The following is a 122,582-nucleotide window of genomic DNA, read 5'->3' as shown; positions in this document are numbered from 1 at the left end:
TTTAAACAATTCCTTTTCCTCCCTTAGAAATGTCAAACACACAGTGTCCTCTCTATGTGTTGAATGGTTAAAATTCAGCAAAACTACAATAACCTTTTGTAGCCCTTCATCTACGGTATAAAATGTATGTAGTAGAGTATGTGGAATAAAACTCTGAGAATATAAAAATGAATATAAAATGAATATGGAATGAAGTTTCAGAATATTGGAATGAAACTTGAGAATATGGATTGATACTTGAGAATATACTAACTGTATATACACCAGATGGCACCAGCATGCTGCCAATGTGAGGTTTCACAACATATTCTAAAGTTTATATATGCTAATTTTATATATGCTCATGTGAATCAGCCCTATTTTGTTGAAATGACTTCAATACTAATAATCTGCTCCTTAGCTGGCCCGTTAGATGCAGTTAGTTAGTCATATAGTTACATATGCACAAATGAAAGCGTAAGATATGCCTCAGTCCTCTCACAGACGTAACACTCATCCTTGAGCAAATTAAGCTCATTATCATCCATTAGTGTGAGTCTTAAGGTTCCCTGTAGTCTTATAGGAACCTCAGTGAGAGGCTGGTAACCCCCAGAAAAAGCGTGAAGCTTGATGTCTAATGATACAGGTGCTCCTGTCACAAAACTGCATAATGCTTTATCAACGGAAGAGTTAGATGTGACCATGACCATGTGGGTATGACATACATATACGAAGATAGAAAGATAGATGGATAGACAGAACAACAGCATTTGTTTCTGTAAGACAGCCAAGATGTGTGCAGATTCTTCACACTATGAAATCAGATATCTTAAGGGTATCTGACAATTTACTGTGAGAAAGTTTATAAGAATGATTGGTCATGAACCTTTTAAAGCTTCTTTTCATCACTACTTTTGTCTTAGATTTCCTCCTTTCTAATGTCGCAAATACACCACTGGCAACATTTCATCTGGTTTAGACAAGGAATTAATCAAAGTAGATTTAGATGCATCTTTTACATTCAGTTCTATTGTTCTGTTATTTACTGTGTGAAGTTAAGGTCATGAATAACCTTTAGAATCACCACAGTAAACATATTGTAGAACAAATTCTGCATATTTTGTTAATCCTTCTGTCATTCCTTCTGCAGAGGGAGGCCTGTAAACACTACTAACTTTTATGGTGTCATTGGGTCAAAATTCTAATTTCAATTAATCAATTAATTATTTTAGTCATGAGATACTGTTCAGTTCTTTAACAGTATACAACAACTTTACATTGACAGCTGCACCACCTCTCCTACCTACATGTCTATCTGTTCTGCAGATAATAAACCTATGTTGAGACGCAACCACATCAACACTCCTTTTTAACACAGTGTGAGACTTGAAAGCCTCTCTGCAAGACTCCCAAACAACAGGGGGAGCTCTCACAAAAAGCATCGGAAGCATGTAGCATCGTAAGCAGTAGTGTGAAGATCACTTAGCCAGGGGTGTCAAACTCATTTTAGTTTGGGGCCACATTCGGGCCAATTTAGATTCAAGTGGGCCCAATTAGTAAAATGATAGCATAATAACCTATAAAAGGATGTGAATGGACAACTTCCCTTTGTTTTAGTGCAAAGAAGTACAGGTTTATATTGCAAATGTACTTATATTTAGCTATCTTTTTACAAAACATACGATGAACAACCTGAAATTTTTTAAGTTAGTGGTTCCCATACTTTTCTGCAGGCCCCCCCTTCTGTAGATAAGAATATTTTCGCCCCCCAACACACACACACACACACACACACACACACACACACAGCCAGCCTTTAGCTTCCAAACTCCACTGGAATTTTAAACATTGTAATTTATAAAACTGCAACTTATTATTTAACAAAATAAGTAAGGTGACAAATCACCTTTACAGTGGAATTATGAAAAGTCCAACTGTGTAAAACTGTGTAACTTAATTTCTAAATTAAGCTATTCTTTGCTCATTCTCCTGCGTTGTTAACAATAATAATTAGTTAAATCCCTCTCAACTGGGCTTGTAACACTTAACTAGCGGCTAGCCAAGCTAACGATGCATCCAATCAGCTGATTAGCGCAAACGGTGGAGCGGCGCCGATAAAAACAAACAACGGATAAGGATACAAATATATGGAGCACTAATGTTATCTGGACGCTCATTCTCCGGCTGCGATATGAAGAAATATGGCCTCATTTATTTGCCTGAGACGATACTTAATTGTTTCGCTCCTCTTCCCATCGCACACCCTAATAGCCTATCAGAGAATCTATCCTCAGAAAATCACCTTCGTTTAGCGCTGATCTAACGCTGATGTGGAAACACAGCATTTTGATCGCGGGATGCCGTGACTTCGCGGGTGGGTCAGAGAATCGACATGCGTTGTGGGTACCGACAATGTACGCGTAAAAGCTCTTTGCTCTCGCGAAAAACATAAAATGACTCGGCGGGCCGGATTCAGCCACCTACTTACACCATTCATCTGTCCTTCACACACAGCCTTGTACTATAATTGACTCAATTAGTAGTTCTCTCTCTCAAGCCTGAACTGGAGGGAAATACGCTCAACTTATTCTTACTAAACCTTTACCCGCCTAAAGGGAGACTTCCTGAAAACTGCCAAGAAATGAGTCCCAGTGCTGCAATCAAACTATAACTCAGCTGGAGAGAATAACTGTGGATCAAACAGTCTTGTCATGTTCTGTTTTATTCTCCCCTACCGCTCTAGTCTTCTCACTCCATTTAAAACCACACCAAGCCTGTAGCCGTCTAATGCAATGCCTCATTATCAATTGCACCCCCATCTATGTCTTCACTGTGTGTATTCTTCAATGTATTTATCACACAGCAAGACCCATTCCCTGTTTAAGGACATGTAAATATGAAAATGTGACTTTGAACACTGTTGTTTACCAGAAAGTCATGACTTATATGTTAATTCAATATAAAACCCCAAAAATCATAGAATACAATGACAAACAAAGAGTTTGACATCTTGAACTGCACATCACGAACTGCTTATCTGTAATTACAGGACACAATTTCACAACTCAGTCACAGTGATCGATGCATAAAAATGGATTTAGCATGATGATTACAAAACCCCCCCACAAATTCACATTGAAACTTAGGTGCTCACTGAGTGGAAAAACACTTCACCTCAGTGAGTGACTCAGAGTGAGTCGGTTAGTCAGTGGGGGTTGCATTTGTAGCTCTGGGCTATACTTTAATGTGCAACACAGCTCAACTGTGACTCGTAAATATATGAAGGAGCTTTAAAATTCAAACCAAACAAGCAATCAAATATAACATGATTAATTCATCCACTGCATTTTCCAAAGGCTATTCCTTTATCTCAACATCTTCAAATCTTTTTAGAGGATTTGACTTAACTATCAAATTATCGCGTGCCGTTACCATCACCCCTTTGTTATGCAAATAAACACTTTTCATTTATTTTACTCATGGTTTACTCAATTTTTTCCATATTGTATGGGAATTAAGCTGCTTCTGGAGGCCCCAGAGTCATCAAGTGGGATTTAGACAATGCTCAATTTTGTTTAAACTGTAATTGAAAGAAATTTGGTTTTACAATGTACTCTTTCCATGTGAGAAAGGTGCGCTGTATGCCGCATCGCTTTGCACCACGATGAGATACAGGGGAAAATGCTTTGTGTAACTGCATAAACAAGCGCCACCACAAGGGAGAAGGAATTCACAGTTTCCCTGAATAGAGTTATTCCTTTTCATAATTTCAATCTGCTGTCGCTTCATGGTTGTGTTAGTGGACGATCTCACTGAAACAGCCGGAGAGAGAGCCAGGAGAGAGGCTCTGCGTGCTGCCTGTTCAATCTGTGGCCTGGTCATCCGCCCCTTTTAGACACCATGCACGAGTGTAACCAAATGACAAAAAGCTAAAATCACGGCAAAAATTTACTTGGATGACATCATGTATGAGCCTCCCTGAAGATGCACGATAACAAGAAGAAAACACAAGTTGTATGAAAAGGAGAGGACTACAAAAGTGACAGTGTTACAACGTGCAACTCTTGCTCTCACTTGAGACTACAGGACATCACTGCGCAACCATGATTACCTCGGAGTTAAACTGCATTACTGTATATTAATGAACAGTGGGAGCTGCATTCGCTGCTCTGACTGGAATGAAAACAGAAGACATTTTGCTGAAACATGTGCAGAACATTTTCATGTTGCACAGCAGTGGAGCATTTCCAATGAAGTCAACACACTTAGCGCAGATGTACAAGAAATATGATTGCTGCTGCGAGACATCTACCTTTCGAACACTCCCAGCACTCAAAATCTTCAGTGTTCTGTCACAGTATCTGCAGAACATTGCGTTTGACAATGTTCAGGTCAAATGCTGAAAAGTTGTGGGCCACTTTAAACCATATACAAACACATTTTATATTTGATTTGACTACATTAATGTTTAAGTTGAGATTTACAGAAAGCTGCTACTGTGTAAAGGGAAAACTGCTGTTAAAGAGCACCTTATTTGTTTAAAGTGTTTGCGAGAAAATGTTTTGTTCATATTGCAGTACTTAAAAAAAATAAAAGAGCGCAATACACTACTTTTGAATTCATTATAGAATTGTGCGCATAACTATTCGATTAATTGCCGCAAATCATGCAATTTATTGCGATTAAAATATGAAATTGTTGCCCAGCCCTAAAATAAACGTCTAAATATAAAATATTTTTAATCAGACAAACTTAATTTGCCACCTGGAAAGCAATTTTATGCAGAGATGCTTATTAAACATTCAGTCCATATTCATGTTATATCACAATGCATCTTGTTTAACAAACAGCCATGTCAACTTGTGATCACACAATTCATCCACCACTGAGTAGCAAAGGATTTTCAATGTCAGTGCTCCTCTCTGGAAGTAATTCAATTGTTGTTAAACATCTCTGTTATCATAATACAACAAATTAATGACGCACATCAAATGTTTAAGATGCAAGCATTAATGCATCATACACACACCAGTAAGTCTTACCTCTTACTTACACGTAATTTAAGTAGAAGCAGTCTATGCTTTTATCTGATTGCAGTAAATTGTATCTTTACGCTGCTTTGGGTAAATGTCGCCCTGTCTGCAGGTTCAAGGAGGATTCAAGTATAAGGGCATTGCCATGGAAACATATTCTTAACAAGGGGTGCTGGAAAAAAGACTCTTAGGGGTGTGATTGCACTGAACATGTTAAACCCATGAGGTCTCAGCGTAACTGTCACAAGTTCTGTGAAACCACGATATGTAGATATGTAGTTATGTAGAAGAAACACTAACAAATGCTTGTAGGTCAAACAGTGCGTAACTGTGGGGGACACAAAGATCGAGAGCCAGAGTCTGTGTGTATATAAACTGTAAGCAAGACAGTCATCAGCAGGTGTGGCTTATTGATGTAGATTAATGGAGAGGCGGTGATTGGGCTGATGTGATAGGGAAGATGGTGTGATGATGATGATACAAAGCACTGATCCTCCAGATTCAACACAGGCCTTAAAACACAGCGAAATGGTATAACATTATTGCTGGACAAATTAAACATTTCAGAATTTACAATGTATAATTCCGTTGGAGCAGTAAAAACTTTCCATTATCACACAATACACATTTTATATCATCAGGTCTTTGTGTGGGGTAAAATGATGGGAGAATATATGCCCAGAATATATTAATGTCATCCATCTTTTCATGAGTGCCGTATGAAGACTGTTTTTACGTTCTTTTAATGTTGCTCCTTTCTAGAAATCAATAGTCCTTTTATGATTCATGTCATGTAATATCAAAGAGCTGTATGATCTGCACAGAAAGTCAATGTGCTGTGCATGGCTGGGTTTGTAGCAATGCTCCTGAATGTGAATATACTAAAATCAAAGGTTATAAACATGCATCACCACACGGCTCCTTATCTCTCAACAGGGAATAGTTTAAGCCTCAGATGAAACATTGCTCTCATGCATTGGGATCTAGGAGGAACATGATGTAAGTGCACAGTCACAGCTCTTGCCTGACTCTCATCTTGTGCTTGTAGTTGAATGTTGGGGTTTGTTGGGGTTTGTTTATTCTTATTCAGCTGTGTCAGTAATACACCACCAGCTGTTATTCCAACTTAAGTACTAAAGCCATTTATTGTATTCTTTTAGTGTGCTGTAGTGTGACAAAAATTTAGCTGTGACAGCCACCCTGCCTGACCTCCATGTACGTATTTACTTACTGTTACATCAGCTACATTAAATCATACCCTTGTTTCAATTTCCGTGTTCTAATGAATACTGAGATCAAGGAGATGGAGCATGACTTGCCTCTGTGTAACCCAATAGTACACTGAGGTGCAGATTTTCATTAATAAAATAAATCATAGATACATTGACATTGTTCAAACTGCGGGATATATGGAACATAAACATGGGTTCTGCTATAGCATTACATGATTTTCTTATCGGCCTGGATAAGGGGTCGGCAAAAGGCCAAATATATCTAAATGTTTTTCCTTGAGAGCCGCTTCACAATTTGCGCTGCGATCGCCCGGTCTGACGGAGGATTATAATCGCGGTACAATTATTTATTACTTGTTAATCATGTGACATAATGTCAGCTCAGAACTTCATATCTTCAGGGAGCCACTGCAGAGGAAGATGATATAAAACAATAAGGGACGGCTGATCGGTTTGTGGGGGGAGTTATAAAACAATACGGGACAGGACAATATTACCTCATTCATTACCTGAGGCGGTACTTATTCGTATCACTCTTCTTCCGATCCCCCCCCCCCGCTGCAATAGCTCTGCGCCCCCTCCCCAGGGGGCGCGCCTCCCACTTTGGGGACCACTGCAAAGGTTGGTTTATGAAATCAAAGTGATGGATAGCAAGTCTTGATAATTACAGGTATGAAGATCGTTGCAGGAACCAAAATCAAAAAGGGCAGTTGACTGCAAGGTTTTTAATTTGGTTTCATTAGCTAAGTAATTGCATCAGGAATGTTCATAATGAACTGTAATTACTTGTGGAGGTCTAAATGAGAAAATCAGTGGCGGGCAGCGATGGGCAAGGGAGAGTTCAAGTATGCTGCAGGTGACTCTCCTTGGGGAAATTCATCAGGCTAATGACTCAGTATTCATGTTCAGTTATCCATACTTGAGCAGGGTAGCAGGCTCTGCACAATCACTGTCTGCAGCCATGTAGCATTGCATTCTTATTCTTCGATTTTTGTATTGTTGTTTTTGTGCAACAGTAATTCACCATAGCATTCCACTCTCCACTCCCCACTCACTCTATATATTGTCAGTTATTTTACTCTCTCCACTTCTGAGCCGACACCCTGAGGGCAAACGCCCTGCAGTGTTCCCAAGTTGGCCAACCCCTTCCATCTCCTCAGGCTCTGTGTCTTTGTGTACTCTCATTCTTGTTAGGCTGTCAGAACAGGAGATTAGTCATTCAATCAGAGTGAAGAGGAGTCGTTCTGCAGATAAAACCCTCGCTGAAGGAGCTCCTTCTCCACTCTGCTCCATATGTTGCCTGAGATTGGCTCCCTCCTTATCAACATGGGACATTTGCATCTTCCCTGCCTCTTCTTTCCCTTTCCCTCTATCTCTTTTTGCCTTCCCTCAGACACATGCTATCTCTTCATCCCTCATTTAATTCTCAGAATTTCTTATTTTTCCTCTTTCTCCAACCGCTTCCTATTCTGCTCTCGTTCCTCTATCCAGCATTCTTTAACAAATGCCTGTCAAATATTGTTTTTATCTGTCAATAGGCGTTGGATATAAATGAGTGTTCTCTTGCTGGCAGTACAGTCAGTTATATCAGCTCTATATTCAGGCAGTCAAAAGACACAATAGTGAAATTGTTGAGCCTGCAGCCATGCCTGGCCCCCCACTGTGTATCACAGGCAGCCATTTTGCCTAAGTGACTGCTCAGCAGGCCTTAGTTATGCATGAGAGACTAGAGTGACGGATGCAAGAGACAGGAAAAGCATTGTGCAACTTGTGAGTAAACAAACATTTTAAAGTGATGATTTTCTGCCACTACTACAATTATTAACTTTTCTTGACTGTCTACTTTAGGTCTGTATGCACATGGGTGATCTTGGAATGTGGACAATGAAGCACAACATTAAACATATGCCCATTTCCCATATTACATTGCGTGTCCATGTTCATTAGCTGGAGTACACCGGTGTACACACATATGCCGCTAACTGTTCTAACTATATATGTACAAGGAGGATAATCGACAGCCTGTGCAAAGTGATGGAACAGATCACCTCTGACTGTAAAAAATTTGAGTCAAAGACAGCGTGGACAACATGAAAACCCAGATTGTTGTTGACAGTTTATAATTGAATCCATCATCATTAGATTAGAATTAAAATATAGAAAACCCACGTTACACTTCTCTAGCATTCATGCATTCATACGGAATGAAGTGATGAAAATCACTGCAAACTGCATCTTGATAGATAGATAGATAGATAGATAGATAGATAGATAGATAGATAGATAGATAGATAGATAGATAGATAGATAGATAGATAGATAGATAGATAGATAGATAGATAGATATACATACTGTATTGATCCCAAACTGGGAATTTGTTCTGTCACAGCAGCATTACAGTAAAACATAATAAATAAATGAACACAGACAGTATCGGTCCTTGTGACAGCAAAGCTGGATCAGTCTCTTAGAGAAGGAGCTTCGCTGTCTGTCCAGTAGGTGATGGAGAGGATGATCAGGGTTATCCATGTTGAATACAGGTTTGTTTAGTGACCTCTTCTCCATCACAGTCCCAAAAGTATCTGGTTTGCTGCCCATTACAGAGCCAGCCTTCTTAATAAGTTTTAAAGTCTGCTGGTGCGTAATAAAGTGTACTGGCTACAACAGACTGGTAGAAATCTCAGCTTCCTCAGGAAAAACAGTCTGCTCATCGCCTTCCTATATATAGCCTCAGTGTTGGTCTTCCAGTCCAGCCTGTTGTCGATGTGGACTCTATGTTCAATTCCCCTATAAACCATTTTTTTTGTGTCAAACTGTTGTAATGTTATGTTAGGTAGATGAGTAACAAAAGGACCATGTTTACCTTAATTATCAGCTGTCTTTCAATATGTAGCAAATTAAACTATGTCTTCTTGAATTTAATTTATCTGTCTGTCTTTTTGTGCTATTCAGAAAAATAGATTTCTTCTTAAATGCAGATGTTTTGAAATTATTTGCAATTATTCCAATAATTAAATTTGCACAAATAAAAAAGTCACTTTGTGGTAACGGAGTCTTCTGACTGTTTGAAATTGTTCATTGTAAAGAAAGTGCCGGCTTAGCAGCTGATTATAAAGACCTTAAAACCTTAAAAAAGATCAGAGAAAGGAGTTTGGCCTCAGCAGGTGCCACTCTGACACAAAAGAGGAATTCACACACCATCCCAACCCACAGACATTTTTATCTCAACAATAAGAAAAAGCCATTTTAGAGCAGTTTCTTAAATTTGCTTGCTTTATATGTAAAATAGTATTTTTCCTGGAAGACCCGTGGGCCACTGGGGGCCATATCAGATCAGACTAATTGGACACTACTTGATAGTTTTGACATGCACTAGTGAGGACGCTTGCTCATTTCATTTGTTGATGAAAATTAAATCCCTAGTCAGAGGAAAACAAATGAGATGTTTTTTATTGGTTATCATAAATAGCATTTGACAGCAGATGTGTCTCTGCCATCCCACACCAAATGAAACCATCTTGCACATGAAAGGCAATGGAAGCCAAAGCCAAACAGTAAATATGTGTAATACTCACCCACTCAGTAAGCTTAAATGCTTGGAAAAACATCATCACAAATAAATATGCAGAAACTGTGACATATCATTTTAGTGTTGATATTTAGTGATTCAAAATGTCTCTTAAGACAACCATCCATATGGTTCTGTGGAGACTAAATTGAGGTGTGTCGCTGTTGACCTGCATCAGGCACTGGCGGGGTGACTGTCAGGATTAGAAGGGTTGTCAGGGCAAGAAGTCACTGCAGCAACATATTGTGTGCGAAAATTTCCTCCTCGTCCTCCTACTTCTATTCCACCATCTTTCTTCTCCTTCTCATATTCCTCCTGGTCCTCTGTCTTCCCTGCCTAACCTTCTAGTCCTCCCTCTCTCCATCCTGGGCTGTGTGTCATGAAATATTATCTGTTGTGCAGAGAAAGGCCCGGAGAGTGCTATTTATCAGAGTTAGGAGACACCCAGGAGTAAGGCTCGGGGAGGCTAAACAAGCTCCTGAATGAGCCAGTCTACAGTAAGTAATCAGCTGCAGCCACGTATAATTTCAGTTTGCTCTCCTGGATCTCACAATGAAAACAAAACTGTGTAAGGTGATGCATTCACTATAAAGGAATACAGATGTGTATGTGCACAAATCCAAGATCTTTTTTCTCCTCTTCACTTCTCTCTCATGAGCTGTCTCTTGGTTTTACTTGCACACTCCCTCTTTCTGTCTTCCTCCTCCAATCTTTATTTAATTCCCCTGGTCTGCCCCATCTGTCATCAGTACCCTTCTCTGTTTTTCTCCCCAAGTCGCTGTCCTTTTGATCTCTCTCTCCCCTGATATCCACTGTCTGTCCAGAGAGCACAAACAAACTATTGTGTGCTTTATTGCTCACATTCAAGTCATACAAATCTGTGTCCATTATTCATGGCACTCAAATGTGCGTGACAGCGTGATACTGAGACTAAAACTATTTATTTGCACCCTTTTTTTCTTTAAGTGTAACCTTTCTGTGCCTTGTACACAGAATATTTGGAATATTTGGTGGAGGATGGAAAGCCCGCTGAGAAGATGGTGGCTTGTGATACATACTGGTTCTGAAACATGACAATACAATAAAAGAAGAGAAAAAAAGTTTACTCTGGGAAGAGTAAAAAAAGACCTTTCATGGGTTTCTTTTTTAATTGAAACCGCAATAATTCTATTTTTCTGTATTATATATTGCAATGCAGTGTTTCATAATATCATTTAGATTTAGTTTTGGCACAAATGATTGTCAGAATAAAGCTAAGGTGAAATAGCATTGAGCATAAACTGATACCCAGTCAAGTTTATCGAGGTTATGTTCAGACTGGCAGCCAAAATCCGATTTTTCTCCAATATCCAGAGTGGAATCACATTTCTTTTATCAAATCTTGGCAACAGAAAAAGCATGTGAGGCTGATTATTGCAAAGTGAGTTTAAACCAGCACTCATAGATGGCTTGAAATCTGACTCACATTGAGTTTCTTCCGATGCTTTTCAGTGGTTGTGGCACAGAAACCCACCGCATCACAACCAGATATTGTTACAGCATAAATTGTCAGATGATACATCTTCTTTCCTCATCTAGCCTGCAGTTGGCTGTTTTTTTGTTGTGTCTTTGAAATACACACCACTGCGCATGCACTGTATGTGTCCCACTGAAGCAAATGCAGATGCAGAAGGTTAATGATGCACAAATCTGGAATTAATCCTTACAAAATAACAGTATGAACAGTCAGACCCAAAGACTACATTTGAGAACCAAATTGGGTTTTCTTGCAACTTGGATGTAACAATCTGAACGTAATTGTCTGATTCCTCTAATGTTCATGATACCAGCTTTAAAAATCAACAGTGACAAGTCAGCAAAAAAAAAAACTAATATATTAAATATGAACAATTCTTGTGACCTGAAGTTCTTTTATCTACCTATATTGAACGCACTTATTGGAAGTCGCTTTGGATAAAAGCGTCTGCTAAATGACCGTAATGTAATGTAATGTATGAAGGAATACGAAAATATCAACTTAAAGACAAATTTTATACACTGACACATGGATCCCACCGCTTACAACTTCAATTTAGATTACAACAATCTAGCTATTATTGATTCCATTGACAACTGACTGAAGTCTGGTTACGGAGAGCAGGTCATGTAAGTCAATGACCTTAGTTTTCCGCAAAACTAGAAAACTAGGGGAAATTAAATAGTATTTTCACAGCGCTGAATTTCTGGGAGAGGGCATCCCGCACAGGTCACACCAAAAGCTGAAGGGGGTGAAAGAACACAACGGCAAGACCTGCACTAAATCAAGACTGCGTTCATGAAATGATACCACAGAGGACGATGTCAATCACCCGAAAGAAAACCAATGCCAAATCCTAACTGTGAACAGCACAGTTTGAGGCTGTTCTTCTGCTCCAGGGCCCGGATAAGTTTGCAGTTACTAAACTAGCAATGAATTCAAAATTGGATTTAGAAATGTTTACAGCAAAATGTAAGGGTAGCAATGCAATCCATCATCTGAAGTTTAATATACATTAGGTAAGGCATGTGAATGTCCTCCTCACTGTTTTGCAGGTGTGATCAGTAGCTGCAGGAAACGTTCAGCAGGTTATTGATTCTAAAGGGGATCCACCGGCTCGATTCCATTTCCTTGGCTGAACTGCAAATGATCAAAGAATATATCAATAAAAGTGACAAGTACATTTGTTTGTGTGTCGCTATTAGTCTAGGTAGGATGTGTGTACCTATTATTACGACAAAGGAGATTGGGCACATAAGATGACAAACTAATGTGTAATCCAATGAAATGCGGTTTAGTTTTTCTCATGACTGTATTTTTGCATTCAGGCATACGCCACCACAGCTGCCTCATTGACCTTCAAATTACCAGCCCTTTAATCTATTCACATCTGAATATATTCCACTAACAACAAAGTATGACTCAGTTTCCCACAAATATACTGTAGTATTGAATAGATGGAGGATGTTCAGTGAGGTCAACCACTGCCGATAGCAATCTGTTGTAGAATAATACAGTCAGGGCCAGATGTACTAAGCCTTTTGCACTAATTTGGGGCACAGATTTGTTTTCTGATAAAACAGTTTGCACTTTGAGCTTTTTGAGTCATCGCAAGGTGTATATGTATTTAAGGGAGGAACGCACAAATAATGGGCAAGGATGTTATAAGTGTCATGCAATTAGCAAGGGGTTAATTCTGCATGAAATGTCCCGGCCTTCAAAGAACAGGTGCAAAATAGCGTGTGTTATGTCATGATTTCCAATTACAATGGCAGCAGTAATTGCAGCAGTACAAAGACATAGATAAAGGCCAATTTTACGTAAATGTAAAGTTTTTTGTAATGATTTCATATATTGTTACTTCATTGACAGTATTACTATTTCAATTGCAATCACTGAATTTAGATTTGATCTTATTATCCAAGCTTGTTGAGGGCTCCGTGTTGGACATGTTCCAGTATTCAACTGCGGCCCCTTTAGACGCCATATGCGATTGGTAGGCGGGCCAATTCACTGTCTTAGTACCTTAGTAAAATGGTCATTTATCTTAAGCAAATTGCGACACAGAAAAGTACTGACCCTCAGTGCCTTCTTCTGTCACTGGTGAAAACCCACATGCATGCCCATATGGAGGATTTCATGATCCAACGTAATCAAATCAAATATTGTATAGCCCAATATCACAAACAATGTCTCAAAGGGCTTTTCAGGCCCACAACTGACTCCCAACCGAGCCCAGAAAACCCTAATGATAAGGAAAAAGGAGAAACCTAAGGAGAGGCAATTCAAAGAGAAATTCCCTGTCCACAAACTGCCAGGTTTGCAATAGGAACAACAGGTGGCAAAAGCAGTAAGGTTTCATGGTCCAAAGTTTAGCGTTCATGGTGAATAACTTAAATCACACACAGCCCAACTCAAGCAAGCGTCTTCTTTGCATTCAAAAGCTCTCTAGTGTTTTCAGTTATCCTGATAATCTCTTCTGGCCAGACACTAGTCAACAAGTGAAATGAATGTGAGCCTGGTGGGTCAGTTTGAGTTGCTTGTGTAGAACTCTGGGCCGAGTCCCAGCATCTAAGCCCATCCATAAGCACTGAACCCTTACAGACTTTAACTGACGTGTAATCAGTGTAAGTGCCTGAGTGCAGTACGTAAGAGTAAGGGTGTGTATGTTTAAGGCCTCTAAAGGCTGTTTGAGGGATGGGCCAGTACTTTGAGAAGGCAAATATTACCTGCTGTCACAGAGTGCAGGGATGTTTTTTCAAATGTACTATAGTTGAGTAAAATAATTGCTATGTTGCTCTATTTCTGAGTCTGCTTATCTGGGAACAAACATGATTTTATTTTTATTTATTATTTTATTGGCAGCACGCTGCTCACTGGTCAAAAGCCATCAATTATACACACACACGCAACATGTCTTTTGGTTCCAAGTAAATGGAAAATTGAAGTTAACTGATAGTAGAACAACATGTAATAATATAGGAATTATCTAGCATCAATCTCAATCATTTACAGTGTGAAACACTGGGAGTGTTTTCTCACCCACCTACACTGAGATGTAACACTACATTGTTATTTTTATTATTATTAATGATCAAGTCAGAAGAAAATAACACCATCACGCCTTCACAGAACAGAGACAAACACAGTGCCCCACCCCCCACCCCCATTACAACACTGTGAATTGTGGGTAATTCTCTCCAGCAAAGTCTGCAGCATTGAAGACTTCAAGCAGGACTCAAATAGGTCATGAGAGAGGTCCTCAAGCGCACGATGATTGGGGATGAGTGGGGCAGTCCTGAGTCCTCCCAGATTTACTGGATCCATATTAAGGGGGCATTAGGACTAGACCATTACCTCCATCAATGATTTGTTGTTTATTTGTTAGTAAACAGGATATCCTGAAAACCTTGACAACTATGACTGAAATTCAATGGCGATTTTGACGCTGGCAAAGAAACAGCAGTTTAGGGTGGATCCAGAAACATTTGAAAATGTTTGTTGTTGTGTTTCATTCACTAACTCCCTTGAAAACAACATCAGTCCGTCTCTAGTGTTTTAGTCTGTCCAGCACTTGTGGTTTAGTAGTCTAAGTCATGTCAATATACAGTATGTTGTATCTTTCACTGTATATATGCTCTTTGTTAGTACCATGATACCGTTCTCCACCCCAGTGTTTCCAATACAGTAGAACAGGGAAGAACCATGTGCACAGACAAAGTGCATTAATCCTTATACTCCCAACTATACGACCATGAGTACTGTAATATCAATTGAAAAAATGGAAAATGTATAGAGCGTATAGAGCGTATAAAGCCATTATAATCAGCATTTGGGTCCTATTCACTATATGTGTCTTTGGTTGCAGATCAAAATTCAGATGCAATATAAACATCTTCATGTTCTAAAATAGCGATAAATGTAGGATTGTACCGTTTTGGTGGAGTTATGTACTTGCTCTAATGCTTTACAAAACAGTTCTTTCCTTTGCAGTGCAACATTTAAGGCCTTTATCATATTGAAATGTGAGAGGAATTATCAAGATGGCTTTTCAAAATGGCTCTATGGCACACAAACACTCAGTTCTAAATATACCCAAGTCGGAATGAAAACCTGTAAAAGGTGTTTATACTTTGTATTAGCCCATCAGTTTGAATAAAATGACCTTTGTAGACATATCAAGATGCACCCCAGACTGTAAATGTGTGACACGGAGTAATTGTCTGCAACATCTCTATATTTAGTGTGAGTTAGACAAGTGTAGAGGCAGAGGAAAAAGAGGAGAAGACACAATCGAAGGGTTCAGTGAGATGGAAATTCAAAGAATGTCACTGTAATAACTACAAAAAGAGGTCAAATGGAGAATTACAGAGAATGAGAACACAATTTTATGAAGTGGGGGGGGGTGAAAGAATGATTCACCTGAATCTGCTGTGGTCCAGCAGCAGCTCGGCTTCTGCCACTCCCCACAGAGCCCATCTGAGTCCAACGAGGAATAATGAGCTTTAGAGATCCGGAAAGGTCATTTGCTGCAAGGATCTCTTCAGTTCCACCCAATCGAGAAAAAGCCACCACCCGAGCTCAATAGGAAACATCTATGGTATGGAAATAGAGGTGTGAAAAAAATGGGGAGAAAAAAGACAGAATAAAGGAGAAGAGCAGAGGCAAGAACTATAAATAAGATCACCTTCACTTTTATCTGACAAAGTGAGAGAGTGCAGCGGGGATGGGGGCGGGGTGGTTCTGGAGAGGTGAGAACTGAGGAGGTGAGGATCCTGCTTTAATACTGGCCAAGTTTTACATCCTGGTATCCCCTCATACTCACCAGGGACATGTACATGTATAAGAACAACAAACTGACAGTTGCATATTATTTTGAAAGTTATTGTAGTATAATGACACAGACGTCCGTTCACATGAGGTCAGATGAGGATGGAAGATGGAAACACTGGAGGTTTTCCGATGTGTCCAGTGCCTCCCTTTAAAAAAACAAACACCTGCCTTTAATATTGTAGTGAGCAGTGGGCTCGTGATGGGTTAGGGTTAGGGAAGGATGAAGAGGGTTTGTTGGAAGATGAAACTAACTTTATTAAAGAACAGACAGAACTTGAACAACAGTGACACCAAGTTGACTCAAGGTGCCAAAATTAAGATGTGCAAAGCATGCTGGGTAATTCCACTTGCTATTCCTCCCCAACACATTACACAGCCCCCACCTAGCTGGTTAGCTGTCCCCAGCAACCCATGCGTCCACAACAAAGTCACTGAGGTGTTGGGGAAGGTGACGCCGTCGTTGAGCTCGCCTAGGTGGCCCTGCAGTGTTTCCTGTTGATGCGGATGCCCCAGGCCGATATCCTGCCCCTGACTCATTCGCAGATGGAGCCAGAGGTTGGTAGGGGGCAAGCTGGTCACAGTGGAGCACCACCAGCCGGTTCCTCTTGGCCAGCCGCACTTTGTAAACGACATCTGACAGTCTCTCTAGAACCATACAAGGTCCAGCCCAGTGGCTCATCAGCTTGGCGGAAAGGCCCCTGCCGTGAGGTCTTCTCCCCTGCACCGAGAGTCGTTAGCCCGCTTCTGTCGAGACCCAGCATCCACAAGGGCCTGTCTGGTCAGGTCATGCACCTCCTGGAGCCTCTTACGAAGGTAAGAGGCCCACCACCTCTGGCTCTGGGCCAAACACCGAGTCCACAGGGGTACGGAGTTCGTCTCTGAACATGAGGGCGGCAGGGGTGCTGTCAGGTATGCCCACAAGACCAGGGGCAAGTGCAGGTCCCAGTCTCGCTGCTGACGACTGGTTAGGATAGCCAGTTGGGTGGCCAGTGTGCGGTTGAAATGTTCAACCAGCCACTTTGAGGATGCAGTGGCGTAGTCCGAGTCTTCTTGATGCCAAGCCGTCGACAGACCTGGGCGAAGACCTGGGCCTCAAAGTTCTGCCCCTGGTCCTGGTCTTCTGGCACCCCGAAGCGGCAGAACATCTCGTTTACGAGGCATTCAGCGGTGGTGACGGCACTTTGATCAGGGACTGCGTAGGCTTCAGGCCACTTGGTGAAGTAATCCATGGCTACCAGTATGTAGTGGTTACCCCGTTCCGTGGTCGGAAAAAAGGACCCAGATGTTGACGGTGACACGCTTCATGGGGGCCCCTACCTGGTACGGGGCATGCGAGCGCCGGGTTGGCCCCTTCTTCGCAGTACAGGTGTCACACCGATGAACATAGAGCTCCACATCCTGGCGACACCCTGGCCAGTAGAACCGAGACCGGAGGCGGAGAAGGGTCTTGGTAATTCCAAAGTGGCCTGTCCCCACCGAGCCATGAACCAACTGGATCAGAACAAATGAAGGGCTGTGAAGCTTCAGCCCATGTGTCGAGCAATTGGATGGAAAGCTTCAACGCTTCATGAAGCTTCATCTCGCCATCACTACTATTTATACACAACAACAACAACAAACTCACTGACTTCCCCAATCACAACTGAACCCCTCCCTGTCTCTCCCTGGCCAACAATTAGGGGCGCGACCTCCCCTAATGCGTCAGCACGACTCCAAGACGGAGGTTCAAATAGCAAAAAACCCTTTACTCCAAAATCATTAGACTTTACAAAAATTACATGAGGCCAAAAACTAGACTTTACGTGATACTTGGACTTGACACTCAACTTAACATGACTTTACAAGACAAGTCAAACTGGCACAGGACAAGGGGAGACTACTTATACATAAGGTAATGAGACACAGGTGACAACAATCAAGGGCAGGGCAGACGATCACACAAGACATGAATGAAGGTTCTGTAGGTGCTTACACAGGTTGTAAAATATGTGAGGCCTATAACACATTTTTAAAGCCTGTCCCCACATGGCAAAGCATGCGGTCTTTTGTCCACAAAACAAGGAGACAACCTAGTGTTGTAGTGGATGAACCCCCTCTTCACACCTTGATGTGAAGATGTCAGAGAATCAGCTGCCACGACATTGGCCGAAAGGTTAACTCTTGCCTGTGAGGTCATTTGCAGTATAAAAGCCCAGCAGGTCCACCCAGAATCAGTCTTCAGCTAACGCTCTTCAGCTCAACTCAAAGACACAAGAAACTCAAGAATGTGCCCTGGATTTTCCCAATTCAGCGAACCCAGCTAACTCTCTCTGTTTGCTGCTGTGAAGACGTTAAGAGACCCCTCATCTCTCCCTGAACAGACCCAAACTTTGTCTCAGTGAACACCTTTTTTTCCCCTCTGAATCTGTTGAGATTTCCTTTGATTGCTTGACCTGAATCCTGATTGCAAACGAGGAAGCAAGCGGTTTTCTCCTGTTCCTTCAAATTCCCCGTCGACAAACTGCCAAACCTCCCCACTTGGGCCAGGAGAACCCAAATCTGCAAATCTGCCCTGTGATCAACTCATCAGCGCCTGAATCTGTTCAAATCCACGGCCCAGCTGGATCTTCAACGTAACAAACTGCTTGACCACTTCTACGGTGAATTACAATACGGAGGTTCAAATAGCAAAATACCCTTTACTCCAAAATCATTGGACTTTACAAAAATATGCATGAGGCCAAAAACTAGACTTGACGTGATACTTGGACTTGACACTCAACTTAACATGACTTTACAAGACGTCGCAAGACAAATTGGCACAGGACAAGGGAGACATGGACTACCTATACATGAAGTAATGAGACACAGGTGACAACAATCAGGCAATCGGGGCAGACGATCACAAGACGATTGCGTGACGATGAGTGACGGTACTTAACATAACGTGAGACAAGGACGAGACATTAAACACTGATAATGAACTAAACTACAACATGGCGTGATCTATGATTTAAGGGCATGACAAACACTAACATGAACTAAAGTATTACATGGCTAGACATGACAGCAGCAGGAGAATGAGCGTCCAAATAACAATATGACTGTAGTTTGCCCACCCCTGCACTGGAGTAAACACTGTAATATTCCCTAGTTCTCCTATTTAAGCATTCCTTGCATGTCATCCGCTAAAAACAGAGATTCTGTGGGAATTGACAGAGAAAAGGGATGGATTGATCAGAATGAATGATCACCAAAGCTCGAATATCAATCAAATCTCTATCAGGTATCTAAAAGTAATTTCTCTTTTGTTCACAACTCTCCGACACTGTCATGGCACCATGTGTGTAGCAGCAGCCACATGCTTTGTGAATGAATAATGAAGCAATTATGACCAATTTCATCTCTCTGAGGGAAAATTCTCGCAATCATGTAAACGTGGCATCATTTGGTTTTCCAGTATCAATATTGACAGCATGGCAGGATGGTGAATACATTGAATTTGAAATGTAGTTTAGGATAGAAGAATCAGGGGGTAAGACATGTTTTCCAGCACAAATCAGAGAGTTATGAGTGGAGAAGACCAGACAGAATGATTGCCTTAGTCACACAAATAGCTGCAAACGTATGTCTAACCAAGTATTTTGTCATTGAGACTGCAATCTTGTAATTTTGTCCACTCTTCTACTCTCCTTAAAATCGGTTTGAAGGGTGACAACTCCCAACAGTGGGTTTCTGTGAAGCCCCAGTAGGTTTTTTCATGTTCAAAGAGTCTAGAATTTTACATTTCTCAAGGAGGTGGTGTCAGGAAGTCAATGTCAATCAATGGTGATGATAAATATCTGTAGAACAAAATCAGTCATAGGTTCAGTCTTAAGAAACACAAGAATCCAACCTGACAAACACAGCACAATTTAGGGAACAAAATCCTGTAGGGTGTAATAAAACAGATTTGGATGGCCGACTAGGATGTGCACTCACTGATGCTGAGGCATTGACTGTCCTCCACTGTTCTGGATGACTTTTTCCTATGGCAGCATCACCCAACGATTCCAAACGCAGAAGTGCTTAGATCATCAGAAGTACACTTTTACCAACGCACTCATCCAAAGTTTACATGAGCCACAACACCCACATACATGACTCCACACAAACAACTGACATGCAGGTTAAAAACGGATCGCATTTAAGCTCGGCTGTGAAATGTCACAGTGTGTGAAGTAATTAATCGAGAGAGTCCAGCAACGACAGTGTATGTTTATATCAATACGATCGATATGCATGTCAGAGGTGGACAAGTTGTGTATTATGCAAAGCATCTGAAATGAATGTTTCACTGTGTATGCATGTGTTTGAGGCAGAGAAAAGGAGAGGAACATCATTTTGAAATGCCAAATCTGCAATTAAATAGAAAAAGAACAACCCGTTTCAGAGCACCACAAATTGCCAGCAATATGGCTTTGTTACATCCAAAAGTGTTTTGCTCAGTTGTTGCTCATTCGTTTTTGAAAACGCAGCAGAATCGACAAGGTTTCAGTAATATTCCAATTCCATGCTCAACATAACAAAGCAAAGTGGCCATACACTCTCAAGTGTAAGTCACAAATGAATGAACATGCAGCATATATAGCACATAAACATCGAACAAAAAGTTCCGAAATTTGTGTTTGGTAGATTATTTCTCTGTTGTAACAATGCTTCTTGGCAATACATGTCATAGCATTGGAAAGCCTGTTTAGTTCCCTTTTAAATGGTGCCTCATTTGTAAGGAACATGCATTTGTGGGATGAGCAGCACAGCTGAGTATGTGGATTTGGCAAATTTTTTCATGAGCGCAAGCTCATGAAAAAATTTGCCAAATCTTCTCTGCCAATGCCAAACAGCTTATTCTGCTGTTGCTATTGACTCTTGTTTGGTGTTGTTTGGTGGATTGAATGAATGAAGTCTATCACTAACAAGGAAGAAACAAGACATATTGGCATTTTTACAATGGCAAATTTTTCATAAGCGCAACCTACATACTCAACTGTGCTGCTCCTCCCACAAATGCATGTTCCTTACACATGGGGCACCATTTAAAAGGGGACTAAACAGGCTTTCCAACGGTATAAAATGTATTGCCAAGAAGCATTGTTACAACAGAGAAATAATCTATCATACACAAATTTCCAAACTTTTTGTTCGATGTTTACATTGCCCTGAAGTATATGTATGTGCTGAATAACATTTGGAAAGAACAATTTTGTCATTAATGACAGTTCTACAAGTTGATGGCATGTCTACAAACACATTCAGTCATAAAATCATAATTTGGGTTGTTTTTTTTAGGCTCTGCACTCCGATGTAACACCCGCCTACCGAGGATTATGCATATGTTATGAGTTCTGTGCCATGAAATGTGTATTTTCATGACAACAGCAAATGTTTTTACAGGACATTCTTATGTGCACAAAAATGAAAGGGTTTATTAAAAACAATTTATTTAACACGCAGAAATAACAACAGCACATTTCCTATTGTTGACAAAAGCCAGAATGTAGTTGTTGAAGAAAAAGATAAAGACTCAACATTTGGCAAACACTTTTTGTTCAGTATTTTCTAACTTTTACTCAATTCACTCAGCTGGTATGAAATACAGATTCTATTTGAGGAAGAAAGAATATTTGAAAAGAAAAGGTGATAAATTGTGATATATCTGGAGGTGTTACAGCTCAGCTGTAAATGCTGGTTCGACAAATCGATCTTCCATTTTTAATCACGTTTTAATGCACGGTGTGCAGGGTAATGTGAAAAAAATGCAAACAAAGAAATAGATAAAAATACAGACGCACTTAGCACATACAACAGGCAGCATGACGATCTACAGTTGTTATCACATCACAGCAATTCATCACAAATGGATCACCTCCAAAAAAAGACTAACTAACAGCTAACACAAAGCCACATGCAAACATACACTATGCCACTGATATATAGTACACACGCATAGACACACTCATCATCTGACGTGAAAGAGAGAAAGCAATAGTTGTGTAAGCTGGTGGACAACGCCCTTCTCAGCTTTGAGAGTTATTAGAGCCACCACGCTGAGATAAGCCCCAGAGAGGTCAATAAGGAAAACCATTAGCTGACAAATGGCCGCCACTATAATGCCATTAGAAACAAGACTTGGGAGAGGAGTAACGCAAATACACATCAGCACACGTAAAGGAAAAAACAACATTAAAACTTCCTGAACGTTGAAATGATTCTGAAGATCCGCTGCGGACTAACCGGCATGAATAAGGCGCATACGTTTTCCGAAGTCCTGCAGAATGTTTGCCTCTAAGCTCTTAATGCTCCAAATAGCTCAGGCTCAGCATCAGACTCTTGGAGGATCGGTCATTTTCAGGTGAAATAATTATTTTTTTCTCTTTCCTATGTGAGCGGAAATGTTCTTTTCTCACTGGTATCATAGCGACACCAAAAGAGCCGTATAAACAGCAGGAGAACAGTAGTGTGAGATTGTCTAAGGGCACATTAGTCAGGGCACATCCACGGACTTGTTTACACATACACCCTCTCCCCCTTCTGTGATAGCCCTGATCCAGGATTAATGTCGTCCCTTTGCACCAATTGCTCACACTCTCCCCCATCATTCGCTCTATATGTCCTCCACCCCCTTGCCTCTCAGTTTTCCTCTGTCGCCTTTGGCAGCTCACCATTCCCACCTCCTCCCTAACCTGCTCACATTCTGTCCTCTGCTGCCTTTTAAATGAGCAGAGCACTCAATGGATGTATCACTAACTCCATTAAGCAGACAGCGTTAGCCTTAAGGTCCAGCCCGGTGTGTGTGAGTATGCAGTGTGGGCATGTTGCGTGTGAAGATTGTGCAGGGGCGCATATGTGTGTGGATTGACTGCATGTGTGGGTGAGTCGCAGTGGCACAAAGGTCAAATTTGCAAAGATTAAACACAAGCTCCCACATTCCCCTGTTATCATTTATCACATGTGGAGTAGCAATTAAATTGATGAACCAAGCCTTCTCTTTTTTCTATACATTATTGTGAAACAGACAGAGAAACATTACGTGTGTGAGCCTCTTTAAATCTTGATAATGTGCCAGCAGGAGTGGAAACCAGCTCCTCAAGTAATCTACATGATTACATGGGAAAGGAGCCTACTTGAAATATGTTGCATATCACTTTTAGCATAATTCAAAGTTGCCCATAAATAGATATAATTCAGTTACAGGTGTGATTGATCCATAATAAGTTTTATGTTTGTTCTGTCTCCTGGGAATACCAAGTTTACAGCACTTAACCGTAAACCTTAACGACACGCAAGTACAAGGACAAGGAGGAAAACCCCACAGCTCCACAAATCACCCGCTCTTTCCCCCACCGTCCTCTTCATTCCGTCATGCATGGAAATTCACATTGGTGCCGCTGCCGTGTTACGCAATGCGAAAAGCATAGGAGAAGAAAGCAGCTCCTATCTGAGGTTTGCTCTGACAAGGGAGGGTGGACTCAAGAATGGCGAGTTTGGTTGAAAGCCAGATTGCTCATTAAAAAACGTATGCGTATTGCGTATCAATTAAGAGGGCCTGAAACTACAAAGTTGCAATAGGGACAGAGAACACTGTATCATATTTAGGGAATCATGGCCTTGGGGACAGCGTGTGCTCAGTGTTGTTGGACTTGGTGTCCCCTTCCTAATGGGGAAATGATCCCACTGAATGGTCAGAAGTGACCACTACAGAAGTGAATACTGTCAAAATGCTGTGGTGTTACTCATAGAAACACAGTAGATGATTTAACACTGCTTGGTAATCATTACAGCAGCAAAATAAAATAAAATGTCCAAATTTGGAAGGATTGGAAAGACTACTTTATATAGAAGTCCAGGAGTCCATCAGTAATGGACAGCTGTGTTTTCTTGTCGGCTTGTTTCCTTCTTGTCGAGCTACTTTATATATTTGTATAGGTAGGATTAATATAGGATTAATATAGTTGAAAATAAAGCTTTGGGGATGCAGTGTGAAAATTGCTCTGGTCTTCTCTAAAACCCATAGGGATCCACAGTCAGTCACTCAATTGGGAGGGCTGAACATCGGTTCCACTTACAACCAAGTCAAGCACAAAGCAGCTATGTCCAATTATGTAAGGTCCAAATTGCAGTGTAAAAATCAGAGTCAAATTTAAATGTAAAACTTGAGGCAAGGGTGCGTAGAGCATTCTAATGAAGCCATTGAAGGGGATTAATATGCTGGGTAATTGCTGAAACGCTTCTTTCATTTTAACGGCCTTTTTAATCAACAGTCAACTAATTACTAAAACCAAGAATGTAAGAAGTGAAGAGCTGGGTGGTTTCAAGATGATGCGTGGAAAGGGAAATTGATCAAATTCGGCCTTCCCTGATGCAGGTCGTGACTTCACATCCATGTTTTAATGCAAGCAACAAGGTGTACTGATAGACAAAGATAAGGTGGCCAAGGTGGAGGCCAACAAAGCAACAAGAGTCTCATAAGTGTGAGTTCAAAATTGACTTTGACCACATGGATTCTCCAAACTTCCACCATGCTCAAACTTCAACAAACTTCATCTCTGACCCCTGACCCAGTGACCTTTCCTTGCAACAGTGCAGTCAGATATGTCACGTCATTACCCACTCTTTAGCAAACATAAGACAAGAAATCAAGAAATAACCTTTGAGTAAAGGTTCAGTTATACTTCAAAAGCGACTTACATTACATTACCACCCTTCGCAGAGGGGGGAGCAATTGAGGGTTCAGTGCCTTGCTCAGGGGCACCTCGGCAGGGACTTGAACCGGCGACCCCCCGGTTCCCAAGTGGAAGCTCTACCCACTGAGCTACTGCCTCCCTGTTAGAATCCAGTTATAACATTTCAGCACTACTTACATTTGGTGTGTCTGGTGTCCTACTACTTGGTCATATTTGGAAGACCTTTAAGGAATTTGGGTGCTTTTAAAACAATTTGAAATGTCTGTTTGGATGAAAACCAATGCACGTACAAAAGCATAATAGCTTAAGCTTAATACTGATAATTTGATTCATAATTGTATACTGATAATTTGATTCCCAGCAGTAATGGCGACAGACATCAATAATTGGTGATGCCAAGTATGAAACGCTGGAGCCCACAAAAATATGGCACACATCATTTTGTAATCATGTCAATTCATAAATCTGCTGTCGTTAAAATAGTGATTAACTTTCAACTGCCTTGTTGTTTTGGTTGTTGTAAGACATCAAGTTGTCTGAATAACCCGTGCAAAGAAAAAAGAGAGAGACAAAGGTTTGTTGTTTACAAATCTGGTAATAACACAAAATGACACTGTTGAATCATCAGCTCACAAAACACAATAACAACTGGACTGAAAACACATCTTGTTTTTTGACAATATCCAGTATATTATTATAATATCCATTTGCTGAGCTCCCGTATTCCCACATTTAAAACTTTTTCGATTTGAATTTGGAATTTCCTTATGTAACACCTTATGTAAAACAGGCCCTGTTTAATTATGTAAACGATTTGCATTTGCATACAATCATTGATTATGGCACAAACTAGTACAAACAATTCAGAGGTTAAACTATTCAGAATGTATCTTTAAGCGCTGTGTATGTTCATATAATAGTATTTTACTGTCCACACTATTCTTGGTCACATCTATATTTGTCACAGTCGTATTTAAATGTGTAACAGTCTTGAGAATGTTGTGACCATAATATCAGATCATACGCAGGCAGATAGAGTTGCTAAAATATAATACAGCGTTGTGAGGCTGCAGACAACTTTCATAACAGGGTGTGATGCCAGGGAATTTTTTTTGTGATGAAGTGGTGGTACTGCAGCGCTCATTAGTTTGTCAGATAACGTGCTCCCCGCGGGGATATGGCAGCCTCTTCCTGCATTGCTAAGTGAAGCGCTGACAGCTGTGACATCAAATCACTGTTTGAAAGCGTAACTCATCGCTACGACATTGTGTCATCATAAAAAGGAGGCCATACCAGCTAGTCTGGGTACAACAAGCTTCACATCATGACAGCCAGCTGCACCAATCTGCAGCATGAAAAGGGATGGTGTCAGGTGGGGGCTAAAGGATCCCTGGCGTTGGGAGAAAACCAGAGGAGAATGAGAGGGAAGAAGCAGCTGAAGTAGGAGTTGAAAACGTAGGAGGTGAAAGCAGAGTTTGAAGCATCACACAGGGGTTTGCGGAGAGAGAGAGAGAGAGAGAGAGAGAGAGAGAGAGAGAGAGGACACAGTCCATAACTTTCCATTACATATTGTCATTCTGTCCATATTAAATTTCAGTTTCAAAGAAAGTGAAAACATATTTTTTCCACCAATCACTGGGTTAGAAAGGGATGCAGCAGGCGATGTGATGCACGACTGGCTGTGCTGTGGTAAACTTGGGTCAGGCCAAAGTCCATTGGGTGTAAGCATTTAAAGTGAATCGTAGTCGTAATGAAAATCAAATACGTTGGAACTCAAAAGAAGTGGACCACATTTCCCAGAGGAAAACCACAACAGGCTTTGCTGGGAGTGAAATAGATTAAGATGACGCCAAACCATATGGTAGATTTGGAGTGTGTGTGAATATGGGAGCATCAAAAAAATGAATTGTTTGAAATTAGCAATAGAAACCCTGGACAATTTGAGTAAGAAGCTGTGAGAGTGTGGTCCATCTTTTTCCGTATGTCACAGGAAAGTGTGTGGCTGATTTGTCTGAATTGTTAGAAAACAGTAGGTGGGCTCGAGCAGCGGTGTGCCCTTAAGCGTTTCGCAGATGTTACCCCAACATTCACTGAGATCCCATGCTGAGCTCATTCAGGCAACTCACATATCGGCCATAGTTCAGAATGTAACTTTATTTATGCTATTTGTCACACTTGAGTTCCCATCCTGCCAGTTATGTCTAAAACATTATCATCTTCTGATCAGCTGCCCTCAAAACAAACTTCTCTGGGAGTTCATGCATCATAACAGCAGGATACTCCCTGATCTCAATCCCCTCCTGGTCAGCGTTCAAAGTCAGTATCCTCAGATTCTATAGTACAGTATATTTCAATCATCAATTTCCGGAGACAGTTGAGAGACGCTTCTTTATTCAGTCACACATGAGAGATGCATCACAATTGTCAGTGAATACATGCATGGAGCATCCCGACTGTTGCTGCCGCCATGTTATGGTGGCCTGACACAAAGTGTGTTTTGCTCTCTGACACAGATTCTGGGAAGAGCAGACACTTGGGCCAAGGACAACATGTTTGCTTTCTCTCACAAACAGTAAAGGCCCAGAAACACAATGTTCACTTAGATAATACTAATACTAATAATGCTATGAACATGGTATATTTTCTAGCACAATTTCTGCCTGATCTGGGATTAGGGCAAAACTGCAGAGTAAGCTGTACACGTAGATGGAGTTCACAGAGTTTGCTGAATATACATGACTCTGCTGCTTAGTCACCTTACAAAAGGATGTAGGTGAGAAAGTGCATGCAGAGAATGCTTACTGTGATTGTGAGCACTTGGAGCATTCATCAGAGGAAGCTGGTCAATAGAGGGCCCATGCATGGCACCAACTCTTTGTCACAGGAAATAATTTAAGGTTTATAGATGCATCACCAAAATACTTTTTTTTTGTCAACAAAATATCATAAAAGGTGTAACTTAAAGTTGCTGGTCCAACAAAAGTTTAATCGATTTGAAACATTGTTTTCCTCATCACTGCTTCACATACAATGGCAGAGGTTCTAGGCCTTCTAATTGACACACAGGTCACCAGTCACACATACGCAGAAGCATGGAATTAAGATTTTCAAACTCAACAGGCATGTCTTATAAGGGTTTGGAGGAAAACCATACAGACAAAGGCAGAATATGCAAATTCAACACAGAAAGGCCCCATTGGGCATAAATCAGATTTGAACCCAGGACCTTCTTGCTGGAAGGCAAGAAAGCTTGTTCTGTGCTGTGCCTAATGATAAACCCCCTGCTGCATATAAGTTTGTTTGCAGAGGTATTAGTTCCTCTCATCATAATGGGAGATCTACGGGCAGCCAAAGCAATTTTAAGAAAGGTCTGCTCTCACCAAAAGCCAGCAGAGGATTTCACTGTAAATCGATGCAGCCTCTTTTACAATGTCCCTGCCTGAGCACTGACACAGCCTCAATAAATCAAGGCAATCACAAGGAGATATGGGAAAGACTTTGCTGTAAATCCCTCTGGGATCATAAATGTACAGCATATAAATGCCTCTGTCCACAGTACCTCTTTGCTTGTCTCTCTGGCTGTCTCTGGCTTGTCTGCCTCAAGCTGTCTGTCTTGGTCTTGATTCTAATCCTTTCATGATATGTCACATGCATGTCTTTTAACTGTGGTGGTTCCATTCTGTCACTTTGAAACTGTTTACTGGATTTCAGCATAGTCAAATAATTAGTCACTGCAGTCTTTGGTGGATCCTCCATCAGCTGTCTGCACACCCACCACACTGGTGACATGCCTAGACACGAGTAAATATAGGATAAAAAGTGTTTACACAGTTCTGAGTATTCTGTTCCCGCCAATGTCACCGCATTTAGCTCTTTTAACATTTAACACCCATCATTGAGAAACGTTTAAATTAGCAACATACTGCATAAAATGTCAATATCTATAAATATAGGACTGTGCATACTTGTTAAAGTTTTATTGTTAATTTAAAGAGCAGAATGAGGATGATGTGATGTAACAAAAAAAAATCGGGACCAAATCTCCATTTCCACTATGGAAACTGAAATAACTAAAATAACAAAAAAAGCCCCTTAGATGAAAATGTAACAAAATTAATTATTTGGGCGAAAGGAAATGAGCTGTAGTCCAGTAAAACGTCAAGCCCTGCCCAAAAGCTCCTACTGGACAAAGTTAGCGGCGTGTTAACAAGAGTTTTCAAGTGCAAAATGTCCACGTCTTAGTAAAGGCTGGCTCAACTATCACTCCTGGCATGTCACAGCTGTTGTTGAGGAAAAGAAGGGACGATGTTGGGGTGCAGCGTCTCCTACAACCGCCGCCGAAAGACGCAACGCACCACGCAGAGAGAGGAGGCAAGGTGTCAAGTGCTGTCAACAATGCCAACAAATAATCTGATACGGAAATGTCAGAAGAATGATGTTACTGTTAAAAGTATGAGTAACATTTAAAAATGTAGTTTATAAGGGGTGGCTCAATTTAAACAATGAAATTTAAACTGAAAGGGAGGCATTATGATATGACTCAAATCGGAGTAAAATTCGAGTAAATACTATGATTGACTAAAACCAAAACAAAAATCCCTGTTAGAATGAGCACTGAATCTCACTTTAAATAATGGCAGACCTTGTCCAGCTAAGCGATTTTTGCCTGGGAGTTCTTTTGTGCCTCCCTTTTTAGTAAATAAATGGTCCCTTTAGGTCAAAACACTCCCCGAACACAATTTCCATCCCTTTATGGAGATGCCCTGTGCCTGCTGAAGGAATTTTCCAGGTATTATTGGCACCTCTAGCCTTATACAATAAAGCACTACAGTCAGCATTTATCCCCAACAGCCTGCTGTGGGGCCAACTGCCTGGCACATTTATCATCATAACGATGATATTGCTTTTTCCCATAAGTGGTGAATTCATGTGCCATGGTAGTCACACACTACCACAATACCCAAAGGTGTAAAGACCTCACTGCAGCATTATTCAAAATGTTACAGGGTGGTTTTATTGGTCAAATATGTCCCTGTTACCCTCATCTAAAGCTAATAGTTGTGTGGTGCTTGTTTCACCCACATGTCAGCAAATTGCCACCTGCAGAAGTTCTCTGACGACTCTTCCATCGTCGACCTCATCGCAGATGGGGACGATACGGAGTACAGGGAACTGACGCAGGATTTTGCAGTCTGGTGCCAGAGAAACCATCTCCAGCTCAATGTGGGGAAGACTAAGGAGCTGGTGGTGGACTTCTGGAGGCGAAAGCATTCTCCTCCCACGCCGGTGAACATCCAGGGAACGGACATTGAAAAAATCTTACAAGTACCTGGGTGCTCATCTGAACAACAAACTAGACTGGTCGGACAATTGCACTGCTCTCTACAAGAAAGGACAGAGCAGACTCTTTCTACCCAGGAGACTTTCTATGCAGGCTCTCCTGAAGCCCTTCTTTGACTCTGTGATGGCATCAGCCATCTTTTATTGAACAGTTTGCTGGAGCAGTGGCATCTCAGCCACTGACAGGAAGAGACTGAACAAGCTGGTGAAGAAGGCCAGCTCTGTCCTGGGCTGCCCTCTGGACTCTGTGGAGATGGTGGGGGACAGCAGTATGATGGCCAAGTTGTCATCTTTGTTGGACAACCTGTCCCATCCCTTACAGCAGGGGTGTCAAAACTCGTTCGGGGCCAGATTCAGCCCAATTTAAACTCAAGTGGGCCGGATTAGTAAAATCATAGCATAATAACCTATAAATGGACAACTCCAAGTTTCCCCTTTGTTTTGGTGCAAAGAGGTACAAGTTGATATTGCAAATGTTTACTTTTATTTAACTATCTTTTTACAAAACATATTATGAACAACCTGAAATTTCTCAAGTAAAACAAGTACAATTTCAACAATAAACAATAATAACAAAACAGCATATATATAAAACAACTTGTCAAGATCTAGAAATTATTACAAATGTACATACATTTCCACATCTGTGTAGTAATGTCAACTGAACTGACGCACTATCCGTGGATAACTCCAAAAAAAGTCTCAGGAGAACAGAGAGTTTAACTTTGCTGGACAGTTACAATTTGCTTTCACTGACAACAATACAGGAGAGAAATAATAATAACAAATAATGTGCTTGCTATATGGAGAGAAATTGAAGATAAATTATAATAAATAAGCGAAGTAAAAGGCAAAATGTTCAAAGACATTTCCAGAACACACATGCAGCATTTTAATGGCGGGATGCCGACACTTCGCAGATCACAAAATCGACACTTGTGGGAAATGTAGTTTATGGACAATGTACGCTTAAAAGTGGCATAGACGTTTATTTTCCTCCCGTGGGCCAAATAAAATGACATGGTGTGCCAAATCGGCCTTGAGTTTGACACCTGTGCCTTACAGGATTCTCAAACACCTCTTTGCAGCTTGTTCAGTGACAGGCTGCTTCACCCACGATGTCTCACGGAGAGATACCTGCAGGTCTTTCCTTCTTTAAGCAGTCAGACTATTCAATCAGCACCTCTCCCAGTAAACCCGGTCTAATGATCGCACTGTGCAATATCCCAGATGTGCAATATGTTACATATTCATCGATTTGCAATTGTTTTACTTAGTTGTATTTTTTGTACTTCTGTTAAGCTCTTTACTTTTGTTAGGCTCTGATTTTATTTTAATGCTCTTTATTGTTTTGCACTATCCACTTTGCTGCTGTGACAATGTGAATTTCCCCGTTGTGGGACAAATAAAGGATTATCTTATCCTATCTTTCTTTCCAGCAGGTGGAGGAGTTTCTGGAGGAGTTTCATGGCCTGCTTCCTCTTCTCACCCAAATCTGCTGCCCCCACCCATGTCCCTCCTCTGTCTGTCTCATGTTATTCCTGATGAGAGGGGTTCCGGCGCAAACTTCATTCCATTCCACAGAGGGAGAACACATGTTGGAGACTGAAGAAAGGGGCGAAGACAGTCAGGGAAACAAAAGCTCTCAGACTGGAGTGGACTTTTCTTGGATTACATCTCTCGCATCAGGAATTTCAGGAGTTTTTGCCTTTGCATAAAAGTCCATGGTTATGAAAGTGTGTGTTCATATGTGGATGTGATTGTAAGAGACTTTAGACATGGATACATCTCTGGCAGTGAGCCCTCTTCTGACACTTCTAGTCTTCCTTCATCTGCGCTATCATCCTCTTGTCCAGGCAGCTATGGACGCCTGCTATGACGAGGAGGGTGCCTCAAGCCGGTGCATGCCCAAGTTCGAGAACGCTGCCTTCAGTCGGACTGTCTTGGCATCGAATGCGTGTGGTTCCCCGCGTGAAGACTACTGTATGCAGACTGGCTCGACGCGGTCATGCCACTATTGTGACAGATCAGACCCAGACCTCAGCCACAACGCCACCCTGCTGACAGACTTCCACACAAATGAGGAACCCACGTGGTGGCAGAGCCAGTCCATGTTTTATGGTGTTCAACATCCAAATTCTGTCAACTTAACCCTCCACCTGGGTAAGACCGCAGTTGCAACATCCTTAGTTGAGCGAGGTTTCATTGTCTGGGCTTTTATCTCCCTATGTTGCTGAGTTGAAGATGAGTTTAACATTCTGGTTTAATGTAATCGATATCTCTTGCAGAATAAGTAATAAGAAAGTAAGTAAGCTTTTGTGTACATTCAACGTGTCTATTATTAGAATCTGAATGCAATGTATATGTCTTCTTATATGTTTTATTCACACCAATAGGCCTCTACTTCGCTTACTTAAACTTCAACTTCAACATTTAAGCTTGTTGTTGCTTGTGTTTCAGTATTCTCTAGTAAGGAACTTGAACATAAAACCCCTAAACCTGGGCAGCATACATTTGTACAATAAAGAAAAAAATTATATTTACATTGAAGTATCAACAAATTTGGAGTTTAAAAAGTATGCATATTTTTTGTATTACTCATCAATCGGAGTCATCGTCAGCCAGACAAAATTTCAGTAACTTCCCCTTGTGTGAAAAATTAGCTCCAATGTGAAAAAATTCCACAAGGAACAAATGTTTAGAAGCCTTAAAGTGAAGTTGCTATTGTTTCCTGCATTTGCTCGGTATTTTAACTGTCGTAACTTGTGATAAAAGAAAACACCAGGTATATATTTGCCTGCTCAAGCCTGTGCTCATTTAAAAGACATAATAGGAGACCAGCCTGTACCCTGAGCATAATTATGCCATTGCCATGCTGTGAAAAAATGCTGAGATGAGCAAAGTGCCATATTTGTTACTTAAATTGAATTCAGTTGCGGCAATTAAAGTTAAAAAGCATTGATGCAGATCTTGTAAAGAAAAGTGCCCCCCCTCTTCAAGAAATGTTTATATATTTAAGTCTCCTACAGTGATCTAATACCCATTTTTTCCACACTTCTTCTTCTATGCGGTAAATGGTTGACAAATAAACACAGAAATGCACCTCCAAACAAGTCAGAGTAGCATTTCTTTACAGTGAATTACCAGATTGTTTAAAAGCCAACAAACCCATGCAGCTAACAATTACACCTTTATTTAGTACTCAAACCTTGTGGGTGGAAATGCGTTTAAAAGCAAGGACCTCTGAAAAAGATGTCAGACTTTCAAAACTTTTTGAAAAACAATTTGAAAATGTTGCAGTAGTTATTCTTGAGAGCATCAAATGTCCATTGCTAGCCCAACTTTTCTTCACTTGTGGGAAAGTCCAAACCACCAGCATTGCATGTAAAACTGCGCAGACAAAAAATCACATCCAGATGACAAACAAAACACAAATGTGCAGAGGATGATGTGTCTTTGGTAGATTAAGATATAGTTATTCCGATTCAATGAACTGATGTCATTTGGAAAGTTCAAAACAATTGCCCAGTATTAAACCATTTCTTAGCATGGGGCACACTGGTTGGAGTCTTTGTGCAATGACTAAATTTATTGCTTTTGCTTTGAGAGTCTCTTAAGAAAACTGGAAATTCTCCCTTTTAAGTCACAGCACCCATTCTCACCTCTCTGTACATCCTACCCCCACCTGTAAAACTTTGACCATAGATGAACTATTGTGTCACCCGCTCCAAGAACAGGAAGTTAAGAGGTAATTGATTTCTAATTGCAAGTGGAGGTCTGGCTGTGTCTTGAGCCTTTGTTGTCCTTAGTCTCTGAGTAGTTTTTTGGGGAAAGTTCCAAGGCTGCTGCAGAGGTATTTCCTGCATTGCCTGAAATGTTTGTTATTCTTTTTTTTTTGTTTGCAATTTGTTTTTATTGAAGCAGACATTGTACATGACATTGTGCATACAGGTGTAGGATATATTGGAGATCGTTTTTTTATAGAGAAAGAGGGGAAAGAGGAGATAGAGAGATAGAGAGAAGGGAGGAAGGTTGTGATATCCCTGCTATTGTTTTTGAACTTTATTCATTGTTGATGTTTGTTATTCTTAAGACTTTCCCTACATCCACCAGTTTGCCTCAATGATCCTGACCCCTTCTTCGCTCTGCTGCATGTGCATTGTTCTACCTGATAAATTTGGTTTCTACTTGTAACCGCTTTGCCAAACACATTTTTGTAACTGAATCTCCCTAATGTCGTACTTGTGGCATTCCTTTGGGGCTGTGGGAACGATATGTGCTCCATCTGGGGCTATAGCTGGGGGGGCGTCCTAGACATTACTGTTTTCGCATGCCTCTCCAAGCCAAACACTCTGTCTCTGAAAATAATGGAGGCAAATGCAGGGATGATAAACACAGCAGTAGGATGCAGGGACACATATTGCTGCCAGGTCAGAGTGGATCTATGCAGAGGAGGGAAGGAAAGGGGGAGCTAGGCTGCTTCACGGGGAGTAAACAAAACATAAAGAGGAAGAGGGGGTTGGGGAAGAAAACGCAGGCTGGTTTGCTGGTACGGAATTGGGGTCAGTTTTTCCCACCAAGACTCGAGTGCATGTATACACAAGCAACACACACTGATCTCTGCAGCTGGTTCTCATTTAGGCTTTCAAAAAAAGCAACATCCTGCCTCAGATGTAAAACAACAATTTAGGTCTGCCACAGTTGGCATGAACCTCAGAGAGATGAGACACAATTCTCTGCCAGGGTTTGAATCAAAATTTACACTCATGAGCATATCCATAAGTTTGGTAATTTTTTAAATTCTGGGATAGCGGAAAAAAATAGCTGTGGATCCAGTTATGAATGAGTTGTTAGTTCAGAGTCCATCTGCTTAGTTTAGTTTCGGGGTCCGATGAGAGCAGCTGCGTTGAGATGGATGATTCAATTCAGAACTGGTCTGAGGCCATTCTTCATCTACCAGACATAACACTTGAAGATACTCTGGCAGTAATTCATAAAGAATAGCGCCAGATTTACGTTGTCATCAAGGGCAAATTGCATCATGCAATCATGTTCCTCATTTATAAACACTGGGATGAGGCATTACACGGTATTTTCTTACTTGCATGTTAGGTAAGCAATTCATAAATCACACCATCACACAAAAATGTTGAGCTGTTCGAGTCGTAAATCTCAGCAGTGTGAACGCTCTGTCATGTTTTAAACTGCATTAGGCACATAGGTGTTAATGATCGATATATGCGGTAGCCAACCCATCTCAGTTGATTATGGTTCTAGTGTTGCTGTGTCTCCTCCCTATGCGTACACACACTTTTGCTTTTACAATACAAAAAGCAGTAGGAAGTGTGTGTCTGACATACACAGCAGCTCCTTATAAGCTCATTCCATTAGCTATTAATTGGTCCACCCCTTACAATGGGACAACAGTGCACTATATATAAAGATAATATACAATAATATATATATAATAATATATAATAGACGCACCACTGATCTTATACAATTAATCCATTCTGTAACAAACCCTGCCTAAGTGAGACCTATAAAATATATTAAAATATATTAAATATTTTTTTCATAGAACATAGTTGAAGTGGTGATGTACTGGATTGCATTATAACGAAAGTTATCTCTGATGTTTCGTCATGCCACTTATCAGGCTTACAAATTGCCTCAACTCTCAGAATTGTCTTAATTTTCAGGTTGCAAGCTTAAGGGAAAATTGAGCTGTTCAAAGTAATTGGAGTAAAAAAGAACTTCAGATTTTTTCCTTGAACGTTTGCTCTGCTCAAATTTGGAGAATTATATAGTTAAATGAAATATCTATTAAAATCGATATCTATTCTCGCACATTTTTACAAAATTGTTTACTTAACATCCAATAAATTAAAAAACCCACACTTTTGCTCATATAAACACTCATTGGGATTCACATTCTTGAAAGATCGTTCTGTCACGACTCATTTCACTCTATGCATATAAACTTACAAATATGCAATTAGTCTGTATTTCTTCACAGGGGATATATGAGAAATCTTCATTTTCTACCTCTTTCTGTTTTTCTGTCTCTGTCTCAGCAGGCCTTGGCTCACCTCATGCAGGGAGCAAATGAAACCCTAAATGATCTCAGAGCTCCTAAAGGAAAGATACCATTAGTGAGCTGGAAAGACAAGAGGCTGTGACGCCGAGTTCTGGCGTTGTAAAAAAAGCAACAGATGTCATTATTTCTTTGGACGGTGTCCCTCTTTCAATGTACAACTCTATGGCACTGACTTTGTAATGATCTACAAAAAGCTTTTCGAGAGCTTTGAGAAGCTTGGTATTTATATGTTGTTTCTCACTCCTGCTGCCGTCTAAATCCAATATACGTCTGTTCAGTTAATCCCCCCGTCAAGTTGCACAATACATTTTGCAAACATGGGATGCATCGCCACACTCTGTAAATCCCCTCTCGCAGGTTCCAAGATTATCGTTAAAAGTGTCCACAACAAGTCAACTGCGCCTTTGTCCGCTTTGTGATTATGGTGCAATATGTCAACATTTCATGTAAAGATACTGTGAAGAATACTCTGTGAGGCAAAATGATCTTTCAATCAGATAAGAAGCTTACTTCAGATAGAGACTGTTTCTGTATATTTCCTTGTCTGATTGAAAGATCATACATATTTATGTGGTGTAAAGGTGTGCGTTTGATTTAAAGAGAAGTACTTTTCTTTAAATCAAATGCACACCTTTACACAACATTCGCGTTTATGCTCAAGATGTTCCACAGAGGAACTTTGTTCAACAAACAAATTTTTTCTTTAGACATCATTGATTCAGTTTGGTACAAATCCACAAGTCCTCCTTTTCCTTCTCATTCTTCTCTCATGTGCAGCTGGAAATTTACCATACATGTGTCATTCAATCAGTCGCTGCAGGTTGCAAGGAATGCTAATATGTTCACTTTATATTTGCACTTAAGTTCACATTTCAGATACTCTTACACAAGTTTTCTTGGATTCTATCTGCTAAAGATACAAACTTTCTTCTCTTCTTTTTATCCGCTTGTGTCTGTCCTTCATGTCTTTTCTTGTGCCCCTTTCTTCCTTCAGTGGTTTCACTTCACTTCTACCCTTCCCTATGTTCATTTTTTGCATTTCTTGCTGATACAAGGCTTTCACCTTCCAAGAACTAAACTGGACAATTAACGAGTTAAATGTTGTAAACTTGCATATATTTGACAACTTATTTACTTTTATGTATTGTAAATAACATATTTAATCAAGGAAGTTATGGATCAGTGTTCCTCTGAGTCACACTCAGTCCCACTTGATTGTTAGTATTCTGCATGTTTGATCACTTTTCTGTAAGTCTGATGTATATATGCACAGAGGTGGGTATGTACTTGGCATATTCATGGAAGAGTACAATTCTGAAGTGCTTGCTGCTTGGCAATTAGATGCTTGAAAGCTGCACCAGGCTGCATTTCAGCCAGCTGTTGGTGAGGCACAAACACTTCCCCGCCCTGGCCCTGGCTTTCGTATTGCTAATATAACCATACAGATTTCTTTCTTTCTTTCTCTTTGACCTGTGTTTTACCTCTCGGGCCCATTATGATCAGCATTATGAGAAAATAATCCTGGGTATTCCTCTACTCCTGCAGGAATGACATTTATTCAGCCTGCATAGAGGCAAGGGAAATGATGGCAATGCCCAATTGTTTTCCTTTTTGTCCTGTAATGCTATTATATCAGTTTTTTCTATTCTCCTGGGTTTTAACTATCATCCCACAGTATTTGTCTCTTATATTGACTAGCCTGATATGTGGACTTACAATAGATCTAGCTCCAGAAGTAATTCTCCCTGTTATTCTATTCATAGCTACACATGGAATTGAACTAAGTATATCTGTTCTCCACAGGGAAGGCCTTTGAGATAACCTACATACGATTGAAATTCTACACCAGTCGGCCAGAGAGCTTCGCCATCTATAAGCGCACACGGGAGGATGGACCCTGGTTGCCCTACCAGTATTACAGTGCCTCTTGCAGTAAAACCTATGGGAAAGATGCCAAGGGTTACATTCGACCAGGAGAGGATGAGAGGACTGCTTTATGTACGGACGAGTTCAGCGATATCTCTCCACTCACTGGAGGCAATGTGGCTTTCTCCACTCTAGAGGGACGGCCCAGTGCCTACAACTTTGACCAAAGCATAGTGTTGCAGGTGAGTCTACATTTTGTGTTTGTGTATTCTCTGCATTGTAATGTACTAATATGTGGTACAAATTGTGCATTAAATATTCACTAGACCTAAATAAGTTCATTGCTATATTGAAAAACAAACAAAATGTAGCCGCAAACACCAAAATAATAATAAGCCAGAATGCCCCACGGCGAAAACTAGAAGTCACATATAAGTTTAATGTAGCTGTACCATTATCTAAATAATGGTGTTCATGTTTGACAACCATAGAATAATGTAGGAAAGGTCAACAAACTTTAAGAACATCAAGTATAAAAAAACTTCAAATAAATCAATACACCATGCAAAACAGGTTTTATCTTCACTCTTTATCAAAAAGCCACATTTATATTTTTGTATAGTGACTATCCTTCTAGTCTATACTTGAATAGAATGGAATAGCATAGAAATAATCAAGCCAAGGCAGGAAAACCGTGTTTAATCTCACCCAAATGGGATAAAAGGCTTCACAACAGCACAGCATCTCATCAGCTCAGGCCATCAAGGCAAATCCTTAAGATAAAAACGCAGTCCTTGTTCAGATGACCTCACATGTTAGATGGAGCCGCTGTGAGCTGTTTTGATTCAGAAAGAATCCTTTGATATACGGTTTCTTAGATTATGTTGTCACTTCACGTCTACCCGCTCTTGCATTGGATGAAATGTTGTGGTTTGTGTAAATTTCCAGCTGCGTGTGTGCTTCCCCCCAACAGAGAGTTTCTATTTAACTGCAATTTGATGCTGGTATTGTTTTTCCAGTGGTACAGAGATAAGTTTGGTTTCTGTGAATTCTTTTGACTTTGTGAAAAAAATACATGTTTCTGAGGAAACATTATCAAAAGTGACAAGACACAGAGGATCATATTTCAGTCAGACACATGCATAGGGGTATGGGCTATACCCATACCCCTATTTACAGAATATTTTTGTTGGCAGCGGTCGCCAACACGTCGCTCGCAAGCTACCGGTAGCTCGCCAAGCATTTCTGAGTCGCTCACCGAAAGGTTAAAAGAATACGTACATTTGACAGCACATCTTCGCTTGGTAAAGCTGTTTAAATTTCTATCCAGTCAAATTCAGACATCCTGCCCCCTTTTGTCATAAAACAATAATGAACCAATCAGCTGTCAGTCCAACAAATGACGCTGCTGTCAAGTTTGGTTACGTGACACCGTAACATTCGGCTAGCAAGCACACGCCAGATCTGAGGATGACCGCCCCAAAAACAGCCGTGATAAAAGGCAACAAATATACTGTTTTCATGAGGAATCACAAAAATAATACGAATGGGAATGAGTGAGTGTGTCTCATTTGCAGCGCGGACCCATCGGTGGAGCGCCACCTCACCAAAGTCAACCAAAGCAACTTTTCACAGGACTTTCCGGCTGCTAGCAGGGCGTCATGTGTCGTTAACAAGCCACCTCAACACCCCTCTTTTAGGTGCACGATGGGAGCCTAAATAAAAGCAGCATTTGGATGCATTTTAACAATTGTGACAACATAAAGGCAGAATGCTGAATTTGCAGAATCAAGCCGTGATGTCGAGCAGGGTTCACAAAAAACCTTCGCAGACATGAAAACTGTGCATCCAACAGTCCAGTTGAAAGAATAAAAGGCAGGCTAGCGTGGCTGCTAGTACTGTCAGTGCTTCTACAACTTGGGATTGAGAAGCCCCACCCAGGCTCCAGTGTATGCTCTTCCAAACAGGAAAACACTCTGTAACAAACAAACTGTAGGACAGAGAACGTGCTTCACTGCAAGAACATTCCAAAACTATTTTAATTCCTCATGAAAATCGTACCACACTCTCTGTCATCTCACTAAAATCAGAACAGACTGAATGCATATGAAGTACAGATGATATGGGAACTACAGGGAATTCCCTGAATACAGGGAATGTGTAGGGAAGTTGTGAAAGTGATATGTGGACAGACAGAAAATGTGAAATATGAAAGGTTTAGTATTAGTAAAACAGTAAAATAAGTTATTACTTATTACATTGTTTTTTAACATTTGTTTTTGTTTTAATGAGATTTACATGATTCATTAGTGTGAGCATGACACACTGAAAATGTATACAGAGAAAAACAAGCTCATGTTGCTGAATTGAAGTGCATTTTGATACAAAATGTGAGTGTTGAGTGTTGGATATCAACATTTTGTAAATGTTCACACAAAAGACGCTTATTCAGCTGGTTTGGGTGGAGAATCAGCCATGTGGATAAATGGTACGAATAATGTAAAACATGAGAAGCTCTCGGACACTTTTATTTTGTCAAAGTAGCTCCCAGAGACAAAAAGGTTGGAGACCCCTGGTATAGGGAATGGGGTAAACTGTATGCCTGGACGAATGTCCATGATACACAATGATAAATGAAGCTGTCATGAGGCAAACAAGTGGAGATGCAGCATAACCGTGGTGTGAGCCGAACCCAAACCTAAACCCACTACAAGGGCAGTCAGAATCAAAATGTAGGAAGAATAGGAAGGAGAAGAAGAAGGCCTTTTTATGTACTTTATTGTCTGACTACCCCACACGGTCTACTCCAATTTATGTCATAATATACAGTAATAATATACAGTATGTAAACATTATTATTTTGGAAAGCTGTTCACCCCACGAGAGCAATCTATGCCATTAAGCAGTAATAGACTCTAGGAATCATGGGATACAGTGTAGAGTGAGACCAACCAGTAGAGTCACTATAGCTGCAACAATGCTGCCTGTCCAGACTGGCAGCTGATATTGTAGCAGACACTACAGGACATTAGGGCATAATTCACCACAACCATCTTTTTGCTGCCTGCCCTCCAATGGTACTGAGTATGGGCCCAGTTTGAGCTCACATACTGTGGCTACACTTCACGGCTACAATTAGCATTATGCAACAACAGCTTGCATAAGGAAAAGGTCTCTTAGTAACTAATTTAAAATTTGGTCACCAATAGTCATGAAAACCAGGGTTTTTCAATGTATATGATGGTTTATCTGTGAATGCTGTCGCTCGTGTGCAAAAAAATTCTGTTTATTTAAGTAAACGAGAGCAAACCTGTGAAAACACAAATGGCTTTCAGAGCTAGAGGAGGGAGTGCTTTCATGTTTTTGTCAAATACAGGTCAAACAATTTATGTAAATGCCATTTAATTCACCTTTGCAAATGAGGGCTTTTCCAGAAGCTGCACTGGAAATACATTCACAATACTAATGAAATGCAGTATAACCTGGATCAACATAGTAACTCACGATCGTAAGTAATTGATCAGGTTGCATTGTGACACTCACTGATTTGCAGTCTTGAGGCTGCCTAAGGTGTGACATTTCAAACAGAAAAGACATGTAGACAGCTGACAAGCCCTCAGGGCTGCATAAGGTAGCTCTTCCTGTACACAAACCAACCCCCCCACCCCTACCCTGCCACCCCTATGTTCTTGTTTGCCAGATGTTGTCTACTCATAAAACCTACAGGGGTCCCATCTTTAAAGAGAAATGATGGAGCAAAGACAGCAAGGAAACTGATGAATCCAAATCCGCACTCCAGCATATGCTAAGCTGCACTAAGCAGCAACCAGTTTAAAGACATTTTCCACTCATCTCAGCTATGAGCGATCCCCACGGGTCTGCATCAAGTGAAAATAGAAATGAAATGCACTATTGGATTTGTTTTAGCATTACTTCATGGTCGGACACATTGTGTGACAGGCTAGTGTCAGGAAGAAGGCATGAAGCCACATGTAATACAAATCTGCTCACAGGACTAGATTTAGCTCCTCAGCTGGAAGTCAAAAAGCAACAATCCCACTCCACAATGACAAAGTATATATAAAGTAAAATAGAGTGGCAGAAAAACATTTGCCCACAGTTTAATAACAGCCCACAGACAAAGAAACCACAAGCAGGAGGATCCTCTTTTTCTTCCTCCTCGATCTTATGCTCTGTTGATTACTTCTCTCCAACTGCGCTAGAAGTTCCAATTCTTTGCTTGAGGGCGGTTATGAAGTGAGTGCAACAAAGGCATGTGGTGCCTGGCCCTCCATTTTCCAGAAAGTATCAAATCCTTTCTCAGCAACCTTCAAGGATTCTGCTATTTCAGCCTTTCTGTATGTCTGTACAATCCTGAACTGTGGTGCGGTGCAACAATAGCGAGGAGTGGAGTCAGAACTTGAATCAAAAGTCCTCTCACTATCTGCTTTCGGCCTGCATTATGATGAGATCTCAGTCAGCGGGTCATCAGACATGCTTCTGCTATTGTTATCCTTTGGCTCATTCCACCATTTTTTTCACTTCATACTCTGAACAGTACTGGAAAGCAGCAAAGGAAATAGGAGAATAGCAGTCAGTTCACAACTATCCCTCCAGTATTAACAATCAAGCCTGTATTTTCTCCTCACTCTATTGATGAGACAAAAGGAGTAATTTGACAAATTACCTTTCTTGCTCCCTGTTATTTATGACAAGTCACATAACCCCATTCAGAACCAATTTATTGATATGAGCAAATCATATCTCCCCAAATGTGTGTCACTGCTGTACAGACAAATCTCAATCGAACTCTATGATACTTGTATGTTTTTACTTGAATTAAAAGAATAAAATGTACAGTACATAAGCTATTTGAATGGAGCACTTAATTTACACCTAACTGAGGTTTGATCAATGCAAGCTATCAAGTGTGTGGTTTTCCCTATTTGAATAATATATTAAGGTGCATATCATGTTTAATTCCATGTAAACAGGACCCTTATCTCTTTCCGTTCCAGATTTGACTTCTTTGTGAAACTTCGCCAAAACCTTAATCAAATTGATTAGTTGCTTATTCTCACTGCTTAATTGTCCACGTTTTCACAAGGAAACCGGTGTTGTGCTCTTATCACATAACTCTGATGGGGGAGGAATGTTATTGCCATCTGTGTCCATAAATCGGTTCATTCCTTTTCACTCACTGAATGGTGTAAAACAAAAAGGAGGATACTTTGGTTTCAGACATAGTGAGTTATATAGTGTCATGAAGATAAATAGCTTTTTGAGGTGCAGTAATGCAATAATGCAAAATAAAACACCTTGTCAGCAGATTCAATGTGTTCACTTTAGTCTGTTTTTTCACTTTTGGAACAGCTTTATCGATGCATTCACTCTGCAAAAAGAACAGACCTCCACAGGCAAACTCCCCACATTCACCCTAACAAGATGGTGATAGAGATTGTTTTATTTCATCACCGTAAGCTTGTGATGTGACGGAGCATTTTTGATAAGTTTCAAGATGGATAGTCCCTTGATGATTTAGCATGAAATGAAGGTGCTCACAAATTGTATGTAGTCATGTAATTTTGCTTTGATTAAGACTTTTTGTTGCATTGATCACATAAGTGAATGCGGAGTAATACTTCCACAAACTGATTATTTGCAATAAAGGCTCTCGTGTCTCTTCTTCCGTTGTCCCTCATCTTTCTCTGTCTCTGACAGGGGGTGCCACATCAGTAAACCCTCTTTTAGCTCAGTCTGTTGGAATGATTTTCATTTTCCTGTTCAGGGGACTCATCAGAAAAGTCTGCTGCCTGTTTGTTTATCTAGGGGAGTTTGACTCAAGGGTGTACCCACAAATTGAGTTTGGTTTCTCTTAGTCTAGGATCAGCAGGATCACCATGTCCAATCCATTCTGAATCACAAATTGCAATATGTGCAGCCTCCCCATCCAGCCAGTGAGGATCTCATGTTTGTTCCTCAGTCAACATACTGCAATCCCTGCTGATCTGTGTACGTGGAACCGCTGTGATCAGATGGATGACAAATCAGTCTGTCAATGCATTAATCATTGTGAGGGTAAAATTGTGTGAGGGGAAAACGGTCTTCAGCCTGCAAATTCATAATTAGATTTGCATACATGTCAATCACTAATTCTATTCTGTTGCTATCGCTAGTGGTAGTCTGAGATGGTTCTTATTATAAGGCAGAAAGTACTGAAATAGACATCAGTGTACTCAAAGTAACACATCTAGATTGTGAGATCATACATTGATTTGCTCAAGCACTTAACCAATCCATTGTTTTATCCTAAGCAGAAGTGTTCTCTTCATACCTCCTCATCTTGTGTATTTCCCGTCACATGCCGATTAATGAATGCTTAGGAATCCTACTCCTCCATTTAAACCTCTCTCTATACATGTTTGCCTTTGAGTGTTTATTTTTTTTCATCATGCCACTAGAGGTGGGGTCACTCGTGAACAGCTCAAACAAATCAATGTGAACTTTCTTTTCTTTAGCTATCGAGTTTTGAAGCAACCAAGCCTAAATAAGGACAGGTGTTGACACTAATAAGTGTTGACACACCACACTGGTTCACCGTGGTGAGAGCAGAGTAAATCTGCCAGAAGTTTTATGTTTTCAGCATTCCACAGGCCGAATATGTCAAAATAATGATGTCATTTTAATATATACATATACTGTTCTATACTGTCTTGAAAGTGGTCATTCAGTCTATCAGTGCAGTTCTCCATATGCTACTAAACACAGTCAAAGCACCTGGAACAGGAGGCAAGGGCTCATGCAGGACCCCCGTCTGTTATCACTACTGTGGCAACTGGAACTGTGGAGGGCAAAGCCAAAAACAACCGAGTTAACAATATGGCATGAAAGTTTGAATAGTATTTGCAGCACTGTGCACTCCTAGTGTGAAATACAGCAGCAGCAGCACTGCTTCAGCTCTGCACATGCTGCCATTGGGAAGCAGGCTTTACTATAATAAGAAGTAAACTTACCACTTTAAAAAGGTCATTTGCCAAATACATTATTTTCTTCACAGTTACTTGTGTTTATTCTTGGTGCCAGTCAACGGCTGTCGCTCTCAGTGACCCGTGCTATTTTCCCAGGAATTTGTGGTCTGCCATGATTTATAAAAATTCCCATGTGGAGATGTGTGTGTGGAAACAAAACACCATTCGAATGTCCTGCTGCAAAAAAGACCATGTTTTTGTTATTGTTTGTAGTTTTGTTTGCATACAAACATGAACACTGAAAGGTGCTGTCTAATCCTGACAAAAATTTGCAAAAAAGAGTAATTCCCAAATGACTGTAATATTCCATATTTCATGTTGAAACTGCTGTTGCTCATAAACTTATCATCTTGAAAGGATTATAAATACCTGTTATTGCATAACAAAGCTTTCAGATAAAAAACATCATTTATTTTGTTCCTATTGTTTAGCTGTTTACTGTCTCTGCAGGTACGCAGCTTTCATTTCAGCAGAATCTGTGAGACTCTAATTACTTCTGTTGATTCACCAGCTGGGTTGTTTATGCCACTTCGTTCCCGGCAGTAAGTCTATTAAAGAGCAGCAAATTGGTTTAAAACATCAACAACAAAAAACAACAAAAAATTAACTTAAAGGTGTCAGTAAATGTGCTCGGAATGAACTGATTCCGTGTGTAAGAAATGAGACCTGAGGCTGCATATCACAGCAGTATTTAACTTCTCTATCCTAAAAAGAAAGGGAACATTAATACAGCTCACATTAACCTTTGTCTGTGTGATCCTTAACGGGGCGGTGGTAGCTCAGTTCATAGGGACTCAGCTTGGGAACCGGAGGGTCGCCCGCCACTGAACCCCCAACACGGCTCCACAGATGCCGTATCATGGCTGCCCTGCGCTGTCCCCTCTGTAAAAGTGTGTGTGTGTGTAAGAGGGGCAGGCAAGACACATTTCAGACTGCTGTGTTTGCATGTGTGATTTGACCCAATACAAATTCTATTCTATTCTAACTATATAGCATGCAAGGGAATGCACAATATTAATAAAGTTATACTTAATTAGTAAAACTCTGCAGCCATGGATGCAGCGTTATCAAAACCTAACACATAAAACACCCATGCATCAGTATTAAGCTTTGTAAGACTTAAAAGTTATTGAGTTGGAAAAGTGAAACAAAGTAAATAGCTCAAGATGGGCAAACATACATACATGGCATTTTTTCAGCACTATATCATATTTGTGCATTACTGCCTCAACTACTACATTTGTTTTCCCTAACTACAATAAACTAAATTATTATTTTCTGTCTATGTGGGAATAAACGTTTGAGCTTCTGTCACCACAATTACAATTCCAAATATAGTAAGACGTTGTATTGTGAGACGTGTGAATGACCATGCTGGTAGATTTTCAACTAGTGGCAGCTAATGTTTAATTTCCCCCTCTAACTGAGGTACTAACAAATACGTGAGTGGGTGAGTGTGATTTGAAATTACAACAGCCATTGATGGAACAGAAGAGTGACCAGCAAACGTCAAATGTGAGCATGTACTGTTCAGTTGAATGCCTTACTGGCTCTTGTGCTTGTTTTCCTCCAACATTGTAAAAGAGGCATAATACCTTCAGGTAAAGGGTGATCAGTGACTGGAGGCTGTAGTTACACTAAGCACTGGTCCTGCATGAACCGCTGCCCTAGGACAAAGACTCTCCAAATATAGGACTACATTGTGCTGTGCTTTACCTTTCTCATCATCTGTCTCTTTCTCTCTCTCTCTCCCTCTCCCTCTACCTGTCTCTCTCTCCCTCGTCCATGGCTTGCATGCTATTTCCCAATGCATGACTATTGTGTGTTTTGCCTTGCATGCTTTTTGTACTTCTGTATAATCCCACTGGAAGTTCCTATTGCACACCCAGCCATTCGTGGAGAGGGAATCTCGCATTAGGTTTCTTTCTTTTTTCCTTATCCATTAAGGTTTTCTCTGGAGTTTTTCCTCGTCTTCCTAGAGAGCTTTGGGCTGGGTCGGGAATTTTCCTGAAGTTGTTGGTCTGTAAAGCCCTTTGAGACATTATATGTGATATTGGGCGATACAAATAAAACTGACTTGCCTTGACTTGACTCGGATGTATGCTCAGTATGCTTTGGATGCCATCGACCCACTGATTATAAAGCGTTGAGGATCGATAAAAGGCAAGGATACATAGATTGGGTGGCAAATCGCTGAGTAAACCTGCCGAATCCCCTCTCTCCCTCTCTCCACCGCTCCACTCTACTTTCCTCTTAAACAACAAGAGGAGAAGCCCCATAATTGACTGTGATCTGCTTTCCCATTAGAATAAGAGGAAGATCAATCGCACCGTTTCTTTCATTACAGTCTCTCATTCCCTTCCTCTATTTTAAGGTTGATGGGACTGATGGGTGTAGTGAGCAAAGAAAATAAATCAGCCCTCCACTTTGATGCAAAAACAAAGCCATTGGAATGCAAAGTCGGATTCGTTTCCACACAGTGAATCATCAAAATATTTTTCTGTAATGGCATGATCTAGGTTCCCGCTCGAGTTACAAATACTTGAAAAGGGGGGAAGAAAATAGTCGACTCAATAAAATGGATGGGGGCAATAGCACTCAAAAAATTCCATTCCCACAACAGCACTATTTACTGAATATGGATGAGGGTGTAACAAGGAAGGAGGAGCAGAGCAGAATACAAGGCAGACAATGCAGCAATATGTGAGATATAAAAGGAATTAGTTTAACAAGAAAACTACAATCGCAGGAGTGTAAAGAGTCAAACGTATGTTTCATAGGTTAACTGTCACAATTGAGTTTAAAGGCAATAAAGACTTGTGCAGATTTACATGCTTTACTGTGTGTAATACTGATTGTAAACAGGTCAATGTAAGTTGTTATGTCTATTTAAAGGCCTTTGTTCAGATTGGCCTGAGCTGGCAACACCCAAAGATTGTGAAAGGCCAGATATGCCTTTGTTAGCCTTTGCACACCTTGAGTGTAGTCAAGTAAGAGATGTGATACTTGTTAAAAGAAACACAGAGTCTAAACCAGTCCGGAAAATAGGCCAGAGGATGATTAGACCTCCAAAATGTGGTCGACCCAGAAGGACCAATTAGAGAAAGAGCACCTCACCCAACAAAGAACACTTCCACTTTTCTGCATTGCTACATCTTTTAGCAGTGATTTTGATGGTGTTCAGAGCTAATGGGGACGGCATACGCATACTCACTCACTACACCCAAGACCCGGGGCAATGGCATGCAATCCAAACCAGATTGTAATTTGGACCCTGCCCCATTTAGGCCCCAGGTTGGATTTCGTTTAATGGACTTGTGAAGGCTTCTCATCTATTTTCATGAAATATATCAGGTATTAAAATAAGTAGGGTTTGCATCTGGAACATAAATACATATTAATAATGAATTTGTAAATTGATAGTTATCTATAGAGGGAAACATTAGTCTGAAATTGAATCTGAATGTCACCCTTTAAAAAACAACAAACAACATAGTGTATACAGAATACATGAATTATGTTCAAACATAATAAATCCTCATCACCATAGAGGATGACCCGTTGTGGAAAGTTAGAGATTTTAGCTTTAAGTCTAAGTCTGTCCGGGTGAATATACCTATATTGCTCTAAGCAGAAGAAATTGGCTGACTGTGAGGGTTTGTGACTAAGCGACATTATTTCAGCACCTTCATGAGTCTTTGCTGCTGTCAGCGACACCACTCCGATAACCTCGATCACACATGAGCTGACCTTTTGTCTTGTCATACAGAGGTAAAGGATGCAGAGAATGGTGAATATACTTGTGTCGTGCCCAGTGATTTGCTAACTGAGGTTCATAGAAAAAGAAGCAAGTGCTGGAACTGTAATCTTGACATAAAAAACACCACATAATGTTAAGTTTTGTCAATGGTATTGAAAAGAGAGAATATATGTTTTCTTATAAAAGCTGACATTAACAGTGTAAATGCCCCTAAGCGTTCACTGCCCATTTTTTCAGCATTGTTTGCAACGATAATGCATTTCCATAGAGTTGAGCAGTGATCCGTCTAATGTAGTAAAATCACACCGTGAGGGTAAAATCGATACATATTGTGTTACAGTCTAAGTGACAAAATGAGTGACTGGCTGTGTTTTTGCTAGAACATAACCATCACATTATAACGGTGACATTTTAAGCCCAGTTAAAAGAGGGATGCTCTTTAAATCAAAGAAATAATCAAAGTCTTAAAGATGTGCTTACAGAACACCCAGGAGTGTAATGGAACGGTGAAAGTGATGTTCTGCTGACAAACAGATACTGTATGTGCTTCAGTGGATGATATCAGGAAAAAATTGCATTCCCAGAAATCAGATTTATGAATGGGCTCTTGAAATAAAAATTGGCCATTTGTCACAGAGGATAAAACCATACTCTTGACTTACATATTGTCAACAGAGCATAAAATGATCCCTGTTCCTCTGCATCACGTGTCAGCTCGCCATTTCCCCTGCATATGGCTCATACAAAGTCATGCATATTTCATAAGGCTTAAAGCAGGAATTGCATCTTGTCTGTTTTATTAGCATTTTAATCCCTTTGCAGATTTGCTGCTCGGGCCTCAGTGTGAGGAGCGAGTGCTTCCCATACAGAGAATTCACACGCCTCATCTCCTGCTTTTAGAATATATCTCCTTGTCATTTTGAGAGGTCATAGAAAAAGAGAGTATCTATGTTGGGGGGTGGGGTGGGGGCGGGGGGGGGGGGGGGGATACTGAAATGCATGGGGTTTTGTGGGTGGGTTTTGTCTTGTCATCAATCAGCCACTGAATAAGATCAAAACATCTAATTATCTAATCCAATGCTGATGTGTATATCTGCATAGATATAGCGTTAGTGTCATATTAATAAACTGATTGTTAAGTTGAGCTATGTATTATGTGGCATAAACAGCATTCACCTCACAGCATTGCTGAGATGTTTCGTCTAGAGTAATGACCTACTTCAAAGAAAGCTCTGTTTGTAAAACTCTTTTTTTCAATAACCACACTGAGGATGAAAGCAGCTATATGAATTCAAATTGAATTTGTTCATTCATCTATTAAAACGGTTTGTGTGTCTCCCCTGCCATCCCTCCTCCCATCCTGTCTCTGTCTGTCTGTCTGTAGAAAGCCGTGTCGCAAATTGGAACGTCGGTGTTGAATGACAATGAGTTAAAGGGGAAAAATACATATTGAGGGCACAGTAAACTTTAGCAATTAAATTAAAAAGTTATTAACTTTGGAATGAGGGACTGCTCTCTTTCCCATCAGTGCCTCCAGCCAGGGGTTTCAAAGTTCACAGGAACAGAAGCGGAAAGAGGAGAAAGGAGAGGTGAGGGAGGAAGATGTATGGATGAAAGTGGCACAGACAGACAGGAAAAGAGGAAATTGTGAAGGTGTGGGTTAAGGTTATAAAGCTGTCGGCAGAGGTGACCTCTAGTGGAGATCTTAGGCTCACGTCAGTATTGATGATGGCAAAATGTGTGTGTGTGGGCTCATGCATTTCTGTGCTGTGCACCTACACACAAGATCATTACAGCATCAGTGTCTTGAGCAAAATGCTGGCTTATTGCCATTCTCACTTAACACTTAACGACTTCCCCTAAGTCAGCATCACAGTAGCATTGTGAGTCCAAATTCCAAGGGAAAGGAATCAAAGTAAATTACTTTTGCTGTGGTTTGCACAAATAATAAGTAATGATCCGACTACTAATTAACCCTAAGAAACTGCTTCCTTTCAGTTCAGTAAGTGATATTTAGAGCACTGTCTGCTTTGCCATTTACAATTAGCGCTGTTCTTCCAAGTGTTACTAATAGTTCCTCTATATGATAATGGTCACACATGCTACATAAATAAGGGGGGGAAATGATTAAATGATTTTCTTCTATATGAATCATAAAAAGCCTTTCAAACATTTTAGCATGCAGTATGCAATTCATGTGTGTTAAAATGGAGGAGCATGGAGTTGGAAACAAATGCAGTGGAGTACCAATGTCCAGCATGACTGCTCATTAGGAGAAAGTATGAATTCATACATTTTAACACAAACATTTTAACTCTTTGTGGTAACTATGTCTGTTTTTATTATATTGTCTGTTCTGTTATATTGACAGAATCCAGAGTTGAGTTTTGCAAATATTAAAAAGTATTTCCCATGGCTCTCCACTGAGACAATAGGCATTTGTCATAATGTCACTTTGCTTGTATCTTGTCCTCTGAAATGGCTAGGCTTTCCATGTGAAAGGCAAAAATAGAGTCCTCCCTGTCATGGCTGCCTTGTTTATTCATCTAAGTGCCCTCTTTGTAGGCTGCTCCTCCAGACCTGATTGCAGCTCATGGTGGTCACCTGGGAGGAGGCTTTTAAACTACTCTTTACTTCCCAGTCGCCTGCTCTTTCTTACCTTATTCTTCTGGGGAGAGCTTAGCTTTAAGGGTTTCAACTCTGTATGTTTTCTACCCTTGCACTCACTTCTTTCATTGCCTCATATGCAACACACTCTCCCTCCCAAACACACACAGACACTATCTGATGAGCTCTCATACTGATATCACTGATGAATCGCTAAGGCTGCTCTGTTTTTAATGTCTGAATAATTGATAAAGTGGTGATACAGGGTGATCCATCTTGATGAAGTTGGTGATACAGGGTGCGTTAATTCACTTTTTGTTATGGCTGTGAGCCGGGTCATAACATCCTTCCATCCAGCTTATTTTGACATCATGCAGAACTGGGAACTGCCTTCAACAATAATAATGGAAAGTAGTTTGAATACACAAAGAATGTAAGAGACAGTAACTCGGGCATAAGAAGCATCTTTCAGTCATTTTCTCTATTGTTGAGCCCTGGAAATCTTGCAGCAGTTGAAAAATCAGTTTGGTGAGATTGCTTTTCGCAAATCAACTTATTTAAATAATTTTCATGAAATGAGCGTCATTTTCTTGAGACAAGATAATGGGGGGATGGCTGCACCAGTGGAAAGGGATGGAAAGGATTTCCCGAATCTATAATAGATGAAATTCCTTGATTAGAGGAAGATTTTTGCATTGCATTTTTGACATTGAGAGGACAGGGAAGGGTAATACCAAAAAGTAGATAGCATCTTGTTCAGAATCAAAAAATTATCATCTCTGATCCCTTGTGCATTCTTTCATTCTGTTCTAGCTTCTTTCCACTAATGGAATGTAGAGATACATCATTTCCTTTATCTTCTTCCTCTCTCCTTTTCTCAACTTTCTTGGCCTTCTTTTTTGGGCTTAATTTGTTACCTTGGAGCTAAGTTTCCCACCTCACAATGCTCTGCCATAATTCCACTTTTTGCCCTTTTATTGGATGAAAACCCTGGCACGTCCAGGTGGTGTGGGACCATATGAAGAATGAGCATCTGTGTTCCCCGGTAGCCACAGTGCATCAGGGTCATTCAGCATCTTCCAAACCCCATTAGCTAGAATAGAGCCATGTCAAGCAGGGGCAAAGTCGATAAGTGAGGGCCGGAACAAAGGCATATCAGCCAAGTACACTCAATTTTGCAACAGTGGACTTACTGTTACTGCAAACAAGCAGCTCTATATTGCTCTGAATTGTCTGCTGAAGCTGGAAACCTTGAAGAGTACTCCAGCTTAGGAGGAACGGGGGGAGTGATAAGCCATGAGTAAAATAAAGAGGAAATATATAAAGGGAAGCTGGAGGGCGTTTAAGGTAAGATCACTTGAATGTATTACAAAAGCAAAACAGAATTTAAGTGAAAAGGAGCCTCCAGTCTGAGAGCCTCATTAAGACTGAAATACCCCCTTCACACTTCACACAGAAAGAGCCTGTTGATCAAACTTTTGTTCACATTGCAATATTCCCTGTGCCCCTCGCACATTGCTGACTAAACAAAACAAAAAGCCACTAAATATTCTCCATTTGAATTTACGTGTGATGCACGAAGCTTACCCAAAGGTGGCACCGAGGTCCGGCAGCCCTGATGACACCAACCTTTGCAAGGGTTAAACCTATGAGGAACACATGTGCAACAGATTCGCACCAGATGTTCTACTAAGGACCATGACCTCTCGATGCCCCACCAATCTGGGTCTCAGAACTGCAGGCACAAACTACACAGGTGGTCTGGATCCTCCTTTGAAACAGGAGGTTGATGCTTGTGCTAACAGAGTAAGAAACTCCCAAAAGGAAAGGCCCTGTTTTTGCAAAAGATTCCTTTGTAATAAACTTTTACTGCAGTGTTAGAACTATTTTAGGCTAAGATGGATCACACTGGCTTCCTGCAAAGAGAGACTAAAGTGTTCAGTTGTGCCATCTCTGTTCCATTTCACACGGCTCACCAATTGAGCCACTTTCCTTTCACTTGCTGAATAAAAATAAATGTTTAACTGCGTTGTTTTACACAATGACTCATATGAAACAATAAATGAGAAACAATTGCTGAATTTCAGTCTGTTCATGTGGCACTGTAGAATATATTATTATATCACACTCTGGACTGTAGTTTGAAGGTTTTATATACTTTCATCACTAATTAGAAATCCTGCATATATTATTATTTTTAGATTGTTTTCCAGGCGGCCATTGGTTTATAATAAAGTTATAATCACAACAAACAACCACCATGATGCCCAAAGTAACATTACTAACAGCCCCCAGGAGTCTGGGAATGAGACCTCCTAATGAAATGAGCGCCATATTGTTGCTTAGCTTTGTTGTTGGCTTTATATTTCTCATCTTCCATTCCTCTTTTCATTTTTATTGAGCACCACAGCTTGGACTGACTGGACTGTTTTTTGAATTGATCACCTGAACTAGACTGTTTTTCTTTCAAGCCACTGCAAATAGGCTACCCAAGGGCTTGTGATCACTTGTTTGCCTCCAGAATTGCTGTTAACCACCCAGTGCCATACCAAATCCTTCTTTTTCTAACACTGGTCACAATGATTACTCTGGGCTACAAGTTTATATTGGAATTGACCAAAACCTAGATAAGAATCAGCAATGTTGGTTGCCTGTGTTGTTTTAGAGGTTGTTTGTAGTGATGACAGTTCAAAAAAAGGAGATTATTTAGTTAATGCCTTTTTGTATTCCTCAAGTTCCAAGTTACATCTCTTTTAGAGCCCAGGTGAAAGCAATATGCAATCAAACTTGTGAAAGAAATCAATATATTTGATCAAACCATACAAAGCATCACAAAAAAATAATAACCAGATACCAGACACTGTGTGTCACGTTTACTGTATTGTCTGACAGTTCTCTCGATATCTGCCAACACTGCAAGCAACCACAGATAGATTCAGACTCAACATCATCTGCTAACTGGATCACTCCACTCATAAATTGACCTGTCAAAGGCCTTTGAACCAGTAGACCATAACATACTAACCCAGAAATTGGCCAACATGGCTATAGAGATCTAAGTGAATAGAGGTCAGAGTGTCCAGTTTCATGGTTCAGGAACTATTTATCTGATAGAGCTCAGTGTTCCAGATTTGATGGTCTTACGAAGGTCGTTTTACCTGTCTGCAAAGGACTTCCCCATTGGTCAGTTTCAGGCACATGGTTATTTACGAATTACATCAATACCGTGGGACAAGATACCATGGGTGCAAAATCTTAATTTTTATGTAGATGATACTGTTATTTATTGCTGCGTTGATAGTCTTACCAAAACTTTTGTATATTGGCAATCTGCTCTGCCCTCAGAATGAATGCGTCATCTGAATGCATCAACTCAGTGTCTTCATGCATAGGATACTTTTTTTAACATGGTGTGTTGAGATTGATAACCAATTGCAAAGGAACAACTCATCACTGTTTTTTGTATGCTCGGGTTGGCTTTCTTGCCTCGGACATTGGTAGACAAATGCATTGCTCATATTTTATCTTTAAGGCTGTTTTAGGTTTATTTCCTTCTTATCTTTGTTCCTATATTTTGCTAAAACTGGTGAGTTAAGAAAAAGAGCTTTTACATATTGTGATGTCTTGAGAGGTCGGGAGCTTTCCTTTTGGAGCTTTAGAGGTGTGGGTGCAGGAAATAAAAACAGGCAGGCTTTGCTTTCCAACTTAAATTCGCTGTATTCAGTCTTTTTTTAACAGGTTTTTTTTTTTTTTGCAATTTGTTTTTATTGAAGACAAACAGTTGTAGGATATTTTGGAGATATTCTTTTGTATTGAAAGAGGGGGAAGAGGAGAGAGAGTGATAGAGAGAAATAAGTAAGGTTGTATTATCACTACTATTGTTGTTGTTAAACTTTATACGTAGAATCTCAGGGAGAGTTCAAGTAGATTAGAATTGCAATGATGGTATAGGGTAAATACAGTTTTTACAGGATGATGTCAAACAGCAATGTAGGCTAGTATGCATCATAGGTTGTAATAGCGAGAAAGAGAGAAGAGAGAAGCAGAAAAACAATACAAAGAGAGGACATCCCACCCAAAAACCCCACCCAACCCCACAGTCACACAACCCTGTCCTGGCCCGCCTGGGACGAAAATAAAATAAATAAATAAAAAGGAACTGTTCGGTGTTCTGGTAATCAGTCACTGGTCTGGCATAGCCTGTAAATCTGTGAAGTAAGAGAGAAACGGTTGCCATCTCTGATAGAACTTATCAGTGTGGCCCCTCATAGTGTACTTGATTTTCTCGAGTTTAAGAAAATACATTGTATCCTTCAGCCAATTGCGAAATAGAGGGAGGGGTGAGGGATTTCCAATGCAGTAGCAGGCGTCGTCTAGCAAGCACAGAGTTGAACAGGATCATTTCCTTTAGTGGGGTGTTAAATTGGCGTAGGTCATATGGAGTGCCGAAGATGGCAATATGAGGGGAGGGTTGAACTTGCATTCCAAATATGGTGGACAGTGTGTTCAAGGTTAACTCAATACCTGTAGTCAAAGGACAAACAAAACCAAAACACGAACTTGAATCAAAACACTCCATCACTATCACTATTCTCCAATGTAGAGTATCTCTTCCCATGGGGCAATAGCTTTCGGCTACAGTAAAGGATGGGGTGCTCTTCACCCATCTGTACCTGGCAAGGCCTTTTTCAGGCTGGTAAAGGCCTCCTCTGCCTTCTGTGACCATTTCACCATTCGGGGTTGCCTCTTAGTTGTCAGGTCTGTAAGGGGGGCGATAAGGTCTGAAAAGTTACAAGGCCTACAAAAGATTTCACCTTTCTCTGTGATACAGGGCGTGGCCAATCTTGGATGCCTTCAGTTTAGCATCCTGAGTTTTGACGAGGCCACGGCCTATTGTGTATCCGAGGTACTTGATTTCACAGTAGGCCAGCCTGCACTTGCGGGGATTGGCTGTGAGACCGGCTGCACGAAGGGAATCTAGTATCTTTTGTACCAGGGGCAGATGACTTTCCCAATGGGTGCTATGTATCACTATGTCATAGGCTGCAGCGTACTCTTTGTGTGGCCGCAGGACCCGGTCCATCAGCCGCTGGAAGGTGGCAGGGGCTCTGTGCAGACCGAATGGTAATTTGGTGAACTGGAACAGCCCCTCACTTGTTGCAAAGGCTGTTTTCTCTCTGGAAGCTGGGGAGAGTGGAACTTGTCAGTATCCCTTTGTGAGGTCAAGGGTCGTGATGAAGCGAGCCCCCGGCCGACCACTTCTCTCTGCTGCCTCAAGGCGGCTGACTGCCCCGGCACTCAGTGGCCCCTGCGCCTGATCAACGCGGTCACGGCTTTTCACTGTTCTGGCACCTCAGTGGTGGAATGATCTCCCGACTAATGTCAGGACAGCGGAGCTGACCATCTTTCGCCGCAGGCTGAAAACCCATCTCTTCAGGAAACACTACCCGGATCATCCCTCTTAGGACATCACCTATTCTGTCCTAGCTCTTCTGATGCTCTTGTTTTCTAATCTGTCATTCATAATTTGTCCTTTTTTCTCATTCATCATAGTACCTAACGTATTGCACTTCTACTCTAGCTCTAGTTATGCTCTTAGCTGTTGGTTTTGGAAGGAAATGCGCTTACGATTTCTTGTGACCTGAAGTTCTTATATCTACCTTTGTTGAAGGCACTTATTGTAAGTCGCTTTGGATAAAAGCGTCTGCTAAATGACCGTAATGTAATGTAATGTAATGAGCCATTCCCAGACGGTCTATTAGCTCATCTACCAGGGGCATTGGGTAAGCGTTGAACTCTGACACTTCATTGAGTTTTCTAAAGTCATTGCAGAATCGAGGAGACCTATCAGGTTTGGGGACCAGCACAGTAGGGCTCACCCAGGCAGTATGTGACTTTTCAATAACTACAAGCTCAAACATCTTTTTAATTTCCTCTCGAAATGTTCCTTTTTGGGGCTTTTGCACTCTATAGGGCCGCTGATTGACGATCTTACCAGGCTTGGTGCAGATTTCATGTACAGCGAGATGTGTTGTGTCTGGTTTGACTGAAAACACATCCTGGTCACGGTCGACAAGCTCCGTGCACTCTTGGCTTTGCTGGGGAGACAGATCAGGGCCCACCCAAACATCCTCTCTTGGTGGTGCTCCTGAGTCTTTTGAGGGCAGACTACTTAATAGAACCTCTGCAGCATGCCATTTCTTCAACAGGTTCACGTTAGAAGAAATATCCAAAAATGTCCAGTCTGTTCTGGTTTTCTCCTTCCTGGTTGCCTTACCCTGTAGTTCACCTCTCCCACTTTTTCCCCTTTGTCACATTGCCACGAAATATCGTCATCTGGTGTCTCTGTCCAGGATTCACCTCCATTGCTCTGGCTCAGCCTGAGACCGTCCTTGGATATTCACCTGCCGGGTTGAGTTACCTTGGGTGGGTTTTTGGTGCAGAGGACGAGCATTTGGAGGGATAGGTTGCTCATTCTTTCCCCTGCGGAGCATTTCATTCATGGCCTGGTACTGTTCAACTGCCTCCACCACAGTTTTTATCAGGATCAAGCCACTTCTTTGTAAGACGAATCAGCTCATGCATCTGTCATTCCTGAAACCCCAATTATGGAAACGCTGAGCCATTCCAAACTTGGTAAGTCTGATTCTGCTCAATATTTTCTCCTTCAGGACATCATAGTTATGGCTACTGCAGTATCCAGGTCTTGAAAAGCTTTCTGTGACTCCCCTAACAGGAATGGGGCCAGGATAACAACCCACTGGTCTTGGTCCTTAGCCCATTTTTCTCTGGTTGCAGTAGTCTCAAATGCATGGAGATAGGCCTCTGGATCATCGGTGGGTCCCATTTTGGGGATAAAATCATTAGCACTGTGGGGTTGGTGGCTACTGGCCCTGCTCTTTGAAGCTGCATTCTCTGTAACTTGACTTCCTCCTCCTTCAACACATTGGCTTTTCATTGCACCTCCAACAGAGCCTGGTTAGCCTCTATTTGGAGCTGGTTGCTTTGGGTCAACAGCTTCAACATTTTCTCCATTTTCTTCTCAGTGGTGCTCAATTTTCTGCAAAGCGAACGGTCAAATCACTGATGGACATTCGGTCTCACCCACCCCGCTCGTTTGACATTCTCCACCATTTGTGTGTGTGTTGTCTTGAGAGGTCGGGAGCTTTCCTCTTGGCACTTAAAAGATGTGGGTGCAGGAAATCAAGACAGGCAGGCTTTGCTTTCCAACTTAAATTCGCTGTATTCAGTCTTTTCTTAACAGCTTAACTCAATACTTGTAGTCAAAGGACAAACAAAACAAAAACACGTACTTCCCCCTGCCATACACTGTTCACTTCACCTTTTGAACCTGCTGCCTATGGGTTTTGTAGTCTCTTAGTGAATGCCATGATGGTTTGTAGTCTTTGCTGCAGCCATCACAATATCCTGCTCCCTCTTATTCGAACAAGATGCAAGACATTTTTTAAATGGACAGCTTGGTCTCCCTTGGTGGTTTTAAATCTCTGGTAAAGGACTTTCAGGAGGACAATTTAGGTTGCAACTGTTTTACTTAGTTGTATTTTTACTTGATTCTTCAATTTGATGGTGGTCACAGTTGTTATGGTCTATTTTGTCATGAAATTGTGTGTCTGCCGTCTTTTCGTCTTTGTGAGACTTTTTGACCAAAAGCGCCACTCAATTGCAGATTTGGATTCTAATCTTCACAAGTGTTTATCAATAGAAGCAACACACTCTTTGAACAAGTTAAGTTGTCAGTAAATGAACTTCAAAGATTTAGCTAAGATTTTGTCTGGTTTATTGCTTCGTGCTTTGTCCCATAATGCAGTCGTAGGCAGGAGCTAAAAACTCTCGGTGTTGGTGAATGAAAAGATCCAACACCATCCAAGATCTCAGAGTTGGCTGCCACACAGCAAACTTTTTTGGATGATAGAAACCACAATTTTTTTTTTAACAACTTCTATATTTGTGTGTTGCTTGTCCTCTCGGGTTTTGGCAGTCGAAGGAGGAATTACAAATGCCGGCAGAACCTTGAATGCACCACAATAGCCAATTTTGAAAATAATCCATGCCTGCAACTGCATCACTTGACACACTGCGTTGACTGGCATCAAGAGGTTAAAAATCTCAGTGAATTGTTTTTCAGAGCATTATGAAATTTAACAGAATTGATGTGAAAACTTAGGGGATGTTTTGGAAAACAAGTCACTATTAAGGTAATATAAATGAGATGTGTGAAGCGAACAAACTGTGCATGTGTTCTGTTACAGTCTAATCATGATTTCCACAAGCTGCAGCACAACAAACAGTTGTGTGTGCGATAGGTGCGGTGATGAATCCATCACGTCTTTTTAGTCTGAAGCAGATCACGCTGATCTCCCGTGTAAACAGGGCCCCTTGGGTAGACACCTGAAAAATACAACATTACCCACTTTACCCAGTGTTGCCTCAGAGTCCCATACTAGCGAAGAAACCAACAGAAAGTTTCTGCCATAACAGAATTTTTGTGTCATTTGTTCTCCCTTTAACTGGCCTCACTTTTATCTTCCACCCCATTGTTCCACTTCTCGTTTACGTTTCTTCTGTTTGCGTTATCCTTCCTCTCCTGCTTCATTCTGTCTGCCCTTGCAGTGGGCTCAAACAGAAAAGCTTAAATCATATCACAGAGCCGAGGTTTGCCAAGTGTTATCCATTATCCAGAAGTGGTGCAACAATGTTGTCTATTTTCTCATGTTTTTTTATAATTCTGCTTTTGTCTCCATTAATCCCCTCCTTTCTTCACCTCTTATTCTGACATTAACTCAATTTTCTACACTATACTAATTTTCTTCACATCTTTTTTCTCTCCCGCTGTTACAGCAGCCACCTTGCTCTCCTCTCGCCCTCGTCTTCTGTCATTTTTCGCCTTTCTCACTCCTCGTATCTAACTTGCTCTGCCCAGATTTGGCTCCTCTCCTTTTTGCTTCATCCGTCTGCTTCCTGGTACCTCCATGAGACGACTCTCTCTTATTGTACTCTTTTAAAGCCGGTGACATCAAGTGGTATTTTCTCACCCTCTTGGTCCTTTTTGTCTTCCCCTGCCTTTCTCTCTTCCAGGACTGGGTGACAGCCACAGAACTGCTCATCTCTTTGAACAGGCTTAACACCTTTGGAGATGAGTTCTTCAAGGACACCAAAGTGTTGCGGTCGTACTTCTATGCCATTTCCGATTTCTCTGTGGGTGGCAGGTAAGAGACACACAATCGTTCCCTCTAATTCGTCACCCTACATATCCAGCATTCACGGTGAAATGTTAACAAATTAGTCCCTCCAAATTTGAACCTTGTGAGTGTGGATGCCTGAGCTAAAACGTTTGACACATGCAGCAGACAGAAAACAAATAAAGCAAATACCTCTGCTCTCATCCTTGACAGCAATTTGTAAGGCTGATAGAACATGCTGGCGTCCGCCAAGTTGCCATCGGATAAGAATGAACCAAGATAATCCTCCATCACCCCTCCAATGCTCTGGGTTTATTACTCACAGTAATGAGAGAGGACATGGTGCCAAGGACCAGGGTGCACCTTGGCACTACAGGAAGAAGTGGACGATTAAGTGCTTAAGATGAAGCCTTCAAAATGAATATAAACTTGATCTGACATCTGTCATAAACACTTAGGATCATTGCTGCAGCATGACAAATTGCGCACCAATGTCACAACACCTGAGAGAGAGACCCACATGACAATATGTTAGCCTTATACCAGTGATTTCTGTTGAACCATATTTATCTCTACACCTCACTTAGTTGGCCAGCCCTGCTCACAGCTGCCACACAAGGCTCCAGGAAATTAATCACGCCACCATGGCCTGCAGTATGGTGGATTAAATGGTGGATTTAGGTACGATTTTGTGTTACATCAGGAGAAATCTCAGTTCAGTTTATATTCAGTTTTGTAAGATGTCCAAAATGTATTCCTGAGGATGTCAAGTCCTTGCTTTGTACTCTGACCAGAGTGATTCTGATTGATGGATTTGAGGCACTTTGGAGTTATTGGTTGTTCTGTTGACAACATAAATAACTGACTGGGTCTGAGCCTCAGGCAAGCAAATGTCTGGATCCAGGACATCTGGCTAATTTTGACAGAGCCTGTCTCTCGGTGTGACAAGTCCCTGTCCCCTTTCACAGCCACTCAGCAGAACCTAGCAGCAGTGCGAGTGCCAGTAAAGAGTGGACACTTCACCCCTGCTTTACAGGCTTCAGAGGAGATCAGTTTTACATATACAGAGGGAATGGAAATAATTAAAACAGGCTTAATAAATAGCAAGTTTAGTCTATGATTATTGCTATTTTTAGACTCTTCTTCAGTGGAAGCTGTGTGAATGCCAGTGAGAGATAATACGCAGTGACAACTCCTTACGGTGTTAACATCTTCCTCACTTTACCCTCTCTTCTGCTTTATTCTGAATGTATTCTGTGCTTGTTTCTTCTTGGGAAATGTCGACAGAGAGAAAGAGTCAAAGCGATTATTCGGCAAAAAATTCTTACTTGCATCCCTCTCGTGCACTGCTATCTGTCTGTGTTTTAGATGTAAGTGCAATGGCCATGCCAGTGAGTGTGGTGAGGGGGAACAAGGTGGCCTGGTTTGTGTCTGCCAGCATCACACGGAGGGAGCCGACTGCCAGAAATGTCACCCCTTCTACCAGGACAGACCCTGGGCACGGGCCGCTGGGGACTCAGCCAACGAGTGTTTGAGTGAGTACAACTGGGCCACTGTCAGTGCAGCCAGCAAATTCACAGCTCAGTGTTTCAAGTGACAAGCTCCAGCTGTCAAAAGCTCGATAAAATCCATCAGTGCACCGCCTTATGCCTGCCCATATAAGCTCACATTTCCTGACAGGCAGATCTTGCTTTTGCTACTGTGCAGGTAGGAACTGTACTCCTTCAGAATGAGAAAGGGAGCAGTATGACAATATGCCAATCAAGTGCTTAGAATCTGCACTTTATGAATTCTGATAACAGTTCCAACATTGATTATTTGTTTTGATCAAAACTGGAAAGACAACACAGTTGACCCTGAGGGTTTTACTATGCAGAAAGAGGAAATGAAATCACAAATCCAAGAATAAAAGAGTTACATGCACACAGCTTGCATTAAGTATTTCTTTGGCACCACCATCCAACTTGACACAATGATTTAACAATCAGGAATGCACGGTAAAGTTTATGAATATGCATCACAAGTATTCAGCATAATATCCTTGAAATATATGCATATATTTACATCAGCTTTTGTGTTTTTTAACCTTATTTGTATGCACATATGTTTGCAGACATGCACAGTTTGGTGGCTGAATAATGAATTAGCATGAATATTATCAAGTTTCACTTATCAGACTGTGCACTTTTATTGCTGTTTTATTGCTGTTCGAACTGTCTAAGGGATAAAAACTGTAAAGCAAAGCATCTCATTAATTGTTTTTATGCTGGATTCTATTAAGCAGCAAGCTTGTTTTAATTACTCTTGCTCTTGGTTCCAAGCAGATGGTGTCTTAAATAGAGTGCTGCACCCAACTCCATCAATGTACTGTATGAATAAATAAGCACACGCCATATAAAAGGGGAAACAGAATGTTGAAGTGTAAAAATTAGTGTTCTGCGTAATTGCAAATCTAGCAGAAAACTAATTTTACCTCAGTTTACCACAACAACCTTTTACATCTTCCTGTTTGATTGTTCAAATACTATACAACACATGCTTAGAGGTCAGACCCGAGAGCCACGGACACTAAAGCGGAAGAGAGACATGTCCAGGAAATCAGCGTTGAGCTCAGTATTGTATTTTTAAGTTTTTTATTTGTTCCTGCTGTCACAACTATACTATGATACTTTGTATTGTGTTTTTGAGTGTGTTTGACTATATGGCATGGTACCAAAGTTGGAAAATGCGTTTCACGAAGGGGCTATTTGTTGACCATATTTAAATGATAGGGATGAAAAGAAAATGACAGAGAGGGCATCAAAGCAGATTATTAGCATGGTCGGTTTCATCAAAGAAGACCCTGAAAGCTTTGGCTTGTTTCTTTGTTTCTTACTTCCCATCTTTTCCTCTTTTGGTTTGTGATCAAAATAATCAATTGTCAAGAAAAAAAAACATGCTTTATACTCATTAAAGCAGAAGTACAGGGGCATGTAATCTGGGATCTGAAGGGTTTGTAGACTTCTTGGTTTCTTGGGCAGTAAAGTAAGTTGTCTCTGTCAGCCAATAAGTGCCCAGCCTTGGGTTTTTTTTTGGGATCCTGACAAGATATATTATTAGTTCAGGGGATGTCTACGTGCAAAAGCCTATAATATAGTCCATATTGTCAGTGTGTGTGAGTTTCATACATGCATTTCTTCCCGCATCAACCAGCAAACAAATCCATTAACTGAAATCACCTTTGTTCCCCAGAAGGCTGCAGTAATAACTAAAAACCTTTGCTGATTTCTCTCTGAAGAACGCCACACAGCTGAAAGCAATACTATACATAATGTAAGATATGACAAAGAATGATGGAATTAAGTATAGCCTGTTACGTAGATGGAGGAGTACATCAGTACAGCTCCAGGTTTGTAATAATGAATATAATGAACATTTTCTGATGCACTCCCATTTGTATTACAGTGCAAAGGCCTTCATAAAATGAAAAACAATACTGCATTTCACACTTCCTGTATCCTTTTTTTTTTTTTACCAAGGCAATGGTGTTGTTTCTCACCTTAGGTCTGTAGTATTTTGACATGCCGATTGTTTAAGTTAAAGTTGTTGTATAACTTCCATAATACTTACACTTAATACTCTTTCATTACAGATAGTGCCTTTAAATAAATCAATTCACACTTGATTTGGGGCAATGGGAGGTGATATCACAGCCACTTTTCACCTCATTATTGCTGTCATGTCAAGCAGCTAAGTTGGTTACAGAGTCCCAAATGGCTGTCGGTTCGCATCAAGTCTTCTTGAATTAAGATGAGATGAGAAGTACATTGAAATTACTATTGAAAGAGGATAAGAAAGAGGAACTTGGGCCGCAGTTTGATTGGTATTGTTTCCATAATAGAGTTGCAGTGGTTGCACTAAAGTTGTACTAGTGACAAAGTAACTACAATATATAAGCACAGTATGCTGTATGTAGGACAATGCAGTAATTTGAAGACTTGCTCTGACATTAAATATTGTCAGGTTGTATAGGCTTGTAATTGCTTATAAAGCTGCTTCAGGAACAAGCCACACAGCTCGTTATTTTTAATTAGCCCCACCTTTTGTCCATTAACACCAGCTGTACTGATCCCACCACTGCAAGTCAAAATTGTGAACCGACTGTTTGTGCTCCCAGCTACCACTAATGTTTTAGTGTCTTATACTTTGATTGCTCAGTAGGCTGTCAGCACTCACGCCACCTCTCCCATTTGGCCTTGCCCTCCTATTCTCACTCTCATTCTCTGCTGTCAAACACTGACTACACTGACTATCTGCTCTGTGTATGTCACTGTCTAAATCCTGAGGAGAAAACACACTTTGTAAAATAGTGTCACAACACAAGAAAAGCTGTTTTGTGATTATATGCCAAGTATAATCTTTCAGCAGCCCCCGTATATGCACGCACACACACACACGCACATCAAGAATTTATTTATGTGCACATGAAGGAGAGTAAGGCAGGACATAAAAAGGATGCACAAACAAAACAACATTGACACATCTTGGGACAACAGTCGTCACGCACAATTTTACAGCTCACAGAGCACAAAGTTTCATTACAAGGATGAATAGCAGCGTCTTTGCCATATGTAACGACTGAGGTTGAACAGAACTTAATCTTTGGTTTCACTCTCTTTTTGGGTAATCCTATGAACTTTACGCCACTTAAAACAAGTCTAAGCCTACTTCTCAGTCTTCTGAATATAAAGACTGCAACTGTAGCCAACCTCAGGAGAGGCTGGGTATTTAATGACCTTAGTCCTAAACGCTTCCTTTAGTTAATCACCTGCTTTGCTTTTCTGTCACTTCCAAATTTACATGCCGTTGAGGCAAACTGCACAGGTGTCACATCCCCAAGGAAATGTGTATTCACAGCTTTCTTCTAACAAAGAACAACAGTGCGGACTGACTGAGATACGGTTATGCGGAGCGCTCATCCAAATTACGAGGCAGTGCCTAACTCACCAACAACTGCAAGATCAATTCCAATTACTGTGGCATGAAAAGATGTTTTAAAAAGCGGCTGTTAGGTAAAACAGGTGCAGCATAATTGCGCCGGTAATTAAGAATGACTCCTGTCGCTGCTGACACAAGCACAAATTATGTCGAGTAAATCTCATAAGTAAAACAAATGCAAAAGCAGCTAATACATTAGTGAGTGATGTTTATTTGGAAGGATAGCTGAGAGTGATTTATGAGCTTAATTTTGGGCTGCGTACTTCTGACAAGCTTCCACTCAAAACTGTTAAGCCATTTTGCTGGTTGTCACCATTACTGAACAACTGCCATCCCTCGATGTGCTTTTTGTAGCTACCGCATCTTATAAAAGTGTTATGTTATCTCTCGAGGACGTGCGTGATGCAGGATATGCTTGGCCCACTTAGTACATATACGTATCCATAGTTAATGTTAAGTCTAATGCTGGTGTTGAATGAGTCACAGTGGCATCATGCAGGCTGTGTAATGCAATTTGCCACCCAGAGTAATTCAGGTAGGGTAAAGAAAGTCCACTGGCCTTTGATACACTGAGGCAGCATGTATGGAATAAACAAGTGGGGAGGTCACTAGAGCTCATAGGGCTGAACAAATTCTGGTTATGCTGAAATGTTACCTTTACTGATCGAACACAATTTTTCTAAAGAAACGGTAATACCCATATAGCCCACACATGGAGGAGCCTGCTGAATAACCCCTCATACAATCCAGTCTATAATGGGATAAATATGCTGGAATTTAACATTCAGGCTGACATATTACTGTAATGAAATTAATAAAAAGATCAATCAACACAGCATGTTTCTTCATGGCCATTAATGTAGTGGCATGTTATTCCAAAGTTGTTTTTACGAGTCAAACTGCTTTAGTTTAAAATAATTCTCTGCCTATTTCCTCTATTAATGTATAACTCCCCATGTAGTGATTTATTTGGCTTTGCCATTGTTTGAATGCTAGCAGGTATTAAATAGACGCTTTTGGCTCTCTTATGTGAACATGTCAGTTTCATGTGTCATTGTTTGTTAATTTCACTATCCGCTGATGTTGTTTTTCTTTTTCTTCCCTCATTTTGCTACATGGGCAGACCTAAATAACCATGTGGAGTGTGCATCAGACAACAAGAGTGGTGATGGAGGGAGGAAGGGTCACACTAGGGTGTCATTCTCGTCAAAACTCTCCCCCTCTGAGTCTGAAATGGTTTCTCGCCCAAGCAGGTTGTTGTGGGTTGTCTTGATTTTGATTTTTTTTTTTTATTATTATTTTTTAATGTTTGTTTGATGTTGTCATCAGTTTATCCTGAGGCTGTTCTGTGACACAGACCCTTTAAAGCCTTTCGTTCCACTGATTTAATGCTGACGCCTGTGGCTGTAGATAGGGGGACTGTGATCATTTTCTTGACTCATAACAGAAATGTCAGATATGTATTATCTAAGCCTTCTGGTTGTATACCTACTATGAAAGGTGAAAGATATAGAGGTAGATTTAAATTTAATGTTACATTCGTATATTGTGCCTCAATTCCTTGTCAGTGAGTTTGGGTGAGAAATATAGAATAAAACAACTGTGTACACTATCTAATGACGGCATGGCAACGTTTTCAATATATATTCATCATCTCCTAAAATTATTCTATTATGGAGTGTAATTCATGAGAAAGGCTACGCTGTTAATTTGGCATTGAGTCTAAAAATACTTAAAAAAAACTGTGACAGCTAAGATATAACTGAAATAACCTCAATTTCACATACCTTTATAGATGATTTACACCAGTTGGGTTCACATGTTGCATTTTAAAGTGTTAAACCTGTATGCTTGATTATTTTTCATTTACTATGTAAGTAATCCTGTTGCATGTGAGCATCTTGGCTGCACTTCTCATTTATGCAGGTGATGCTTTTGCAATGCTGCTGGTCTGACTTCAACCTCCAGACATGTCTGCACCATTTGGCTAAAAATCTCAGGAGGTGCGGATGAAAAACTAGTATGTCTTGAACCTATCATGTTGAGTGGCAACAACTAATATATTTATCATCTGGGTCTAAGTGCAGTTACAATGGTTGTAGCTCGATTTCCTTGTGTTCAATTAAGCATAAATTGCATGTACTCATTTTCTATAGAGTGGTCACAGTTTTGCGGAAAGAGCAATTATCGTGGACCAAATCAGTCACCAGAAGTTTCAAGGCCAATCAATATCTTTGATGAAGCTTGTTGTTATTTTAAATTAAATGTTCTACATGCTCTATTTCTCCATTCACCAGAATATGTGCACACGCTTGTTCTGTTATCTTTCACCTGCTAGGAACTCCAAAGAGGTTAGGACAGCTACAGCTCTCCTCAATCCTGGAGAAAGTAGGATGACCTTCCTAAATTAAGAAAGCTGATGAAAAGCTTTTACTCCAAAGCTTGAAAGTAGGACTAAGCATGCATCGTTCTGCGAATTTTGGGCCAGTTAGGACAGATTTTCTTTTACTCTGTAAGGCTTGATACTTACATGCCTTGATTGACAATGCCTTGATTAAATCAGTCTGTGCCCTTCTATATGATTCCCTATGGAATCCTTTCCACCTCATCCGTCAATTGACTGAGTCACAAGTCTGTGTTTGCAAATGATGCCTTTTTGCAGCGTAGCATATCAAAGAATGACATCTTTCTAGTAGGACGTTCAATAGGATGAATATCGTGGTGTGTGGGTGAGGCAGAGGTCTGCTTTGTATATTACACTAAAGGTCGTCCAGATATGTATTCGTCCTGATCTGTATTCGTCCTGATCTGTCATGGAGGGTTCCTTATCGCCACTGCCGCTCTGCACCCTTGGCTAGTCCGACATCTCATTTGTCCAGTAAATGAGATGTAAAAATGAAAAATTATTGTGCCTGTAGGGATGTTGCATGTTTCTGGGATTCATCGTGTATCGTATCAGTGCTGAAATATTATTCCTATAAAAGCCAGAAGACAATAATATGGTGGTTTGCAAAGGGAGCCTACCTCAGTCTTACAAGCCTCACAAAAGACCAAATAGATTACAAAAGATAGTTAATTCAGTTTCTTGCTGTTTTGAGTTGGTAAAGTGTCGCCTAAGTAAACTACAATTATAGAACTGTTGCTCACCCACACCCCTAGGTGCTCCTGGGGTGTGGGTGAGGAATGTGAAGCTGCAGGTTGAACCCAAACGTCCTTATTAAGATGACATGCATGATGAACAACAAGTCTGGTTCATAGGAACAACACACAAGAGATGACAACAAGAGTTTCTATAAACATGAAAAAACCTGGAAAAGACCAGGAATTAGGGAATATGTGTCTAATAATGATATCAAATGGTGGAAGACCCCCACTGTTTTGGAAAAGTCATGGAACTTGTTAAAAACAATCACACACGTCAAGATGAAACCTATTTACAGTAGATAAGGGAAAACAATGAAGAAAATAAAGATTATTTTTTAGTACTTACATGATCAAAAAGTCATTGGGTAAATTGTAATAGTAAAAGTAATAAATAAATACTAAAAATCCGAAAAATAAAAACAAATAACTTAACAACAATCACAATTGTTGATAACAATTTAGTGAAAACCACATGAATTTACCATCTACAAAATGTATACTTACTACTTTACAATATTCTCCAATGTTTTCAGTACTTTGTTGTTTTTTTTGGTATTTTCTGTTGCTTAATAGCTATTGGCTGTGTTCTGTTTCCACTCATTGTTGGCCAGACCTCATAGCATCATTAGTATATTGACCTTCCAAAGGAGGGCACTTAGCGTGTATACAATTTCCCTTTGATTTAACAACAGGGTATGTCTATAAATAAGCCCCTCATTCTGCTCATTTCACTCAGTGATGCAATATCACAAGGGGCTGTTTAGTATTCAAAGCAATGACGATTAATAAAAAGTAAAGTAAAAGTAAAAAGTACTAGAGATGTGGAGAAAAATAAACAGTCTGACCGCGTTTCCAGGCTAATCTCAGCGGAGTAACGCCCTAAGGAACAAAATCATAGCAATGTCCACGCTTGTACGGGCACGATATGCAATTTAAATAAATCCTTAGAAGCCTTCAGTGGGAGTCGTGATGTGCCACAGGACCAGTGTCTCTGGAGAGGCTAGTGCTCGTGTAAAATAGTTACTGAATGCATTCCAGATTGGGTGCAGGGACAAAGCTACAGGTTTTAATGTGGTGTGGGTCTCCTTCTTCAGCCTTCAAGTGCTGGAAAGATGCAAGGATGGAGGACAAGAGTGATGAACACCTGTGCTTTTTGTAGAAGTCTCTTAATAACACTAATCCAGTGCTTTTCAGGTCCAAACACCTGCAGTCACTAATTAAAGTCATCTCCTGAATTAATTTAATTTAGTGCTCTTGTAGATCTTCACAAAAGGCTCCACAATTCTTTCAAACAAGTAATAGCTACACCTAAGCTACGTTGCTGTAATTGAGTCCTAAACAACACAAGTAGAGGCGAAGCCTTTATAAATGTCTTAACCTCTGCAGGGAGGCTCGTATTAATTAAATCCGGATGCAAAACTGATCTTTTAATGCCTCCAAAAAGCTTGTGATCACATCAGTTTTCACTTCGGCTGAATAGAAGCGCCCTACTTTGGTCGTTCATCAGCAGGGTCAGTCAATTGTCCGAATCATGGGTGTTTTTATATTATATTATATCCTGTAGTGTCTTGGTTGGTTGAAGGGTTTTTAATTAACTCACCAACCTGCTGTGTATAAATGGACAAATATTGTTTTCCTCAGGTGTTAGAAACTGATCATAATAACTGACAAAACACACATTGATGGTTGTTCCATATTTCTAGACTTATTCATTAATGGTCAACAATGCCAGTGGCTTTGGCAGACATAGGATATACAGTACTAAATCATGGAGCCCAAAACAGATCTGGGAATATTGGATTCCATGGGCCAAACAAATAAAAAAAGTAGGACCTCAGCAGAGGTACTATAAACAAACAGCACATCTCTTTTGTCATGGCTATACATATATATACATAAATATGGCTGTATACATATAATCATTTATATATGTATAGCCATGACAAAAGAGAAAATAGGTTATGGAACAGAAGCTGCAAGCACTTAAAACAGTGGCAGTCATACTTTTAAACGTGCGAGAGGAATGAGAAGGCAGATGTTCGGTTTGCCCTGAAGCACATTTCAAGACAAGGTACAATAATTAATCAAACTCCTTTTTCATGCTTCGGTTCACACATGAGGTAACTTTAGACATAAAACACTGATGTGACCTTAACTTCTGTGAACTTCGGTCTTGAGGTAATCGGAAACTTTTTCTGATCAAAGTCACAGACAGCCATCTTTAATTGGGTTCCTGGACATTTTATGAGATGTTGGTGTCAGCGTGGTTACAACAGAGGGAAAATCATTTGAAAGGAACCATGAGATAGCCAGGTGTGATTTCCTGGCATGTTAAACAGAGTAGCCATTTGAAACTGAGTCAGGCTCCTCTGAGTTTCTTCTTCTTGGACTGTGAGTTGGATTCTTTTTCTCCATCATCACAAACATCTGCAGTCACTCTGTGGATGTGTCTGATAATGAGACACTCGGTTCTTGTCAGAGAAGCCACACTGTCCTTGCTTTAACTAGCCATTCAGATTCAGATTGAGACCCTGAACTGCATTTGCAATGAACTTGAATCTGTGTGCTGGGTCACCCAATTTTACTGCCCTGAATGTATTATGTTTACCCAGGCTGATTCTACCACCTCAGGTTCCAAAGTCATTGAATACATTGAACTGTTGGAGCTATAGTGCCACCATCAGGTTGATTGATTCATTTTGGTAGTTGTGAATAGTGAGTGCACAGTTCCAGTTTTGTGACAGTAGATTCTTTCATGTCATATTAGCAAAAGTTATAAGCCAAAAGTGGTAATTCCATCACCCTTGATCTTGTGCAACCTGCCCACCAAATGTCTTGAAATCTCTCAGTAGCTCTTCGCGACATCCTGCTAACAGACAAACAAACAGATCTCTTTTATATATACCCACTCTTTCTTAAATCTTTTACAGTATTTGAGTGCCATATGCTTCCACTGCCAGTTTAAAGTGTACACTTAATATCATTTGATGTTTTAAAGCAACTGATGATCGTTTTCCTGTGAGATAATTTGTTCACTACTGAGACTGATTATTAACAGGCAAGGATATTCATGTGGGTACTGCCAGCACAGCAGAAAGTTAGATTCCTAATAAAACGGGCTATTTCACCGAAACCACCCCGGTACACTAAGGAGGGGTATGAGAGCTATGGTCGTGTAATATTGCCTGAGTAATTTGCTCTCGTATAAACATGAATTACTGTTAACTAAATACCCCCTGACAGCCGATTGGCTCCTCATTAGGCCCGTGTGAAATGAGATTAGCAACAAGACTCTAAATTACGCTCCAATACCAGAACACATAATCTCTCACGTCAACCACCTCTTCTCTCTCTTTCTCTTGCCTCTCTCTCTTTCTCTGCTCTCTGTGGCTGATCCTTTACTCTCCACATCTCTCCTCACTTGACCTTTTGGCCTCCCTCTTTTCCCTTCTCAGAGTGTAACTGCAGCGGGAGATCAGGCGAGTGCGTGTTTGACATGGGGCAGTACCGGAGCACTGGCAGTGGGGGGCGCTGCGTGAGTTGCAGAGATAATACAGATGGACCCCACTGTGAGCGCTGCAGGGAGAACCACTACAGGAAATCTGTGGAGGAGCCTTGCCAGCTCTGCCACTGCAACAGCAATGGTAAGTAAATGGGGGTCCAGACTTTCAACGTGTGTTATTTGCATTTGTGTAACTTGCATTGTGCGAAACATGTATGTGTAGCATGTATGTACGTGTGTAGCATGTATGTAACTGTAACTGCATGAAATGTAAAAAGCATGTATTGGAAGGACAAATTTCTCAAATCCTGAGACATTAAATGTGTTCTTTCTTTCTTCTTCCTTTTAGTGAGAAAATAATCAATGAATCCGTTAATTAATCAAACCTGACAAGATAGTAAGTAAGGCACAATAAAGGTTTTAAAATGGATTCAGCCAACCATGGAAACTAATACTAATGCACATAAAGATAAAATAATGTCAGTACAAAGATAAAATGAACTAAAATGGTGAATATAAAACTTCATTCATCTGTTTCATTGTTCATGATGAGAGGATAAAATATTTAACAGTAACACCAATGGTAGAATGCTTAAGAATGCAACGTAATCTAATTATTCAAAGTAAGCAGATTAAGAAGGCTAAATTAAAGATAAAACACAACAATCTCAAAATATTATTCATTATAATATAAAAGAAACTGAGTAAAATTTCTAAAAACAGGACCCGAAGAGATTCATAAATAATAAATACATAAACATATAAATAGTTGCAGAAAGAAAGAATGCTAGGATACAAGCAGAAACAAAAGGCTGCTGGAAAATCTAATTTATTCTAAATATCATCAATTATCATCAATCTCGCACCAAAGCGAAGGCAATAGTTTGTTTTCTCTTTACTTAGGGTTGTGCTGAGGTGAAGTCAGGATGTACTGACTCCACCAGCCAAATTAAGCCATAGGAAAAGGCCTAGTAGGATTCACTGTTGCGTGTTTCAAACTTTATGTCCAGATTTGTTTCAATCATTAATAACGCAGCATTAATATTTACCATCGACCATAGACTTCTCCATTGCTTCCCCATATGAGTAGAATCGCTTCTAATTCATAATTCATACAATCTTGGTCATTTCATCTCTTGCTCATCTCAACAGATTCCTCGCCTTACATTCCCAAATGACTATAGGGATTCCCAAAGAAATCTACTACTTAACTCAACCCTGATGGTTTTGATAGATCCACTTGACTGAGTGTTAAGTGTTAACAGACTCGCCGCTGATTACTGTCACAGTCTCATTTTCAGAGGATGGATATTAAATGTTTGGCCCACTAATTACACAATGACCCGAGGTTGAGAAAGAGGCAGAGATGCACGAACGTAAACCCTAAGCCATCCCGTCCCTACTGCTTCTTTTTTCCATTAACTACAACTATTGTATGTTCAACGATTTGCTCCCAAGGTTATCCAACCTTTACACAGCTCATCTCTTGGGTTTTCAACACAGATTTAATAGAGTGAAAAATTATTCACAATGTATCGATCTGCTCATTGTATGTTAGCATTTACCTTCACAAGTACATCTTTTTTTTTTGCTGTCCTATTGCTTTTTCATTCTTCTGTTGTTTGGTCTCATCCGTTCTCCCTGGCTTGTTCAACCTTCTGTCCTTCACAGGTTCAGTGAGTCTACAGTGTGATGCAGACGGCAGGTGTGCGTGTCGAGCAGGCGTGACCGGACTAAAGTGTGACACGTGTCAGGCTGGCCTGCACTCGCTCGGCCCAGGTGGCTGCAGGTGAGTGATGCACATTCATAAAGGCCTGCTGGGACATAAGCTACATATACTAGTTTATAAACTCACATAAATAAATGGGATATATTTAGGTAAGTGGATTGGTAAAGAAGTGGTGATGAGTACAAAAATAAAGATGTGAAGAATGAAGCTGAAATACAGACTTTGCAACTTAATTTGCCAGAGTTTTTTGCTGCTTCATGTGACATAGCTGTAAATTGTCAATATTTTTTATCAGGAACAACAAGAATGTGCCAACTATCAGGCTGTTAAAAACCTTTTTTACAGGCAGACGAGCTTTATTGCCAAGTAAGTTTTCACTTACAAGGAATTTGTTCTGGTCGTTGGTGCGTCCAACATATTAGAGCAACAGTAAATCTACATAAAAAAAAAGTGCATTTTGAAATCTCTTGACTCAAACAATACTTTTTTGTTTTATTTTGTTCTGTGGTTCCATTTTTGAACTTTTTCTCACCATTCTCCCCCCTCTTTTACTGTATATGTTGCCTCAATTTCTCAGTATGCTTGCAGCACTAGAATGGTTTCATTTTAGTTCAACTTTATAGCAAGAGAATGATTAAGTACATCTAAAATCTGCTGCACTTCAGTCACTAATGTGCAGTGAAGAACTGCTGCTGCTGCTGTGTGTGCCAGTGACTGCAACAACTACAACAAATTGCAATTTGTTCTCAAATTCCCTCAGAACTAAGACAGAGATGGTCTGGTCCTGTCCGATGAGAGCGTTCTTTTTTCCTATGAACTGAGGTGGCGGCTTGAAAAAAGTACAAAATCAATTGAAATATTTGTAATGTACAATAAGTATTACGTTGTTTTCTTTGCAGCTTTGCTCTGGTTTTAATGTCACAAACAGTGTGGTTTTAATTTTGCTCACAGAATGAGCTCAGGCGTTAAATAGATTCTAAGTTAGGCAGAGTTGCATTTGCTTATAGAATATGAATTTGATATACGTATTAGGGTCTTCTTACTCACACATACGCTGTGTGTGTTTGTTTGTTTGCATGTTGGTGAGACACTTACCCTTTTTGATGATTGAACATGCATTCCAACTGTCACTGACCTAAGATCTGTGTGTTTGTAGCATGTTGTGGTATTTATATTCAGGTCCATCCCAGCCTCTCTCTGACCTGCTCCAACTGCTAAATGCATGCTAAATTGTGATGGTGTTCAATCACATGTTAATGACTTTTGGTGAGAATATTTTTTTAAACTGAGGATATCATTCTATGACATCACTCCAAAGGCTATAAACGAAGATGAAGAAGATTAGATTAGATTTGGTATTTATCCTATTACCTTTTCTTTATTCATTGTTATGGGGGTGGCAGTAGCTCAGTCCATAGGGATTCAGCTTGAGAACCGAAAGGGTCCCTTTATGGACCAAGTAAGTGGACTGGTAGCTGGTGAGTTGCCAGTTTGCCTCCAGGGCACTGCCGAGGTGCCCCTGAACAAGGTATCGAACCCATCTGCTCCACGGCCGCCGTAGAATCGCTGCCCTGCACCCCCTCTATAGTGCATGTGCTGTGTGTGTGACATGTAGCGGGTGCAAGGCAAATATCAATTGCATGTGATTGCCGTGAATTGCATGCAACATGCCGAGAATACAGTATCTTAATCTTAACCTGTTTCTGCTGTATCTACATTCGTCCTGACTACTGGTGCTTCTCTGGGAAAAAAGGAGGGATAATGGGTCGTATATATCCACATATGGACACTTCACTTCAGTGTGACAGTTCCATGCGGTTTCAAAAACGATGAGTATGGGTCTAGCTTTGCTTTGTCACAATAACAGCTGTTGTCTCACATTCTTCTTCAACCTCATCTGACATTTTTGAGACATAGTTTTAAACTATTACAGCGGCTCAGCAGTTTCAGCTAGCATTATACAACTGGAGACTTGTCTAGAGTACACACAGTGTACACACAAAGGTTAATTTAAGGAGAATAATAAACCATTTCCTACTGATATATTGAGTAATTTGCCTTCAATTTGGTTTGAGGAGAGAAGCAAGTCATCAATGTCAAGTTGAAAAAGCTCTTCTAGAGAAAAGGGGCGGGCCGCAAGTCAGCTACTGACAATGTTGTCCTGGCATATCTACCAGCTACCATCATCATCAGCTGAAGAGCAGTCTGCACCTCCAGTCATGTGATTCTAATGATGGCAGCAACTCTGGTGTGAATGACTCTCAGAGGATAAGTGCCAGTTTAATGCCCACTACAGACTCAGAAATGGAGAAGCTGCTCGGATGACTAAAGTCCATTTGCCTTGAACTACAGTTACGAAGGCAACTTCTATGTTTACATGCATAAAGTCCAGTTAAGACACAAGACTGAGCCAAGATGTTTACACGAGCCTGGTTCATAAATTGTCCATTTATAATCCTGTTTACAAGTAGGAAACTCGAGCATATCACACATTACTCATGGGAGTTATCAGCCCCTGCATTGCTCGTATGCCTCAACCTGTTTTCTTTGTGACTTTCTTTGTTTATTTCTTTGTGGCAATAATTCATGATACCTCTCTCCTCCAAGATCTTTATCATGATGGAGTTCTGCCCCTCCTTTTCTTTTGTATGGCATCTTTCTCTATGTTATGTTGGACATTGTCACTGAAGCATCTGAACGGTATGCTATTAGAAAGTTCTGTTCAGATTATGGAGCCATTTATATTTTAGGCCAATTTACAGAGGGAATACTCCAGCTCCATCAATGTGAGATTAGATCTTGCGTTTACATGATCATATTTTATAAGCTCTGATTCTATACAGCAGAAATTAGGGTTAACTTCAATTGTTGAAGTTTAATGTATGAATTGTGTATTTCCATATATTCAACAGAACAATAAATCCATCTGCCGGTTCTACTACAAAAACATATCAAAAAGGTGTACTCTGCTCTTCCTCCTGATACATGCTGCTAAATCAGGCTGTTTAGTTGAGGTGTGAATTATTCAGACCAGTGGAGCAGAACCAAGTACAGACAAGTTGCCTTGAGGATAATTTAATTATTTTGTAATAGTTCCTCATTAAAACGAGATTGTGTGTTTTATTTCCATGAGAAACTAATTAATCAATGACCGTGATGAAACACACTTTGACACTGACTGAGTCACTGATGACCCACAATACTACTCACTCACTCTTGTTAAGGTTATTTGGACAGCGCTTAACGTTTTCATGTGTTTGTGTCCCAACTGATGCAGGCTGTGTCTTTAAGTTTATTACTTTATTCAACTGTGGAGATGCAGGTTCAAACCCAATGTCATTAAGTATTCATGCTGTACGTTCAACTATTTCTGCCCTTTAGCTCCACAGATTAGTGACGTCACATTATATTGCTGTCCTAGCATCCGACATACATCTCAGCATCGCTTGTCCTCTGTAGGCCGTGCGCTTGTGACCCCATTGGCAGCGTGGATAACTGTGCCCCGCTGGATGGACGCTGCTACTGTAAACCAAATGTGGAAGGACAGAGCTGTGACAGGTGAGGCTTATTGCTTGCGTCACATACATGTACTCCTGGCCTGCAGTTACCATGGCAACTGTTAAAATCTTGCACATCAGAACAACTGAGGGAGCCTGCAAATGGCATCTGTTCAGCCACTGAATCTAAAAGTGCACCAGCTTTTGTCATTTCTCTCTTATGTTAAAGGATAAAGCATTTAAATTAAAAACATTGCATTTCAAACTCCCAGATTATACAGCTTTGTAACATAATCACGTCTGTAGCCAGCAGCCAGCACATGGTGAAGGTGTTGCAGAATACTGAGCAGATCTTGGATCCATTGGGGCAAATTTTAAAATAAAGGCGAAAATGTGTTCCATGCTTTGGAGGCAGTCTAGTCTGGATAACCGGATAATGAACCTTACTTTTGTAACGTCAGTATCTTCACATGTCTGTGTCTTGTCTAGTTCCTCCAGGATGAAACTGCCTTTAGCATAGCAAACAGCTGACAGAACTCAAACTATTGAATTATTGCGTGCTCTGTGTTTGTGGAATTTTTTTCTGCTGATTTAACAGCTCATTGAGTTACCCTCCTCCTGTGTATTATGACCGGTGTAGCGGCTGATTTTCAGCAGCATGCCTGTCGTTACCATATGCCAGCTAGTGTCTTTAGGTCAGAGCTCATTTTTGCACAGCTGAGCTCCATTTGGCCTCTCTGTGCCTCTATAACACTGCCAACAGCAACTGTACACTTCAAAAGAGAGGCTCCAAATATTGTTTTAAGATAATTCAATGTTTTTTTTTGTCCTATCCAAACAAAACAGATAAACTCACTCTATAGTTGGTTTGTTATTCAGTTATTCAGTCTTTTGTCCAGAAAAATCTGGAAAGTGAATTAGACGGATGATTGTGCTGCTAATCTCTGCGTGTGTACCTACAGATGCAAGCCAGGCTTTTTCAATCTACAACCAAACCCAGCAGGGTGCCAGCCATGTTTCTGCTTTGGACACTCAGTAGCCTGCTCATCATCCACACACTATGTTGCTGTCAACATCACATCTGACTTCATGGAAGGTATCTGTATAAGCCCAAGTCTTAATATCCAACTTTGCTTCACTTTCGAAGCATCAGTATTCAAAGATGTTTCGATCCCATGCGATGTGGCGTGAATACATACAGGATAGCGCAGATTAACATTTTGAAACATCTCCTTGTTTAAGACCAGGAGGGCTGGACGGGCGAGTTCTCTGGCGGGCAGGAGTACCCGCTTCTTTGGAAGGAGGGGGTAGTCTACCTGCTGCCTCTAAGTGAGGAAGACATCGGCTTCTACAAAGCTCCCGGTGAGTTGGAAAAAAGGTTAGTTGAGATTTCAGATTACACTCAAAGACAGATCATTAACCCTGGCTGGGTGAAATGTGTGAGCCTCACTCTCCAGGGAGGTTTGTTTTTGTGCTGTTGACAGAGAAACCCTCTGTTGCTAAATGTTTTAATAATCTTAATGTTCGCACAGCATCTTTAACACCCATAGCTTGTCCCAGTTTGTTCCTCAGTGAGATTACTCAGGGTCTTTGGCAGCCGTTCATACAGCGGTTATTCTGACACCATTTCCTCCAGTCCCTTATCACAGCCATTAGCAGATAAGGGAATAAGCTGGCCCAGCTACAGGACTTAGCCCCCTTTTCTATCAGCTGCCCTAGCAGCAAAGGCCCCTGATGGAATTGGATGTCTTGGCCACACTGGAGAAGCAACAAAGTGAAAATTGGCTTGGTTACTTCTTGTCTCCACTAAGTCGATTCCAGGCATCAACTCACAGCCCCTCCAGGCTCTGGTTCACAGCCAGAAGCACAACAGGAGCAATCCCATTAACTTCACATCCTGGAGGTTTAATGCCCAAAATGCATGATCACAAAGAATGACTCCATTTCCAGGTGTCTCTTTTTTAAGGATTAAAAGCACACAGCAGTGTGACAAAGCCCGGTGGTCAGGCATATTTTTAGAATGTCTTTACAAATACGTCATGAACATACAAGTAAGAGTCTGTATGTGTTTACACATTAGACCACTGTGAACACTGACAATCTCTGTCATTATATCTATTAATGTACACAAAAAGCGGGTTCTCAGCCTTAAGTTGTTATTTTTTCTGCACGGTCCATAAGCGGCGTCTCTGCTGGCCGCAGCACAGATTAGGGGCCCAAATGGCCAAGAGCTGCTTTGTGGCAGCGTGCTTATCTTCTTCTCACAGCATTTGTTTATGTTGTTTCTCGACAGAATAAAAGGCCCAAATCTAATGCCTTGCCATCCCTATTAATGATCTCATTTTCTCTTGGCTTTTTTCCCCCAGCTTTGCATGTGTACAGTCACTTTAAAGATTAGACCAGAGTGGCAGCATCTTTGGAAGCAGACTTAGCACTGGAATTCACTCTCTGTGCCACTTTCTTGTCTCTTCTTACTTTTAATTTGTATTTTCTACAATAATCCCTACGCTGTGTCCCTCACCAGAGCAGCAGATAATTCTGACTGACAACTACTATGTTGCCGTCGTCCATCATACAAATACAATTCCATGTGATTCCTGTGGATGTGTTTGCCACTCTAGTTTTCTTTGGACTTCAGCTGTCACAGAGGAGGCAGGATCAATCATGCGCTTGTTTATTGAATTGGTAGAGAGAGGGGAGTGCTCACAATCCGTGTGTCCAGAAATGCCTGGTGGTGCTTCAGAGACAAAGCCATTCAAGATGGATCCCTAAATAGTCTCTGACAAGGAGTGGTTGTACAAGAGTGCTGTATAGATAGGGAGAGATCAAGCCAGATGATCAATAGACACACACACACACACACAGAGACAGAGAGACAGAGAAAGGGCCATTTGTGTGTTCCGGTGTGGACCATACAATTTGCATGATTGCAAAGTTATTTGAATGTTTCAAGTGTCGGAGAAATCCATGCACTGTATGAGAGTACTGACGCTCAGGTGTGTGTTGGAGTGCGTCTGACCCTGGGTCTTATCTCTGAGGCATGTGCTTCACCTCCGTCTCCTGGTTTTGGTCATCTACTTGACTCTACAGTTGACACAAGTAGAGTTGAGGTCCCTGTGATGACTCAGGGGGTAAGCAGCAGACCAGCAGAACAGTCCAGTCCAGCTGGCAGGATCTAGCAGAGGCAAATATAAAGTCTCCCTAAACAGTTGCTTTGACCCAACCCGCAACATCATCCGCCTCAATTTCAATCTGCTGGACAGTCACTAAGGCTTCTTGGCTGAGCAGAGCTGCACGCTGAAGGGGACAACGTCAAACTTCTGTCCCCTTCAGCCATCTGTTCAGAAGATTGGGATGGCGATCCCCTCAATGTCTGCAACATGGGCCAGTCTGTTCAGCCTCGAGTGGCAGGGTGAAGAAAAGAATGAAAGAAAGATGGAAGACAAGAATGACGCCCTATAAGGCAAAGGAGTGAGCTTGTCCCCGTCCTGCATTCCAGGACGCCACTCCGATTTCAGCTGCAATCTAAGCCTGAGAGCATCCAACTCTGCTCGCACTCCCAATCCTCTTGGACAGCTTGTGTGGGCATACAGAAACCCTCAGAAGTGTGAGCAGCCCTCATCGGCTGCAGTCCTGCTCCGCGCTTCACTCCCCACTCTGTCCCCCGTCCCTTCCCTCAGGCACAACATAGAGAACGGATTTATAGATATTATCCTTTTCCTTCCTTTTCCTTTTTATGATTACCTTTATATCTAAGATAAGTCATCACACTGGAAAACAAGCTAAATAATCTGTGCCCTGGTAGCAGCAAATCTACCATCAGGGGGAAATAAAAATCTAGCGACTGAAATCATAAAACTGACATAAAACTATAAAAAAGACATTGACTTTCACATGTTTAGCTTCATTTAAATAATGCTATATATTTCTTGAAGTAACTTATGTATTGAAGTAATGCCTGTACATTTTGTTCGTTGTAATGGATGATTTGGGAATCACTTGTAGAAATATTTTGCCCCAGTGCTGCAATATTCTATTCCTATTTTTGTTGTTAGTAGAAGTCAGTTATACAGTGTGTCTTTACTGTTTGTATATAAGGTTGCATTTACACTTTAAAGTAAAATGGGATCTCAGTATCAGATGTTCAAAGATGTTCTATGGATAGTGATAGTGGTGCTACCCTGTCCTTTTTTGGACAAAATATATTATTATTGTTCCAAGCGCAGCCATCAGGTTGATTGAGGCACATGTCCACTGATTTTGTTCGCTTTAGATCGAGCCCTTTTAGAAAAATATGCCATGCCCACTCAACATTGTCAATATTTTATTGCAAAAACGCTAAGAAATGTCCAAAACCGTAGACAAGTACACCAAAGATAGGTAAAAACATATGGACCAGTTTAGTCAGTGTGTGACAGTGGACTGCAGGTTGTAGGGGAAGTTGCAAAAAAACGGTGGATCTATGCAGTTGCAAAGGAATCCAATGGAAAGAAAAGAATGTTGATGTCATGACTTGCCGTTTAAAAGTTGTTGGCCAAAACATAAAAGTAGTACAATCAGGCCCACGGGCACCAGAATGTTATGGGTTCTTCCCTGGAGGATGTCCAACCTGCCCACCAAGTTTCCTGAAAATTGGTTCATAACTTTCGAAGTGATTTTGCCGATCCTGCTCGCAAATAGACAGATGGACAGATTTGTTATCCTGCTAAACGCCTACGTTTCCTCTGTGCTTCATGGAGTATCTGCATCCATTTTTTAAATAACTTTTCAGGTGGAAACATGAAGTAGCAACTCCTTTTATTTTATCTCACAAACCTGCCCCAGCTGTATACTTACACCTGGATACATTATGTGAGAGATTACAGTCTGACCCCTGTGCATGTATTGTTTTATTATATTGCTGTGTAATTGTTTTAATTTGCATGTTTTCCTTGTCTGGGTAATGTATATGGGACCTACGGGTTTGCTTATGCACATAGTGCTTTGACAGCCTGCTTGCTTTACTTTCTAGATTCCTATTATGTAAACAGATTTCACGTAGCTCACTGCACCTGCAGATGGTGCAGGGACGTGCTGAACTCTGTCGGACGGCAATATTGGATCTATTCAATAGCAGAGTGTGTCCATCCAGCCCTTACTCTCAGACTGTCTGCACGTTAGAGTCTCAGTGGGAGTTGAGTGGGAGTGGGACGGCGCTGATTTAAATGAAATAGAGTTGACTTAATTTGAATGGGGCAAGTCTAAAGCCTCTGGTTGATTGTCAGCTCCTCGCCATGCCTGAGAAGTCATGCGGGCGTCTATGATTTGTTTGGATTGTGGTCCGAGTTATCAAAGTATTTTGACACTCACGGAAACAGATTGGAAATTATGTGGCTGGGAGGGAAATTGTATACGTGCAAACTTGAATGCATGAAAGTTTACAGAGGAAATGTAATGCAGCATATGTGCACGGTGGTGTTTAAATCTGAAAAAATTTGGTTTGAAATAGGATCGTTAATATAAATCTATAGTAATGCATGGGCAGGGGATTACATTTACAAATGAATAATCTTGCCATTGATTTATAGTGATTCATAGTTTTCAAAGATGGCCCGAGTCTGTGGTCATTCATGGACGGTCCATTAAGGTGGCGAATAATAACGACTAAGTATCTCTGTCCTCCCTTACGAAGATAGTCACTGAGAAAGAGTCAGGAAGCGCACTGATGCAAATCAGGCCCCAGCAGAATAATGACCACCAGGCACATCTATGAAACATAACGTCCAAAACCAAAGGGAGCGCTTCAGGAGAGCGTATTAGCTTAGTCACACAATGGTATTACAGGGCTCATTACCCCCTCTGCACCCCCTCTATGATGCATGTGTTTGTGTGAAATGTAAGAGGGGGTGCAAGACAACTTTCAAGTTACGTGTGATAAAAATTGTGAATTGCATGTGACCTGACTAAAATAAAGTATCTTATCCTATCTTACCTTATCTTATCTTATCTTATCTTATTACCGGTGCACGGTATATCTCCTATAACTCATTTCAGCCGTGATATTTGTTGACTTTATTTTTTAAGAACACATGTTTATTGCATTACTCATTATTGCTGTCGTCTCACTCCCCAAAATAGGTCATTGCCTCTTCTTCTTCTAAAATGGTGTGAATGCAGATTTTTTTTTTCTATTACCCTGCCGACGGTTCAAGTCCCGTGTGCAGTCCTGGATTGCATTGTGTGTGTGCATGCAATGTAATAAATGCGTGGGTCTGAAATCATTCGTGAGATTAATAAAGGGGTGGTATCTTTTATCTTATCTTATCTTAAAGAGCAAAGTGGCTCTCTGAAGTTGAAAGTTAAGAGTTTTCTGATTCCGACTTCTCATGTAATCAACTAAGAAAGATTTTCTGCTAATTATTACCCCAACTAAGGAACATTATGTCATCTCCCACATCTCTAGGGAGGTTTGATTTTTTTTTTTATTATTACTCAAAACGTGTTGGAACTGATTTTGAGGAAACATGTTGAAAGGGGGGAGCCAAGATAGAGCCTATTTAATGCAGATGCAGATCTGAATCCAGGGACAGGGGATTCTTTCAGGATGTCTATCAGAGTTGTGTAGTGACATATGGGCTGTTTTGCCACAGACCTTTTTCCCGATCGACTTTTAGTCTGATGTCTTTATGTACGGACCGCACACGCTGTCACACTGCGTCTATGAGTCGGCTCTAAATTTGTTCTGGTTTGAGTGATGTCTTCTCAGACTCAGGAATGAATCTCCTATTGATTGGTTGTGTTGTTTAGAGCTCAAGGAGAGTAATTCCTGACTATCGGTGATTCATTGTATTATCATTTTCCTTGATGTGCTTTAATTATGCAACTACTGTTAAGACACCTGGTAGCCCAATGGACTCAGGAGAGCCACACCCCCTTTCCTGATTGGCTGTTATTTTCTATCAGTATTGATTCATAGTCACATTGGCATGAACTATGCCTTATTGGACTCGTAACAGAAAGTGTAATTGATTAGTTGTGTAATTTAATCTATCCTCACCTCCATCACTGACTGTTTTTCATTGCCTACTTGTATTGATCCCAGTGTGGCATTGATGAAAAGAATGAATAACATCGTCCTCAGGTTTTCATTCATAAATGAATCATCACAATAAAATGGAAATTTGTTAAGAAGAAACACTTTTTTCAAGTAATTAAACCCCATAAGGCTTAAAAGGTAGTAGCTTGTTAGGAATTACACAAGTATTTGTTGTTGGTTTTGGACAGGACACAGTACTAATGTGTCATCTGGACGTTTTTGTAAAAACATGTTGACAACACGTTTTAACCAGGCCATCAAGAATCAGGGCTTAGTGAAAGTGTTGCAGGTGACATCAAAACATGACTAATCTGCCAAATGACGGCGCTGTGTGTGTGTGTGTCTGTGTGTGTGTGGGCTGCAGATGTCAGAAGGGCACAGCAAAGATAATGAAAAGGGGGGGGGGGGGGGGGGTTTGGTAAGTAGGCAGTAGGCAGGTGAACTGCTCAGAATGATGCCATTGGCTCCTTAAAGCCAATGCACCCACTAAAGTCCTTTGTCTACCCAAGCACCAGCTAACGCTCAGGATGTACTTCACACATGATTACACTCAAAAACAAGGTGGCAACCAAGCATGCAAACTGTCAGCTTTATACATACACACACTTTCACTCACGCACAGAGTGAGAGAGAGAGAGAGAGAAAGAGAGAGAGAGAGAGAGAGAGAGAGAGAGAGAGAGAGAGAAAGAAAGAGAGAGAGATGCTGTTTCTTTATTGATATTTGTTGACTTATGTTGTAAGTGATGCAAAACAATTATATAACATTGGAGGATGATTGGATTTACACATTAAAAACATACACCAAATAACATAACATTGTTTATAAGTTTTCCTTTTTTTTCTTCCAGTTTAGTGGGTTGAAGGGGCGGATGGTGTCTGGTGGCATCTATGTTCTTTGATGTCCTGTTAATGTGCCATAATGAGCCAGAGATGAGAGGGTGGTTTATTACATGGAGAGACACCTGCCGTGTTCTCAAGTTTGGACTGCTCTGCCCTCACACACGCACACACACAGTACCTCAAAGAGAAAAGCAGGCAGAATGCGTCCAAATAGCATGGCCCCAAAAACACACGAGCACATACACACTTCCATCTCTGTCATATATTTAAGCGCGCGAGAGAGAGAGAGAGAGAGCGATGGCTGAGAGCTCGGTAATAAACCTGCCTCTCCTCTCCTGACCTCGCTAACATCTAACCTCTGACACCCCAACACCCCCCACCCCCTCCGCCTCTCTAGAGAAGCTCCTGGGCCTCTGCCTCTACAGCTACGGCCAGCTCCTCTCCATCACCTTCACCTCTGAGACCCCCAAGCTGCTCCCCGACCATGTCACCCTGCTCATGGAAGGCTCCGGATTCGCCCTCTCTGCCGACCTCACACCTCAACCTGTGCTCAATCGTGAGCGGGGCCCGACACCTCTGCGCACTTTCACTATCAGGTACATCTGTCAGTTTGTGAGTCGATGCATGTGTTTGCATAAGAGAGATATATGTCCTGAAATGGTGCATCTGCTAAATGCCCAAACTGCAACTGCTGTTTATGTGATTGACTAAATTTGTATGTGAAAAGTTATGCAGCGCCATTTGTTTATCTGCATCTCATTGCCTGTCACATTATAAATAGAGAGTCGGTGGAGGATTGAATATCCAGGACACCCATGTACTGATTACAGCTCACCTACTTTGACTGTGCTGTCACGGTCCCAGCTGAACACCAGGATTCAGCTACCCCCCCATGTGCTAGCTGTCATGTAGATCTGGCTGGTACAGAGCAGCAGCGTTACATTCACATTTTTACATTTTCTGCATTTTGCTGATGGTCTCGCCCCGAGTGACTTGAAACTAATGGAAGAAGATTCATTTGCCAGCTCAGCAAAATTACATGAAACCTATCCGGAGGCGGGGAGCAAGAGCCAGAATTTCCCCTCATCCCGGCGTGACACCTTAAAACAGCAGGGATACATTAGAGGGGATCTGTGGACGAAAGCTCTCATTAGATTACAAGTTGAGCAGGGAGAAGTGGGAGAAGTATTATGGTTCAGTGCCGCTCCACCTCAACGCTCTAGGAGGAGATAAGCAGGTCGGAGGAAGGGAATGAAAAGCTAAGTGGCTTATCGGGAGCGACACGAAGAGTGCCAGAGGGGAGCGTAAGGGTGGGAACCGAGCCCTCAGCACCCTGGTGCGCCAACACCAAGGTTTCAAATTGGACGCGAGCAGACCCAGACAGCCGGTGGATGACATGGAAAATGAGTGATCGCCACAGGGAATATCAAAGAAGCTAATAGAAGAGCGAAGAGAGTATAGATTATAATTAATGATAATACTAATTGCTTACTAATCAAAAGTTAACAGGTAGTTCTGATTATATAGGAGATAATGATCAATTACTTAAAAACTAATCGCTAATTCAATCTGCATAAAAATTTAAAAGTAGCAAATTAAGTAAAATGAGATAAGATAAGATAAGATAAGATGAAAGTTTATCATCCCGAGGGAAATTACTGTACAACAGTTGCAGTACAGTGCAGAATGAAAACGAGGACCAGAAATCACCTAACTAGTGCAATAAGAAACATGCAAGAATGCAAGTAAATAATTAGTACACACAATAGGGGGTAAGAAGTAGATACAATGGGCTAGCAGTACATGACAGTATAAGTACATAGGGCGGACATAGTTACAAAGTGCAAATGTGCATCTGACTGTGAGGTATGAGTAATTACAATCTATACAACTACAGCATGCACGTGTGTATATCTGCTGTACAGCAACATGTAGTGCGATATGCTATAAAAAAAAGTGACCATTAATTACTTCCTTATTATGTCCTGGCCAACACTTGAAACTGACGCCAAAGCTCTATATGCACTTAAAGGACAGGAAAATATTAACTGCATATAGAGCCGGAAGGAATCCATCCTTATATTCACATCAGCAGGTCCGTGTTAGGTGCAGAGGGATCTTTCTATTCCAAGCCTTTTTGTTAAAAATCTGCATGTCCTTATTAAATCATTCTGAGCATAAACGCGAAGATAATAGGTTGTGTGTGCACAAGTTTTGCTCACCTCATCAAAACTTGTTATTGATGTCGAGATAAAGAGCTAAGGCACGTGTCCCCTGATGTTTATACTCCAATCATTACACGCTCTTGGGGGGGTTCATGCTTTACTCTTTGTTTGACACGTTCTGCCTCTGACAGTTAAAAATGTCTTCCCCAGACCCCGCCACGCCACATATAAGTGGCAAACAAAAGCGAGCCACAGCCCCGTAGACATTCCCAAATCCCAGGATGTAGCTCGGTGTGTTTCTTAACTTTGCGCTGCAGACTGACTCCTGGAGCCTTTTTCTTTTCCCCCGGATGTTGGGGACTGAGTGCAGGCAGAGGCAAGCTGCAGGAAGTGAATCCTTGTGTGACAGTCGGCAGGGTGACAGCCTGCAGGGTAACAGCGGTGTAATCAGTCAAATTGGTGCTGAGAGAATCATTAGACCTGACAGTTATCGAGATTCAGCGATGCACGGCTTGCAGCTCCCATGTTGAACATGCTAAAAACAGGTTGACTCCAGCCTATGTCTCCTCTCTGGCCTTTTCACAGTGACTAATCCTCCTCAACCCACTAAATGCCTCTTTCTTACTGTTTTTGTTGCCTCGTCACCATCCAGACCTGAAGGTCCTCCTCCTCTCCTTAAAGGGGATTTCATACTTTTGTTTTCGGCGGTTTTAGTTTTGAAGGAAACGGATATCGGTTTCACGCGATTGAGCAGTAAGAGGGAAATTGGCGCGTTATGCAGCAGCAGGTGAGCCTTTCATTGTCCTGTAAGTGTGCTCGGCGGCATGTTTTGGTCCATCAGCTTGAAACAGGCCTGTGGAGCTTTCCACATACTGTTAGGCAGTGGCGGACCGTGCATTTCATACCTAGGTCTTCAGAGATGTCCATTTTTTGACACAAATTAATACATATTTGGGGGAAAAATAAATCAAAATTTAATTTATATTCTGATGATGTTTAGGCCAGCAGAGAAGGCCTTGCTGGCCCTGACAGACCGCCACTGCTTTTAGGACCCTACTCTCGGTCTTGACAATGGGTCACTTGCTCTTACCGGGAGGAATCTAAAAATAGCAGGGATGAGTGTATCCCTGCACGGTGGGTAAAATCATAAATAACAACTTGAACTTGAGCATCAGATTGAAGTCAGATTGTAGCCCCGCTGAGGAGGCGAATCGTAGCGTGACGGAATAACCCAGTGTAAAACATATTGCTCTCAGGATTTAAATGTGAAATCACAATATTACCCCAGCGAGCATGGCGATGCTGTGGGGAAAAGCGTCCAAGCTTTTAGATCAACACACCTCAATTTATTTCAATGACTTCTCAGTGTACGCCAGGTCCTTGGTATGCAGTGAAAATGCAGTTGGCATCTACCCACAACTCTGAAAGCATTTCACCTTCAGATCACCAGAATTTTGCTTTGTGTGCTGTCGGTGTGCACATGTAGTTCTTCATCAACTATGTGAAAATCCCCCACCCTAATATACTATACATATACATATTTATAATGTTGAATAAAGCCATAGCTCTTATGGGTTGGATTAACTACTTTCTTTGCTTTTATACTCCAAGTACTTTTACTTTGGTCATTTGTTGTACTTTGGATTTTGATGAATAAATAACAATCAATCATTTGGAGGCCTGTGATGCTCTCCTCTTCATTGTGCACCTGGAGAAAGTAATGATTGATTTCTGCCGCTTGCTATAAGGGGTCAATTTACTGATTATTGTCAAGTAAATATTACTGGAAACTGTGACAGTTTTCCTTGGAAATGAAAGTCGTTTTCCCAAGAAAATATTTATCTTTATTTTTTATCACATCCTCTGTTGATACGGTATGTTTTTGCTTGGCCTCCTTGTGCACATGATGCATGAACAGCACACAGCAGTAAATTCAGCTTTTGTGCAGTGCATATAACGAGATTGACAATCAGAAAAGTCACTGCGAAATGAATGTTTCAAATTGGATTGTGGATGTAATACTTAATCCTCCTCAAACGACTCGTGGGGAAACTGTGTGCGAGCATTACTCTTTATTTTCTAAACTACAGTATCACAGAAAGTCCAACATATGATATATACTGTTAGCCATAGAAGGGTAATCTAGAATGACATGTTTTGTATAGTGTGCTGATGATGATAACAAAGAGCTAAAGCCTCTCTGCTCCATAAATAAACTCCATGCATGCTCTTATTATGATACAGCACTGCCAGGTTCTATCAGTTATGTGACAGCTTTAGTCCTCTGGAAACTCCCTGGTGACAGTCTGTCCGTCTGTCCCCCAGACTCTCTCTACTGCCAGTAATGAGTTTCCCTCCTGCACCAAGAGCCCTGGCTTGAAGGGGCCGTTTGGTTCCCCCACTGAAACGCACAGGAGTTCGGGGACAAAAACTCACATTAAGTGGACAAGATTTCTACGCAAATGTCACAGATGTATCTGCATGTTTGAGCTTTCGCAGGCATATATTTATTAACAGCATGTGGCCGTCTGGAAGCAGGATTCCAAGACACACATCAGAAATATTCCATGTTATGTTCCGTGTCGGAAATATACAAGTTTCCGAGTGCTTTGCCGCCATACGTGAGAAGCATAAATAAGCATGAGAAACACACTTGTGCGCCCCGCATCCCCTAGCTGAGTCTCTCTTGACTGACAGCATCTGCATTCATATCTGGAAAATATGGTAACCTGTTAATTGGCTGTGTGTTCCCACCTGGTGCAAAGATCATTTCAAACTCAGATGAAGGAGAAATTTATGTAAGCGCTGGGATCTGAGCGGTGGGAATTGATGAGGACCAAGTGAATGTTTTATGTACCTTATCCACAACTCCTCTGTCTGAGGGTTCCCTCTGTTCTCTCCGTGATGCCTTCAAAGCAACTTTTATACACACGTGTGTGGCGCATATCTGCTTTAGGGGCACTTCAGTGTTCAGTCAACTTTTATAATCGGCACAACTTTTGGCAGAGTTTGCTGCTGCAATGAAAATATCTTACTAGTGATCAAAAGTTCAAGTTACACATGAGAGAACACATCAGTCATAAGGCAAGTAAACCTAAAGATTCACTACTGGTGCCAATATAATATCTGACATTTGGGATGATACTGATTTGCTTGCCAATTTAAACAAGTTCAGTATTTATGGAATCATGATTTGATTAATTTGCGATATTGCAGTATTTCTCTTCAAAATATTGTTCTTCACCCAATATTCCTGACATTTGAAATGTCATTGTAGACTTTGTTCAACTTAAACAGAAAACATTTGGTTTATGTTTATAAAATATTGTTGATGACCTGTTTCCATCATAAGATATTGATTCACAAATCGATTTTTTCACCACTTTAATGTAAACATAGTTATAGTGATAAACACTTGCATACTTTGCAGTCCATAAGTATGTAAATATACAATCTGGGTGTACCAGATGAAATATAGACTCCTAAAAATGGAAATATAGAGGTAAAGTAATATTGCCGATTAAAAATTATACTAAAGTACAGTATTTGAATAAATATAGTTATGATAATTAATTATACAGTATATATTTTATTTGTGTACCTTATTTACATTCAGAACCATTTAATCACTGTTGTGTTCATTCAAACTTTCAGTACTTTTTCATCTTTCTCATTGATCTCTCTGTCTCTGTCTCTCTGTCTCTCTGTCTCTCTGTCTCTCTCTCTCTCTCTCTCCATATCTACCTCTCACCCTCTCGATGTGTCTATTATCTACTGTGTATTATGTATTGTGTGTGTGTGTGAGTGTGTCCAGCCCTCTGTTGGGCTTTTCTCCCCCGATGATCTGCTCTCATCCCCGGCTGAGCGGGCTTAATTACAGCAAGCCTCTCCTCGCTCTGCCTGCCGCTGATTAAAAGGGACACGGGTGCTCTGTGGGGAAAATGGCAACCATGAGTTTGTTCACTTTCGTGCGCACTCTGCTTATCGCTGTCTGACCAGCTCCATTATGGCGGCTTTGAGGCCCGGTTTGTAATTGCCTCTCTTTATTATTGTGCCTGCAAGTCAGGCCAGGGAACAAGGGCCCTCTGCATATCAGTGGAGAGTCCATATGGCAGGCCAGGGCTTTGAATACACACACAGGCACACACCACACACACACTTTCAATTGTGGTCCAATGAAACAGGCACTCTAGTTTCACATATAGACTTCAATGTCGATGCTGAGACAGAGACCGACTCTAAATAAAGCATTTTCAAAGCATTTTATCAGGGCCTTGTTGGTCAACAATGTGTATTTGATAAAGCAATAGCAGCTATGAATTCTGATTATATTATACAGCAAGCACACATATAGTCAATCTTGCATCTTTACCAGTGCAGCTGACACACAGCCTATCATCCAAATATAAATTGTGTGTGTAAGTCTTTATATCAGCTGTACAGTCCAGCGTTGCTGCAGTAAAATCATCATTTCCTACGCAATGTTTTTGCGGCGTTAAATGGTATATTTCTTGTTTTATGTCATTCAATAAACTGAAATTTAGTCTGAAACATCTCCGTTCTGTTTCCACAGGCTTGATGAGAGCGAGCCAAGGTTTAAACCTTCACTCTCTGCTTTCCAATTCCAACATCTCCTTCACAACCTGTCAGTCATCAGAATCAGCAACGCAGGAGGGCACAACGGTGAGTGAGTGCGTGCGTGCGTGCGTGCGTGCGTGCGTGCGTGCATTACATTACGATCATTTGGCGGACGCTTTTATCCAAAGCGACTTACATTACATTATATTACCACCCTTCGCAGAGGGGGGAGCACTTGAGGGTTCGGTGCCTTGCTCAGGGGCACCTCGGCAGGGTCTTGAACCGGCAACCCTCCGGTTCTTAAGCGGAAGCTCTACCCACTCGACTACTGCCTCCCTAGCGTGCATGCGTGCGTGCGTGAGTGCGTGCGTGCCTGCGTGTGTGCGTTTCCATACCTCTGTCTATAAGTCTTACAAGGCCTGTATGTTGTAGTCGAGATAAATTGGATCTTAATTTAAAATTTGTGTAATGTTTAGTAGCTGGTGTGTTTGTGTGTGTGTGTGGTACTTTTGTGTCATGAAAAATACACACAGTTCCATCACACACTAGCAAAAGTTTATAAAAACTACAGATTTCTGCTCAAACCATGTCAGTTTTTAAACTCTGGGAATACTGCACTGCTGTTCCAAATGTGGCTCAGCAAAAAGGAGACATTTATTCCCAGATGTAACTGACTAGTTTTTTTAAATCCGCCTCCTCTTCCTCCTCCTCTGTTATTTTTTAATACCACATCCTTTCTCCCTCACTGTCTAATCTGTTTTCTGAAGTACAGGCAGGATCTGAGAGGCATTAAGGCAGATTAGAGAACCAGGCAGACAGAGCAGCTGGCCAAAATCATCATCGCTGCCTCGCTTACTTATTACTATTTTAATTAGCTGCTCATCGTAGCCATGGTGACACATTCAGCGACACAGTTTCGCACAACACTTGCACATGGGAAGGAACAGAAGTCGGACGTGTTCTGTTAAACCGCGTCCCGCATCCGCCACTCGCCCACGCAAACTTGATTTATATTGCAAACCACCAACCACCACCAACACCCCCCCTCACAAGGGAGATGATCTGTTAATGATCTGTGTTAAGCCTCAAATTTGCTTTTAAACAGTGTAATAAGTGTCCAATTTCTGCAGGGTTTCACCGCAAACATTTTATATCGAAATCCCATAAAGCTGTCCTCTCATCTCTTTTCTCCATCATCCACCTGTGCTTGTTAAATTTCACTTTTTGTACCAGAGAGAGTTCTGCCTCACACTTACGTATTTTAATGACAGTCTTGTCCTCAGGCTAAAAAGACTCAGCAGCCACTGTGAGAGCTTTTTCAGCTTCTCCACAGAAAACCCTGAGTTTGGAACTGAGATTGGGAGGTTAGGAGAAATTGGTTTGTTCATGTTTTAATGCTTAAGTAGCTGAATTGTCTGAAATCGCTTCGGTCTGTAGGGTTGCAGACATCTGAGTTAATTCAAATCTAAGATAAAAAGGTTTTTTTGGGGTGGAAATGGATTGAAAGAGAGAGAGAGAGAGAGAGAGAGAAAGCACAGCATGAATGAGAAGTTTCAAATTTATTCAAGTTGCTGTGGGGGGTTTGAATTGTGTTTTTATTGTACATGAACCCATGTTGAATGAGTCAATAGAATTGTAAAGGCAGAAGGAGAGGAGATGGCAAGGAGGCTAAAGCGAGGCTTGGAGGAGAACAGGGATTGCTTAATGATGATCCCTTAGAGTCTAAGGGATCATGAGGTGTGCTCTAAGGCTAAGAGCACACCTCATTTTATGTGGCCCGCAAGAGCAAAATAAACGTTTATGCTGCTTATAAGCGTACATTGTCCATAAACTACATTTCCCACAACGCATGTCGATTTTGTGATGCGCGAAGTGACAGCATCCCACCACTAAAATGTAGTTTCCACATTAGCTCTGGAAATGTCTTTGAACATTACATTGATTGTTGTTTATTATTATTATTTCTCTATAATTTCTCTCTATATAGCAACATATTATTAAAAATCATTATTATTATTAATTATTATTATTTCCCTCCTGTATTGTTGGCAGTGAAAGCACATGTATCTGTCCACGCAGAATTAAACTCAATGTTCCTCCAATACTTGTTTTGGAGTTATCCATGGCGAGTTAGTCATTTCAGTTCACATTACTACACAGATGTGGAAATGTATGTACATTTAAAATCATCTTGACGAAGATCTTGACAAGTTGTGATATATATCATGTATTGTTAATATTTTTTATTCCTGAAATGCACTTGTTTTTCTTAAGAAATGTCAGGTTCTCCATAATATGTTTTGTAAAAAAAATGAAAACATTTTCAATATGTACTACTTACCTGTTTGCACAAAAACAAAGGGTAAACTTGGAGTTGTCCATTTACATCCAATTATAGGTTATTATGCTATGATTTTACTAATCCGGCCCACTTCAGTTAAAATTGGGCTGAATGTGGCCCCCGGACTGAAATGAGTTTGACACCCCTGCCTTAGAGGTACTGATGTGCCATGCTTCCGAAAACGAAAACGAACGGCCGGATCATGACTTCAAGGTCCGGTCCGCTCCCTCAGTCCTGCTTTCTTTCTGTCCTCGTTGATCTATCTCTTTTAGTTTCTATCTGACTCTCTATCTCTCTATGTCGGTTAGAGCAGATGTGGTGGAACCGGCATGAAAAGTGATTTTTGTCTTCTGCTACTCGGGGTGAGCGGGATTTCGTTCAGACCGGACGATCCTCCATTACTATTCATGAGAAGAGAGAGGGCTCTTGAGTCCCCGCAGGAGCCGCACGTCTGACATACCGCCGCCGACTCTCCTCCCGTCTTCTCTTCTATTCGTCTTGCCCTGCTGAGGTGATTTATTCATTTGCCGTATCGAAGATTCCCCGGGTGACGAGCGTACGTGTGTGGGTGCATTCAGGCGCGCGTGCGTGTGCGTGTTTGTATGAGCCAGTAAACTGTAATCCCAGGCCACGTAATGAGACAGGGAGGGAGGGACAGCTCTGCAACAAATAACCCATTGCTTAACGAGAAACAGTGCACCTCCCCAACACACAGACACACACACATACACACATACACACACACACACACCTTAAACTGGAGACGTTCCGGTGCCCCAAACACTTCAAAGGGCCTCCGAGGCAACAATTAGCATTTTACAACTGACCTTTGCAAGCTTCAATTGTATAATTCTGACAAAGTACTCTCTACTTCTCTTTTCTTTCTTCCTGTCCTTCAGACACATCGCAGCTTGCTGTGGTCACCCTGACCTCGGCTCACATCTCCTCCGATCTGGCCGGACCTTCTGCTCCGTGGGTGGAATCCTGTTCCTGTCCCGCAGGCTTCGAGGGCCAGTTTTGCGAAAGGTGCGCTCCGGGATTCTCCAAGGAAGATCCGAGCAGAGGGCCTCTGTCCAACTGCGTGCCGTGCAACTGCCGCCAGCATGGAAGCTGCCACCCAGAAACAGGTTAGTAAAGGCCCCAATGCCGCCATTTTGGTCGAAATGCATTGAAAGCAGTTACATAATATAGTGCTCATACAGTATTTGCTGCAGTATGATTTACTGCTGCAACAAATCTCGTATCTCCAAAGCAAAACACATCACTAACTTATGTCTAGAATGCAACATAAAAACAATATAATGCTTCTACCTCTTCTTAAGAGAGATTTCAAGGACAATCCAATTGCTGATTGCAATAGCAGTGTGTAAAGTCACAAAGCTATAAGATTTTACTTTGTATATGTATAATACAAAGAGTACTTGTATTTTCACAAATTTTACTTCACCTCATATCGGAAATAATATATATACGTTTCTGTTTTAAGGAATCACAACAGTAGCACTATTAGTGTAGCTTTTGCAGTTATACGTCAAAGTTAAATGCGTGAATGATTGCGTCATCTTTCTGCAGCTGTTTGTGTGTGTGTGAAGTTTTTGTTGTAGAATCTTTTTTATTTCAGTGACTTTTAAGATGAGTAAGTGCTCTTCCTCATCCACGGGCTCTACTTATCATCATCACTCAGCATAAATACTGTATTAATATACCGATAATAATCTTTATATTTCTCACTGCAGTGGGCGTGAATGTTTCATCCTAATCGCGTCACATCTACCTGACATTTTATATTCCATCATAACAACAGCTGAAGGATTTGTTCAGATGCCGTATTCCAAACATGATGAAGTAAAACACATCTGCTCGGGTGTGTAAACAAGCCTGCCTCTGTGCTATTATTTGTATTGATTAAAATTGTGTGTGTGTGTGTGTGTGTTCCGTCTGCACTTTACTCCTTCTCTTCTTCAATCTTTTTTAAGGCTCACTCACTCTCGCAGACAGCCGTCCCATCCAAGGTCCCGCCCGCCATCTTTTATCTTTCCTCAATCTCTCTCTCTCTCTCTCCCTCTCTCTCTCTCTCTCTCTCTCTCTCTCGCTGTCTTTGTCTCTCCAAACATCACATTGAATGCTTGAAGCTTTGGGTGTGATTGTGTGTATTTGTATAACTGTGTGTGTGTCTGAGGTCCAAATACAAGTCTGGTATCGCTGTGTGCCTGCCTCCCTCCTAATTAGACTTGTTAGCCAGCTCTTCACTAATGGTGTCTAATTTCCTGTGTCTCTTATGTCACCTCTCAATCTGGATTTCTCTCCCTCTCTCTCTTTCGACTGGCTCCTCGCTCTAACCCTGACTCCCCTGTCATTCTCCAGTGTCTTTCGCTTCCTTCTTCCGGTTAGATTGCACCTGGCCCCACATCCACCCCGCTCGCTTTGTGTTTGGTATCACTCCCGCATCGCCCCCTTGTGTTCTTATTAGCCCTGTGCCTCCAGCTAGATTTATTCATTTATTTGATGCACCGCATTTTTCCTTTTACACTCGCTGGCCTTTTCGTGGAACTTCTGAAAGTGCTTTTGTTTTCTCCACAAATTCGCAAAATTTCAAAAAACTAAAAACCATATCCTCAAATTCAGTTTCAGCCTATGTAGCGTCACCCAAGCATTGAAGTGTGAGGAATTCAAAACAAAAAGGTGCTTGAAACGTGATTATTTGTCTTTTTTTCAGCTTTATTTGACACCTTAAAACAGGACAGTGAATCAACAATCAATGGAGAAACAACACACATCAGATTGCTGTCAAGTGTGAAATTGTGTAATTTTTTGGGACTGTACAGAATTGATCTGCCCTCTTCTCTCTCACCCATGTTGATTTTTATCGAAAAAAGTTTACATTTTTAGTAGTTGGAAGGAAATTGTTGTTAAGATATCAATGGGTCAACCATGTAATTTACTGCTCAGACTTGTTTTGGGTTAAATATTAACTGGTAACTGCTAATGGATCTAATATTTTAAGTTTATTTCCTTATCTGGCTGACTCGTCTGTAATAAAACATGGATGAACAATTTGAGTCTTTGCAGCGCGCGGAGCAGATTGGAGAGGAAAAGTGCTGAGATTATATATCGAAAATTGAAAGGAATAGATTTTCCTCATTTGATATAGAGCAAAAACACTCCGAATTGAGGAAAAATGATTAGCATTAAAACGTGTTCGGAGCTGTCGGAAAGGAAAACACCATTATTTATAAATGAACCTGTTTAACTGTTTAACATCGAAGTGCGTTTCGGCTTTCGCTCGGCAGGTCTTGGTCGAGCTACATTTAGCCTAGTTTATCCCGACGAGTCCCGGCAGACATATTGTGAGGATTTCATTAGTGTATCCAGGAATGCTGATGAATATAGAAACAGACGTGTCCTCTGAGTCAAAATCCCACCTGAGTCATTAAGTGAACATCAGGTAAGAAAGGGAGTTAAAATTAGCTTGTCTGGTTGAAATGGACAGCGCGGCTGACAGCCGTGTGGCATTTCTTTAATGGTACTAAAAGATAAAAGGCTGCAGCATTCCAAAAATCTATAAGTTCAGGTCAAGGGGAACTACCAAAGTAAGTCAATTAGAGACGGCCTGTCTATCATTTGTCACCAGGAGAACGGATCAACCTGCTGTTTCTCTGATCAGAATCTTAATTGCTGTGTTATTACCTAATGACATGTCATCATGCTGCGCCTGCCCAAAGACTCTGGATAGAGTTTATTCGCTGCAGCCATTGGTGCTTCATAATCGTGACTTCTTAACACCTGCTAAGCCTTGTCGTGAATCATTGGTGCCACAGGGCCGAAGAAGTTGAGCTTATGTCCTTCAAAGAGACACACACACAGAGACCCACCCACCAAATTGGGCAGCGGCCATAATATATAAGCTCAGGGGAGGGTGGAGAGAAAGTAGAGAGATGATTCTAATATGTAGATAAATAAATGGAGACACTCCATTTTCTATGCAGCCCACGCTGTAGGGGAGCGCTCATTAATCACCGAAACAAATGAAACACACAAGGCTCCCAACGCTCTGGTCCCGGCTGGATATAGAGCTTTCAGGTCCTCTGTTACCTCAGCTCACTAATAGACCTGTGTAGTCTGCTGTGTGTGTGTGTGTGTGTGTGTGTGTGTGTGTGTGTGTGTGTGTGTGTGTGTGTCTGTGTGTGTGTGTGTGTCTGTGCGCGTGTGTGTGTGTGGACCGTGTTTAGGTAATGCCGGTTATCTTCAGAGAGAACAATATGAACTGAGGAAGACAAACGTTGCCCCAAAGAGAGTCTTGATGGTGTTATTTCTTGTGGTATTCCGGAGTCCAAGCAATAGTCACGTCCTGTTAGGTGCATTTATGTGGTGACAGGCCTGCAAGTGCTGAACTTAAAGGTTATGGAGCGCTGTTTATAGGTATCTCTGTACCTGTCTGTAGGCACCATTCTGTCATGATTTAGTACAATTACCACACATTAAGAGATACATTTGTGCATGTTAAATTTTAATTTAAATGTTAAATTAAATCTGACATCTAATATTTCAAACTTAAATCTTTCTATTCTGAATCTCACATTCAAATCCCAATTGCCCCCTAAATGTGCTTGACCAGTGGTGTCAAACTAACTTTAGTTCAGCAGCCACATTCAGCCCAATTTAAACTCAAGTGGGCCGTATTAGTAAAATCATAGCATAGTAACTTATAACTGCATGTAAATGGACAACTCCAAGTTTTCTCTTTGTTTTAGTGCAAAGAAGTACAAGAACATATTGAAAATGTTTTCATTTAACGAATTATCTGTTCACAAAACATATTATGGAGAACCTGAATTTTCTTAAGAAAAACAAGTGCAATTTCACCAATAAACAATAATAACAATACACGATATATAAAAAAACTGGTCAAGATCTATAAATGGTTTTAAATGTACATACCTTTCCACATCTGTGTAGTAATGTGAACCGAACTGACTCACTAGCTATGGATAAATCCAAAAAAGGAAGGAGTTTAATTCTGCGTGGACAGATACATCTGCTTTCACAAAAAATTGTTCAGGAATGTGTTACTTCACTTTTCTTTAGTTTTTTTGTCTTACCTTGTTTCCCTGTGTAACTTTTTATAGACCTTTCTTGCATGAAACAGTGACCAAGAAGAGGTTTGGGCCTCCACCACACACACTCTCCACTGAGGAAGCTGCATGCAAAGCAAAGCGTTAAAGGAACTTGCAATTACTCTGGAATTGGCAAAAACTCCATCTTGCACCCCTATGGGCCCCTTAATGCAACTCTGGAAACAAATTAACCGTGTGATCTTTTTTTTATTATATCTCCCTGTAATATTTTCTGCTGAGAGTGTATCGCCCCAGACTGTGGAGTGCAAATGTAGCTGTTTAAGATTCAGCACATAGTTTTGTCGTGTTTCTTCAGGTCACCTAGTGGGAAGGAATATTTCCTTTTCAACTCGTCTGTTTTTCAGCAAGGGGAAGTGTCCTCTGTGTTGTTACAGTCTAGAAAAATGTGGCGTGCCATTCATTTTGGCAATGCACCAGATTGGCTGGGCGACGATTTTTTCTTGCCTGAACAAATTCTGTCAAGGCGAAGGGAGACGTTCAAAGTATCTCGCATCAAAGTCTGACTGGCAAACAAGCTTGACAGACTTAGCACTTTGTTTTTTTTCATGTTTACTCCAGCATAAATGTGCTGGTTTGCAAAGCTATAACTAAAGTGCGCTGAATTGGAGCAACAGGTTTTTAATAAGATTCATAATAAGTGACGAAATTTGTTTTGTTTTTTTCTCCCCTCTTTTCCTTGCTGTCTCTCCCCTTGCTGTCTCTCTACATATCCCATTGCCGATGCAGGCCAGGCATCTCAGGGCTTAGCCTCCAACAAACACAGCTCAGCAGAGAGATTAGAGGGCCTGAACAAGCCAGCACTCCAGCCAACTTCACTCTCAATCAGTCTGCTCTCCCTTAACTTTCTCCCATAGATTTTCTACATAACAGCCTAAAAGCTGAAGATGGCATCAGCGCACTTCTTCATCACTTAACAATTTCTAACGCGCTTCACTGTTTGATCTCTTAGGTCGTTGTGAGCTGTGCAACCTGGTAAAACATGCAAAATAAACTCTATGCATGAGCCTAATGTGTTCTGCCTAAAGATGAATTAATAGGTTTGACATTTAGGGAGGACATTAATCCCCCTCCCTTGATTTCGGCAACTAAAACAGAAAGCGCCTGTTGAATATTTGATTTAGCATGATGCATTTTCGATCTAAAGGGAGTGTTATTTAATCACAGCTTTATTGTGGCTGTGTTTGCTAATTCCTTTGTGTTACCTGGTTGCAGGCAACAGGAAAGGCAGTGAAAGCTGACTGTCAAAATAAGACGCAGCAACAACTTACGTGATAATAGCCGGGCCGCATTTACATTCTTCTCCTCTCGGTGCTGATATAGACAGTAATGTCAGCAAAAAACGAGAAGAAAAACAGAGGCGAGGTGAAGTACAGTTTAACTTTCTGGTTACAGTGTCAGAAGTGCAATTTAAAGTCCTTGGAAAACATAAAAATTAATTGACCTAATTTGCTTTATTTATTTTATACTTATCTCGCCCTTATTGTTAAATGGATAAAGGTGTAAGACATTCAGGCGTGATTTGTTAGCACACCTGTTGCATCTAATGCATGAATTGGTAGCGATCGTGCTTCATCAGCTGATAAGATAAAACATGAAGGGAGGAAGATGGACAGAGGGTGGAGAGTTTTGCCAAATCTTCTGCAATGCATAAACAAAATGAGACACGAGATACATCCAGAAAGCAAAATCCAGCCCATCGGGACTGTGAGTTCCTGCCCAGATCTATAACAATAACACACAGATCTGGTTTCCTCATTCCTCATTTGTACAAACAATCCACCAGCATCAGATCAAATGACACCAAACTTGGGCCAAATCTGGGTCGGGGCCAGCCTCAGGTCGGGTGGCGATGTTTTATAGACTAGATCAGGAATTGCCCACGGACCAGATCTGTCCTACCTCAGTTTCTTTACCCAAAACCCATTGCTGTTCCAGTTCCATCCCCTGCTACTTCCAGGTCCTCAGCCACAACAATTTGGCCGACAGCCTGCAAAGACTAAAACAAGAATCACGGCGTCGCCTTTCTCTCTCTCTCTCCTTTGCCATGCTGACAGACAAATTTGCAACATATCTGCGTTAAATTAGAGAGTAGGAACAGAATCAAACAATCCCAGAGGGGAAACATCTTTTAAAAGTCCAAACCCCTATTGAAAATCTGAGCTTGTTTGATACAGAATCCAAGAAAAAAAATGGATTTACTTGTCTTGTAGTGGAGGATTGACTACATTACCTCCTATTTTTCTACTTGCTCCTGCAGAGTTGGGTCACAACAAGCAGCTTAATAACTCACACGCAGCATGTGGCTCCTCACTTGTTTTATGTCTTCAAACGCAGCCCACTTCCATCAGACACAGACCACACACGATGTCCTTCTCTTTCAGCTGGACCTCCCAAGATGCCGTAGGAATGACATGCTGCGATCCCTGGGAACTCAATTTAGCCAGTAAATAAATCTAGAGACTTTGGAGGCCAGTATGTAATAACGAAGGGCAGACTAGGCCTGATCCTCTCATAAACAACACATTTAAACTCAATTTGTACTCTGACTGGGATTGTTTTTATGCTTTTTTATCTCTACTCAGCATTGAAGCTACTGCAAACAGCGATAACTTTTGTTTGAGGTGGACGCTAGATGAAGAGGAAAATACAAACAGAGAATGAGAATGCCCTCTAGCTATGGTCGTGCACTGTCTCGCTATATTTCTGTGCTCGACTGCTCTCCTTAATGAAGTGCATTAGGCCTTGATGTCTGCGCGTATTTCTGTAGAGGGGATAGAATGTGCGTTTGTAAAAAGGAGCTCCTGGAGTGTGACGTGGATATGATGAAGGGCTCCTCTCCCGAAAAAGGAAGCCCAGACCTTTCTTGTTTCCCCATGCAGAGATATTGCTTTGCCATTACAGAACAGACGAGCAGAGTTCAGGCGGAGAGCAGAGCGCTGAAGTGTGGCGCATCATCGCTGAATGGCAGAGCAGTCATAGACAGGGCCGAGCAGCGAGTCTGGAAATGTGCGGATTTGTCAAATAATCGTAGGACGCCATATGTGCATCTTGGCGAGGGGGAGATTCTTCAAAATCCCGATTCGTTTAAGATAAATGAATGCTCATTTAGTCATTGATGAAATGATTCTCCAGGGATGTTGCGAAGTAATGATCATAAGGCTGACAATGACGAATGTCGTGCGAATACCAAACCTGTCATTCATCTACCGTTTGAGTTTGTGATGCGTGCAGTTAGCTTTTCTGAGGAACTCGCAGAATGATGATAGTGTGAAGGAGGAGGAGGAGGAGGCCCTCAGCGCCTCATATCACGCTCAGTCATCTTCACAGCCAGTAAAGTCAGCACATTTCTACTACCATTAAATTTACAATGGCTCATTAGGAATTGACACTGCACGCCATCGCTCTCATTCTAATACTGTGTGAAATTTAAGAAAGATTCACTTCTTTGCGCTGGGAACAATCATTATTACTAAATACTCTGTTTAAATGACTGGCATTACATGCTTGGAAGTCATGTATTATTCAAATCACCTCACCAGAGATCTAATGATTTTTACCCAATAGTCTTCACTTCATCAGGCAACAGGATAATTGTTCCCCCTAATGGCTATGTGATCAATTTAGCTTTGCAGCAGTTATTCTATCTCACACACTTGACTTGCAGGTCTGAAGTTAGTGCTTCAGTTAGTGATGGAAGACAGTGGTCGCAGTGACCTAATAACTAGAGGCGAGAGTGTCTTTGCTCTGGTATTCAGCAGCGTGAAGTGATATGAAAATGCGGAAGGCAACAATGGAATGAGCGGAATTTTAAATTAGTGTTCGGTAAAGTAGATGCCTTCGCTGGGAAATTGTGACAGTCAATAATTGCTTTCAACACGTGCATCGGTTGTTTGAGAAATTGTAATAAAATAGAAAAGAAAAAATAATAGAATGATGATTATCTTCTTGTAGTAGAGCCTTTTTTTTATTAAGTTTATAAAGTTTTTTTTTTTTATTAATAAGCATTGTCTTGATGAAACTTAAATGAATATCTGCCCATCCTTTGTGGATGCTGTGATGAATTTAACACCGCAAACACATCGGCCATAATTCAGCCTTAAGAAGGAATATTTACTTACAGAATGTTTTATTTGGGGGTTTTGCAGGAAGGGCGATGAGTAATATGACTTTGTAGCCGCCTACACGCTTCAGTCAATCAGTTATTAAAACTGGATTGCTCCGTTAAACCTGATCCATTTTCCACTATTTCATCCCAGAGGTTATTGATGTAATAATCACAAGCGGTAAAGGAGGTTGGCGAGGGTGTGTGTGTGTGTGTGTGTGTGTGTGTGTGTGTGTGTGTGTTTGGTCTCCACTCACAAATATGTTATCTTGAGCCTTTACTTGACCTTTTTTAATCATATCTATGTATGTTTTCAACAAATTGTGAACTCTATGCGAAAGAAATGAATGCAATTTGAGATTATGATTATGATGTGTTATAGACCTGCCACCATTGACTTGATGTGTTACTTGTCTGTCTTGACTTGTGACATGGGTGCAGAAATTGTGATTTGGATTCTCCTTTCTCAGCATCATAATTGTCTTTTTATGAATAATTGTTTCCTCTCCAGTCTTAGATTAGGTTGATGTCACCGATCACAGGTGAGATTATACTCTCAGATTATCATTGCTGTGTAATCTACCGCTGCCTGTAACACACTGGAATTGAAACATGCCATAATAAAGAAGAGGCACGTTATATCTTTGTAGTGTACCGAACAGAAAGTGTGTGTGTGTGTGTGTGTGTGTGTGTGTGTGTGTGTGTGTGTGTGTGTGTGTGTGTCGATAAATATGAATAACATCACGTGTTGCATATGAGTTAAACCTTTAAAGTGAATTAAAGCTGTGAGTTGTTTTTGTGAGGCTGTTGAAACAGTTTGTTTTAAGGACATCATAGAAATGGTAATATCTCCCACCCGAGGTGGTGGTGGGGGTTTGCTTTACTCCTTGAAGGTCTTTCAGACTGCTCTTGGCTATTATATTTCCCAAAGCAATTATAGTCAGGGTGAATTTAGTCGTCTTTCCCTCTCTGCAGTGGGCTGTGGGGAAAGTTTTTCTGAATGAGATCGTGTGTAGTTGTGACCCAGAGACACAGCGCACTCTGCTGGCGGTGAGGGAAACATCACCCTCCTTGGTCTGTTTGTGGCATTAGCAGGCGTGTGAATGTGTAATACTCCTCTCTCTCCCTCTCTCTCCCTCTCCGTTTCAGGTGTGTGCGAGTGTTCAGATTTTACCACCGGGATGACCTGTGAGCGCTGCCTGGACGGTTACTATGGCAATGCTTTGATTGGCACGCCTGGTGATTGTCAACCTTGCCCTTGCCCAGACGGTACCAGCTGTACACAAATTGCAGAGACAGTGCAGGTGGTTTGTACCAACTGCCCTACAGGACAGACGGGTGAGAGGAAATATCTGAGTATAAACCCAAATCCTTAACTTGAATTTAGAACAGTACTCCATGACATACTTCAAAACGGCCTTCAGAACTAAACCCTAACTCGTAACTACAGACATCAGATAAATGTACTAAAAGTTACATATTTTCCACCAAAATGTACATAGTAGCACAGTACTTGTTGTGTCTTTAACTAAGCTCTCTGTGTCTCTTTCACATTTCTCCTATGCAGGGATGCGTTGTCAGATGTGTGAAGACGGTTACTATGGCGATCCCCTGGGACAGTCTGGACCGGTGCAACCATGCATGAGATGTGAGTGCAACGGTAACGTGGACTTCAACGCGCTGGGAGTTTGTGACCACATCACCGGTCGATGTCGGAAATGCCAGGGCCACACAGAGGGCGACCACTGCGAGAGCTGCAGGCGCGGTTACTACGGCGACGCCCTAAACCAGACTGCTGGTCAGAAGTGCAAATGTGAGTAACTTAGATGGAGAATTTGTCAGTCATTTGTTTTCATTTCACAGAAGTGTATGTCTGTGTTGCTACTCTCTGATAGATATTCTGGAATCTACTAAATTTAATAATTTTAAGTCCAACCAAACCATGTTTACCTTTGCCCCAGAAGGTTTTCTATGACATTTTACCCTGAAACATCTTGGGTTGCTATCCTATGGTAACTCTATTATAGCCTAACACAGCTGTAGTTGTGAAGCTAGAAAATGCGTTTAGCTTTTATTGTGATGCGTACAATGTAGAGGCAGACAATGGATGGAGAAGCAGCACAAATAATTGTCATAACAATATTTGTGCTATGAATTGTGAATTCCTTGAAAGGTCTGCACTGACTTTGGTTTGAGTTTTCAGAAGAAAATTGCTCAAATCAGACACTGAAGCCATGACAGAAACAAGGTGAAGGTCAACAAATGCACTCTGCATCCTTTGCATTTCTTCTGTTAGTTTTGCAGCAGTTACAGTGGGATCTTGAGTCTCCTCCTCATTCTCACATTTTCTACAGATGAAAAATCCCCTCATACTGCAAACATACACGAGAAACATCGAATTAATTGGTAGCATTGGTTCCGTGTTCATGAATGTTCTTACTTCTAGCTTGCAGTTGCAGTCCAGCTGGGACGTCTAGGCAGGTGAACGAGTGCCACCCTCAGACAGGAAGCTGCCACTGCCTTGGTCATGTGACCGGACGGGACTGCAGCCACTGTGAGGTTGGCTTCTTCAACCTCCAGCGCGGCATTGGATGTGTGAGGTAAAGATGAACCCCTGTGCGAGTCTGAAACCTTCAGATGAAAAGACCAAAACTGAACCAAACACACTTCCCTTGGTCGTCCTGTTCTTTTAAAATGTCCGCACCTTTGTTAGGTGCAAATGCAATCTGATTGGCTCCTCGTCCGTCGCGTGTCACCCAATCAACGGGCAGTGTGTGTGTCGTGCCGGAGTAACGGGAAGATTGTGCCATTCCTGCCGTGTGGGCTTCTTTGGATTCTCCTCACGAGGCTGCAGAGGTACTGGGAATCACAAATGCACTATCTGCTGTAATCCTGTAATCTAGATCACAATTCATGAAGTCATTTCCAACTAAAATCATCTGTCCCCTGTCCTCCACTGCCCTCCTGATCCCTCGTGGTTTAAATTCTGTTGTCCTTTTGTCATTTCCCAGCCTGTAATTGCGACCCTATGGGCTCCATTTCCATGCAGTGCCACGGTAACGGCACATGCCAATGCCGCCAGGGCTTTGTGGGCTACAAGTGTGACCAGTGTGAGCTGAATTATTTCCACAACAGAGCCACACACCAGTGTGAGGAGTGCCAAGTGTGCTACGGCCTTGTCAAAACGCAGGTGTGTGAGCGTGTGGTCGTTGTGTATGTGTCCTTTATGTGTTTCTGCAAGCTACGCTGCATGTTTGAATCTGTAACTTAAGCAAAAGCACCAACACCACAAAAATGATGAAAATGAAAGACCTATATTTAGAACAGATTATAAGCAGTGAAATAGGTTTGCATGTCAAACATTAAAGGACTCTTTTAGCATGGCAGTGGTGTTCTAAATGGTCTATATTTCACTAAGTCCTCCTGCTTTACAAACTGCGGTTCACTGCGGTGTACTTTGAGGATGTGTTAGTGGTTGCTATTTTGAGTTTATTACATCTTTTACATATATCATCTGAATCTGCAAAGCACACACTAACCAGTCAACATCAAATATAGATAAAATATTACAGATGCAAACTCTCAAATCAACTGTCAGTATCTTAAATCTGCTTCAACTACTTAATACATATTAAGTAGTTGAAGCAGATTTAAGATACTATATGTATTTTTGTTGCTGTAAAATGATCGATTGGCATAAAATCTATCAAGGTTGTATTTGCTAGATTTATGATTTAAGTTATACAGCTGCTTGTTGTGAGCTCTTTCTGCATTTTCAAGTTTGTGTGTGTGTGTGTGTGTGTGTGTGTGTGTGTGTGTGTGTGTGTGTGTGTGTGTGTGTGTCTGTGTGTGTGCCACACATTACATTACACTTTTACAGATTTTTAATGCTCGCACAGACACCTGCAAACATGGATTGTGTCTTGCCACTCTCCATTATGCGAAGCAATTTGCATTCAATAGCAGAAGTTCCACTGCACCACTTTCCTTTGTTGACCATTCTGACGGCCATATGGCTCCTCTGTATTGGAAGACTGCAGCTAAACCGTGAATGTGCAGTGAAACACAAACGCACATTAGCCCTAATGATCTCCTGCGCTGCTTCTCCTTTGTTCCTTTTGATTACATGCAGCTCACATCCATATGCTAAGGCGCTCCATCCCACCGTCTGCCTTCTGAGACCCTGTCTAATACAACTCGCATGTTTTGTCTTTCTCTCTCTACACCCTTGTTCCGGCTAAAGTGGTTTGTGTGTGTTCTCCCCGGCCCAGCTTGTACCTGCGCGAGTGCCTGCTGTGATTTCCACGGTGTTAGCGATTCAGTGAACATCCCTGCGCCTTGTCTCCTCTGAACACCTGCAATTACTCTCACTGTCCCCAGTCTCCTCCAGCTCTCCCTCTCTCTCTCTCTCTCTCTCTCTCTCTCTCTCTCTCTCTCTCTCTCTCTCTCTCTCTCTTACCCCTCTCCCCCTTTCTCTCTCTGACTGCAGCTTTCTGCACACGCTCCCCTCTGGCTCACATGCAGCACATAGAGAGACTAACAAGCATGAGAGTTGAAAAAGGAGGCGATGTATGATTAATGATGGAGAAAGATATGGAGCTCTTATTAGAACACATTGCTCCACCGAGGTTGAGCCAACCTAGACAAATTTGTCCAGACTAAAGTGTCCCACTTGAGAGTCTTATCATGGGATGAAAAATTTAGATAGATTTTTCCTCCTTGAGTTCGGTAGATAACTCTTCTAAAGTCATTGACACGTCCCGGATCCTGATCAGCACTGAAAATGTATTGTTTTTTCCCTGGGTGTCCCCCCCTTCAGTAAGTTTAGTCAAAATAAGTTTATTTTTAGGTAATCATACTAACACACAAACCAGCAGACATTGTTGAAAACATACTAATTACTAAACCACTATGGTGAAAGTAGAAAAGACGTTTATAAGTATTGAAAATGATCATCATTGCTATCTCATGAGCAACAGCACTTATACCTATACCTGCTCCACATTAGTATATGTATGTAAATGTGAATATACAGTATATGGAATACTCAGTTTCAAGTAAAAGCCATACATGCAAAATTCTAAATGATTATGAGGAGTAGAAGGCATTCATCCCCCAAAAGGAAAATCACTTATTGAGAAGAATAGGCTAAGGCAGAGTGTTAAATTACTGATGTATTATGTAAGCATTTGGTGTATATACTGTATTAAAATCTAAAGACTAGACATAGTGCCTTTCCTTTGAAACTCACACAAAACTTGCAGTTTCAAAATACATAATGAAAATGTTGGAATTAAATTTTTTTTTTGTGTCTTACTATGCAAACTAGTAACTGGTAAAATCATTTATCACCCTCAGTTAAAACACTTGAGTAGTGGATTTAGTGCCACTATACCTCAAAACTTACTGTAGTTAACTACTTTGCTCCGTTCTGGTTCGCTGTGAAGATGGATCACAGATTCATTGATTATAGGTTCCCACCATTTAACTAGAAGGGTCAACAAATTGGATGACATCATCCTAGTTCCACTTTCAGTAACTTTTATGCTCTAAAACTGTAACCTGCTCATCTGCTCAAATGGATCCTCCAGCTGCATGCTGCACACAGAGTTGTTTGAGTAGATGCAGATATGAAAGCTATATTCCATCCATATCCAATTTGTTTATATTCATTTATTCATTGCTTCTGTTGAAAAACTACATTTTGATGTCACGTCGCAAGAATGAGAGGTCTATCTCAAAACCTCCGTCTGAATAAATACACACAGAGCTGGACGGATGGATACTTTGCCGTGTTCAGCCTTCTGTTTCCGCTTTGCCGCCATTACAGGCAGAGACCCTGAGGACCCACTTGCAGGATTTGGAGAAGCTCTTGGCTCGTTTTGATTGCAGGGGCAGACACATGCATCACACAGACAGGCATTACGAGCACCAGGGGGAGGATGCTCTGCCCAACGCTCTGGAGGATTTCCTCGCCTTCCAAGGTGACGCTAGCGCCCAAGAAGCCAAATAATTTCACTCGGCCAATCAGATCTCAAGGCCAAGTCTGCATCTCCCCATGTGTGACACCTAAAGAGCTCGGTCAAGGGGCTTGTCTTTGCTTTGTAAATACAAAGCTCAGTTATGCATCACATTTTGTTTGTTTGACATTCTTTTCCCCAGACTGGAGAGCGGTGTTCAGGATATTTGACATGAAAACGCCCCCAGCTAGTCTACAAATAGGCTTATGCTGTCTGCGTCTCCTCGGCTCAATGTGGCTGCAGCCATAACACAACAAAGTGATTAAATCAGGAAAAAGGCAATGATACAAACCTTTCCCAGTTACTTGAGCCCGATGCTGATATATTCTCATTATCTTTGGAGGGGAAAGGGTTTACAGGCTCAGCTGCACAGGCAAAATGGAGACAAATCATGACAATACAGAACACGCCGCCATGTGACCAACTTAATCCCTATTTATATGACAGGCGGTGCATCTTTAATCCCTGGTTTATTATGATAGTTGCAATATGATAGTTGCAATCACGATAACAGTTGTCTGAAAATCCCTTTCCCCAACACCCACATCCACACACGCACGCACGCATGGTTACCAGCCATGCTCTTTAAGACTCCTGTGTGGTCCAATAAGGATTTAATGGCGGCGTGTGGGCGACAGGATCACTGTGTGGGTGCGATGAGGCACCACAGCACACACTGGTACCTTTCAAAAGGACACACGCGCGCGCACACACACTTGTTCTCCAGCGTTTTATATCGCATAAAGACAAGGAGAGAGACAAGGGAAGTAAGGACCCCTTGTCACAAAATAAAGCTACAAAAGCAGTGGGAAGACACTGCACACATCCATATATATTGCACACGTCGTCCCCGGCTCCCCCACCGGCTATTCATCCGGTTAAGACAAGAAAGAGCACCAAATACACACTCAGACTGTGACATAACTACAGTGTCAACATCTGGGCAATGAACGAATGTGACTTTTGACTCCCTTAACGGACAGGGTGAGAGCGTAGGAAGATAGAGCTGGTGAAGTAAAATTCTGCACACTGAGTGGAAACAAGTCGTTGCAGTTGTATTTACATCATGCTCCTTTGTCCTTGCAGAAGCGCAGGAGGCCTTCATCAAGCAGTTTGCAGCACTGGAAGCATCGGCACGCGCGCTCACACTGCAGCTGCTCGGCATCACGTCGGCTCTTAACTGCAGCATTGGCGAAGGCGAGGGGAAGGATGGGGAGAGCAGGGGCGCATGTCGGACCTTCACAGAGGCTGCGGTCATTATCAGAGGGGCTCAGGAGCAGCTGAAGCAGGCAACCTTGGACCTGGACAACATGGTAAGCAAATGGAACATATATTACACTGGATTAAGGGCCCAGGATCCATTCCCTGATATTTGCCGTGTACCTATTTGTCGTGTTCAGAACTCTTCATCAGGCCTGCAAGAAGGACTTTAAGTTGAGAGAGGTCATACATAAGCTGTTTATTATGCATTGGAGATTAAAGTTGTCTTGACTCAGCTGAGATTTCATGGTCTCAGCCGAGGTTTCATGTGCTTCAGTCGTCCACAGGCTGCAACCATACAATATATACTGTTCAATGTGTGTGTGTCTCCTCCTTTGTGTTAGTTTCTGGTTGGTGCACAGGCAAGTCCATTCTTCCAGGAAGATCTTCATGTACTTTTCCTTGAAGGTGAAGTTGAGGGCCTGGGTGGGGAAGTATCTGATGACAATGGCAAGGTTTCCTCTTCCAGTAAACCTAGTCTAATGATCTTCAGTGGAATATCCCCGATGTGCAATATGTAGTGTTTGCATTCATTCACTCATTGACCCTGAAAACTTAGTACCACTTAGTACAGCTGTACGCTTGACAGACTTTTAACTTTGCCAGGCTCTCATCCAATCACAATGCTCTTTATTGCTTTGCACCATCCACCCTGCCGCTGCAACAGGTGAACCTCCCCGCTGCAGGAACAAAGGAACATCTTATCTGATCTTGTCACTTATACATAACCCCAGTTGGAGCCCCTCACTGAGCCTTCTGCTCTGAGCCCTCCCTCTCTGTGAACAGAGGTTTCTTAGCGTCATAGTTTACACATAGACAATTCTTAATGAACAAGCACAGTTAGATAGAATGACTATGATAACACTCGTCACATTCCACAAACACGCTGATACTGTATGTAACACGATTGATTTCTTGTCCTTAATATGGGATGTTGCGGTAAGGCCTCATGCGTATGGATCTGCAAAATCTCCCCTAGAACAATCTCTCAGAGCTTCAAACTCCAACCTCCCAAAGAAGGAAGGAAAAAAAAGGATTCCGGCAGCATACAGTTAGTTTAATAGATGCTAAAATTAACAATTTGTTCTACACCCACTGCCAGGCTTTTCACTTTCTCCCCACTCTGCTCGCGGCGGCTCAGAATCTATTATGGATACTGCTGCCATGTTATTTAGGTTGGTGGAAATGAGAGAGCTTGTTTTGCCAATATATAGCTCTCTGTCTCTGTTGTTATGTGTGTGATGTGTGTGTAGTCATACCATCGGTGCCCTTATCACTTGGGTAAGCCTGGAGCAGCGGCAGTGCAATCCCATATTAATAAGCAGAGCAGCCCTAAAAATGAAGAGCAAGCGCTTGCGTGTCAATTGTTTATTCATTTTATTTTTCCCAATTCTATTAGCATTCTCTCAAATAAAATGTCCCTTCATGGAACGTTCAACATACACTGCACCTAAAAGTATCAGGACAAAAACTTTAAAGGCAACAGGCAAAATCTTTTAAGCCTTCCAGATTTAAACTTTTTGAATAATGACTCTCGTGTAACGACTCAGCTTACATTTTAATGTCTGGGGCTCTTTAAAAGCTTTGGCACTGAATGAATCACAGTGAATTCTTTAAACATTTTACTTCAGATCTAGAGGAAGAGCAAATCAAATATTTGCTTGATCGTAGCAGCAAAAAAACAACAGAACATTTGCTCATTATGATGAGCCTCTTCGGTTAATTGGTTTATTTAATCCCACCTGCTAAGTGTTTGAGCTGACGCTTATCTCCCGTCTGCCTTTCCTCTCTGCAGATCATTCCGTTCGAGATGGTGGCAGGACCTAACCAATGGACCACGATGGTCAATCACTCGCAGGTGCTAATGAGAAGGTAAATTGGATCAATGGAATCGCTGTAGTCCAGTTTTGAGTCGAGGCCACTGTAATAATCTCTCCATGCCCCCTTCGCTTTCTTCCTCTTCGCCTGACAGTTACAGAGCACCAATTGATGCCCTCCGCTGCTCAGACTATGCGCTACTATTATGTGGTAGTTACAGAAATCCAGAGTCTGGGAAAATTATCGACACTGAAATCCATTTTATCTCTTTCAGATGAAAGAGATAAAATGGATTTCAGTGTCGATAATTTTCCTTGGGCATTTGTAATGATGTGATAGTCTTTGTCTTAGTCTTTGTGTGTCTCGCTTTCTTTACTTGCTCTCTCCACGCTTTTGTTTTCATTTACCCTCTCTCTCTCTCTCTCTCTCTCTCCCTCTCTCTCTCTCTCCATCCAGTCACACGGAGTTGGCGGACAACATTGAGGTCGTGGCCACCACGGCAGTCCGAGCCTCCAAGCAGACTCTCGGCCTCTTGATGGATCTCCTGCGGGACAACTCAACTAGGGAGTACATCAGGAACCTAACGGAGCAGTGAGCGAACCAGACCGACCTAAACACACATTCACACACAAAGAGATGGAAGGAAGGCAACGTTCCTCTTCACATAAAACACTTTTTTTTTGCAACATCCCTCACCGGACAACATCTTTAACAAAACACACCTATCCCTGTATTACAGCTCAAGGTCCTCGTTTTTACTGTGGCCTTTTCAAAGCACATCCGAGCTGTGGCAGTAGGACATTTAGCCACAGGGGGACAGCTCCCGCCCCTCCCCCACACACACACCGTAAACCCCTTTTGCTTTCTCGGATTTGCTGCATACTTGCTGCATCTCCTAGCGTGAGATTGCTCTGAGGATTATCGCGAACGCTTAGACAGAGCCTTCCTCTGGCCACGATTGTAATGAGAGTGAGGGAGCGAAAGCGTCTCAAAATTGACTATACTCTTTCTAACAGCAGTCGACTCGTGTAGGAATTTTCTGTTCATCTTTTAAGCATCGCCTTATGTCAAAACGTGTCTGCGAGTGTGTCTCATTTTACATGATGTCAGTTTAAGGAGCGTACGAGCAGATGGCCAGCATAAAATTGTATTTCCCCAAACAAATTTCCCCAATGTGTTGGTGCTTAAGAAGATCAGCTGCATTTTATAGGAGTGTCAATTCACTGCTGTTATGAGGCCTCAGTCGCATAACAATGAGTCATGACCCGCTGGAAACAGCAGCAGCTTCCTATTTCGCCCCCTCCCCCCCAGTTCTTTATTCAGGTATCAAAGGTTAAAAAAATATAGCCACTGTGAGAGGTTGTAGCTCCAGATGAGAGATTCTGAGAGGGGAAGCAACAATGAAAGAAATAGAAAAGAAGACAGGAAAGGAAAGAAGGACAACAATAAGAAAGGAAAGAAGTAAGAAGGGAAGGATGAAAGAAAGAACGAGGGAAATCATAATGGGGATGAAAGGAGGTAGTGTTTTTATTATCTTGCTGTCATGTGTCATATCAAATCAGATATAGTGGAGTGATGATAGATAGATAGATAGATAGATAGATAGATATATAGATAGATAGATAGATAGATAGATAGATAGATAGATAGATAGATAGATAGATAGATAGATAGATAGATAGATCTCCTTGATCCTCCTTTATTCCCACTTTCTCCCCAGAATCGCACACATGCAGGAGCAAAAGGAGAGCCTGGCGGTGCAGGTGAACGCTACCGTAGCCAAACATCGGGCCCTGGAGGGCAGCGCCGCTGAACTCACCGCTGCCCTGGCTAACATCACATCCTTACATCAGTCCTTATCATCATCATCATCATCATCATCGCTCCAAGGCCAAACCGAGGTCGGAGCAACACATCCGACTAACCCAGCGGGGGGAAACAAATAGTATCTGAAACGGCGCTGTTTGTTTTAGCTTATTTATATACCTTTATGTGGAGATATAAAGTGTCTCTCGTCCAGTGGAGTGGACAGTTTAACTACACTCCACTTTTTTTTCATGATTAGACATTGGCGAGTTAAAAAAGGGGACAGCGAGAAGGCACAAGAGGGAGAGAGACAGAGATTATTTTTGGCAGGTTTTGCTTTGTTCGATTTGCGTTGTTTCTGACTTAATGAATCACTGTGCCTTCTGAGCAGGACTCAGACTCTGCAACGCCTCCTGTAAACGTCTAAAATAAAACAGCAGGGATGGCAAAGGGGGATAGCCTTGACAAAAATCGTCCAAATTTGTCAACATGTCTTCATGTTTTCAGCAGGGCTCGCAGCTGCTGAACCAGACAGAGGAGATGGACCTGCATGTGCAGAGCAAAGATGACATCATCAGCAACATCAAAGAGGAGACGGAGCCTCTGGCGCAGGCGGCCACCAAGAACCTGGAGCTGGTGAAGGAGATGTATGAGGTGAATACACTTTACTGTTGTGTTTTGGTGTGTGTGTGTGTGTGTGTGTGTGTGTGTGTGTGTGTGTCCCAAGAGGAATGGATATATGACCTTGATTAAGAATGTGTTAATTATCTGTTGCATGTTGTTTATGGCCATGGTCCTCATTCAGAAGGAAGGAGGGTTTAAGGAAGGGTGTAAAAACTCTGCTGTAGGTCTTTTGGCATTTTCTGTTTTGTAATTTCAAGCATTTGAGAGACAACTGGTCATCTTATCACACACACACTCACCTTATTCATTTTCATAACCAGCAGTCTGGACCTTCTGTTACACTGATTCTGAAATTCTGCTATTATATCCATATTGAGGTCCTGATCTGTACCTGTGTCCTCATCCTCTCTATCCTCTGTGTCTCTTTCTGAAGCTAAACGCTCACGTGCAGGAGGCAAAGGTCACCGCGTTGTCCTCTGTGGTGGAAGGGAAAAGGGTGGAGTCGGAAGCCATCACACTGCACAGAGAACTAGAATGTAAGTCTCTCTCTCCCTCTCCCTCTCCCTCTCCCTCTCCCTCTTTGTTGATTCGTTCCTGGTTATTTTGTTTTAGTGTAACATTCGGCTGATTTATTTTATTTGAACCCAAACGTCAAATCCTGCCAAAGTGAAAAACAAACATAACTACAGCAACTGGCTCTGTATTACTATAATAAATGTGTCATCACCGTTATAATGTTTTGATCTATTTATCATGTATTGAACGCAGCAAAGGCTTGTGTGGAGACTGGAATTAAGTGAAACAACTTGAGACGTGTGTTTTTATGGCCTCAATTTAATAGAGGGAATGATCGCTGTCCATGATGCATGTGGAGAATGTTAAGTGATGTTGTCTCTCAGAAACAGTAAAGTTAAATGAATAGGCAGAATAAATTCCACAGTTCCAAGTCGAGACACCAAGTCATTTGAATCGGTCCATGTGGTCTATTTGAATACTTTTCCAACAACGCCTAAGATATGGAGAGAGAGTGGCCCCATCGAGAGTCCCAGACGAGGGCTGCAATGAAGAAGGAGAAGCCCCTGCAGGAAAAGGTCCTCACTGATGTGAGGAGGAAGTTAACACAGGTAGAGAAGATGCTGAAGTCGGCGCTGGAAAACTCCAGCCTCTCTGCCAACACCACCAAAGAAGTCGAAGAGACAGCGCACGCCGTGGCAAAGGTACAACCGTGTGAGCCGTGTGTTGCTGCTCCTCAGTGGTGTTTGTTATCTCCTTCATATTTTCCTCACTTCGATATTGTCCTTTACGCAGGAATCCAAACACATTCTGAGCCAGGCCAAGCACACCAGGACCGCATCTGCCCATCTCGGCTTGCATCTCGACTCCGCTGCACGCCAGCTGGCTGGGCAGGAGGCGCTAAGTGACAAAGCACAGGCCCGGATCCCTTCAGAAGTACGCAGCGAGGCCCCAATTGCGCAGCAGAAGCTGTGGTTGCTGGTCAGTACATCCCGAAGCATGAAAGACTGTATCGCCAAGGACTCTGTTTGTGTCTCCACAGCCTGTGGTGTCCCTGACTGATGTGAAGCAAAACATTGAAGCAGCCAAGGTCCAGTTAGAGGCCTACTCTGTTACGCTGACTGAACTCATCACCAAGATCGGTAAGACGGAGAGTTAACTGTCTCTAACCTATAGAGGAGTGTCAGCCTAGGCTACTTTTTCAACTCCCCATGGATTGAAAATTCATAAATCATCATTATACCTTAAATGTCAGAAGCTCTGTGCTTTAAATGCCTCATTTAACATGGAAATATTTCCCAAATTTTTCATACCCATTGTAAAGCAAGAATAACTGCTGCTAACATGGCTGCAGCAGCTTTTCCTTGGGGTATAAATTTGAAAAGTGTTAAAATAACTCAACTGTATATAATTATGGGATATATTCTTCAACCCACGACTAGCTATAATGTATCGCCCAAAAGCCAGAAAAACAGCTGCAGAGAAAATATTCAGAAGTGTTACTCAAGTACTATCAAAGTATTCTAAATTAGAGATATTGAAGTAATAAGTCAGTCAATAACAATTCACAATACTTATGAGCTCACAATATATTTTGATTTAGTAACCTGAGAGTTGAAGCATATCCTGTTTTAGCTATAAAAGTTGAATAAAATGCATTGAAGAAGAACTAAATGAATGCAAAAGCTTTTGAACGTCTTAGTCAGGGTTTTTCAACCGGTGTGCCGTCAGGTGTACCGTGGGAAATTATCCAACTTCACTTAATTAGTCCCCCCCCCCCACTGTGTTGTCCTTTTTACACCTTTAAGAGTCTAATAAAGACCAAATCACTGTGTTCAGGTAAATACTGATTTAGAGATTCAACTCCTTTGTCTTTGATTTCTCATTTCTCGATCTGTCGTCACTCTCCTGCAATGTCTGCGGCAGATGGAAGCGTGCCACTGGAGCGCTTCGACCGCATCCTGAACGAGACTGTGCAGCGTCTGGACATGCTCCGCGGGAGCGTGGAGAGCCCGGTGCTGGGCAGGAAGATCCAGAGGTTGCGCTCGGAGGCTGAGGAGCAGCAAAGCCGCCTGTCCCTCATGGAACAAGACCTGCAGGAGATCAGGGAGGAGAGAGACAGCCTCAGGCACATCGCCTTTAACTTGCCCGAGTCCTGCCCCCGGGTCACCCAGCCGGGCAAGCGTTGAACCAACTAACAAGACATTCAAAGATTGAATATTCAAAATGTCTGTGAAAGATTCTGATGACAAGAAAAAACAAGAGAATGCAGTTGTCTTATTTCTGCACTCTTGAAAAAAGATGTCAGTGATGTACTTTCATATTCTTCGTTGTTTTTCCTCCTTTCACCTATTGCCTGAAGGTTCAATTTATTTCACTACCCACTCTCACACACACACACACACACACACACACTTACACACACACACACACACACACACACACACATATTCTAAAAGCCAATGACTCATCCCCTGTGTGCTTCAAATGACTTCCTTTCATTCCCTTCATTGGGATCTTCTTATTTTATTCATTTATCCACAACTGTTTTTTGGGGTGGTTGTTTTTTTTTTACCAACATCAGAGCTTTAGTTTTGCTGTGTATAAACCAGCTATTCTGAAATGATGCTGATCTGCCTGATGCGGGGTAGAAGGTGTGTCTGAGTGCTTCTTCACAATTAGTCTTCATGGACTCGATGGGGTTCAGACCTGAACCCCATCGGGTTCTGATGGACTGGGGACTGATCTGCAGTCACTGCCTGAAGAAATTGGAAGATGTAAAAGTCATTCTTGAATAATTATCTGTCTTAATCTAAAAGCTGTGTGCGTGCGTGCGTGCGTGCGTGCGTGCGTGCGTGCGTGCGTGCGTGCGTGCGTGCGTGCGTGCGTGCGTGCGTGCGTGCGTGCGTGCGTGCGTGCGTGCGTGCGTGCGTGCGTGCGTGCGCGTCAAACGGGATGAGTAAACAAAGTTTGTCTTTGTTTTTCTGTCAGGAACTGCAACAGCACATCTATGAACCAATAAATACAGTGTGAGAGTTTGGTCTTAAAGTCACTCTTAAATATAACACATTATAAAACATTTTATGATATGGAGTTTGCAGCCATTTTTCAATCGAAGATCTAAGATTCTAAAACCTATTAAAAACAATAAGCACGACTATAAAGTTTGAGAAATCCAAAGCTTTCACTAAGCTAATTGCTGATGGAGAGTTTAGTGTCATCAGCATAGAGTGTCTTGTATTTATATAGTATTACACAAGACTGACCGCATTACAACCAATAGAGCAGGGGTGGGGAACCTTTTTCGCGGGCCATTTTGATGTTGCCATCAGCCCTCAGGGGCCATACTAAATTATCAGACAAAACTTTTGTTGATGGGGGGTCAGGGGGTTGGGGGGTGCGCGTTTCGAAATTTGCGCAGCCGGTCGCAGACCGGGCGGGACGGATCGGGTGGGCCAGATTGCCGGATCGGGCGGGCCAGACCAAACAGCCGGAGGATCCCCGCCCCTGCAATAGAGAGATCTGCCTTTGGTGGTAAAAAAACCTAAATGATGTCTCAGTAGATAATGACATCATGAATAGAACGACAAATAAAAATCTCATTATGAAGTCATGGATGATGTCACAGTTGTTAATGTCATAAGTTAATTAGAGACACATGACTGTCACACCACTGTCAGCAAGCCACAATGCAAATCTCCACAGAAGCCAGGTAACAAATACCTAATGTTTAACTTCATGTACTACATGAGGCAGGAGTGAAGGGGGTTAAAGGTCAGGGGAGGATGTTACGGGATGGTCAGCGAGAAAGATTTGGAGAGTGTGTCTCTTTGGCGTCTGTTTGAGTGGTGGCTGGCTGGTTTGTCAGGCTAGCTTTCCCATTGACCATTAACAAAGGTCAGGGGTCAACAACCACATGTATATTGAAAGCTGTGATCAGGCTGAGGAGTTATACAACTGAGATCTGAATCTGAAGCTCCTGTACACTGTAAGAGTGATGCGAGACCTTATAATCAGTATAGAGATTAAAGTGAAAACAGCTGCCAACCCTTTTTCATGATGTAATGGCACAAGCTGGGATGCTATTTCATCACAGAAGGCCACTTGAGTATGGCCAACGGGTTTTAGGTAATTTCATAACTGGAGGCACCGATGTAAATGCAGTTAATGAAGAGTGATAAGTAAGAGCTCCTCTGGCCCATTTTAAAAGCAGCAGGTGATACTGAAATCCTTGTTAAATTTTATGCATCTAATGATGTGCACATATGATTTTAATGCCACTCATGCAGGAGCTCTGCAAAGGAGCTCGCTTCACTGTGTGGTCTGAGGGGAAGACATGGCAAAACTTGTCATTTCAAGGTAAATGACTGGAATTTGACCAGTTATCAAGCATGTGGGCCCCTCGTTCAGTAATCCATTTTCTAAAGTAAATAGAGTAAATGAAACACCAACTTTGCAGCCACAGAGTGCAAACGGCTAATGGCCTCCCTGTAATTGTCTTCACATTTTGAGTATTGGACTGTTACTGGACCTGACTCTGCAGTGCTAGTCTTGAGAAACAAGCAAACCACCATCTCAGTCGCCTAACGAGAAACTCTGGGCTTTCTTGTAAAAAAAAAGACAGTGACAGTTCAGTGGGATGAAAACAGAAGCCGAGTTGTTTTTCTCGCTGACAGGAAGGCGCACTTTATGTTATCGAGCGTTTATTAGTGAGATTATTGCTATCAGGGGAACCCGGCAGAGCTTTCCGACTCGCCATTTTTCACAAACTGAAACACAATGCAGAGCTGTGAAAAGCCCGAGCTTTAAAAAGACAAAAAAACCCAGCTGGATCATAATATGTTATACCAGACTAACTGCCGCCATGTGTTTGCTGTAATACTTTGCCGTTATTGAGGACTTGGTGGGTGCTGCAGCCTTTATTCAGCTTTGTAACTATGTAAACAGAGCACATACATAACAGAGGAAGAAGGAAGAAATTTGTGAAGTGAGTCTATTACTCTAAATGCTCAGAATCACTAGGAAAGGTTTTTTCTGCAGTTTATAAGCCCTCACCAGGTCTGCAACCCTCTTGTACATGTCACAAGCGAGTGTACTTCAACTAAGGATGAGGGCTTGTATTTGTATTTATAGTTGGCCTTCCTCTCTCGCACTCTGCAATGCCCTGACATGGCACTTTCTCTCTCCCCCCTCTCTCTCTCTCTTTCTCTGCTCATTCTTGGACGAATAGAGAACGGCTACACGCAAGTTCAACATAGAAGGGCAGAAACTCATTACAAACACCGCTTACAACCTACTGCTGAAATGCTCACCTCACCATTCTGGCCTCAGGACCATCACCTTTGTCATTTTTGCACGTACCGTCACCTTCAAATTTCAGAAATCAACTTAACATTCTCTTAAATAAAGCAGACTAATGTACCAATGTGACACTCTTTCCTGCTCAGATCAGCAAACCCTGTCTGATTCTGCAAGTCAGTGTCATTCCCATTGGTTCCAGTTTCGATTCTCTTGCTGGGGTAGAGTGATTCGCCAACGTATTCACAGCCACGTAAGACCAGCACACAGAAAAAAGGCCTAAAAAACTAAAAACGCATCTTCTGATAAGCAGAGACTGAGACAAGTATGACCCCACAAATATTGAGTTCTTATCAAGATGTATGACTTTGCTTCTTGATGCTGGGGGAAAATTAATTTGAGAGTGTAGTCGTTGCACACATGCACCCAGACGCTCACGCATACATGATTTTAAAGCACTGTGACGCAAATCAGCCTCGGGCGCTTCGTTGTCATCACTGGATTTTACTGTTGAACTCATCTGAAAGTTACAGCATCGTGTGTTTGACATGGGTGTATTTGTAAAAGGGAATGGAATAATTACATAAGAGATCTTCCTCCCTCTTGGATGATGATCCCGGCCTATGATCAGGATCTTGCACATTGATCAGGGACTTGTTTATATTTGAGCATTATTTCTTCACGTTAAGAGTGCATTAGTCACAGTAGACCTGCATCATAATGAGGCTGTAATTTCAAAGAAGGAGCTGGACAAAGCTGCGAGCAACAGGGCTGCCAAAATGACCTTGACTTAAAAGCGACAGTCACAGTAATGGAAACTTTATATGGGACATCTGGGGTTCACGGAGAGCCCAGCCACAAAATTCAGCTCTTAATTTCCTGGTCAGTCTTCATCGTGACCCTCAGCTCGGGCTGCAAGCTTTGGGAAGTGACCTTAAGACTGGGAGATAGCAGATACAAGCCCAGATGAGATTGCTCGGCGGGGTTGACTGGCCTCACTCCATTTGATAAGGTGAATAGTTCAGTCACACTAAAGGACTTCAGGGTCCAGCTGCTGTTTCTGTGTGCACATGTCATTTGTAGCCAGCAATTCCTGCACATTTACTGCATACTACAGTTACGTTTCTATCACTCATCATCATCACGCTTAGAACACATGCAAATGTCCTTAGTGTCAAAAATAGTTTGTATGATGTGACATTACAGTATTTAGTCTACTTTTAAATATTTCCATATTTTTCGCTATAGTCAAAGTGATAGAACCTCATCAAAGATTTGTGACTATTTGTGTTGGTTACTGTAAAACCATAAAGACTCCAGATGCCAGCAGTGTTGTGAGGCCCCACATGGTTTATCTGAACACAGGTACATGATTAAAACTGCTGTAATCCCT

The 122,582-nt window shown here is 41.4% G+C and overlaps 1 protein-coding gene across 2 annotated transcripts; it reads left to right on the top strand.

Annotated features, from left to right (window-relative positions):
- Window positions 1–31,746: 31,746 nt before the first annotated feature.
- On the top strand, window positions 31,747–118,984 carry lamc3 (laminin, gamma 3). Of its 2 annotated transcripts, none has more exons than XM_076158713.1 (28): window positions 31,747–32,367; window positions 38,108–38,412; window positions 60,662–60,792; window positions 62,134–62,300; window positions 72,342–72,530; window positions 74,060–74,177; window positions 77,577–77,675; window positions 78,577–78,710; window positions 78,857–78,976; window positions 85,927–86,125; window positions 92,268–92,377; window positions 95,513–95,740; window positions 105,000–105,188; window positions 105,418–105,663; window positions 106,297–106,450; window positions 106,564–106,706; window positions 106,862–107,040; window positions 109,681–109,834; window positions 110,957–111,183; window positions 112,926–113,002; window positions 113,405–113,539; window positions 114,669–114,849; window positions 115,265–115,408; window positions 115,812–115,914; window positions 116,393–116,595; window positions 116,687–116,827; window positions 116,934–117,033; window positions 117,818–118,984. In XM_076158713.1, the coding sequence occupies exons 1-28, from the start codon at window positions 31,983–31,985 to the stop codon at window positions 118,078–118,080; spliced, it is 4,824 nt and encodes a 1,607-aa protein (XP_076014828.1). In that variant the 5' UTR covers window positions 31,747–31,982; the 3' UTR covers window positions 118,081–118,984. The 2 variants fall into 2 exon arrangements, with proteins under 2 accessions (XP_076014828.1, XP_076014827.1); XM_076158712.1 differs by having other exon boundaries at window positions 115,262–115,408.
- The last annotated feature ends 3,598 nt before the right edge of the window (window positions 118,985–122,582 follow it).

This window comes from Genypterus blacodes, unplaced genomic scaffold (genome assembly GCF_046128005.1).
Source record: "Genypterus blacodes isolate CSIRO-AG114 ecotype Tasmania unplaced genomic scaffold, CSIRO-AGI_Gbla_v1 ptg000085l_1, whole genome shotgun sequence".
NCBI classification, from domain to species: domain Eukaryota; kingdom Metazoa; phylum Chordata; class Actinopteri; order Ophidiiformes; family Ophidiidae; genus Genypterus; species Genypterus blacodes.
This window is presented reverse-complemented; position numbering and strand designations above follow the sequence as displayed.

Bases quoted from the DNA above. Each gene is read 5' to 3' on its own strand.
- lamc3 (XM_076158712.1), top strand. From the start codon at position 31,983: ATGGATACATCTCTGGCAGTGAGCCCTCTTCTGACACTTCTAGTCTTC. The intron at 78,711-78,856 runs GTATCTGTATAA...TCCTTGTTTAAG, and splicing joins CACATCTGACTTCATGGAAG to ACCAGGAGGGCTGGACGGGC. The intron at 115,409-115,811 runs GTGAATACACTT...CTCTTTCTGAAG, and splicing joins TGGTGAAGGAGATGTATGAG to CTAAACGCTCACGTGCAGGA.